This window comes from Photinus pyralis, unplaced genomic scaffold (genome assembly GCF_008802855.1).
Source record: "Photinus pyralis isolate 1611_PpyrPB1 unplaced genomic scaffold, Ppyr1.3 Ppyr1.4_LG3a, whole genome shotgun sequence".
In the NCBI taxonomy this organism is placed as follows: domain Eukaryota; kingdom Metazoa; phylum Arthropoda; class Insecta; order Coleoptera; family Lampyridae; genus Photinus; species Photinus pyralis.
Window position 1 is genome coordinate 12,851,098 of NW_022170509.1, and position 101,532 is coordinate 12,952,629.

Consider the following 101,532-nt stretch of genomic DNA (forward strand, 5'->3'; position numbering starts at 1 on the left):
TTTTAAAACTACCGGACACCTACATGGTCATTAAAAACACACGAAATTTATTTACTGAACATCAATACTGGGCCTTATGGAACCATCAAAAGTTAATGATATCCATCGAGTGGACATTTGGAAGTTTTTGTCTATCGATTTGCACCTCTCTTGGACGAAGTCTATATACAGGGTGTAGCATGTAAAACCCCTCGGACTATTAATTAATTATCCAGAAAAATGTGGGAGCAAAATTGTGCACAATTACTGTCGGGATGTATCAAACTTTTTTTTACCAACCGCACGTTAGTAAGGGAGATTGGGGTAACAAATGACCCTCCACTTTTTTAGCGCATTTTTTAAATTTATTTGTGAAAAGGTAGCTTTGGCCGGTTGGCTGGATGGCGGCAAATGCGAACCCGTAGAAAGACGAGTAGTGTACGTGCACCTACCGGGACCGAAGGTTAACAACTTTAGAGACGGGGATATGGGGTTGGCGACATCTGGGCACCATCCCCGAGCGTGGTTTACTACTAACGTGGATTTTGTCCATCTTCTCCTACAGTTTTGGTCCGATTGTTTTCAAATTGGCGTTAGTCGAAAAAATCTTGTAAACGCGCACCTGCCCTTGCGTCACCGAATTTTGTTGAAATTTAAGGGCGAAATTAACCACCTTTTGCAAGGCGCGCGTCTTCAAGGGGTAGTCGACTTTGGCCGCCCAAAAGTTACTTAGACCTAGAATCGCGGTCTCTCTTTCTCGTGTCGACAATACCCTCAAAAATTCAGTACTATTTTGTGAAGGATGTTTGACGAAATACATACCTACAAAAGGAATGTGGTAGCCGTAGCTCCCGACAAGATATTATTGGTAGAGGAGTCAAAGCTGGCTAATACAATACAGAGTGATCTGCCACACAAAAATGCGCTGAAGATCCTTCCATCTCACACGAGGAATTTTTAAGGAAATACACGTGTTGAAACACCAGCAATCCGAATCAAACACAATCTCTATTATGTCGATCGGGCGATCTGCACCCTCATTTCCAGCTAAATGGCGGCTGAAGCGATTGTAACCAAATTTGGTACCTTCACATACTTTTGGACATAAAAGGAAGAGCTTTTGGGCAAACTTTCGCATGCCAAGTGTGTCAAAGTAACATAAAACTGTCAAATTTTGACGTTTTATGGCTAAACTATTGCATCGTGCGGGTGGTATCTGCAGCAAATTTTTTTTTAATGAAACCCCATATTTTATTGCAGATTTGGAAATACCTATTTTTGAATGTAACATATTATACCCTTAACTTTAGCGATTTTGCTGTTATATGTGTATTTATCGAATTTTTTTGAGAAAAACTAAATGGCGCCGGCGCGGCTAAGTTTTAAATTGAGGCACAGACCCTCTTCCTTTTTCACATATTTTTTTGTACTTTACCGAAATATGAAAATTTTTGATTGGCCTTCACCAAATGTCATATTTTTTAACAATTATACCCGCACGTCTGGATAGACGAAACTACAAATTCCACGGAAAAAGTACATTTCAGAGAAGAAATAAGTCGAAACGTCAATCTGTAGAAAAAGTTGGAAACATTACTTAGAGTACGAAAGGATCAGGAGAATTAAACGGAAGCCACTTTTAATCCCGCATGGCTTGAGAATTGCACATCACCTTCTGGGGCCCTTAGACGACCACGGCCATTTACGGTTCCTTCGTGGCGACTTGCTGGAACTCATGGAAAATGTCCCTGGTGCCGATGGACGACAGATGATTTTCCAACACGATGGAGCTCCTGCACATTCGGGAATATCTTGATCTTGATGAAAGGTTTCCGGATTGGTCGCGAGGGCTTAGTAAAGTGGTTGCCAAGATCACCAGACCGCACTCCCCTTGATTTCTTCCTCTGCTGCTACATCAAGAAGTGATATCAGCTGAAGTCCCAAGGGGGGTCGCTAGGGTCTGCGAGTCCAGTTTGCGGTTATGCTTATGCCTCCAACAGAAAGGTCGTTATTTCGGACATTTATTTTAAGTTGCCTTTGTTCGTGCATCATTTTCACTTTAGTAGTTGCAAATCTACCAAACACCTTTTTAATAAACAACATATATGTTAACCGTATTTTTTGTAAATTAAAAAAACAAGTTATAAATCAGCATACGCATGATGAAAGCGTATTTTTGGTAATACAGATCAGGTGCTATTTGAAATTTAAAAAAAAATAGATTTTGCCCCCGCGGCTTCGTACACACGATATCGACGGATATATGATAAAAGAAACCCAACGTACAGAATGTAAATATGTCAACATATCGCTCCGGTACGCGAAATAGTAGAGTGCGATATCAACAAAAAAAGAAGTTTTAAATAAAATCCTATAATCCGATCTGGCCCAATCCAATTGTGAATCTAAACCATCCGGGGACAGTCAGAAATACATAAAAAAAGATTCATTAAAACCCGTCCAGCCGCTTAGGAGGAGTTCAGTGACAATACACGTACCTCGACACTTACAGAAGAATTGTATATACAAAAATATGACATTTGGCGCAGGACAATCAATAATTTTCATTTTTTGATAAAGTATCTAACCCCAAAGCACAACAACGGGCGACAGTGCGTCATTGTCGGAGAAACAAAAGTGATTGCTGCAGAAAGATTGAGCAATTTGCCGCTCTGCCGATCAGTGACTACAGATCGTAATGCTTTTTCTTCGACTTTTTCTGTGCATTAACGAACATGACAACGCCCGGAGAGTGTATCTTTTCAGTTTGGTCCAAAAAAAAGTAAATATAACAAATCTCAAAACTCATTTTGCGAGGCATCATTCTGGGAACACCAGAAATATAAATCTGCAACAACGAAAATGGTACTTGCAGAAAGTTTGAGGAAAAAATTCTGCTTTGGGAGTACCTAAAAAAAGTGTATAAAAAGTGGAAGAGATCTTAGTCTGTACCTGAATTCAAAATAAGTTTAGCGTATTTTCCATGTATTGACTTGTATGTACTTCCCAGAAGGCCATACGTATATGAGCTTTTCTTTACTAGAAACATCTCTAGTCAAAATTTTAAAAACAATGTTGCAATAAATACGAAAGTTGACATTGCGCCGCACATAAACCGGCAAGGTTTTTTTTGGCTCAGGTGTCAACCGCTATAAACTAGGGAATGAAAAAAGAACGAACTAAATATATTGAAAATTGTAGGAGTAAGGCCTCGAAAAGACGGACGAACAGAGAAAATGACTGCAATAGGGCAGCGGTTCCCAAACACTGGTACGCCAAGTCATGATTTTGTTAACTTTAACCTGCAAATAATACATTTTATTACAAATTTCAGTTATTATATTAAATTTAAAATCTTCACAAAAGTTTTCAAAAGCTCATTTAAAAAGTGGTACATAAAGGTTTCGATATACCGGGTGAATACTTTCAAACCGACCATAGGGAATTAACATGGGAAAACAGTTTTTCGCAGCTTGTTGCTCCCCAAATTAACTTAGAAGGGTTCATAATGGCACCACTGGAAAGAAGATTTTTTTCTCATCTAACTAAATGCGAATTAATTAAGTTTTATTTATATTTCTTCATTATTTTATCAAAAATTCGCAAAATAAGATGAACTCAGAAAATCACGTTGCTATGACCCGTAGATTTAAGCATCCGGAATTGTCAAATTGAAAAACTATAGTCGATATTGACGGAATAGAGGTTTGATTAAATTCCACGGAAAATAAATCTCGCACTCTGCGGTAACTATTACTAACGTTTTTTACAATACACTTTTTCCACAATGGAATACATCGTAGTTTTGTAGTAAGTACAAATTAAAATTATTGACAGTTATCGTACTTACCTTGTTTTCATGACTACCGTGGTTTTTTAAACCAAGTACACATTTTGACTACCTAATTTCGCAAAATAATAATTAAACGTTCAACTAGACGTTAATAATTTGCCTATCATAAAACGCGGAAAAAAATCTTCTTTCCAATGGTGGCATTATGAACTCTCTAAGTTAATTTGGGGAGGAACAATCTGCGAAAAACAGTTTTCCCATGTTAATTCCCTATGTTCGGTTTGAAAGTATTCACCCGGTATATTAGGTGGTACGGCACCAAAAAAGTTCCGGAACCGCTGCAATAGGGCACACAACTACATGGGAAAATGCGTTCAAAATACGTACTTTCCAAATCTGCAATAAAATATGGGGTGTTCCATTTAAAAAAAAAGTACATTTACTACGTCACTGGAATACAGCACGCCACTGATGATTATAATACATCAGGGTCGCTGGTAATTCTGGAAACGGTCGATTATCGGGGAAAATATACGATATCAAAAAGTTTTATACAACAATTTTGGTGTTCCTTAATGTCTACTGCCTACTAATAATTTTAATTACACAGGGTTGGTCATAAAGGCGTGGCACACCAATATTGCATTTTTGTAATGCAACATCCTGGCCAAGTACATACATTATTCGATATTTCAATTCTTCTCCAAAATTTGTAAGAAGCATAATGTACCTAATTTCAATCGTTTCGGGGTTAGTTTTGAAAATAAACGCATTTATTGAATAAAGAACAATAATTAATGACATCACGAATTTCTTTAGGAAACATTCTGAAAAGAATCGATTGTGATGTTGTGATGATTGTTTGAATCGTTAATTGTCGTTCTTCATTCAATCGTCCAATAAACTTAAAATATGTAATAGCATTTATATTTGCAAAACTCGATAACCCGGAAACGATTGAATTTGGGTACATTATGCTTCCAACAAATTTTACTTAAAATTGAGAGAATTGAAATATCGAATAATATACAGGGTGTTCCATGTAAAAAATGCAATGTTGGCCTGCGACGCCTTTATGACCAACCACGTATAATTAAAATTATTACTGCCTACCTACATTGAAGAATCCTAAAACCGAGCCTAAAACTATTTTATAGAGCTTTTTCGGATACGTTATACATTTTCCCCGATAATCGACCGTTTCTAAACTTACATCCTCGTTTTATTTTCAAAACTGTAAAAATCAAATATGGTGCCTACAAGAAGTAGGAAAATAGTACCCTGTAGCTTCTACGTCCAGCGTGCTATGGAAATTCTGACAACAGATTCAGATTCTTCGAACAAAAGTGCCCATAGAAAGTGCTAACGGGAACAGTCCATTTCCGACCGTTTAGGCTAGGGAAAATGAAAACCAAATTTGACTAATCCGTCGACCGGTTATCTCGGAAAATTGCCAACGAAATACGCACATACATACGTATAGACAAAAAAATGTTATTCTTTAAAAGTTGTTTAAAATGTCGATGCAACGTCGGCATTTGGTGAAATTTTGACATGTCCAAAAAACTAAAATCGCAATAGCTACCTAGTTCAAGCTAGGAAACTAAAAATAATCGACAAAATCATTGCTTGAATTTTATTTCCAAAATTTCATTTTTGGAGTTACGAGAGCGGATTTTCTGACACGCCTTCATTTCCGAAAAGAAAACTTCCACAAACATTTCATAAACATTCAAACATGTGAGAGAGTGGATGGACCTCTTAGGACTCTTAAGGGCCCCACGCCGCGCTTGACCACAATTGCTTACTAGTACTCCAGGGCATCCTAGTAGAGTTAGACAAATAAAATAGATGACTACGTGCGTTCAGAAACGAATAAGTCATGTAAAGGTCCATAACCTTTTTTTCACCTTGGGTATGTGCTGTGCATCCCTGGATAGGTGCTCGCATGGTGTAGTGGAGTGGAGTGGAGGGTTCGCGGTTCGAATCCTGCTTCGCAAATAGAAGTTTTGTGTGTCTGGTTGGCATATCAACTTCCAGACCATAAAATGAAATTGTATTTTTTTAAAAATAATCTATTAAGTTGATCAAAAAAATTAACTCTGAACTTATACGTTTTGTTTGATGATCCATGGTAAGGGATAAAAACTTATTAATGGAAAATCGCAGAATGTCGGTGATCTCTCATTTGATTGATACATATAGGGCCCGATTTAAAACAGCTCAAAGTAATTTTCGAAATCTTCATTTATTCACCACTTTCGTTAGGGAAACGACCAATTTTGTATTTTTCCTGTGTTAGTCGAAACACGTTGATCACTGTGTATACAACAATATTCGCTATCAGTTCCCTATCAGTTATCATTATCTGAATTCGAATAAATTAATTTTGATTTCAAGCCATAAGGAGGCCTCACTTAAACATCACCTACAGTTCCGCCTCTTATCAAGCTATATGAGGCAATGCGTTCATTAAATGTTTTGGCCAGATCGAATGTGCTTGGTAGTTGACACACACACAACAAAACCTACGGCTTGTTTAACTGCACAAATTAATACTTTATTGACAGTTCATATTAGTCCATCCGAATTTATCAGAGGCCCTACATTCATGCTCCAAAGAAAAACCAGAACCAACAACTATCAGAAATTCAGAACAATTATTGAACACCTCATAGTTGATGAGTCCGGAGTTTAAATTTTCGCCGCTTATACTTTCCGAAAAGTAACAAATAGTGATTGGCCGATTGCACAGCATGAAGGTTATTATTCCAAGCTACAATCGACTGCGACTCCATAAATCAAACCACCCCTACACCCAAAGGTTACATGATTTCAATCTAAAAATGGTGGTTGAAGTGCAGAAATGAGGCGCGCATTTATTTTTACCTCGAAATTAATTGGGTACCTAGAAATTGGGTGAAGTACACCTGACACAGTTATGGTAGATCAAAAAATTGAACACTCGGTATAATTATAAACCCCAACGATTACGTAGTTCAATGACATCGAAACTGCGCATGCGGTAGGCGGAACGAATTCCAAATATAGCTGCTTTCATTGGCGAAACTCTTTAATCAATACTTGGGCATATGCTGAATATGAAATAAAAAAAAATGTTAGGAAAATGAGAAAGAAAAAGTTATTCGAGGATAATTCCTAAGAAGACATTTTAATGAAACAACACAAGATTGTACCAGATTTACTTTTATGGGTGTTCAGATAATTAGAGTTGACATTATAATGCAAAAGCAGGGAGCAATCTATGAATACGCAAATATAGGTCAGGACCAAATCCTAGCTAAACTTTCCCATGCTTCATTATAATATGACACATTCAAGGCCATTAGACGCAATGAGCAAAAAAAAATGATTCCAAGAGATTATTATAAGAACGCATGTAAATGTGTATGTAATTTTCGGGGCTTTATCGACCTATCTCAAAGGGTATAAGGTAGGTTTATTATCAGGATTTTTGTTTGTATAATTAGCAGTTTCGCCTGCTTTGGCTTTATGTTACAAATTTCATTCACTCTGTAACATTTCGACGAACTTTTATAGCAACTCTATGCGAAAGGACCGACAGACGCATTTTTCACCACTGCCCCCTTGTAATTTTGGAAAACTAGAAAGCACAAGATTCAATAAAATTCGGAGTCGACACTTGGTCCAAGCCTGCACAGGCGAAAGAAAATCGAGGACATCTCACTTGAGGGGGGTACGCGTTACGCGACCTCTTCTTCCCACATCTTTCCCTTTGTAACGCCAATTTCTTCGTTGGACCCTCTAGCAGAAAATGACTGTTCAGCGTCTTTGGTTTGTTTTACCTATATGCTATTTGTGGACATGCAGGGCCTCCCACAGACCAAAAAAAAAACCGGCCAAACATTTGAAATTCCGCTCGTGAATGTGTCAAAAAAATATGGTGGTGGATAGCTAGATGCGTTTCTTTTTTTCCCAGGAATGGTTTTTCACCACGACTTTTTTTAAACTGTATATTCGCCCCAAATTGATTTCGCTGTGGTGTCTGGGGGTCTTTAGACACAGTCACAAAATTTGCTGTAATAAACATATGAATGGCTTTTATTAACCTCTTAACATTTTTTTTGAACAATTGAAGTCTTGAGTTGATAGGTAATCATATTTTTACTTAGTGACATGGTTGGTACCTCGGTTGGTACACAAGAAGTTTCATTCTCCTAGTATGCAAAAGATGCTCTATGCGGTAGTTTTTTTTCTTTCTTTTCCTTTCTAAGCCGAGGTGAGCTTCACCGTTCATATATCGGACGTCGGATGAACCAAAAAATCAGAACAGGTCATTTTGTCGCTGTCGTAACCAGACCGACGCGACGGAAGCATGAAAATATGAAGTTGATAATGGTTTCTCAAGGACTGAAACTTTGCAGTGAATATCTGTGGACATCATCTTGTAGTTTTTTTATCTTTTCAAATAGTCATAAAAAATAAATACGAATATGGTTAATTTCGTTTTTTTTCGAACATCTTCGGAACTGATCAAAATTTTAAAACTTCATTTTACTAAGCCCTAAAATACGCAACTTTTTTTCTGATTTATCCAACTGTGTATCTTTTATGGTTTCGGATTTCCCCATGCATGAGGGTGGCGGCAGCCGACCATACGGCACCCAACGAAGACCTATTTGTAATGAGGAGTAGGGAACAAAGTTTTTCCTGGACAAAATCGTCGTGCCAAATCTGGGACCGTAGATCCGAAGAAGACATGGTGAGATCATCACATCTCGCCGGTCATGGACCCGCTCAGGTAACTGTATCAACCGGGAAAACCTCGTGTTAGAGATCGTGTTAAAAAAAGAGGAGAAGTGGGACGCGGTAACTAGCTACATAAGAATAAGTATAGCTTGAGAAGGATGTACTGATCCGGAAGAATGTCCTGGGTCGGTTTCGCAAGGCCCAAAATCAAGCTTCAAGTGCTAATATGTCGAGAACAGAGGGTCGGAATAGAGTACCACAAAGAGAAAATGGCAATATCTGGACGAGACATAGCTATTGATGCCTCAAGTTTGAATATATCAAAAACTAAGTGTGGAAGACGTCGCATCGCGATTATGAACCATTTTGCGGAGGGAGGACTGAACTGAACCTTCCTGCATTAAATACCGTATTGATTCTATTTGCGCTTTATTATTAATTAATTAAATCGAGTCCTTCTCTATATAGGTACAGGGCGTAAGTTCATCACCGCATCGCCATTGCGACATTGGAACTAATTTTTTTAAGTTTAATTTTGGAATAATAACCGCCATTGATATTAAACTGATTATCTTCTGTCCGTTCGACATTACACATTTGCACACTGTGTTCAAAGTGAAATCGACATTGCAGCTACGAAGTAATCTTATTTAAATGGAACCCCGTACATCTTTACATGATTTAAAACAAAATGAAATTCTGAATAAAAAATCTTTTGACGCGTAAAGCCCGTTTTACATGCTGAAAACTATTTCATGAAAGTCGAAAGTGAAGTAACTATCTTAAGTGCAATTCTATTTCACTTTCAAGTGAAATTTTGCTAATACCAACCTAAAATATATAGGTTACATCGACGTTTTTCATAACTTGTTTTTGTTTTATTTTTGTGCAGTTGTAATTTTCTCTTCAATAGTCTGCCTTTACGCCTTCCACACAAATGATCACAAAACATAACGTTAATTTTAAATGTCCAGTCTTAGAGTTGGCAGTCCTAAAATTTCACCTAACAGTGAAATATTTCGCGTCCGAACTCTCAGTTTGAAAATTATTTCACTTTCAAGAAAAGCATCTATGCTCTTGAGTATTGCACATCTTATTTCAACTTTCACAAAAACTTTCAGGATATGTAAAACGCGCTTTACTAGCAGTAAATTAAAATTAAAGAAACTGCAATCAATTAAAATTTTTAACTTTATTACAAAGATTGTAGGAAATAGCCAGAAATATGCTGGAAAGTTAGTCTAGTTCATTTGTTTTGAAATTTAATTTAGTGTAAAATGTTAGTTTATTTAAATATTAATATCTTGATAATGTGCAATTGCTTTTCTGAATCGACAATTGCAATCGTGAGTAAAGATGGTTCATACTTCGTACCTGCAATAACAAACAAAGTAAGCAATAGTGCCGAGTTGAGCTTGAACTTCCTATATCGGTCTCACAATTGACCGGAAAGAATAATGAATTTGAATTATACTTTAATGCTGCAAAATCATAGGAATAAAATTGAAATTAGTAGTCTTTCTTCTGTAGCTTTTTCCGATACGAAAAATTTTTTTTTAATTTCCGTGGGCATGAATGGACCAAAATCATTCATTTCTCTACAAAAATCCTTACTCAATCTATCTAACAAAGATTTTAAACTATCAAAATTAGATTGCAGTGGTTCGGCTGAGTATTTTAAAACGCCCTGTATCAGAGACTTAAAGATTCTGCCCTGTATGAATATATTTTTCAAAAAGCTGCATCGCGGTTTATCTACGGCTGAATAATATGGATGTCATTTTCTTTGTCTTTATTTGAAGTGGCCGGGATTTATCCTTAATTGTTTCATCCTCGTATAAATAAATTATCGAAAACCACGTATCAGGTATAAAATTGACTGTAGAATCCACAAATGTAAAAATATACAGCGTACCATTTAATTATGTGAAAAGTACGATGACTTCCCATGGATGGGATTTGTCCCTCCAGATTTACAAAAATGACCAACCATAATTACAAAAATGTACGTGTCCATTAAATGTTTTTCTCTCGTAAGCAAATTCCCCTCCAAAATAATTTCCTAACTGTGGCCTTGGCGATACGGAAAACTATTCCTTTCGTCTAGACCTTTTCTATTAGCCATCGCGACAGTGGGTTTTGGGGATTTTGAGCAAAACTTGTGAACATTTTGACGTTATAAAAACAGTAGACATTCATCTGAATTGTACTTCTTTGAAGAATTTAGCGTTCAAGGCTAAAGAGTGAGGCACCTATTCGGAGAGCACGAATTTTCCGCATTGCGAAACGAAAATAAATTGTTCTATTGAAATTCAATTTCATTTTATTTTGGATGCATGTAGTGAATGATTTTTTCATGGTTCATTATACCGACACACGTACTTGCGTTTATTATTTGTCGACCTCGGTACGTTTAGTAAACGGCTGATATACTTGGGATACGTAGTTCGAGCTTGGTCAAAACGAAATTATACTGTACTGCAGATTGTATGAAAGATATTCGACATTGTTGCTGTATAAATGTATAATAAAGTATTGTATTTAACAAACACGTTTGCCATCTACTTCAAATTATTAGTCTGCGAAATGTAAACCCCAACCCAATGGGTTTCGTTTTCATAATCTTCCTTTGAACTCTGCTCTCACAATGGTGCCCTATACCAGCAGTGATAAACATAATTGCCGCACTTGACACCTAAAACGATCATTTCCCTATGCCGTTGAACTTTTATCTTTGCTGAAATTGTTGTTGGTCGAATGTCAGGTGTATCCATCCAACTTTGCCAAAACATCCACTGGTTCAAATTGATTCGACGAAGTACATTTAGCACAGGAATAGAATGGCGGTGATTTGATATGTCGCATTTTTTTAAAATAAAAAATGTCTAATAAAAATCAGTTTCTATCATTAATAAAGGAAAAAAATTAATTAGTCTTTCCTTGCCTTTCCATTCGATTTCAGTGGCCATTTTCCTACAGACATGATTTGAATATGAGCACTTGAGAAACTAATCTCGAGTATTTGTTTAGCATCGTGCCTGTCGGTAGCAGGTTGTACCTACATATCCTTTATAAATAAACTTTAATGTTATCGCACTAAATCTAAACAGTTGATTTATTAACATTCATCGGCACGCTCAGTATATACTCTTTGCCTTAACCTTACCTCTGAACTTGATTTTCTACTTGTAATGACTAATGAGTAACGATTGATTATTTCAAATGTAAACAAAGTTGAAATTTAAACAGCTTTATGCTGTCATGTTGCTACCTCCCTCCTTAATTTAAAAGGACCACAGGTTGAAGTTATGGAATCATTGCCGGTTTACATATAAACAAAATTAAATAGTTTGTTTACTTCATGGTACCTAGTTGTATAACATGCACAATTATATATTTTGAACTTATCATAATTATGTACAGCCAACTTTACGAACAAATGTGTATATAGGTACGGTGGCACATTTAAAATTATGTAATACACAATAAGTTATGCTTCTAATTTTCTTTAAAAGAACTTTCGTCTATATTCTATAACAAAAGTAACGGTCTTCTGAACTTAGGTATTATAAGTATTGCACGATTTTCAATGAACAGACACTATTTGTATCTCTATCTAAAACAAGGAAATAAAAATATTAAAGGCAATAGTTAATATAGCACCGTACAAAGCTTTCCAATTGGTGCATCTTCCTCGACGACGTGTTTACTTACATCTTACATATTACATCCGAACGGACTGAAAGGCATGAACGGAAACTACGATCTCATAAGGTATACTAGATTTAAATCTTTGGCCACTTTATAATAAATTAACATTATTTGTGTGATGGCGAGGTGAAAGGTCTTGCAAAAAAAAGGGTTATCCTTATCAAAGCATGACCCAGAAAGGTTACCTATTGTTTGTAATGCCTTTTCACCAGTGCTAATATTCGTCAGATAACTATTGGGTATACAGGGAGTTTTAAATATGGCAAGCCTAAATTAATTATCGTTTATTGATGCACAGTTCGGAATTGATCGGTCGATTAGCTAACATACAAGCTCGCATACAAGTATCTGTGTAAAAAAAAAATGAGAAGGGACCAAACCAAGCGTTCCTTATCAATTAAACCAAAAGTCCCCAAATTTGTCTTAAATATTGTTTTCTCAGATGCCAACGAAGTTTGGTACGAAGGGGTTTGCCAATATTCAAATAATGAATCCAAATTAGTTTTCGAAAATTCGAAAAAAATTCCAACTGCAATTTTTGACGTGTCCACACAAATGCTAAGAATTTCATAAAATTGAATGCGTACACACTGTATGTATTTAAGAAAAAAAATTGTTGAATAGTTTTTGCCATACGAAAACTCGAATATTCGACAAAGTGCGCGCCTCCCCAAAAAGTAACGTGGCATGTGTTCTATGCATCAGAATAATTATTAGAAATTCTTGTTTGTCGTTTGGTTGCGTTGTTTCAGGTCCTCGCTATTTTTCGCACATTGGTTTAGTGGCGCCCAATCTGGAATTCGGAAGTTTGAGAAAATTTTCCAAAAATTTTCAGAGTGCATATACAAAAAACCTTGGCAAATACGCTAATTCCATCCTCCCTATGTGTCACCATTCTTATGCTTTCTAGGTGTGAAAGTCTGAATAATTATGTATCGATTGCGTTGGAAAAAAGACCTTTATGTCCAGTAGGTAAATACGTAGGTTTCGTTGGCAAGGTTCAGGCAAATGAGGATTTGATATATTTTTAGCGCATTTCCACAAAAATAAAAAATGCGTGAGTAGTAACCACTTTGTCCGTCCGTGCGGCTGTGTCGCTACTAAATCTTTAGCTTAACGAGCTATTTGGTTCGTTATGGTATCGAGGCTTATAACAAAAAATCCGTTTTTTACTTATCATAATTTTACGCTTTTGCTGTTCTGATGTGTTTACAAATCTATACGATTTTGTTTTTTGATTAGCCAAAACTCAAACATGAAGCTTGCTTAGTTTTAGCGATCGTTTGGAATACATACACCCAGTCTTGATCTAAACCCGAGTCTAAACCCTATTATTTACTATGTGCACATGTTCAAAAATGAATTACACATGCGCAGACAGAATTTCCGTATTTGTGAACGGATTTTCCTACAATTTTAAGACAAAGAATGAAGGAATTAAATGGACATAGTTTGTAAATACGCCGACTAAAAACGCGCAAAAAAATATTACGCATGCGCGAACCTATATTACTCAAATGTGAACTAATTCGTCTGAAATTTCAGCGTAAGATGCTTCTTATGAAATCAAAGTGAAAAATCTGTAAAAAATGGATTGCGCAGTACCAACTTCCTTCTTTGTAGCTGATTTTTAGCTTCCTAGCATGTGCTAGGTAGCTATTGCGATAGCCGTTTTTTGAACATTTCAAAATTTCATCAAATGTTGACGTTTTAGATCATTTTAAGCAACTTTTAAAGAATAAATTTTTCCCGTCTGTAAGTGCGTACATATGTTGGCAATTTTTGGTTTCAGCTAGGAAGCTATTCTGTCAAGAATTTGACACCTGGTTTTCCAAATTTTAAAAGATGGAGAAACGAACAAACGCACTTGTCAAAAAATGGATTGGTTGACATGTAACTTTTGTACTAAATTTTAATCCGGAATACTACTCACAAAAATAAATTGAGACCATATATAAATATAGATTGTCTCACTATATCAACATCGTATATGTATCGTTCTACTCCCAATAAAAATGAATTATGACTATGGACCGAGCTATGGACCGTGTTTATGTTTAACATCAGTCGAAGGTATACCTTCGAGATAAATCCAAATTTGTTCAAAATGAATACCAATTTCGTTAGGGAAATGGCAAAACGCATATGGGCGTGAACTAAATTTTATAATCTTTCCGTCTTAGCCAATTTAACCTTTTCGACGAGTGAGAAAAATTCAAATGCGAATATTTCAACAACAGCTTGTCGAAAAAGGGTAGGTACTCACGAAAGACCACTGCGCAGTGAAATCTTCACTTACTTCTAGAGGTGAAGTTTCTAAGACCTGCCGCCGTTCGAGAGTTAGAATGCGTACACACAAACGAACGGACATTTGATCTTTTGACTCTAACTTCAATAGAGTAATTGACCTGTTTCGCTTGCATTAAAAGCCAATTTTGAAAAAAAACTGAAACAATTCAAAAACCGTTCGTTTACGTAACAAATAACGAAGGGGGCGTTTGAACAATCGTTAAACACAAATTGGGAGAAATCGGCTCGTCGTGGGACACACTGTATAGTAGACATAGTGAAACGTAGTACCACAGACAAAATACTATAATCTGTGGTAGTACGTTCAACGGTCGGTACCGACAATAACTTGAGCCAATAAAATAATTCTGTGAAAAGAGATCTTATTTTAACGGGGTACACTGTTGAGAATGACTAGGTAAATTAGGTAAAATTAAGCCTTTGTTCAAAAATCATAATTAATTTTTGAAACAGAGAGGAGATGCACTTCTATGTACACTTAGAGGGTGGCTTGTAGAACTTTTAAACAAAATCAAACACAGAAACAAACCGTACCGCCTTTACGAGATCTCGTTTTCTTGGATGGGACATACGCTCGATTTTGGCGGCTGCGCCACCTCACCTCACTCGCCCGGAAAACTATATAATTACTACGGCACGAAATATACTTTACAACCTATTCCTATACCTACCAAATATACAAAGAAATTCATAAAAATCGATCGAGCCGTTTCGGAGAACTACAGCTACAAACACAGTTGCACGATTCCGAGGCTTATTCGCATCATACTATGGAGCGTTCTCGGGAGCGTTATACGGTCGAGATACGCGTTAAAACTGTGGAAACGTTTTGACCAAAATGGGTGTTAAATAACAGAAAGTCGTTACGACAGAGTCGGTGGTGGATATAACATGCTGGTCCGGTCCGGTTCTGCACGAGAAGTTCCGTGGACGCATTACCTCCCGAAAAGTTGATGTCAACTGGCCCCCAAGCTCGTGCGATTTGACCCCATTGGATTTCTTCCTTGGGGGTTATTCGAGGGGTTATTTGAAGCCTAATAAAATGTATGCGGGAAAGCCAAACCTCGACCCAAACATCATTCAAGAGTTCCCATCGATCAACAGCGTGGAGATGTGCCAAGTCATGGAAAATGTAGACAAATGGAAAGAGATCTGCCTCCGAGGCCGTAGCGATCATTTGGATGATACTGTTCCACACGTAGATAATTGCCATCAATCAAATAAATAAATGAAACAAAACACTTTCACATCGGACGGGAACTTGCCTTTTTATTAAAATTGTTCATCTATGTATACACTTCTTTTTGGACACCCTTTATATACTATCGTTATGTAAAAGTTAGCATTTATTTAAAAAAACTAGTAAACCCCATGAACTTCGTAACGCCTTTGGGAAAATTTCGCTTTCTTGGTAGGGAGACGCGCAAAGGTCGTTAATTTCGCCCCTAGGACAAAAAACAAAATTCCGCCAGACATTACAGCCATCGCAATAGACGAATTAACGATAAACAGATATCTTAAAAAGTATTTGGTTACAAAAATAAAACAGAACAATAAGAAATTCATTGTGGATTAATAATTTTATACAGTGTTACAAATTCGATGCATTAGCATTGCTTGGTAACTATAAGAGAAACTAAGAGCTTTTTCTCAATGCACGTTTCTATGCTCTTTAAGAAAATCATTTTACTTTTACGCACCTGGAATTATTTTTTCATTTTTGAGTAACTTGATCTCCCAAAACTTACTCAATTATTCATGTTTCAATAAGTCATTTGAAGATTCAAGATTGAAGAGTAGGCATAACAAAGTGTTCTTTCCCGTTGACAACAAACAATCGTGTTGTACATCATTACTTTTGGGAAATCAAGTTACTCAAAAATTAAAGTACTCTTGGTGTTTCCAAATAATCAAGAAAATAGCCTTTTTAATCTTCTTTCGGATATCTATGAAGATTTTTTAAATTTCTTTCAACTTTGCCTCAATTAAGCAACTCTCCATCGATTATAGTAACCAAGATAGCAATACTAATGCAGCGAATTTGTAACACCCTGTATAAGTGTAGTTAGTGATCCTTTTCTTAAACCGCGCCTGGAAAAATACCTGCCACCCCTGCTAATTGATCCAGGTTACGGACCTGTACGGCGTTTTAAAGGTAGAAATGGTACTATATCATGCCTTTCGAGTACGAAAATGTGAGGGCGATAGCGCGTTTTCCAATACCGAGATCTCATCCCCGAGACGGACGATGATAACAAATCGAAAAAGGCGTTAAAAAATAAAATATGCAGGTGTGAAATTTTTGTTTTTTATTTTGATGTTAGTGGCAATTGAAAAGCGCACCTACATTCCTACTTACTGTTATTAGTTTGACATATATCTAAGCAAATTGCATTCAGCTTATTGGGAATGGCAGATGTAGAACTTTAACGTGTTGTGACAATTGATAACATTTCCCAACTATTCCACAAAGAAACTAAAATTCTAAGGAATTTAGAAAATGCGAGAAATTTCGCCCGTGAAAAAAGTATTTTGTAATTTACAAACCTGTAAATCTCATCGCACCCCCAACTTTTTAGTAACTTTGTGAAGTGTGATGAGGAAAGTGGGAAATCTTTGAGTTTTGTCGAGAAATGTGTATTTTAAGTAAAATAAATATTACACATTTTCTCGTGCCGAAAACGTGGATTGTTTTGCGAGGGTGAATGAAATACCGGCGGCTTTAAAGGAACATAAATAATGTATTTGTAAATAATATTTACGTACCCAAACAATAAATAAATCCAAACAAACACGTTAAGCACCCGCGGAGCGCACTTTTTAAACTGAACCATTAATTAATAAACAATTTTATCGATATAACCGAAATCCAAAACCAAATCAAAATGAAAAAAGAAAAAAAACTCAAAAATTAAAAAGTTAGAGCACCTTAGCCACTACCCACAAAACTATACTGCCATCCTGTCTGGCTTTAGTTAATACAAAGCGGTTCCTAAGCGAAGACGATGGTGGGTTTGTCTCATACTGTATTACACGCATGCGCTACTAAGATATAAGTACAGAACTAAACGCAAATTACTCTTATTTTTAGCTTATTTTTAAATTCCCAGATTTTCATAACATTTAGATTACCTACTGCTTAAATAAATTACAACTTTCCCTTTAATCTGCACGGGTCTTTAAACGAGGCCGGTTTTGAAGACTTCAAATTTTTCATTCATGTTTAATTTCTCCCTCAAAAATTGGCAATGTGTGTTTTATTCGCCACGCGTGTCCACGTGCCATATGGTCATTTTGGACGTAGGGTGATAGCGGGACACCCCCTTGCAAACAGGAACATTATTACATATTCGCGTTTTGATAAAATACGTTCATCTTTCTCTATAACTATATACGTCCAAGGGAAAATTGTACCGCTACTAACAGCTGAATCTCACAATAGGCATTCAACCCCCTAACTTTAATCGACTGATGCCAGACTAGTCTAGTTAAGAAGCATCGGCGAGGCCATTAACCCCCTTTATTCATTTACAACGTACACACACGTACGTACACATAAATTTTCGACACCACCGAATTTCTCATTATACATCCGATCTAAATCCCCGATAATATTCAAATACTCGATTTTTCTGCACAACAAAAAAAAACACACACGCCAACATTTACCTAATTAGAATGGTCACACTTCCCTTCAGTACCCGAATTAAAACCAGCTGCATCCTTATGGTCATTATACAAACAATTCGATAAACTGAAAAAGGAACTGCAATTGTAGTTTTTTGTACACCTACTAGGTACCAACTCATTACCAAAGTTCGTTGATTTCGAAATGGGTCACGGTCAAAAACCTTGAAAAGGTACATTCTTTACCTGCTCGAAAAGTATTTCAGTCTCGAGACTTATCGAAATTTAGAAACACACAATAAAGACGATCTCTCATTATATAAATACAATCTCATTCAAATTAGTACCTATTCAATGAATGGCAAATTAAGTTACAAAAATAAAACCCCACCCCAGAAATAAAAAATTACATTCTATTTTGCTTCCGAAATTTGTAAAGATGTAATCATCTCAAATTGCTCTAGTTTTTATTAATAGATTAGGAGATAGCGAGACAAATTCCGCGCCGCTCTTTTTGTGTGCGAGAAGTTTCAAATCTAAAAAAGGGTTAAAAAGAACACAAAATAATGCATTAATGGTAGTCCTAAGAGGTAAAGCTTTGGCCAGGCTGGTGCTGGTATTGATCGGCGCCAACTCCCTTCGAAAGCTTGCAACCCCCGCGCGAGCTTCCAGCCTATGCTACCGGCAACAGAATAATCATTATCATGTGCAAATGGGATAAAAGATTTACAAAAATCAAAGTTGTGTAGGTAAAGCAGTTAATTGTGTGCGAAAAGTACTCACCCTTAAGTAAAAATTGAAACGATGTTTTCAGAAACCTTCCGCACAATATTTGAGAACTTTTTAACTAATTTATTTATTCTTCCGTATTCACAAATAGAACAAGAAGGTACTGGTAGGAAAGAATATAGTGTTTAATAAGTTTGAGTAGATGGACGTATTTTATGTACTTTAGAGGAGGTGTAGTATAGAGTACCTTGTTTGATGTTTGAAACAGATGAGTAAAAAGGATTGCACTTATTTTAAAGATGATTAAATATAATAATATCTAACGATGCAGGTATTAAGCAAACTAGAGTACAATAATTTAACTTATTTATGAAACCGTTAATAAATATTTAAATAATTTATATTTTTATACTATTGATTAAATATAGACAATAGTAGTAAGAATTATTATTAATAAGTAATTATGCAAGGAATGATATTATTACATAACGTACACTACCAAACGTAACACAAGTGTTATTCAGAGAGTGCAATAACTAAATGGTGTTGCATAGCGCGGAGGGTGTCGGCCAGGGGTTGAAATGGGGTCGATAAATTGCGCGCGCGTTTATCCCTGGCCCCGGGCATAGGCCCTACCACCGACGCCGACGCCGCCACTACCATTCATGCTACCTCGACTATACTTGACACCAAAACACCTGAGCAAAGCAAACTCTCTCAAATGCTACCCTTCTTACAGTACACACCTACCTACGCTTCTGGGTCATTCATTTACTACTTGCAATTTATAACACCGGAACATTCTCTCCAATTTATCCCAAATTCTTTACAAAAAACTAACTGAACTCTATTTTGCAAAAGTTAAATTTAACAGTATAAAAATGAAAATGGACATTTTATTGAAATACTTCACGGTATCCTGAGAAATTGGTGTAGGGGGGTGCAATAGAATACGCAATCTCTTCAGACCAGAGCTTCCTTTAGGCTCTTTAACTGTACCTAGCGCACAAACTAGTGACACACAACCAAACACCTAGTGAGGCTCCTCTTGAGTACCTAAGTAATTAAGTATGCCAATACAATAATTTCGCAAAGAAGTAAAACGGAATAATAATATATATTTATTTTTTCTTCAGTATAATCCCTACATGATGATATACTACATATATATTATTTTAGGACTTATTTTGTTTATTGCTGTCCTTCCTTGTGGCATTTCACATTGCGGTTTGCGTATTGCTAATTCTACGGCTTATTTTATGACTAAAAGTTCATATAAACATATACGTCCGCAAACGCTTCCTACATGGTGTTATAATTTCACGATTTGTTATACAATTTTTGAGCTCAAACTTGGAATATAAGTTACGCTGAAGGGCTTACAATATTAGTGAGAATCTACAGGATGATGTTTGTTTCAGAGGTCGTGTTCCATTTCTACCTCCGAACTTTTGTCGGCGCCCCGCTTGTACATTGTAAAATAAGAAATTAATTTCTCAGATTTGTTTAGTAACATTTTGGTCTCTTGTAATCTGCGACCGTTATCGAGAAAAGTCAATTTTCTGTAGTTAGGTAGCTAAATGAATGTAAAAATTTTAAAGTGGTCCAGTAGGCCCTGGCTTTATTTGGATAGCCTTTTTTAGCGCATTTCCACAAAAATTTTAAAAAAATGCGCTATTGTGGCCACTTTGTTCGTCCGTCTGTCCGTCCGTCCGTCCGTCCGTCCGTCTGTCCGCCCGTTCGCCCGTCTGGACGCCACTAGTTCTTTATCTTAAGAGCTATTGTTCTATTTTTTTCGCTATTTGGTTCGTTATGGTGTCGAGGGTTGCACCAAAAAAAGAATTTTTTTTGTGTCGCTTAAGAAAAAAGTTATGGCAAAAATCTATTTTTTTCATGTAGGTACCATAATTTTACACATTTGCCGTTTATTGACGATCCTCAGGGGCGGACTGGGTAACTGCGGGCCAGGTGGAATTGCATAGGTTACGGGCCATTAAAGTAGTAATGTAGTAATGATGGTAGCGGGGGGGGGGGGTTAGCTCTTTGAATTTTCTTTCGAAATTGGTTTGTTTCTAGTCCACAACTTTTGATTGAGAAGTCTAATCGAAAAAGTACGATTTGGTTTGGATTCTACGCATCAACATTAATAATAAAAAGTGTTTTCCCGACAAATTTTGGTGTAGTCGATTTTTGGTAAAAAAAGGAAGGTTATACACTGCCTTTTTTTGAACCCCGAAATAAAAATTGTCTCAGATCGACCCGGAAAAAAATTTTTCTTATAGAATGTGGCCTGTAGAATCCATAATTTCAAACAGTTCCAAGATTGGGGCTACTAGTTCAAAAGTTACAGCCCTTTGAATTTTCTTTCGAAATTGGTTTCTAGTCTATAACTTTTGATTGAGAAGTCTGATCGAAAAGGTACGAATTGTTTTGGATTCTACGCACCAAAATTAATAAGAAAAAGTGTTTTCCCGAGAAATTTTGGTGTAGTCGAATTTTGGTAAAAAAGGAAGGTTATACACAGGGGCGGACTGGGTACTTAAGGGCCATTAAGCCATTAAAGTATTAGTGTAGTAATGAAGGTGCCGGGGGGGTAGCTCTGAGGTGCACCACAAAAACATTTTAAAGTACTCCTTTCTCGAAAATCAATTACCATACAGTTTTTTTTTAAATTGCAGCTGATAATTAAAAGTAACAAAATATACAATCCACACGAGGTGCGTCGCCTATCATTGTATTTCAGCACTTTCATGCTACGCCAAAAAATGATAAATTCATTGTAAAACACTTCAATTAAAACAGAATTTTTTAATTTTTTAACAACCTAACATCAACTCCAATTAGAGAAACGTGTTAATAATTTATTAATAGTGCAAGAAACTAAATACAGCACATTCTTATAAATTTCCAACGGGCCATTATGATCTACAAGCCAGGTGGCAATCGCCGAAAAAAATAAACTGTAGAAAGTGCAAAATGCATGCTTTCGTTTCCCTTTCGAGACCACATTGCATAGGTATAATCATTGAAACAATAAATGCAGAATTAAGTATTTATTTACTATATCCTTTTATAAGCTAATTAATAACGAAAAACCTGTGTATCCTTACAACTTATTAAAAAGAAGATCGGCATAACAAACAGTAGCTATCAGTTATAATACCATACTTCGTCAAAAAAACAGAAAATGTAACAGCTTACTTGCGGAATAGTAAGACCAAATAATTTAATGTTTAAAAATAAATTATGTATTTGAATATATAAACTTTGTCATTTATTTATGAACTGGCATTTATTATCAAGTGCCGAGTTATATTTAAATGTGTTTTTTTCGTATTTTTTATCTATAGTTTTTCTTTTATGTTTTTTTGGTACTACTTATATGTATATTATATACACAATTCCTGAAATTATATGCTTAGACGACGCCACTGTCCATAATATCAATTCTTTGTTTAATATTTGTTGTTGTTTATAATTATACTAGTACTACTGTTTTTTAACGTTCCTTGAGATCGTTTATAATTGTGTATTGCTTTCTGTCTGTCCGTCCGTCTGTCTGTCTGTTCATATGCACGATACATTTGATTAAAAACGTCCGATCGCGTTAGAAATTGGTATGAACAGAAAGCTCGCTATTGTTCTTTAGCTACATTGACTATCGGGCCACAATTATTTAAAGCGCATTCGACTATTTGAAAGGAAATATCACATTAAAATCATCGATGTGGTTTTGAAATTGACTAATATACACATTTTAAATGTAGTTAAACGCTTCGGAATAAATGAAATTAATTTAATATTATTATTTATTATACGTACTTGTTTGTCGCTTTATAAGCGATATTTAATATTTAATGTGACGGTGCGTAGCGCAACTGCCGCCTTACGATTATGATGACGCGAGTTCGAACCTCTCGAGCGCGCGCTTTTTTTCCTCGGGAGGCAAAAAGGAGGGAGCGAAGGATTGTGAGAGAAAAAGAAGTACATAGTCACTTCTGTCGGCACTTACCTAGTGCCACTTTCGAAATCTTTTAATTGATTGTATCGAATTTGTTACGCTTGGGTAGATTTTATAAACATTTTCTAATGTATACACTGCAGTACATAAAAAACTTCAGCGCGTTTTAGGCGAGTAGGTACTCATGTTGTATAAATAATATAGACTTATTTTTGTTCCTGATGTCCATATAACGTGGCCAAGCATACGATTATTTTTATCTACTTTACCGATGTTTATTTCCATTTATTGGTAGGTTGGTTGATTGTCCATACCGGCATGACAACAGCTGAGCTTGCGCGGATAACTTAGAAAGGAAGGCCGAGAGCCCTCGGTCCACTCTGGTTACCAGTCGACGTTCGAAATTGTGAAGCCACAACGGGGATCGTACTTCGCGCTCTTCTATCTCCGTAACGTCGCTCGCCTTCATTGAAAGTTAAACGACAATTTATCGTACGTATCGCACGTAAAAGATTTTGTCTGAGTTTAATGTCACCTTTTTATGTTATTTAAATATTACGTCTAGATCCTTTCCTGCTTCCTGCCTTAGGCCATTCCATAAGTTTGATGAATATAGAAATACCAGTATCTTCAGCGAAACTAATCATTTTACATGCAGTACCTACTATAAATAGTAAATAATGTGGGCCCCACAATAGTACCTTGCGGTATACCACATTTCAGCACTTCTTGTTGTTTTCTGTTATTCAGATAACTGGTAAACGGGTTTAACGTATTTCCTCAGATACCCAAGTTTTGTAATGTATTTAATAATTGTTATTGCTCAACAGTATGCCAGAGCGTCTACTAAATGATATAATTCTCCTACTACTCTCTTAAAGGCATTGTTATTCGAGAGTCCTCTCCTAAATCGGAATTGATTATTCGCTCATAATATCATATGTAAGCAAATTGGGAGTTGTTAGGACCAAAATATGTCAATAATTTGTGGTTTGTTCTATGCCTCCGTTCGACTGCATTTTAAATTCTATTCGCTCTTTTCAAAAATAAAGTTGATAAGATGGCCCAAGGGCTCTGCAATTTCATTACCAATTAATGTCAAGATTTTTGTATTAATGTTATCATATGCGGGTGCTTTTCTCTTGAAAACTTAAAACTTTCCCAGTCGTGCATGAAAATGAGGTCTTCTATCAGCTAATTATAGTTAATGTATTTTATAAGGTTAGCTACTGGCGAAACAAGCAATAATAGTAATATTGCCGTCTACAACGATGGCGTTGCGCTAAGTTTTGTAAATTTGTTGGTTTTGTTTTAAACAATATATTATATTATCAATACAGCTCATGAAATTATTCTGGTCACGAGTAGATTTATTTTTATTTTATTTATTATCCCTCTCTTGTTCTGGGCCCTCAACATGCTTTTTTTAGAGGTGCCCCTGCAGAAGGTCTTAAGTTGTTCTATACTACTCCGGTATTTACCTTACGAATTAGGAAAACTGCAGGAAAACCTAATTTGGAGTAGCCGACAGAATGCTCGAAACTGGTCTAAGGTAATTCCCATCTCTGCTACAGATGAAAAATTCACCTCAACCCAGGTTGAGGCTTATTACTAAGTAATTGGTACTATTTACATATAGATAATCATTGGTAGTTTGTTCATTGTTAAGTATATCGTTCTTTATATCCCCTACTACAAAATAAGCATCGAAGTTATTTATTTCTATCCTTTGTAAGTACGTATCTAGGGAGTTCACAAAATTTTCAGTAATACATGTGAGATGTATTTTTGAGTATTGATCATTTAATGTTTTAATGTCAAAGGCTGAACATTCTCCAATTTTTATCATTAGCAATTTTAGTAATTCGCGTCTCCTTTCTCTATCTAAATTGACTAGTTTTTTGGATTTTTTTGTTATCAAAATTGTGTATTAAGCATTGAAAATACAAATTTTGTTTTCGAGCGTATCTCAAGAGCGAATAGGATGAAGCCTAGGCAATTAACGCATATACAAATCTTTTTACTTCCTTATTTATTCATCAGTTGTAGGTATTATGTAAATTCTCATTCCAAAAGAATACAATAGCTGCGTATCCAATATTTGGATTTCGGCCGCTTTGTTAGAAATATGGTCCTAGTTGAAGTAATACAATCCACATCAATCATACAAAAACATATAATGAACAATTTCTTGTTTTTTCCGGGTTTGTTCGTTATTTTTTAGCGTATTTCCACAAAAATAAAAAAAAGCGCTATTGTGGCCACTTTGTCCGGCCGTTCCGTCCATACGACGATTTCACTATCAAATCTTTATCTTAAGGATTGCACATGTCATAACTTTATTGTTTGTGTAGGTACCATTCGTTCTGAAATTTAACTGTCACTCAAAGATGTCAAAAAATGGATAGTGTATGTGCTTAGACTCAATTTTCGTAGACGCAGGACAGAATGCGCTTTTCAAATAACGGTTTGGCATCATTTTGGTTAAATTACTTTACTCATTTTTCTCGGAAAAGTGATCATTAATGTGGAAATGCGTTTTCCTTGTTTTAAGTTACTAGTGTTTGTATTTTGTGAATGTAGTTGTGCCTCCTTTTGTTTTGGAAAGTACTTTATCTGGCGCACGGAGCCCGGATTACCATAAGCGAGCAAAAGGGGCATTTGCTCTTCTTCGCTTTTCATGATCACTATCGAACTATAGTTAATTATGTATACCTAATATGCTCCTACATTTTCTCACTATCAAATAAAAATTATCGTCTTTTTACCACACCACAAAATTTAACGAGTTAATATGTTTCCTTAATTACTCATGCGGTTTTTGTGCATTTGTGTCACTTCCTTTGTTTAAACAGGTGAGATATCTAGTAATTTTCGTGCTTCACTGATCGTTTTCAAATAGCAAGGCCCAAAATTGAAATATTTCGAAGAAGAACGTATATTTTCATTTTATCGAAAGTTAATTTTAATATGATTTCATTGCAAAACTGAAGAGAATTTGTTTTTATTATTATGCTTTGTTATCTTAAGAAGGATCGCTCGATATAGGTACTCGGTCTCTAAATGTTTGAGTAAATGTTGCCCCCAAGGCTCCATCTTGGGTCCTACGCTATGGTGACTCTTTGCTCGGACAAGACCTACCGCACCCCCAACGTAGATATTTTTGCCTATGCGGACGACATTGCTATCACCGTGTCCGCTGACCGCTAGCAACAGTCGCGACCTGGAGGGAAGAATGTCCCTATGGGCCATATGACTCCAACGACTGACGGATTGGGCGGGCAGTAACAAATAAACAAACTGTCTGTCTCAGTAGACAAGACAAAGTAGGTACGTGTTTTTAGTTCCCGCCTACCCCTACACAACTGGTCAGTTCGCAGAATTTTCGAATTCAAGTTGTACCTGGGACTAATAACAGATCGCAAGCTCTCCGTCGTCAAGCGTTGCTCTTAATTAGCCAAAATTTAAAATTCTGCTTCATCTATTTTACAAATACACGCGCGTAAAATGTAATCTCCCAGAACTCTCCCAGAACGGTACCCAACGATTTCTTATGCGTTCTTGCCATAAGCATCCCCTTCTTCATTTTCCTCTGCAGTATTATCCGCAGGACCCGCACCTGGACCCTGCTTAATGACTGCATTTCTACAACTTCTCCTTCTTTTCGGCCGCCAAGTTCCATATAAAAACTTTGGTCTTGGATGAATGGCAGCGGTCGTGAGACGCATCCGCTAAAGGTCTAGAAATGGTTACAAAAAGATCATGTCCTCGGACGCGCCGCAGTCCGCCCAAAACAATTGGTTCATATATCCATTTAAAATTTAAAACCCTACACGACTGTCTCCAAAGCCAAATCTAGGTAGGTGTTTTCTTTGTTGTTTATCTTCTGGAGTAAAAACTTCCAAAAGGTATACTGCAAAGAGCTGTTCTATGACTGAATCTTTAAAAGTGGTACTGGTATGATAGGTGCCTTTGCTGATCTTACTGGTAGTTTTGGAGTGCCTACTTTCTGGGGTTTTTGATTTCCGCTCTTTTATTTATGGTTCTGTTACATGCAGCTTTATCTGATGGAGCTTGACTTTGTTACCACTTCCCCCTGGCCGTTGTCTTCCCTGCTATTAGATTTTTTTCTATTTCAGCATCTCATGATATTACTAAAAGTTATATGTTCCATAGATATGACATTAGTAATATAAAAATCTAGAAGATCTGGAATTTCCTATACGAGTCGCGAAATACATATTATGATCTGGTATTATACTTTCAACAGCTCTCTGTCTTTTGGTGTGGTCAATCGCGGCAACCCCAAATTATGTTTTTACTGTTGTAAACACCGACAACCTTATTTCTTGACGTTTGGAAAAATTCGCAAAAGTTTTCTTTTTTGATGTTGAAATGTGAAGAACAATTCAAAGCTACCACTACAAGGGATTCAACCGCGCAATTTATTGTATCTACCTTTCAGAAATTCGGAAACTAATTTCGGCGATACACTCCCCCAAGCATTTCTAAGATTTTCGTTACTAGAAAATAGATTTCTAATTCTAATTTCCTTCGAAAGTGCATAGAAGTAGGAGTGGTTGTGCAAAGGATCCAAAAGAACACAATGATAAACGCTTTCCGGGCCAAAGTTACAGAAGAACATTTTTTCACTGTTACCGCAGTTTTCATAACCGATATTAACTAAATGTTTCGGAAGATAATTGGTACATCGGCTCACAGACGCTTCCAAATGTTACATTGAAGATTCCTTGTTCAAATGCAAATTAATACTGTAACTTTCGGCTTAAATTTACTTAAAAAAACAGCAATTGTATTTCAAATTGGAAATTGATTTTCCGCAATGATCTTATATTTCAGACTAGTTATAAATAATTAAAGAATAATCACTTGTATTCATCAAGTGAAGTAACAATAGTGAGTATTTTATTTTTGGTAATTCAAAAATTATGATTTGGTCAGATGTACTTTACGTAACAACTGTAATTTGGAAGTAAATTTACTTTAGAGATCAGATGGTACCCATCCATACTTACAAAAAGGCACTGCTCTAATTTATTACTTGGAATTCGGAATTACAAATGCTTATTATTTCCGAATTACATCTGGCAACGTCTGATATACTTAATAGCCATTTCCGAAATATATTCTAGCATTCATCATTACCTACTATCAATTGATATTGAAATACAAATAATTATTTATGAATAATGAATGATGAATGATTAATTTGAAATATATATGGTCATTTCTGAAAATCACTTTACGATTCATAATTTTCCGAAAACACTTCCACGTTTTCTGGAGTATACTTACTTTTGGAAAGAGTGTAATTAAGTTAATTAACATTTGTTAGATATTTATATTATACCATTAATTTTTGAGTTTCAGCTTATCATAAGTTTTTACAGTTTTGTTTGTGCTCATTTCTGAATGCGATTGTTTTACTGTAGGGTTTTTATCACACTAATGCCTAGTTGCATTTATTATACTAATTTTTTGAACTTAAGGTACTTAGTATATGTACTACCTACGCAAAAGTAAACCGAGAGTATTGATCAACGACTACAACGTCAAAACGGTTTTCATATGTAGGTATATAATTGCCAAATACAAAATAAAAGCATTTAATTTTGAGTCTTATAATGTACTATGGAAACTATATGAGGAAAATTACTTCTTGACTAAATGAAAATGGTCTGTACTTTTAACCTCGATTTCCACGAGGAAATGAGATTTTTTTGTTGCATCTGAGAAAACAAAGAGCATGAATGTAAAATCAATACTCTGTACGATTACAGGTTCTGAAGATACGCCCCCATTCTGGACGCACGTTTTAAAGAGCACCACCAGGTGGGCGAAGGCCAACTCAACTGAGGCCCAGAAATGATCCCACATACTACCCAGATTGCTTAAATAAAGTATGTTCCATCACTCCAACCCCGCAAACCCATCAATTCATACCTAATTCAGTTTCAATATTTTACAATTTAATATACACAAACAATTGTTTATTTAATGATTTTATAGTTTCTCCCTCAAACTTTCGGCATATTTAAATGCAGTAATATCACGGTTGTTATAAGAAAATAAAGTAGAAAGCCAAATTATTGTCTTGGGGGATTTTTTGTTTGACAACTTCCTCAAGCTTCTTAGTCCTTCCTTAAAAAAGAGAAAGGGGCGTTAATATATAAATAGCAACGAAAATAGCAACGTATTTATATTAATATCGACCAAACCACCAGGAAAAAACTGTCAACGTGATTTAAGGAACTAGTAACATTTGGGAAGTTGTAAGCACCATCATCGTCAATACAGGAGAGATGTTTAATCGAATATCGGTTGTTCCAAATTCGAATGGTTGCGTGTTTTATCGTTAAATTAAAGTGTCTTATTTGACGCTTTGCCTATCTCGCGATTGGAGAGGGCATGGGTGATTTTGGTGATGGTACGTATGTACGTGTTTCACTATTGACTATGTGATTAGTGATTATACTGATGCGCGAATATGAATTCTGATACAACATTTGATATTGATATTTAATCCATATGAAATGTTATTCATCTAATGTCATCTTTAATAACGCGATTGTGGGAATTCAAAATTCGTATAAGCGCAATACGAAGGGATCACATGTGAGAAAAGGACCGCCCTAGTATTAGTATCAGTTATGTGAGTAAGATTTAATAAATTCTGCACAGAAAAATAACTTTTGAATGATTTAATAATGAAGTAGACATCGTTTAGACCTTTTTTATGGTAAGGAATGCCCCATGCGGTCACTGGACTTAATTTGTACATGAAATGGACAAAAAATATCAGTGTTTTTTTGAAAAATTGCGATTCTATATTGTGTTTATTTAGTAGGGCGACTATTGCGAGATAGGTACTTTATTAAAAACGCCTGAACGTCCAGTCGGCCGTCCGTCCTTCCGACCGTTCGTACGACCATCAATAGACAAGAGCGTTGATGGTCTGTGCATATGAACGCAGCAGATTGCTATGAGATTGGTCTCATACAGACGATTACGGAGCTTGAACTTCTGAGTTTCGAATAGACCTGGTCAATATGAGAGGTCCAGCTTAAATTTTCATTTATTGTTACCCCTATATAGGAAACGTTGGTTACTTTTAAGGCACAACAGTTTTGGGGTGGATTCGACTGTTGCTGTTTTGCCTTCTCTCAATTTCAGCTGATTCGAGTTGCATCTTATTGCATTGTTAGCCTTTAATCCTAATGTGTTTAAATTATGGTCAAAGATGATTAAGGATCTGTTTACTCGTGTACAGCTACGCTAGGATCTTTGAGCTTCTTATCCGTCGTACACCCCTGAGGGGTTCCGGTGATCTAAATTTATGATTTATTATGTTGCTATATAAAGCTCAAATTTGGTATACAGATAGGAAGTGATTAGATTGTGAGCTTTTGAGGATCAACCTCCTAGAGCAAGGTCAAAGGTCAAACGCACGGTGGTCCTACACTTATAACTTTGTGTGGGTTTATTTATGAGAGAAGATTCCGACCTGTGGGGTTCCCAAAAAATAGCCGTCTTTTCGTCTAAAATACGAATTTTACGATTTTGCCTAAATCTGTTGGAATCATTCGGGACCAAAAGGTTTGCTTCGTATTTTTAGGTGCGTAATGACCATGAAATTAATCACGATTTTAAGAACTGTTACCTATCTAATGGTTTAGATCTAATAAGGTGACAAGAATAATATCATCTGACATATTGCCAAAACTTTGAATACATACGAGTAGGTTAGCATATTTTGGCAACACAATTAGCGCAGAAAAGAGGATTCAAATGAAATTCATAATTTTACAAATCTACAATTTCTAGCTGGACTGTGACGTATTTCCATTACAAGCGCACGGGCTCCGGATTTTATCAAAATCTTCCGTATAAACAATTTTATCAAATTAAATCTCGAGGTAGCTAGGATTATTGCGATGTAACAAACGCGTCAACTGTCTGTTGTAAAAGTACAGAACGCATTCATTAAATTCCTCTTGCATGTAAAGTAGGTAAGAATGGCATACATGGCGTACTTAAAATTGTTGCAATTATTTACAAAGGTTAATTAGGGTTGCCTAGCAATTATATTAAAAGTCCGACAAGAGATTCTATTTCTGATTACATGCGATATATACGCGAAGTGTGTATAAAACGGTTTGTTCAGTTGTTACGGTGCTTGTAAACACGAATGTGCTATTTTTAATGTAATTTTCTAAATTCGTAGAAGACAGAAGTGATGCAGGGCTGCGACCCTCTTGAATTTACAAGCATATACCAGCGTAATCTTGAAGGTATAACTAGATTAAAATTTTAAATTGGTGCGGTAAGTTAATTTAGATACTTGCCCTTATAGTAGGCATATAAATCAAAAAGGGGTACCTACAGCAAGAAAAACGCATTCATGTGATTAATGTGATCGCACTTCTATTTTTATATGCGAGAAAAAAATCGATAGATTTGTTAATTTTGTACGTGGGTTAGGACGGATTGAAGGACTTTTAGTACAAGGGTTGCAAAGCATAATGTCTCGCGGGAATTGTTTTTCATCATCGTTGCAAATAAATTAATAACTATTTCGTTGTAGACAGCGAAGATAGTGATGGGGAAGGTGGCTTAGGCAATGTGAACCGACTAATAATGCGCCCTCCTGGACATAGTGGCAAAGCAAAACGTGGACACTTGTGCTTTGATGCTTCATTTGAAACAGGAAACTTGGGAAGAGTAGATTTAATAAATGAATATGAATATGATTTATTTATAAGGCCAGATACGTGCAGTCCTCGGTTCAGATTTTGGTTCAATTTCACCGTGGACAATGTGAAACAAGACCAGGTAGCTAGTGCTTTCTTTAATATAGTTGATATATCACCGTTTTGGCTTTTAGAGAGTAATTTTCAATATTGTCAACATAAGCAAATATAGAAATGTTTTTAACGAAAATTTGACCCCTGTTGTAAAATCATCGACTCGTCCAAAATGGTACTACTACTCAGCCACGACGATTACAGAGCATCAGTTAATGATTTACTTTTAAGGCAGAGAATACCGAAAACTGACGTGTTTTATCAGCGATCCCTAACACACCATGGTCATTATGTTCTCAGCTTTGCATTTGCGTTCGATAGAGAAGATGAAGTATTTCAATTTTCCATCGCCGCCCCTTATAGTTATTCGAAACTGCAGGCCTATCTCTCATGTTTGGAATCAAAAGCTACCCATTTAAACGAGAGCTTTTCAAGGGAGTTATTAGGAAATAGTATCGTAGGTTTCGAACTACTATAGTACTTAGAAGCTCAATATTCTGTTTTCCAGCAAAAACGAAGGCTAGACGTAATCACCATTGGATCGAAAGGAATACCAAGCGTCAAAAATAAGAAAAGGGTTGTTGTGGTATTAGCAAGAGTTCATCCGGGTGAATCGCCGTCAAGCTTTGTCTGTCAAGGCAAGTATTTTAGCTATATCTCTGTACTACGGTTCATACTTTCCAATTCAGTATTTATATTAGACCAAGTCAGCGTAATGCCAGTATTAGGACCTTTCCTTGATGCGAAAAAAACGAGAAAAGAGTGTTAATGCGTCATAAAATATGAGAGAAATAAGAAAATGTCTCGTTTAGTATTCAATTCAGAACTATGTAAAGCCCTTTAGAAAACTACCCTCCGAATACTTGAAGCCTTTGTGAATAAGAAGGCCAAATATTCGTCCAGTCGAGAATAAAACTTGTCTTTGCCATTCTAAAAGCCCAAAACCATTTGCAAGGAATTCGAACCCTGTGTTTGAATTTATAAAGAATGTCGTGAATCGCGATCTAGTCGATCCCATCATTTTCGATTTTTAAAAGAGATTAATCCAAAGAATCATTGCGAATGTTTTCTGGTACCATATGACGCACCAGAGCAGACGATAGTTAAGTTCGTCATATCTTTGCGAATTAATGAAAGCTCTTTTGCGAATTTCGAAGTCCCAAGGGCTTTGCCTCATGTGTACAGTGTAGAAACTCTTTAAACGCTTGTGCGTTCATTACAGATCCGTGAAGTCGGCACGCTCATTAAAAGCACTACCCACGGCACACGATCTCATCGTTAGTGCTTCGTTAGAGCCTCTTAGTGCTTTCGAACTTGCATAAGCACGACCGCCCGTTTCCGAGAAAACGATCTCCCTTGTGCAGTGCTGACTTCCTACCTTCGTTGAAGGTACTAACGGCGGAGCAAGTGCTAATCGTTAATACCTCTTAGTGCTTTATAAATTGTACCAAGACGATCGCCCGTTTCCCAAAAAACGCCCCCCCCCCCCTTGTACAATGGTGACTTCCTACTCTCGTTAAAAGCAATATAATTAATTCATGCTTGCCATACCAACTCGAATACCAAGAAAGAGAGTTGGAATCGCAAACAATTAAAGGTGAGCCAGCATCTACCAATAAGTGTCAAATAAGAGGTCCTATATTCGGAAAAGTGGGTGCTGCATAATTTTCCGTTGGACAGCACACAACACGCACAAGTACCGAAGCTCCTCCAAAATGCACCAATGGCCAGTAAAGGGCATTAACTATGATACAGAAAACACAGGAAAAGTAGAGATTGTTAGGAAGAGTTGACTGCATGTCTAAGTAAAGTCAACTCTTACTAAAAGTATCAGCATTGAATAATAGATTTATTATTCAATGGTATCAGTAATAGTTGATTTAAAAAAACCCATCAACCTCTAGGAAGACTTTAATTACGCTTGCTCATCTACTGTGGTTTATAGAGATGTTGTTTGGGCACATGTAACTGTGCGCGCATGTATTTAATTTCACCATTCCCAGTGAGGCAGTCGCCATTACTAGTTTCTTTGTGTTGAAGTGAAATAGATTCAGCGTTTTTTATATTTCAATAATTAGTTTCAATGTGCAATATAATTATGTCAGGCGACATGGCAGAACTGTTTAGTGAAAAAGAAGTGCTAGAACGCTCAACTTCCAGAATAGACTCACTGTCATTGACCAAATTAAAATATGATATATTCAAAAAGTTAAAAATATAAAAACTGCGAATATGAAAGAGAGAGTGAGATTTCAATATGGCGCATGGCCAACCGCGACACTCAAAGTTAAGGTACTATCGACTGTCGAAAGAGGCACCCAGGATATAAAGAAGATGATAACCACCTGGATGCAAGATCACAAGAAATCGAAATGTAGTGACTAAAATTTATCTATAGTGGTGAAAAGTTCTTGGACAAGTCTACTAAGGCCATCAAGAAATGGCTAGAAGAACAAGCTAATAGCGCAAAAAAACGTCAGATCAGATTCATTCGCCTGTAGAAAAGAGAACATAAGTTTGACTTCCTGTCAAGAGTTGACCCTGGAAGAGCGTGGTACAGAAGGCTGTCGATGATGAATTCTAACAGAACAAAACATGCTAAATGGTTCAACCATAGTATTTCACAGATCTCAATTCAGTCAATGTCTACGAAAATTAAGTCCTTATGCAATAGGTTTAAGAACATGTTGCAACTTTACAACCACTTGGTAGTGGGTAAGGATTTTTCAAATGCTTTTGCAACATACTAAATGCAAATCCAAGAAGAAAGATACGCTCTGCAACTCAAAGAGTCACAAATCTTTATTAAAAAAATTCAACATGGCGGTCGTACTCAAAAACCATGTGTAAAATACAAAAAAAAACGCTTAGCAATCACATCGGTCCTATAATATCGATAGTTCTGGCTCGCAAATGTTTCCAAGAACGAATTGGAAGTCGAGTCGGTATATGGCACAAATGTTTTCTTGGAAATCGGTCATCCTGTTGAAAGTGATAAGGCCATTAACAGCCATTAACACTAAGATAGGCACTAACGATTAGCACTTGTTCCGTCGTTAGTACTTTCAACGAGGGTATGAAATCTGCACAAGGGGGGGTTCTCGGAAACGGGCGGTCGTGCTGATTACAAGTACAAGTTATAAAGTATACTAATAGGCACTAACGACCCACTAACAATTTGATCATATAGCGTTGTTAGTAGAGCTTTTTAGTAGAGCAAACACAGTTTCGTATAAAAAACGTTTATAATTATATTAGTAGGCTAAAACATTGCGTCTATAATACGCATAAGTGTACCGCGGATATTGCTATATTCTTGTAGGAATATTATGCGTTTTCCTGTGGAAAAAGGTGGCAACATAATTCCCACCGACTCCAGATGTAGACAGGGCAAAAGCTGATCTGCGAAATATAATCGGAGCGGTTCTTGACGAAAACGAAGATGTTCTGAAACAAAACATGGAATAGTCGAAAAATTGTACTGTACCTACTTATGTTCGAATATAAAGCCTCCTAGATATTAGATGCCTTCCTTTGATTTTTCGGAAATGGTAAGCAAAATTAAGTCAATTAATGGGCACAAAGGTAAGCATGTGGACGAAAGCAAATATAATTTTGGTTTTACGAATGTTATCACAAATTATTAATTAATATCCCTACCCCATAAGGTCTTTCACATACTACAACACCGAATTGCGATGTACCAAAAAACTCAAATATGCAAAGTAGTTATAAAATGTGCTGATTCAAGTGTTACCATTGAACATTTTAATGTTTAATAATTTAATTTTTATTCAATGGTTTTATCTAGTTTAAACCAAACTATGTTTAGTTAAAGCCAGAACCAACTGATATTCTATAGGTTTACCTAGTCAGAACTAGTATTGTCCAAAGTGGATAGTTAAAACAGGTTTTACCTAGGAAATTCGAGTTTTTACTGAAATCGGGTTTTGACGGTAACATATACATATTATCAACGTAGATCGTGAGCTCTATGCTTTTTATATAGGTGCATATTATATGAATAAACATAAGAAAAATATTTTAGATGTCTGGTATAAAATTGGTCTAGAAAAAAACGTATACTATTAGGTACTACCAATATCGAGTTTATCCTTTCAAAGCGCTTTAAAATCCTTTTTTAGTGTGTTGCCTGGTCTCAACATATTTATATTGATTAGAGTCTAAGATTTGTTTTTCAAATGGATCTGTCTATTTGTTATGGTTGCTTAGAAAAATTAAAGAAGAAAAGCAAATTTTAGAATCTCGGTTTGTTAAACAAAATTATTTCGTTTTATCGTTCATTTCGTTCCAATGTATGGATACGATGCATTTTCATTTATAGGTTTGTTGGAATTCTTAGTCAGCTCTCATCCACTAGCTACATTGTTAAGGGAACATGTGATATTTAAGATAGTGCCAATGCTTAATCCAGATGGAGTATTTTTAGGAAATTATAGAAGTACACTAATGGGATTCGATTTAAACCGTTCCTATCACATAGCTTCTTCTTGGGCGCATCCTACTTTAAGAGCTACAATCGATATGATCATTGCATTAGACAAAGGCAGAGTATGTTGAGCCGTTCTGTTGATACATCTTTAGAAATCCCTTTTTAGGACCTGCAATTAGATTTTGTCTTAGATATTCACGCACATACCACGTTAAAGGGATGCTTCATTTACGGAAATACATACGAGGATGTTTATAGGTATGTGTATAATAGGTATGTTACAATTATTTTGTGTCCTCTGGAAATGAATACAATCAAAATTAATAAAGGCAACTGTCACAGACATAGGGATATAGGTAAAAACAACAAGATCTTGCTTTATCTGTGACGTTCACATTTTGTCTTTTTGAGATGCTTTTATTTACTTTTTTGTACCTACATTATGCGAAGACATTTACTTTTAATATTATAAATAAGAGCTGTTTTGTTTTGGAATCAAGAGATATTGTTATTATTATTCTAGACGCATGGAATCTATGTATTGCTTATATTTAGCTTGGAATCTTTCTACAACACATACTGAAAATACCATTCAACTATTAACCATTCAAATATTAAAGGGGTTTACTCTTGTTTGAGCCGTATAGAAGATTTCCGCAGCTGTCATCATCAGCGAACAACTATGTTTACTGTTGTTTGCTGGTGATGACCGCCTTGCTGTTGAAACGCGTTCGATATTTTTTAATGTATTCTTGTAGTTTATTGATGTTTTTGTTGTACTTTTTTTAAAGATCAATACATTAAAATTATGAATTTTCTTTTAGGTATGAACGCCATATTGTATTCCCAAAGCTTTTAGCGAACACTGCGGATGATTACGCACATTCAAATGCAATGTTCAATTCGGATGTCAATAAAATAGGTACAGCTCGAAGATTCTTTTGCTCCACGTTAAGCAACAAGGTGAATTGTTACACATTTCAAGTTTCAATTTACGGCTATCACGCTCACGGCTCGGAATTGTGCATACCTTACAACGAAGAAAGTTGTATCCTTAAAATGGTAGTAGTCATATATACATCAGGTGTTTATTTTCCTTGATTTAAAAAAGATATGAGGTGTGGTAGAAATCTGGGAAAAGCGTTTTTGGAGTACTATCAAATCATTGGTGCTATTCCAGTAAGTCTGACCTCAGACGTGGGTGAAAAGAAACGACGCCCAAAAACGCATCGATCCAAGTTAACAGCGCGCTCATGGCATAGTGATAGGCCCAAAACAACGAGGAGTCGTTTTATGTTGCATTTTACCGACGTAAATTATGACAGTGAAACTTCCGGGGAAGAGTTGCATCATAGTTATAGGTACCAACTCAGTCCCACTCGAACACCTCATCAAGATCGTGATGATCATTACTTGAAGAAGTTGGGAGGCGGTGGTAGGATCAAATGCAGCCGCGTTGGGTCTCCTCCTCCAACGACATACATTGTTATGCCAGAACCTAGTTTATCGATAATAGATTTTAATCTAATTACTAGAAACGAAATTGATGCTGCGGCCAAAAGAAAAAATTGAAATTGGTAATTTTAGCAATACGATTCTCATATGAGCTTGCTTGTGTATTTGTCTGGCCGCCTTGGAGAACTAAAATTATTCCTTTTTTGCAGCGATAATTCGTTTTCCTAATATCTCGATGACCAAGAGCAAGGAAATGGTAACAAAAGTGTGTGGCGATCCAGTTTGTTAGTGACCCTGATGCGCGAAAAATGATCAGTATAACATCGACATTGCATGGAATTGTTCCTAAAAACTTCAGACACGATTATATTATTATACATACGCACCTTAATATATGGGTATTACCTATTTTGAAAGAACATTCGCTTACTGTCTGTAATTTTCACACAATTCATGTGCAGATAAAGCGTTTTATACAAATTTTTAATAATTGATGACTTAACATACTGAAACGGTATGTCTTCAAAACCGAATGTTTGATATTTAATAATAATAATAATAATAATAATAACAAATGCCTTTATTGAGTCAGTGGTAAATATAATAAATGGTAAAGTTTCAGAGGCGAAGTTCAGCTCACAGAATGCGCTGCTCTTCCACTTAACCTTAATTTGTTCCTAAGAAACTTGAGTCATAAAGGTTTTGGACACCAGCATATGAACACTTCATAATTCCATTCCATTATTTATGTATTATCCTTGTCTGCTTATTATAATGAAAGTTCTCATGACCTTTGGGTTTCTATTGTTATAAATATATCTCCAGTTCCCCTTCAAAGTCTATATTTTATCACAACCCATTATTTTTAACATCATTGGTGTACAGATTTGGACATTCTAGGTCAAAGTTATTATTGCTGTATTTATAGTGATGCAGAAGCGGAAACAGTAGAAGACAAAATATGTTTTACGGAAGCGGAAGTAGAAGCGGAGGAGTAAATACTATTATAAATTTGGTTAAAACTAGAATAATTAGTCATAAAGACTTAAAAACGCACGAATTATTTCGACGAACTAATGAGATGAATGAATGCAAACAAAGGCAAACAAGTCGCGACACGTCTGACGGCCAGCTCTCGTGACAAACCTCGCCGCGTCTCACGTCACGTGCCGTCGCGTTCTACCAATCAGAGCACAGAGCGCACCTGGCCATATTTGAAAAATTGCGGTATATTTTCGTTATAAAATAGCAGAAGCGGAAGTGAAAAATATGCAGAACTTCCGCACTTGCAGAATCGGAAACAGAGGTTTGTTACAATCTCTACTCTACTCTCTGGGGAGGAACTTTCACGCTCAAATTCTGGTATAATATCCTTGTCCTCGTCCACTTCTCCTCTGTTTCCATAAGATACAAATGTAGTGAAGCATGTACATCCAGAAAGACTGTTCGAGGAATTATGTTGTAGTCTAAAAACTTAGATGAGCACATTATCAAAATATTTGTAAAATTATATGCTTTGCATCCAACCAGAATCTGAAATTCCTATACTCCTGTTTTTGAAAGCGGTGCTCACATGTTCCTTCGGCGTGTGAGTGGCGGATGAATTAAATCCTGCTGCATTAATTCATTAATTAATTAAATTAATTAGTTAATATGTGGTCACATTATCTTTATCCGACGTCATAGTCATGCTTTTCCTTGGAACTAATGGGCTAAGGTCCCTTATAACATAAAAAATGCCGTTTCATTCATGTTAATAATTCTTTTGTTTCCATAAACCAGCGCCTTATTTTGCTTTGTGTAACAGCTGCCTGCGCATTATTTATAAATTTCGATTGTTTTTTTTTGCTTATTTTTGGATAACTACCGCTATTCACAAGGCTTGTATCAGAAATGTTTCATTCTTCTGCAATTCTCTGACCAGAATAAAGCAATCCTGTCTTATTTATCGGAAAATCTTTACAAACGCATTTTAGAACCCACCTCACTAATATATGCTAATATTGATTTAGGTTCAGCTTCTACAACGATACAATCCAATGCAACTTTATAACATGAGCATGAATTTTGCTATTTATCACGTCGGCATCGATATTGGAACTTCTATTAAATGCAATTCAATTTGCTTATATAGCAAACGAAAAGCTTCTAGAGAATTCCGCATATCATACTTCCTGGAAAGAACACGACACATAATTCCTTGTCGCCGGTGACTAGCCCTTTATCGACTTGATGGCGCCCAGATATCATCAATAAAATAAAAGAAAAAAAACATGAATAAAATCATGCATTGTGAATTATTTTCAGAGTTGTAAAATTAGCAATAAATTTCAAAGGCCAAAATTGAAAATTCACATTTTTATTCAGAGTTGTCCAGAAGCGCAGAAGCGCTTCCCAAACAGAACTGTTCAACGTGGCCCATGGGTAGGAAGAATAAGAAGACCTACCCCTGAGCGGAAAGAGATAGATGCAAAGGATAAAGCTAAAAAATGAAAAAAAAATTATGTGTACAAAGGAAAATAAGTTACGGCATAAATATATCCCTACCTTATCAATAAGAAACTTAACATTGTGCACAGCGATATGCGATATGTTTGCCTTTACCAGAACACCAGAAGAATCTTTGAGTAAGATTTCAAAAAATATCTCTATAAATAAGAAAGTTGACATTGCGTAGTGTGCGCATGAGAAAATTAATCGTCAAGATTTTTCTTGACTCGGGTGTCCTACCGAATTCAAAAAGAACAAACTAATAATATATCGAAAACTGTAGGAGTAGTGAAGACCCCGGACGGACGGAGAAACTGGCCATATAATAACGCCTTCCAACATGAGTTGGTAAATGCCCTAAAAATACCCAAATTGATTCAATCGTTTATCAAAAAATCTTTGTATGCAGAAACGGGCAATTCCCCAAGAAAGTATTAGTTCAGATGAAGGCCCCACTCTAGATTCTAGATAATTCGTCTGATAAAGAAAATATCCTTTGATTTTTTGAATTTGGAATGTGATGATTTTCAGGGGCGGACTGGCTAACTGCGGACCAGGTGGAATTGCATAGGTTACGGGCCATTAAAGTATTAGTGTAGTAATGATGGGGGGGGGGGGGTTAGCTCTGAGGTGCACCACAAAAACATTTTAAAGTACTCCTTTCTCGAAAATAAATTACCATACAGTTTTTTTTTAAATTGCAGCTGATAATTAAAAGTAACAAAATATACAATCCACACGAGGTGCGTCGCCTATCATTGTATTTCAGCACTTTCATGCTACGACAAAAAATGATAAATTCATTGTAAAACACTTCAATTAAAACAGAATTTTTTAACAACCTAACATCAACCCCAATTAGAGAAACGTGTTAATAATTTATTAATAGTGCAAGAAACTAAATACAGCACATACTTATAAATTTCCAACGGGCCATTATGATCTACAGGCCAGGTGGCAATCGCCACCCGCCCCCCCGGGCCAGTGCCCCCTGGTTATACACTGCCTTCTTTTGAACCCCGAAATAAAAAAAATTGTCTCAGATCGACCCGGGAAAAAATTTTCTTATAGAATGTGGCCTGTACAATCCATAATTTGAAACAGTTCCAAGATTGGGCTACTAGTTCAAAAGTTACAGCCCTTTGAATTTTTTTTTTGAAATTGGTTTCTAGTCTATAACTTTTGATTGAGAAGTCTGATCGAAAAAGTACGAATTGATTTGGATTCTACGCACCCAAATTAATAAGAAAAAGTGTTTTTCCGAGAAATTTTGGTGTAGTCGATTTTTGGTAAAAAAGGAAGGTTATACACTGCCTTTTTTTGAGCCCCGAAAAAAAAATTGTCTCAGATCGACCCGAAAAAAAAATTTTCTTATAGAATGTGGCCTGTAGAATCCATAATTTCAAACAGTTCCAAGATTGGGCTACTAGTTCCAAAGTTACAGCCCTTTGAATTTTTTTTCGAAATTGGTTTCTAGTCTATAACTTTTGATTGAGAAGTCTGATCGAAAAAGTACGAATTGATTTGGGTTCTACGCACCCAAATTAATAAGAAAAAGTGTTTTCCCGAGAAATTTTGGTGTAGTCGAATTTTGGTAAAAAAGGAAGGTTATACACAGGGGCGGACTGGGTACTTAAGGGCCATTAAGCCATTAAAGTATTAGTGTAGTAATGAAGGTGCCGGGGGGGTAGCTCTGAGGTGCACCACAAAAACATTTTAAAGTACTCCTTTCTCGAAAATCAATTACCATACAGTTTTTTTTTAAATTGCAGCTGATAATTAAAAGTAACAAAATATACAATCCACACGAGGTGCGTCGCCTATCATTGTATTTCAGCACTTTCATGCTACGACAAAAAATGATAAATTCATTGTAAAACACTTCAATTAAAACAGAATTTTTTAACCTAACATCAACCCCAATTAGAGAAACGTGTTAATAATTTATGAATAGTGCAAGAAACTAAATACAGCACATACTTATAAATTTCCAACGAGCCATTATGATCTACAGGCCAGGTGGCAATCGCCACCCGCCCCCCCGTGCCAGTCCGCCCCTGATGATTTTCTCGAATCTAGTTAAATTGTCTCTAAATTCATTATGTCGGCTGTGTGAAGAAGGTAGACGGGCAATATATGGCGTTTTTAAGAAGAAAAGGAAATGGATTCTAGTTTCCCCAGGTCGATGACGTCAGCTGCATTCAACAAATTGACTACCAATTTCCTCAAAAACCAGAGCAAGTGAAAGATATCTTTCAGTTTTTCATTTTGAAATTAATTTTTCCAAGCTTGATAATTTACGTTAAAAATTCTTTTATTTTTACATTTACATTTATTCGATATTTCGTAAAAATATGCGAATTTTAGATGCATCTGGTCTAGGTTGTGTGCTTTCGTTGAAGCACAACCGCACATTTTATTTTTGTGAAATTATTATGCGAAATGCAACATACGCCACTGGAAGTCTTTTAAGGTAGCGTTCAATGTCATATCGCGGCGCGTTTAACTTACGCGCCTTGTTAAAATCAGGCTGGGCACACTAAAATTTTGCTGATTTAGGGGAAACAACTTTGTAGACGATTTGGTTAATGGAGTTTGCCTCCCATCAACTGTCTGTTTAGAACGTCGCCATTGGGTTACGTTTTATTGTATATAGTTTATTATGAGTGTATAAATCCCGTAATTGTACATGTAAACCATGGATATTTTGAATGTTAGGGATTAATAGTTGATGGACTCTTTTATAGAAGCACGGATGGGATCCAAGGCGAAGCATCCCAAACGAAAACAAATACATATACCTCAAAAATGCATCGACCAGGTAAATATGGTTAAAGTGCCGAAAACCGTCAAAAAATGATTAAAAATTACGGTAATTCTCAATTAATGTGTACATTTAATAAAATATGTTACACATTGAAAATCACCAAGTTTTCTTCAAGTGTTATTCTAAATGGTGTTGACAGTTATGTTAGTTATATGAGTTTTTGCGCTATTAATTGGGGTGCAATAAGTGTTTTGATGTGAAACTATGGTTTCGTCAGTTAAAAGAAGTCCTCAACGGTTCATAATGATTGACAAATAAACTATTTCCATAAGAATGCTAGGTTAGGTTAAGATTTGTGCGGAATAAATCGTTATCGTGATGTTTTCTTTTCGTAATACAGATTTATTAGCAAACATTATGTTGGGGTGAGAGAAACCTCGTTCGTGGAGATGGATCGGGAAGTTCCGAGTGTTCCCATCACCACGTTAGCAGGGGTGGCGAGTCTTTCGGATTGTAAGTATCGCCGTCTTAGTGTAGCCAGCCTTAGTAAACTCTGTTTCAGTGCTTCCGGAGATGCCACTACCTACCCCAGTACCTCAAACTATGAGTAACACCCTACTTTTTCATCCGAGAGTAGCGGAAGAAGCTCAAAACTTGCTCGGTTTGAGAGATGACGCTCTTATACCCCAGTTAGTGCATTCTTTAGTACAAACATCGGCAAGTCATATGTAAGTTGTTGCGAGCGCATAATATTAATACGTATATTCTATTCGTGTGTTCTATTATAGAGATGTGAAAGACCATTATGCTCGATTAGAACATGGTGTTGAACAGCAGGACGGTATGCCGGAACTATTGAAGGGAGTATTGTGTACAAACCCAGATGTATTTAATGATAATGCCAGTAAGTATGTACTGTCTTTCAGAAAAAATATTTAGTTCAAGCCTATTGTAACGACTTTGACATTGTATGATTAGGATTCGAGATCTTTTTAATATTAAAATGAACAGCAGACCACTATGCTCATTCGAAGTAATGGATCGCAGGTTTTGCTGAAAAAAAGAACCAAGGGGAAGGTTGAATTGAAGTTATTAGTCCAAGTTTTGGTTGATTATAATCATTTCGTAGATTTTATATTACTGTTAATGGGGTTAGCCGTACATTTTTGTTATTTTACTAATTCTTTTGTCTGTCTGAGGATTTTAGATCTTGGCACTAAGAGCGCTTACGAAGTGGTTTTCTTATTCATCTACTGTCGTGTACTTGGAAATAGTGATGCTTGCCAATGTCATTTAACCGTGGCAATGGAATGTCTTGAACGTGACACTGTTTGTCGCGATACACAATTATCTTATCATAATGTTCTAGACTAGAACGTATAGGTAGTCAGGGAAATAGCCGTAGCTGCTGCCCCAAATCACAGATACAAATTTGCGTTGGGGACGGAAAAATCCCGTCAACTTTGATAATAATAATAATAATAAGTGGAATATTTTTTGACAATCACCAGCAAACGATTAATGTTTATAGGCATGCACTGTTGATGGCAGCTTTACTTTTGAAGTGCGCAGTATTTGTGATTTTTTTATGTTTGCTGTACATTATTTTAGTTCTCATTAGGACCATGATTTAGGGCGAGAAACGAGCACTTTAGTGTGACAGCGACAATATAATCACTTGTTTGATTTGTTCAATAAATATAATAATAATAACAATAATAATAATAATGCATTTATTTTCACATCATGACAACTTAGACACAAAGGCTGAGAGTCTAATAAGGTGGTCAAAGCATATACCTAAGCTGTATGGTGAAAATCACAGGGGATATTGGTTCAGTTGTTGCAAATAGATGCAAGTTTTGATCTGCCACCAATTCCCTGAAGAAATAAGTTAAATACTGTTCTTCGTGCAAAACTGAACACTTTGCTTATTAAATTAAATTATGGTGTCAGATGATAGTTGGTATCCTAGAGCGATTGTAAGCGTGGTGTAAAAAAGCCCTTCCACTGTTATACTTAAATAGCGTTTAGTGTAGGCGTTTCAAAAGGGAGGTGAGTCCTGCTTAAGCATCCATACGTAAGTTTTCCATTTTAGCAACCGTCGCGGAGTCTACTATACAGTTTCTATTTCAGTTTGTCCTGTGTTTTGAAATAATGCGCGCGATTGTGATTTTCGTAAGAAAACGCCATAAAACTCCACCAGTGGAAGTGTCAAGGCAATATTGCTTCAGAATTTAAGTTTATACACCCCTTGTTATTTTACAGCGTGGTATAGCTCGTTCCCATGTTCTTTTTGCTTATCCATATTTTGGTTGGATTCAGGTATTTGACTTAGATGATTGTTGTTCTACATTTTATTTCCTTATATAGGTACACCTAAATAATTCATGAAAAGGGAAATATGACAGTCATCTATAGAATGTTGGTGTGAAGAATCTTCCTTAAGAGCATAATTTGTGGATTATCAGAGAGTAACTATTTTAGATGAAATACAAATTTATTAACAAATATCAATACAAACGAAATGCATTTACATCTATTTAGGAGTAAAGGCTTGTCAATGAAAGAAAAAAAATATATATGTCCAAGTGAGAGCATTATTGAATTTGGGATAACAAGATTAGGTTTTAAAGGTCACCAAACTTATATATTAGACTTTCATTTTGGCTTGCAAAGAGTACAGGTCTTCGATACTCAGTTGTATTGTTAGTACTATACACCGAATTGCATAGGGGAGAACAAGGGGAAAATGATATAATTTGTACAGACAACTTGCTTAAAGACTTATGCCATTACATTATCCCATTTAGCTTCAAACAATAAATGGTTCTACGATTACATGCAATATATTCCGAGATAAGGATGACTATCATGGGGATCTTAGAAACCATAGAAGATACGACGATGGTCATTTTAGAGAAAAGATGCGCAATCAAAGAGTTATTATTATTCTTCTAAGACAATCAGAAAATTCCGATTACTCCCGAAGAGAGCCAGAAAAACCTTGTTTTTATTTTTTCTGATGTTATTGGAACAGATACAAAAAAAATAAATACACTTTCTCAGTTGCACTTTTTGAGCTCTACAAGACACTGTTGAGAGATTTTCAATACGTTTCGTTTTGGACAAATCATCATCAACTTTATTTTTTTATATGGCTTGTAAAGAAGAAATACACACTGTATGGCACTATATGATTCTTTATTATTTAGGTCAGAAAAAAGGCTTGTTATTAAATTCTTAACATTTTGGTGTAGTAATAATAATATTTAATTGTGAGAAGGGCTGAAGTACAAAGAAATTGTTCAATCTGGGTATGAAATCAAGTGAATTTGGGGTAGAATCTAAGGTGGTTAGACTGTCACTTCTACCAGAATTGTAGACTGGAAACCTCGCTGGAAACCTTAATTTTCATAATGTGATTGTTTGTAACATCGTCAGGCAGAGTCTAATAAGAAAATGAGTCCTGGCGGGAACGGTTTGTCTCTTGGAGTAAAAGACTGCTTTCATTATTTAGGCAGGTAACATAACCTATCTTTATTGCAATTGTACGCAGTATTGTTAAGCGAGAGAAAGCCCGCAACATTCTATCTTGCTTGGTTCTCAATCGCCAGATCAAAGGCGCTGCTCGGAGTTGTGTAGCTGAATAATAAGTGTTCACTAAAAATGGTTCTTGGTGCACAGCTAACAATTTCAACATGTTTTGATCAAAATACACGTGGTTGCTAAACATGGGCGTTGATCCCGAATAACTCTTTATCCGGCTGTGAAGCAGTATGATTTGGAATTAGGCCAGTGGCGTGCTGTATTTCAGTGGCGTATCACACTTAGGTTTTTTAAAAATAGAACACCCATATTTTATAGAAGAATCGGAAAGTACTAGGGAATGCAATTCCGCGGCAAAATTTCGATCCCAGTATTTGCAGGATCGTTATATGTCAATCCCGCGGGATTCAGCAAAATTTTAAATGTATTCAGAAATAAGCAATTTTGTGCGGTTAATCGAATATTATAAAAATTTGAGCGGTTTTTGAATTTATTTTCCATAGACCGTAAATTGTGTCGGCGGTTTAGGGGTGAATTAAGGCACACGCTAAGGAAATTTTAGATAGACTTTTGCCAAATGTCATGATATATTCTTTTAAATTTCAAATCCCCCCCTCCCTCTAAACAAATTATTGCTCTGGATAGCCGAAACTATAAAAGTTCCACTGGCACAAAAGACACCAGCGATTCCAAGTTGTGGTGCGGTTATGCCTCCAATGGCTCCAACAGGAAGGTCGTCACTTTGAACATTATTATTTTAACCATTATATTAACCATATTTTTTTAGCGCATTTTTGCAAATTTATTTGTAAAAAGTAGCTTTTAATCTCACTTTGGCTGGCTGGCTGGCTGGCTGGTTGGCTGGCTGGCTGCAAATGTGGGCGCGTAGAAGAACTCTTGTAGAAAGGCAACGGGTGTACGTGTATCTACAAGGCCGTGAAATTTGTCAACCTTAGGGACATGGCTACATGATGTGGGGTTGGCGACATCTGGGCGTCATCCTCGAGCGTAGTATACTAACGTGAAGGTTTTTCAGTTTTTTCCTATCTTCTACTACAGTTTTGGTCCGATTCTTTTCAAATTGGTGTCGGCGGAAAGATGTTGTAAACGCGCACAACTCCTGCGTGGCGGAATTTTGTTTTTTGTCCTAGGGGCGAAATTAACGACCTTTTGCGAGGCGCGCGCGCGCGTCTTCGAGAAGTAGTCAACTTCGGGCGCCTTTTACCTTCCGTTGCGAACTCACGCGGTTTAACGTTTCGTAAATCTCGAATCGCTGTCTCTCTTTCTCGTGTCGCCAATAGAAGCGAATTGCGGGTGAACGGGACGTCGGAAGTGGCTACCGTCAAAGGGAATGTGGTAGCCCCCGACCCGATTTTAACTTTAAAAGCGAATTGCGGGTGCACGCGGAAAGTGGGAAACGGTTAGTGAATGTAGTAGCCTTCGACAAGATCTGTTATTGATGGTTGAGTCGAAAGTGGCTAATAGAATACTGATCTGCCACACAAAAATGCGCTGAAGTCCCTTCGATCTCACACGAGGACTTTGATAATTTTTTATTCTTAGCTTCCTAACTTGAGCTAGGTAGTTATTGCGTTTTGGACATGTCAAAATTTCATCAAATGTCGACATTGTAGATCTCAAGCAGCTTTTAAAGAATAACATTTTTTCCGTCTGTATGTATGTACATATGTACGTATGTATAATAAAAATGATCCCACCCTACTTTTTTGACGGAAACCCTTTTGAAGCACCAGGAATCCCAAACAAACAATATCTCGATGATGCAGGACTGTCTGTCTGTACTCTCATTTCCGGCTAAATGGCTGAACCCACTGGAACCAAATTTGGTACACATATTCTTAAGTGTCGATATTCACCTTTAGGTCGCCGGACGACTTTGGCCGGAAAGGCAACTGCCAGCCGGCCAATTTTCACTACACACGTACTGACGGTCCATGGACTGCCGGCTGACCGAACCTGAGTGTCCAGCTTTATCCATAAAAAGAAGAGCTGAAAACTTTTTGGGTAAAATTGCAAAATTTCCATATTATAGTTAAACTATTACATCGTGCGGGGGGTATGTGTTAGCCAATCCATTTTTTTTTTATTTTTTTTTATTTTATTTACGTTTATTAATCTCATACAAGAAAACAAAAGAGATAGGTACGTCGATTCAAATATTGGAAAAAGCTACAGCTATTGATACAGAAAATCAGATATACTATAATAATAGTTTTGGATTAACATGTGCTTTAATCTATGTTTGAAACTCGCTTTTGTCGGTGCATCTATTATCTCCTTGGGCAGTTTGTTATAGATCCTAATCGTCATACACTTAAAACTGGCATCAGTCAGCCTTAATCGATGTTGTGATAATAGTAATTTCGTGCCGAATCTTGTACATCTCCTGTGAATAGCTAGGTTTGTACGACATTTGTTGAGGTTCCCTCTGACATAGTTAGCGCCGCCTCATTACAGAAACGCGCTTTATTGTATAACAGTTTATTGAGTACTTCAACACTATTTTGTCTTCAACGCGTGCAAAAGTCATACGGTTAATTTTTTAAGATTCAATTGCATTGCAGTTTATTCGTCACACACCATTGGTAAACGTTACTAAGTCATTTTGCAAAGTATGGCAATCTTCCACACTATGTATAGTGTTGTATAGTTTTAAGCCATCAGTGTAAAGTAAACACGGACATGGAAAAATAGGAATAGTGTTGGTCTTAGGTTGGACCCCTGGGATACGCCACTACTTGCTACATAAGATGTGGACTGGAGAACATTTATATATTTATTTATTTATTTTTTTGTGATTCCATCGACCGAATGCCTTAGTAAAGTCAGTATAAATGAAACCTTTGATCTAAGTTCTCTGATATGAATTGCGTAAATTTAAGGAAGTTTGTGGTTGTTGAACGCTTTGCGATAAACCCATGTTAACATGAAGATATTACGTTGCGAACTATGGATAATATGTGTTCACCACTTATGGATTCGAAGATTTTGGGAAAATTGCATACAATGGAAATAATCTTTTAATTTGATATGCAATAAAATTCCAGTGATACATTCCAAAATGGACGGAAAAAAAAACTGTTTATTCACAACTCTTGGTTTTTCTCTGTAACTGTTTGATCAAATGACATAGGAAAAATTTTTCCTGGGTCTTGGTATTATGTTCCACATTGTTCTATGTAAATGCAGTGCATAGTGGCTACTATTGTAGTAAAAACTTTGACTCTGGTGAGAATTTATACAGGTGGTGTCGTATTATCTTTGATGTGACTTCAGGAGACACTGGTTTGTCGTAGTAATACACATAGCAGACAATGAGATTAACGTTTAAACACACTTATTTCATCTTCTTAGGAGAAAATGTATTAGTAACTGATTATTCAACTGATTTTGTTGTTTTGTGTAAGTTTGCTTTTAAAAAAAATGAGAAGACAATCTTAAACCTACAAATAACCTCATGTCTAACTCCACTGAATTGGGTACGTATTCTTGCGAAAAAACTATAAATCGGACCCGGGCCACCCGGGTGCAAGCTGAATATTTTAGCCACTAGACCACTAAATCTTTCAACATAGAGTAGGGGCACCTAAAATAACGCATGCCCCCGTGAATGCAGTTATTCTCTGTAAGCGCTCGTTTGTGTAACCCTGCGGGACTGGGGGGGGGGGGGGAGATGCTCTCCAAGCTGGGGTTTGTGTTGCAATATATCATATACAGTTAAATCATCTTGATAATCATAATTCAGGACATATAGAGTGCTGGTGCGGCTCGATCACCCTTTAGTGTCAAATGCAGATGACCAATACTTAGGCTAAGCACGACAACCAACGTTAACAAAGCCCACTTGAAGAGGTTAATACTGTACGTATGAGAAAATAGAATGGTAGGCGTTAAAGCGTTTCAGCACAGGTATTTTTGTACTTGCAATAAGAAAAATGACAGAGAGAGAGAGAAAGAGAGAGAGCATTTATTTCAACCACGAATGTGGTGTAACTGTCACACAATAACAACATAAATAAAAAACACAATAAAGTACAATAAATAATATATATATATCTATAAAAAAGAAATGTAAATAGGTGTATATATTAAAATTTATTATTATTTTTTTTAAAAATATGACTAGCATTTTTTGATATTCGTAAAGAAATCATCCAGTGTGTATAGCACCATTGACTGAAGAATTTTTCTAATTTGGTTTTTAAAAGGAGCCAACATTGTAATACATTTGACATGTGTCGGAAGGGCATTATAAAATCTCACCCCCATCTGTAGGTAGGACGAGTTATGCACCTTACTTTTTGATCTCATTATAGAAAAGTTATTTTTCGTTCTCGTATTATACGAGTGGTTATCACAATTTAATGAAAATAATTTTCTGTTTTTGAACACGAAACATAAACATTCAAGCACATATAATGAATAGACGGTTGCAATCTGAAAGTTTTTAAAATACGGTTTGCAGGATTCCCGTTTCTGTAGCGAAAACATTACCCTGATTGCTCTTTTTTGAACCTTAAGTATGCTAGCAATTCTATGACTAGTAGCATTTCCCTATAATGAGATACCGTATCGCACCTTACTTTCAAATATTGAATAGTAGATTTGCAAAAGGGTTTTATGGTCACATAAATTTTTACAACGGGACAATGCGAAAATCGATGAATGTAATTTTGCTCTCAGATGGTCAATGTGATCTTTCCAACTAAGTTCTGTGTCTATAATAACTCCTAAGAAGATACAGGATTGACACCTTTCTAATTGAACTGACTAGTAACGTAGTGGAGCGATATCAAAACCCATATTTTTCTTATAAAGAAGAATTTTTGTTTTTTCCAAATTGAGTAAAAGTTTATTTGCATTAAACCAATTAATAAGAGTTGATAACGCACGTTTTAAATTAATTTCTAACTCTTCTTCAACACAAGCCACACACACTAGTCTAAATATATTTCTGCATGATGTTCTCTTCTAGTGTCATCTGCATATGTGGTGATATCACATGAAGATGGATCGAAGCAGTTAAATAGGTCGGTAGGTAAATTATAAATAATATAGGACCAAGGATAGATCCTTGGGGTACTCCATACTTTAATTGGTTTTAATTCCGATGCAACTTCAATAATTTGTCCCGAGGAAGAAATTTGCTCAACTGCAACATATTGCCACCTATCACTAATAAAGGATCTCAAAAAATTTAGCGTCACGCCTCTAATGCCATATGAGTATAGCTTGTCCACTAACAAGTCATGATCAACCAGATCGAAAGCCTTCGACAAATCACAACTTATCGATGCTACGACCTTGCCATTATTATGCGCAGTGTGTATGTAGTGTAACATACTTTGTAAAGCTGTGGTAGTTGATTTATTTACTCTATAGCTATGTTGTGAACTATTAAACAATTTATGGGTTTCCAAAAAAGCAACTAATCTAACTTTTATGAGAGATTCTAGTATTTTCGATACAGAATTTAAGATCGAAATTGGTCTATAATTTTGTGGTTCTGATTTAGATTTTGATTTGTGAAGTGGGTTTATTTTTGCAATTTTACCATGGCTTGGAAAAGCCCCAGAAGAGAAAGAAGACAAGTACAGTACAAATAGTACAGTACTGTACCTGCACACCTAAGTACAATTGTCAGTGGAAAATTATAATTGTACTTTAAATAACATAACAAACAATGATATTGTTCCACACATCGTTGTACTCGTAATAAAAAAATGCTACTCAATACAGTATGTACTTTTTTTGGCTCGTAGAAAAATATGAAGTTTCTCAAAGACAGTGAAAATCTGTGGGCACCATCTTGTAGAGCTTAAAAATTTCCTATGAGAAGGTATTGTTTGTTTTTTGATATTTTTTCAAACAGGGCCAGAAAAAAAGAAAAACGAATATGGTTAGATTCATTTTTTTTGAATATCTAACCGATCGGAATTTTCAATTTTTAAATCATCTGTTTTTATTTGTGGATTTATACACGTTTTCGAATTTTCGCATCCTCTTATCACTTTTCATGTCTTCCTACCCTACCATCCATTCTCTGAATTTTATGCAATGTGGATATATAATTATCTACAGGGATGTAGCATCTGAGACCCTCCGATCATAATTCCTTTATCATAAAAGATACCGAAAAAATCTATAAGCAAATGTGTCCACACTTATATAACTGTCGCAGTATTTCTTAAATATTTCTGGTCACCAGTGGCGTGCTGTATTCCATCGACCATCCCCATATTTAGATGTACAATCTGTACGAATTATAAAAATGCTAGGGAGAATGTTACATCGACAGAAGACATATTTATACATTTATAAAACAAAAATACAGTCAAAATCAATGCACTCGATAAATACCGTCATCGCCGCGCTTTCTATCGTGTCCAAAATAACTTAAGCCTACATTACTGCTATTATTTTAATATTATACAAATACAAATTTATGGTTATTTGTTTATTTACTTAGCGGTGCAACCTCAACAACAACCTCAATGCAATCATACTGATGAAATTTCTGTTGAACCACCTCCTTCCAATTCGACTATTCCACCATCGCAGGATCATAGTGTATTGGAAAGTAATCCGTCTCCAACAGCTGTAACAGTGCCTACATCAGTGTCACAAGTTCACCGGCCATCAGTAATTACTGAACAGCAAAAGCCTGCGGTGCCAGTCGTTAACTGTCATAATATGAACATATCTCAAAAAGATAGTAATCAAAATCCAATCGGTTTGGAATCTGAAAATGTGCAATATAATTCAAACAGTAATACAATGGATTTATTAAGGCAACATCACCAACAGACGAGCGGTAAGAGTTGTTAATTGGCGGGAAAAGTAAATTATTTAAACCGTTTCCCCAGGTTCGTCCCCGCCACAAGCAACGGACGCACCCGCTTCAACAGTCGTACCTGCCACCTATCCTCTTGAAATTGATAGTACGAAAGTAGACGCGCCCGCTGAAACACATCCCGCTTCCCAGGAGCTGGATCAAAACGGCAGCCTATTAACTTCATCTACTACCTTAGTTGATACTACAGAAAGCTTGTCGACGAAGGGAGATTCAATTCCGATATTTCAACCGGTAGTAAAATTAGAACGATTGTTTGTCGAGGTACTGAATTGTGTTTGAAATTATAACCTAAAAATGCCGTTCTAGGTTGCAGACCCTAAAACAAACCATACGAAAACAGCTAGGTCGGGAAAAACTCACGATGGTAAGACGATAGAGGACGGGTCAGAATCGGAACTGGAAGAATCGCCTAAGAAAGTGAAGAAGGATCGAAAAAATAATGTTAACGAAGACGAGGATTATGCGCCTGATATTTTTTCGACGTTAGCGAGTGGTACGAAGCGAAAAAAGAATGTTTACAAGGACGACAAGCAAGAGTCGGTTGTTGTTGTTAAACCGAAACTGAGAAGAGTTGAAAAGGAATTTGTACCTGTATTAGAAAAGTTGTCATTCGAGGAATTAATGGAGAAGAATACGTATCAAAGGTTTAATAAGACTGTCGATTTGGTTGTTAAAAGTGCAGGTGATCACGATACTCCAGAGATAGGTTTGTGTGCGTTTTTTTTCTTCGAATGCGCCAAACTATTAAATTTTTAGGTGAAGACGGAATGGTGCAAGATGAATATTTATTGAGTAGAGTCGTAATGCAAGCTTTATCGACGGAAACTGCAAAGTTGAAGACGTTGGGAGCGACCGAAATGATTCCGACCGATAAATTATTGCGGGTATTAAGTATTATGGAATTAAATATACGGGGCGGTGACCGTGTGTCACCTATTTCGGATGTTAGTTTTCAAATGATTTGCAATAGTTTTGCTATTTCGTATTTTGTAGGAAGACAATGAAACGATACGACAAATATGGATGGAGACTACAATGGAACGAGTGATGGGTGCTGCCGATGCTTGCCTTGTATCTCTCTACATAATGACATCACCTAATATGCCAAAACGTATATATTTAGAAGATGTTATTGACAGGGTGGTACTCTTCATAAAGTATCAGCTTCATAATACCATTTTTCCCTCATTCGATTGTACTTACAGATTAGATAACAAAAAGAAAGGTAAACATTTATTATTTGTCGATATTTTTACATTTACCATATTTTTTGTAGATGGAAGGAGGAAAAAATCTGCACAAATATCAGAAAGAAGCATCGTAGTGTTGTACAATAAAATAACCGAAATGGTAAATTTATTAGCGGAACTTCTTAGCATACAAGTTTTAACGGATACGTCTGTTCTGCACGCATCTTCCATGGGCGTTTCCCCATTTTTTGTTGAAAACGTTAGTGAACTGCAGTTGGCATGCTTAAAACTTGTAACCACGGTAAGTACGTAGTTTTGAAGTACATCAGTACATCTTCGTAAAAACATAATTGTTTCTTCTTTTTATCAATACTTTTTTTTAATACAGATTGCTTTTGAAAACAAAAATGACGGAATAAAATTAGTTTTTAATTTAAGTTCCACATTTTGATTTCTACAGTAATTTATATCATCTCTGTAATGATATTCATGAAGGATGGTGAATGTGCAATTTGTGCTTTATTTTGTTCAATTTAGCGTTTCATGTGAACGCATTCATGGTCTTCATTGTTTTCTCCCACAAGCTGGTCTTTTCACAAATTCTTTTTATCCAATTCGATCATAGATAATTCTTCATGTAAAATATTGAGTACTCGTTCGTGCAAGATGCTATTTCACTTTGATCTTTTCAAACAATACTATAGACTAGACTTGTTCAATGAATTTTTTTATATAGGACGACTCATCAGACATAGTAAGACGAACGAACGATACGAACATACGGGATAATTATGTAGCCCCGGGGTTATCGATCGAAAAGGTAACTAATATCAATACCAACATGATGTGAGCATTCGTCAGAGAAGAAAATTGGAGTTTGTGAATTGAGGTGGGGGAGGGGGGGGTAACTATTGACATACCACAGACATGTTTGGGTTGAGTCAAAACTGTTGGGAATGACGATCTCTGGTTTTTTTGAGCTCTTAACGGCCTAATTTTGGTCTTTCTGGTCTTATGACTCTTTTTAGTTTTTTGACCGCCACAAAATGCGCTAATTATTTAACGTCGTCTTTAATCATGAACGAAACGGATTCGTTCAGCCCCACGAATTGCGCTAAAATTTCGTTCATTAAGAGCGCGCTGCCAAAGTGGTGGGGAAGCTTATTGCCTTTAGTCTAGCTAGATTGTTACCGTTTCGAAATCAGACGGATAACTATAGATGGCGCTAATGTTGTTTCAAAGTAACATGTTTTTATCTGGAAATTTCTCCGCGTCCTTCGGAAACTTTCAGAGACTTTCAGATATTTACCACAGTCACGTACATTTGTAGTCATGAATATGATATAAAGAAAACAAGAATATGCTATTTGTGTAGGACGTCACGCGGAGCTTTAAAATCAGGATTCTTATGAAATTTGTGGTTTATTGATGATTTACGAGGCAAAAATTGAATTTATAAAACCTAAACGCAAAATATGCCAAAAATATGAAGAAATCGTTCAAGACTACTTTTGAAAATGCTATAAGCAGCGCACTATAAAAAGGGGAAATGCAAGCGTTTTTCAAAATATGGTAGATACTTAAGCTAAAGTATCTAAAAATTGTGGAGTAGATTACTGACATAAAATATTGAATTATGTAGGGTACACAAGGTATAATTAATTAAATGAAAAATGCATTTGATATTCTTTTCAACAGTAGACTTTACACTGGTTTGTAATTACATCTAAAATGAACAATTTTTAAAGGAAAAATGGACGAAATAAAAATTGCTCACCAAGAAACAATTTGCTAAGCTATGTGTAGGTCTACCATAAACGTGCGAGATCCCAAAGCACAGTTATTTTTAGAACAAGTGCTACTATATTGGGTTGTTGATATCATTCTCAAGCTGCGACCTTGTGTGGGTGTTGATTGTGATGCGATTTCTTTGACTGACCTAGGTCTACCTTAAGGCAAATTAAAATGGCGTATATATTCAGATAACAGTAGAGCTGTGGGGTCTACGATTGGTATACGGTTGGGAATCGCTGATTTGAAATACTTTAGTAGAAAGAAATGTGGTGTTTGTTTTTCGGGACGCCCACAATACCGCGTGCGTGAAGGTAGCCAGTACAGCAATACAATGTCGAATCCCAGGCTCCGCTGGAATTCCTAAAGAATCAATATTACACACACATAACAAAAACCATCATTAAAACATTACAATAAATTCATATAATAGGTTTGGATATTGGATGGCCAGTCCAAATCCCACACCGAGTAGTCTTTAGTTGCTCTGGTCATTACATGTCAGCATTGTATGAAATCGCTAGGAGTTGGCCTCTCAGAAGAGCCTTTCACATAGGAAGGATACCCCAAATTGTTAACAAAACAAAAGGTCACAACGAGAACACGCCACACGCTTTTAGCGAATCCCTGCGCAAGTGAGGCCGGGCCTAGCCAGCGCCCTCATGTACGACTAAGCGGGACCCCAACTCATTCATTCAGACATCTCTAGGGCCAGTCCAACCCACTAGTCTTAAAATGCCGGGTTATAAATTACCGAACTCCAGGCTCTACCATGAGTACTGACAATAACCGATCAAAAGACAAGTCATGACATAAAATAAATAACAGAGTAACCAACGGCAAACTCGCACGCATACATAATTATAAACAAAATATACACAATTCATGTAGGCGTTGACAGTTAACATATTGCACTGGCATAACAAAGACTGACACAAAACCAATATTCGGTCACTACATGTCAGGGATCGACTAATCGGATTGATTAACAATATCGTCAAGATGTCTTTTTTCAAAGACACACAAAAACAGTACAAAAAACATAATCTCTGCGTATGTCAGTTCTGAACTTTAGCGAGCCTCTGCTATGTCAAATCGAGATTATATATCGGTATCAAATATAGCACAGTACATATTCGAAACAAGTCACCCTGCCAAATATTAATAATCATAATCACCCGGTTCAAATAAATAGTAGGAGCATAATTGTATGTACTATCACATTACAACAATACAAAGGAACATGTCGTGGTAAACATTGGTATCAAGTAATTAATTCACAATGCCAAGTGCAATATGTAACAATCAACCACCTAACGTACGTCACTCGCCCCCAGATGAGGCACCCTGTCAATAAACAGTAACATATTCATGCAAACAATATCGAAATGCAGTGCAATAAATTCAATTGTACATTAAAATGTAGTTCTGCATACTTGTATAGAGTATAGCCCCTAAGGGAACATACAGTATCTAACTATAAATAAAAGCATGTAAATCGGTCAGTAATTCCAGTAGGACCAGTATAATTAAAAGTGCAATTCGTATCTAGAATGTGTTATAAATGGCGATAATCATGCGGTACGGGAATAACATTAAATTGGCAAATAATCGAACACGATCATATCATTATTAGAGGGATGCAATAGACATAGAGATAAAAAACGAGTACATCACCTCTGTAATTGTTGAAGCTGCAATCTTGGACCTTTTTCGTCGCGCCAGGCTCGAATTCGGGAATATTTAAATCGAATTTTAGCGGGCTAATTCGGTTCCATCACACAACTTATAAAAACTAGCGATGGCGACTATCACATAGAACAGGGATGGGGAAATAGCTGCCCGTGCCGGCCCGTGACATGGTTTGTTTCGGCCCGCGGGTAATATCAGTCATTTATTTTCATAAAAACAAATTTATGAACAAAATGACTGAGGAACACCTTGAGAGCGAATTTCTTCCACTAATTTGGAGCCAAATTTCGACGCTATAATGAATGAACGTTCAAAATTTCATTTGTGACACTAACCCAGGACATTGAAACAATAATTTTTGTCAATCTGATTTTTTGTTACTTATATAACAAATCCTCTTTGGCCCGCCTAAATGCTGTAATTATTTTATGTGGCCCTCTTTTAAATTTATTTCCCCATCCCTGACATAGATATTAGACTAATGTGGAATATTGTATTGACATTTTTAAGAGATCCGTGCTCAGAGATTTTATAATGAAGAATTTTCGTATTTTTTAATTGACCATAAAATCACTTGAAACTTAACCGTTATCTATGTAATGACCCGAAGAAGGCAATAACGAAAATTCATGGAGATTTGATTTCATAAAAAATTAAAATTTCTCATTTTCAAAAATTTAATTAACCTATTTGTAGCTAATATAGATCGATGAAAATTCGTTACCTCCTGCGCTGGGTCTTGCCGATTAATATTTTAATATAAAAAAAGAATTAGGCTGATACAACAAACAGTTTTTAAAAATTGTAAAAAAATCTAAAGGCGTGTTTCCTACGCTGATCCCCACCACTCCGGCGGCGCGCTCTTAAAAGCCTACAGTCGATTGATATTGCAAGTTGAGCGCTTGCCATGGACCTGTATGTTATCATTCTGACTGGGCTGTTTTTGGGCACTTAAAATCTATTAAGATCGTATTATCGCCCGCCTACGCCAATAACTTCTATAAGTGTTTTCGTGTTTTTGTCCGTTTGTCGTTTACTGGTTTATTACGAGAAAGTGTTGAGGGTTTCTTTGTTCCTGGATTGTCAAAATGACTTCGGCTTAAATGCAATCATCTATACAATTGTCTTGAACACAACTCAGGTTGAGGGAGGATACCGACTACTGTATTTTGGGGCTACTGGTGTCCCACAAAAATAATAGTGACCAGACTATGATTCTAAATTGGTTGATGTTTTTCAGATCTTCACCCGCTACGAGAATCACAGAAGATTGTTATTAGACGACATCTTGGCTTCGATAGCGCGTCTTCCAAGTACCAAACGAAGTTTACGTACTTATAGGCTGAATAGCGAAGAACACATTCAAATGTTAACGGCGTTAGTGTTGCAGTTAATCCAATGTATTGTAGCTCTTCCTGAGAATTTGGCGAACGAGAAGAATACAGAGAATAGCGACGTTAGAAAGGTGGACAAAGACGTACTAATTTGTAATAAATACGAGAAGGCTACGTCAACTGCCGGAACATTTTTAGCTGTGTTTTTAAGTAAATGTGGGAGTAAGAATGAGGACATTGACTATCGACCGTTATTTGAAAATTTCGTGCAAGACTTGCTGTCCACTGTAAATAAACCGGAATGGCCTGCCACGGAGTTACTGTTAACTTTGTTAGGGAAAATGCTAGTGAAAAATTTTTCAAATAAAGGCACAGATATGTCACTTCGAGTGGCCAGCTTAGACTATTTAGGTGTTGTTGCGGCACGTTTGAGAAGGGACGGTATATTGTCTCAGGGGAAAAGGAGTACCATTGATCAAATGGTGAAGGATATTAAATCCGAAGAACGAAAGGACAGCGACGAAGATTCTTTGACAAAAGTAAGTTTAAGCGAGTCACTGTAAGTTTTAAAGCGGGCAACTTTTAGAAGAAGCGCGTAGAAATCGAATCGGAAGAAGAACGAATTCAATTTTTACAACGCGTGTTGTTGGATTTTTTAGCAGTTGATGCACAAAATAATGAGGCCTTAAGACATGCGCGACACTTTTACATTGCTCAATGGTACAAAGATGCGACAAATCAGAAATCATTTCTAGCCGGTAGTGATAGAAATAAAAGAAGCAATACTAAGGATAATCATCGAAAGCATAAAGGTAACGAGTCTTGTAAAACATTTTTAATTTCTTTAGGTATAATATTAGATAATAAGTTAACATGGAAGAGTCATATTAATTACCTAAAATCTAAACTATATTCAATAGCAAGGAAAATTTGTATATTAAAAGCATCACTTATCTGTCATGCGTTAAAAACAATTTACCGTATACAGCGAGTTTTTTTTAAATGCGAACATAGGAGTTTGCATGCAATGTAATTTCCCTATGTTCGATTTAAAGAAAACAGCAATTTTTTAATATTAGCAACTGTCGGATCACAAAGAATAAATCAGCTAGTAACAACTAGAAGCATGACCAAGCAATATAAAAAATTGCCATAAATAAATATAATATAATAAATAATATTCTTGCATAAACATAAATCACGTTTGCTGAAAATAGAACAAAAAACGTAATAATGAAAAAAAAAGTAAAATCAAAATTGTTTGTTGACTTCATAAAAAAAAATAATGAAATTTTATTGACCAAAGCTTACGGAAGCGCTGAAGGACCACGAGGTGATATTTCCTATTAAACACGACCGGCCCACTTCGAACTCGACCTGCCGACTTCGAACTCCGTCGGTGGACTTTAAGCTCGACCGGCCGAGTTAGAGCGTTGTCAGCTTCATTTAGAGAAGTGGTTCCCAAACTCATTTCCGTGGCGCCCCCTTTATTAAAAGTAAATTTGCTCACGCCCCCTATTAAAAAAACTGCTGTTACTACAAACGTATTATTACAAAATTACAGCGTGAGTTTATTTTTAATTTTCACTATTAAATGAACAAAGTTATGCAGAATTTGATGGTGATTTTCCCTTTCAAAATTTCTATTAGCTCTACAAATAGCGAAGCTATGGCAAAAAACCCGAAAAATGTCATCGAAAATTTATTTTCAAAGTTCTCAAAAAATTATTTTAACAATACCTTGGTGAATTTTTCTCAACTTTCTGAAGGTGCTAAAAAATGATAGGACCAATAAAATATTACGTTTTTTAATCAAGTCGGATATTGCATCTATAACATCAATGGCTTTTGAGGTTGATTTTAGTTCATTCGAGATGTCTTCTTTTATAGCACCATCATAAATCGCACATACACTATCATTTGGAAACATTGTGCAACATTGGTGCTTTCATCAGCATAAAAAGGTGAATTTATCGAGTACCTTCTTATTTCTGTAAGAATTCGTCAAATACAATTTTACATAAAAATACCTAATATAAGTATTGTAAAGGTATCTATTTGCCTCGCACACATCAGGGATATCGTGCTCCCCAGTTTGAGAAACACTGATTATTTATTTTAGAGTGTACATTAGGGCAGTGTTTTTCAAACTTTTTCAAACTTTTTTGTCTGGTGGGACACTAAAATAATTAAACAAAATTCGCGGCACCCTATTATTTTTTGCCTTTTTTACAATTAGTAAGCATTGTCATATATTCCAGAGGTCATTTTATATCGTACTCTGCATGACATTTGAAGTAGGAATGACAGATGTCATTAGAATGCACAATCGTCTGTTTTACTTTATCTCCCTAGCGGTTAAAGTGATGACTTTATCTACCTTCCTGGTTAAAGAGCGATTTAGCCTACTCATTGAAAGGTACCTATTAAAATTGTAACATATGCTATATAAAATAAATAAAATGAATTTAAGATTATAATAATCTTAAATTCATTTTATTTTAAATAATAATTGTTAATAATACGTATTAGCTTGCCGCTTTATAAGTGATATTTACAACTTAACAGCACCGTGTAGCGCAACTGCGACGCCGCCGCTCTTCGGTTAACCATAGAAATAAATAAAATAGAAACATAAAAAAACAGAATTGTACGAAGCCGTACACGGGCCATACACACACTTGGTGTTCTTATTCCAAAAATAAGTGGAAATTTCGACAAAAAAAGTGGAAACTTCGACAAAAAAGTGGAAATTTTCACAAAAAAGTGAAAATTTCTACAAAAAAGTGGAAATTCCCACAAAAAAGTAGAAATTTCAACAAAAAAGTGGAAATTTCGACAAAAAAGTGAAAATTTCGAAAAAAAGTGAAAGCGGCGACAACAAAGCAGAAATTTGACCTTCCCCCGCCACCCCATCGAGTGACCCATCATTTTAAAGGCCATCAAATATTTTTGTCGAAATTTCCACTTTTTTATGGGAATTTCCACTTTTTTGTAGAAATGTTCACTTTTTTGGCGAAATTTTCACTTTTTTGGCGAAATTTTCACTTTTTTGTAGAAGAAGAACACCAAGTGTATATGTGGCCCGTGTACGGCTTCGTAGAATTGCAATTAAAAAATGAGTAATATTCCTTTTTTATAATTGTTTTAATTCTTTTTTTTTTTAATTTAAATAATTTTAACTCAATTATGTATTACAAAATTTTACGGCACCCACTTTTGAGAAATTAAAAATTAAAAGATTTGGTAGAAGCCGAGGAGTTTAAACTCGGTCAGTCGAATTCAAAGTCCTCCGGCCGAGTTCAAAGTCGGCCGGCCGGGTTGAACAGAAAATATCACCTCTTGGTTCTTCAGCGCTTCCGTAAAAGCTACAGATTAACTCAGGGCTGTATGCTTAGTGCATAGAGAATCCCTTTCCCTATTAAATTTTTTTTTATATTAAAAATTCACTTTCTTTCTGTCTCTTTTCTCCTTGTGTTTTTTCTTGTAGGTATCCTAAAAAAATTTTTTTGTTTATATTACTCTTATGTAGTGAATGCACCTGTATAACATGATGTATGGGAATATAGTCAATTATTATTATTATTTTTAATTGTTTTGTTTTAGTCCATAGCGAAAGTATGGACGAATCTGAGACTGAGGAACAGGTGGAAAGGCTAAAAGATGCGTCTACCGATCAAGAAAATGCGGAAAAGTACAGAATTATTGAGGCGAGGAAAAAATTTTTGATAAGCAGGATTCGACCATTTCGTGAAACGATCTCGGCCGGAAATCGTGTGCAAGTGTTCCAAACTTATATTGACTATAATAGTGCCGAACTTATTGCGCAATATTTGGCTTCCAAAAGAAATTTTTCTTTGAGTTTCGATCAATACTTGAAAGCGGTACGTCTTTGTTGTTTTTTCGTCGCAAGTGTTCATAACTTTGTTTTAGATCCTTATTGTACTGAAGGAGACGTCGATAGCAATCCGTACAAAGGCACTGAAATGTCTCACGACGATTGTAGAAATTGATCCCTCAGTATTAGGGAGGCACGACATGCAAATGGGTGTAAACCATAGCTTTCTTGATCACGCAACTTCGGTTCGAGAGGCGGCAGTGGACTTAGTAGGAAAATTTGTTCTTAGTAGACCGGAGTTGATCAGCAAATATTACGAAATGCTATCCGCCAGAATATTAGATACGGGAGTTAGTGTGCGAAAAAGGGTAATAAAGATATTAAAGGATATTTGTATCGAGTGTCCGGATTTTCCTAAAATTCCGGAAATATGTGTGAAAATGATCAGAAGGGTCAATGATGAAGAAGGGATTAGGAAATTGGTGATGGAGGTCTTTCAAAATATGTGGTTTACACCCACCAAAGACACGTCTTTGCTAAGAAAGGTTATGAATATCACTGACGTTGTCGCTTCGTCTAAGGAAATCGGCTTAGAATGGTTCGAGCAACTTTTGCTTAGTGTAAGTGTTGCGGTTGTTTATGTCGGTTACTGTGCAAATTTTTTTTTAGTTATTCAAGCCAAAGGAAGATAAGGATGATTCAACAAAGATTCAAACGGAACCTCCGAAAGCTTTACTCCTCGCTTGTAGGCAAATTGTCGATTGTCTTATAGAAAATGTACTAAGGCTAGAAGAATCGGACTCCGATACGTCCGGTGCCTCTCAGCGATTAGTCGCCTGTTTAACTACTCTTTACCTATTTGCTAAGATTAGACCTCAGTTATTAGTAAGGCACGCTAGTACTTTACAACCTTATCTAAGCTTAAAGTGCGAATCCAACGGAGACATACAGATTATTAGTAGCGTCGCAAGAATGTTGGAATTAGTCGTACCTTTAATCGAACATCCCAGTGAAACGTTTCTAGCGCAGTTGGAAGAAGACTCGATGAAGCTAATCCTTCAACACGATCGACCTATTGTCGCGAGCTGTTTGTCATGCCTGGGATCTGTCGTTAACAATGTTACTAGAAATTTTAAGCTTATACGGGATTGTTTTAAAAAATATTACGACTACTTAGCGAAAATTAAAGTGTGGCTGTCCACCGAAACTGGCGCTGTCGCTTTAGCAAATATTAAATGGAGGCAGTATTTTAGGAGGGCGCTCTTCATAGTGGGATTATTATTGAGGCACTTCAATTTTAATGATCCCGAAGTTGTGGGCGAGTTACCGGTAAGTAATTGTACATTGTCATACCTGTTAAAATATAGAATACAACAATCTCGGAGCAAGAAATAAAGGTAGAGCATAGTGGATTTATTCGTGTTTGAAAGTTTTGTATTGATTGAAGGTTAGGTATGAAGCAATAAATTAAAAATTCATAATAAATAAACCGATACAACGAAATATCGAAGGATCCTCAGTATTACAATAACTTTTAACGATAATTTATTTTAATGTTACAAAATACATCAAATTCATGTCTTGGCCATTGAGATAATGCTCTTAATCTTGTTTTGATCAAAATCCATGTGGTCGCCAAAAATAGATCAAATTCATGTTTTGATCATTGAGATAATGCTCTTGGTCTTTTTCCCAACGTTCTTGGTGCATAAATAACGATTTTGACATGTTTTGATCAAAATTCATGTGGTCGCCAAAAATAGATCAAATTCATGTTTTGGTCATTGAGATGATGCTCTTAGTCTTTTTCCCAACGATGTTGGTGCATAAATAACGATTTTGACATGTTTTGATCAAAATCCATGTGGTCGGCAGAAATGCATCAAATTTATGTCTTGAGCATTGAGATAATGCCCCTAGTCTTTTTCTCGACGATCTTGGTGCATAAATAACGATTTTGATTATTTTGATCAAAACCCATATGGCAATAATTTAACATTTTTGAATCACACACATGCGGTTATCAAATGTGCACGTGATGTACTCTTGCTGCATCAAGATAATGCGTTTGAAACCTTTTAAAACTCTAAATTCATGTATAAAGTGTAATTTTTGCTACATTTTGCTCTAAAACTTTCGACCTATACCACAGAGAAGAGTTATATTAAAGTATTACACATCTAAGAGTCATAGGGAATAATCTAGCGGAAGTCCCAACCCGATACATGACCTAGGGAATGAAATATGTTGATTTCTATTATATTGAGCCCGTAGTTTTTCCTGTTCCCGATTCACTCGAAGTCCTATAACTTTTGTTCCTATTGAACCAGCTTCCTGAAAATCAATAGCGTCCGTCCTTAATGTCCAAAGAACCCGTACACCAAATTTCAACTCAATCGGCCACTTTTAAAAAGAGTTAGAGCGCACACGGACGGACGGACGGACGGACGACAATACAAAACTATAAAGGATCTGAGGATCCTTAATAATAAATTACACTGACCACGTTGTATGGCAATACTCATCCTTTGTCTATGTGGTAGCTAGGGGTTCCCCAGTAATATTGGTAATGCGTTTTCCCAGGTATTCCACAAAATTTTCGAGCTTCTCTACACCAAGGTCCCAATGTCTCTACTGCGAAAGGTATAAAAATATGGTTCTGTTCTATAATTGAACTGTATTTCCTCATTTTTATACTTGCCACAGATTCAGACTCGTTTTAGTTGCAAATTAACATGGGATGGTGCTTATTATTATTACAGACAAAATACTACAGACAGCTCATGATATATACAGAATTTTTGTGATGAAAGGTAATCCGTCTGGTAGCTCCCCTATTGTAAAATGTTCAAAAAACCACCTTTTATTCATTTTAAGGAGTAGTTGAGTATAAAGCTATGATTGTGTGTGATATCTAACATATGATATGAAATGCACAGACTCCCCCCCCCCCCCCCCAAATAGAAATAGGCGTATTCGTTTCTGGTGATTTTGTGATTTATAAATCACAATCAGTTTCACCAAAATCAGTTCAGTTAAATCACTAGAAGAAAACACTGAAAAGTTTCGCAATCCTCAGAGTAAGAAATAAAGATAGAGATGCCTTGATGCTAATCTATGCGTGCCATCATCTCGTTTGTTTACTAACATTGCAGGAGGCTAAGTTGTCACATTTCACGAGATAGTTTTTAAGGGAATATTAATAATATATGCATCTCGAGTAATCTAAATGGATTTTTAGATGCTTATAAGAGTTCAGTAACCCAAACAATTTTAACTTACAATTAAACGGCGTAACAAGAAAAGTTATGGTGATTAGTGCACCACAACGGCAACGCTGTAACTTTGTTTTCCGTTGAGAGGTATTTTGTTTATTTCGTTAAAACGTGATTCCTTAATTTTTAGGCGTTTTTATAGTGCAGAACTTATTCGATTTATGGTGTATTAATTTATGGGAGCCCTTTGAAATGGGGAAAAGCTGTATTATTTGTGGAATTATTGAATTTACCAACATAACATACGGGAATTTTCGCATTTTAAGGGCGCGCTATCAGTGTTGTGTGTTGCCTATCTCACAATAGCTTTCTTATCGGAAACATGACTAACGTAATTCATACCGTTTTTAAAAACTATACATTTTTTTTGGGAAATGTTTGTTGTTTCTTGTTCTTAAATGTATGTAAATTATGAGTGAACAGTTTATATTGCATTAAAACTCATAGTACATTCTCTGAAAGCGTATAAAGTAGACGTTCGGTTGCAATGACAATCTTTTGTGTATAATTCAAAGGTCAAAGAAATTTTTGAAATATAAATGGTTTCTCCAGATTCTTGCACATATAATAATTAAAACGTGATGCGAAAATCGATTAAATGTGGTTTCTAAAGCACAAACGGTATGAACTCCGTACACTTGAAAAATAGCTCGTAAAACAATTATAGTAAAGAAATCTGTTCTCAGTATAGTTCAACGTGTACGGTATACTATTCTTAAAAAGCGGGAAATTTAAAGTGGAGTACTTATTGGAATGTATTTTAGCTTAGTCCTTTATTGGTTTTTTTGGTCATTAGCATTACTCATTAGTGCAGATAAAATGTTTCCAGCAAAAAACCGTATCATAAGTAGGAATTACAGTGGTTAATGTTACCTACATTCAAAATTTGGGTTAGGAAACTGGCAAAAGAAGTATTTATAAACGTTGAGTGAAGGATCAGGTGATTTTTCACTCTACGTTGCAATTAATTAATATAAAAATTTCAGAGCTTACAACTGAAAAAGTGGAAAACGATTATTTAAAAAAAGAGGTTATGTTGGTTGATGTTTCTGAATTGATAATACCATTGTTAAAGTATTTAAACAATGATAATACACAAAGTGTTAATACTGCTTACGTTTACCAGACGAAGCGCTTCATGAGCGCTACTTAAGGGCAGGAATACTCTACCAAACTTTCGCGCCCAAGTTGCACTGTCGAGATGTACATTGTACAATGCCACCGTAAGTCGGATGTACGGTGGTATTTACACCTCGGCAGTGCTATCAGACAACTCATGCAAGAAATCATTAACTGGAGATTATATATTCGATAATAAATGTACATGTCACTTACAACTAAATTTAAGCACTATAGTAATAACGAAACCCCACCGATTGGATGCCATCTCGGTTCCCATAATTTGAATAACTACATACTATCGGTATTATATCAAAAAATGATTTTATTTCACATCCAAGGGTCACATCGGTCAGGTTACGGTCAGAACATGTTTGTAAGAAATTGACCATGATGTGACCGATGGCCTTATATAAACGCAATGTAATGACATCATTTGCTAAAATGATAATCGGAAACAAATTTATTCCGTGTCGGAAGTCAATCTTCGGAAATGTGTACAGTCGAAGAATAGCCTAAAACAATCCAATAATAGAACTATATTAAAATAAAGATCCTCATCTTTACTTACCTAGGTAGGTACTGTTTTTTGTTGTTATTTTGGAGTTAATAGAAAATCAGGTAAACATAACCCATAACATAACCCCACTTTGAATGGCATTTCAGGAATTACAATTACACACTGTTATTGCCATTCAATTGAATTACTGAACAAAACCGCATATTATGGTAAATAAGTATTTTTTGGTAGAATTTATTTCACACGATCACTAAATTCCCTTTTTAGAGTTACGGAACGATATTTACAGTTACAGATGGTAACCAAAGGTAAGCAAAATACTATTTTTAATATTTTATCTCAAGACGAATGTATGCGAGTGTTAGTGACCTAACGAAGTACAAATAGGGATCACGGATTTGGGATGGCAGCACAAAGCGACGAATATTTCAAAAATACTTCTTAGTTCACTTTTCTAACACCATGGCGTGCAAACGCACCCTTAATGTGTTTAGATTTCCTTCTAAGTTCCCACTTTGAAGTATCACCATACCTTATCATAGATCAATAGGGACCTTTCAAACACATACAGCTTTTGATCATAAATATTTAGTGATACGTTATTACCTTTGCACATGTAAACAAAACATAAACTTTGTTGCCCATAAAGATAAATAAACCCTACGCCACTGACTAATGTTTACTTTCGTCCTCTCAACGGTCAAATTAACTGAGATGTTTGTTCAAAACAAACGTTCACGTTGTTATAGCGTACGCGTACTCTATTTCTTACTCTGAGTCGCGATCACATAACATCACCTATTACCATTGTTTATAAACATTACTATTTAGAAGAAATGGACTCATTTATTATTGAAAGTTTTTTAGAGGTAATATTGTTTAAATATTATAACTCTCGCCAAGAATGATTGCCGGTCACAGAACACTTGATCCCGATCTACAATCTCTGTTTTTTGTAAGGTGCTAGCGACTTCCTGGATAGTATCGTGTCTATGTTGAACGAAAAGACTTTTTGTTCAACATTAGCACGATCCTATTTCAGAAGTCGCTCGCATCTTAATAAAAACAAAGATTGTAAATCGACACAAGGTGTGCTGTGACTGGCAATCTTTCCTGGCGAGAGTTATATGTGGTATGTTGAACTTTATTTGTATAGGGGGCTGATTCGGAAGGTTGGGATTCAGAATCTGACACAAGTTTACATATCAGCAGTTCTGAAGATTCTCTTGTAGAAGTGGCACTTACCCAATGTAATAAAAAAGTAAAAATCCCCAATTTTATATCAGATGTGGTAAATCGCTATTCAGATGAGGAATTTAGAAGCCATTTCAGAGTTACTAGATACTTTTGTAAGAATTGATTAATAAATTATTATGCATTCCAATATATAATAACCGTAGACCTAGGGAGGAAAGAAGTAAAAGGGGATATGAAAAAAGTATCAGATGCAGTCTTAATTTTTTTGTGGGACATTAGATGATTTTTTAATCACTGCTTGTACTACCCCCGCCTCGAAGTAATGTTTTTACATGTTTCAAATGCTAACAATTTCCTTTCTTCAATGTCATTTTTCTTTCTTGCAGTTCATTCCGCTTTTTCATGTAATTCTGTAGCGGACTCACATATTTTTTGTTAGGCGAACGTATTTGTTTGGGAGTTTCTTCAGGTTCAGATGTTGCAATTGACTCGACCTGTGTCATACTCTACATCTACATTTACTGTATGGGGTGAACATGTTGAAGCATTGTTCCCTAAAATTTCTTCCACTCGCTGAAAGTATGGAAATCGAGATGCCCCACAACCTGTTTTATTTTTATTTCAGGTCTGTAACAAGTTACGCCATTTTACCTCGCAAAGTTTACTACTCTTTTTAACGCCTAAGGTTGATAATTCAGTGCTTATTACCCATACAACTTTTCGTTTTTTTGCACTATCAAAATTATCATAAACAGTGGTTAATGCTATAATTTCCTTGTTTGTCCAATAAGTCCGATCCTCTGCATCTGTCTCTCCAGTAACAGTTGTTTCGAGATTTGCCTCTTCTACTTCATGCAGTTGGGTGGCATTCTCCCCTAACTGCTCACTTGAGCTGTCTAGCGGTAATCTTCTGCAAAAATTATATTGTATTGTATTGTTTAAAGATTTAATAAACAAAGGATTTATTGGTCATTAGCGGTGCATCTAAAAATGGAATCTATGTGTGAAATAGTTGGCAAACTTCCAACTTGGTTTGGTGTAAATTATTAATGTAGTCAATTGTAAAAGGATCATTATCTACAAAATCCAATGTTTACTTCATTCATTAGATTTGAAAACCTTACTTGACAAGTTAAAACATAATTCCTGCTCAGAAGCTGATACTTGAAGAGATATCTCTTCTGAATTAATAACAAACTTAATTTCTACATTCATATCGACACTGCTTATAACCCATTTGTTAAATGTCTGAAAAAAGTAAACAAACAGCCTAAAAGGTTATGATCTAGTTTTCTGGGGTTATGTTTACTGAAGTGATTTTACCTGGACCAACTTTTCCGCGATCAGCTAATGGTGATTTCTGTTCAGTTTGTCAGTAGTGGGGGGAACTGATTGCAAACGAAAAAAACGAAGTGCAATCACTTCAACTGATTTAACTTAGTAAAATCACTTGAAACGAATACATCTAATGTAAGGCGAATGTAATTATTTGTCCATGTTTTCCTGCGCCGCCCGCGTTTGGAGGCCATACTGTTGCCCTTGATAATCAAAGTTAAAGTTTGCTATAATTACTAAAGAATCTTTAATATCTATTATTCAATGACATCTAGTGTCATCTTTAGACTGAAAATGAAATTGGCGCAATTTTTAAAATGAAAGCTATGTGAGCTTGTTTTTTACTAGAAGCATCTGTGCTTCTTAAAAAAGAACTGTTTGTGCCATAAGCGTATGCGCTCATGTGATTTTTACAATATGCGATGTATTTGCCTTTACTAGAAGCATCTGTGGTTAAAATTTCAACAAAAGATATTAATAAATAAGAAAGTTGATATTGCGCATGCGCACATTAATCGTCAGGATTTTTCTTGGCTCAGGTATCAGAGCTATAAGCTACCGAATTCAAAAAGAAACTAAATATATTAAAAACTCTAGGAGTAGTTGCGGCCTCTGAGAAGTGTCAACTTTCTTGTAGAAATATTTTTTTGAAATTTTAACCAAAGATTTTTCTAGTAAAGGCAGACATATCGCATATTTTAAACATCAGGTGTGCGCATGCGCAGACTGCGCAATACTAAGTTTCTATTTATAAGAATATTTATGCCATAACTTATTATCCTTTCTACACATAAATAGTCTGTTACATGACCTTTCGGGAAGTATAGATCAATTCATAGAAAATGAACTAAAGTTACTCCATTTTTTAATTTTTGGCTAGATATTTTTTGTGCGCGGTTGAAGTGAGAAAATCCTAATAAATTTACTATCCTTTCCTTTGTAAATCCTATTTACACTTCTACACCACCAATAAGCGCATCTTAAAATTAAATTTAATACTGTTTCCATCAATATTATGTACACTACAATTAAATGGAGATAATTTACATGCTCTAAAAGCAAGAGAGAGAGTACATTTGAAATATTTTGTAAATGAGGAACCCTTGGTATTACATAAAATAGTGATGTTAACCATAGTATAGTCTGTAAAATGAGTAAGTTCGCATATCGGCTTAGCGCTTTTGGCATTTAGAGAGCAAGTGGGTTTTACAAACTGCGGGCGATGAACAAAGAATGATGCTCTACCTTATAGGCGCTTAAATGGAGGTGCTGCGAGATATCAACAGGTAAGGCATGTTTGTCACTGGCTTGACGCTTTTAAGTAGATGTTGTCCATTCCTTCACAAACATGCCTTACCTTTTGTTATCCCTGTCAAAAAAATCATCTTAAGAAAAGATTAGGTCAGCGGTATCCCTCACATATAGACCCAAGCTGAATTCATCATTGGTCTCTGTAACAAAAATGGGAATACGCGTTTTGCTTTGTAATAAAACTTTACAGTTGATGGCACTGTAAGCTAATATGGTTTGGATATTATAATCGTAAAGTTGCAACCACAAGCTAAATTTTTTTGACAAATGGGATGTTAGCCTCATTTTCAACATAATCGATTTCTTCTAACAATAATGGGCATTATTAAGTAGGTACCAACTTGTGCATTTTTACAGTGAGTTTTGATATGGTCAATGGTTGGGAAGGGAGTCATTTCATCCACATAAATACAAAGAGTGACGGACATGATTAACTGTACACTTTACAATTACTAGTTTAGATACTCATTTTGATCTTGGTACACAAAACATGGATATCAATCTAAGAGCACAAAATCTAAACGGAACTCAAAATTTGACTTTGAAGTCAATAAGTGTGAACACGTGAATGAAGCCACGCGTGACGCGAAACGAGATGCGGAACTCACTAACAACGCTAAAACAGAGTACTATAATTGGTGTTGTTGATGTATTTATTTACAAAGTAATACCTTCCAAGTAGTAACGCCTCTAAACACGAGCGGCGCTGGAAAACATGGACAATTAATTACGTTACAATTTCTGTTGGGGGGGGGGGGGTTATTTTTAAATTTTTCCTCTCATATTGAGTTGCATTGCAACATTTCATAACTTCCATGCTTAAGGGCATTGTTTACCAATGTTTAATCTTGCTGTTAAACGAGATCAAGAATTTGGTGTACTCCTTCTATTAGTAAATGGAAAAACTTCTGTCTTTTCCTGGTTAATGAAGAGATCACTTTCCAGTTATGACAATCGCAAGATCGTCCGCGTATTGCTGTGTATATGCTCCATCCTTGTTCAGGGTGTGGAGGAGCTCCTTTAGCACCAGGCACCACAGCAGTCGAAACATCACACTCTGCGGACATTTTTTAGTGACCTAGGAGCTCATCTCTGTCCTCTCGGTTGAGGATATAATGACCCTGCTTTCGAGCATGGAATTGATCCATCTTACAATTGACCCATAAATGCACCCTCTATATCTAGGAACGCTCCCAGGGCTACCCTTTAGCAGACATTCCCCTCTCCAGCCTTGTAAGCAAGCTGGAATGGATGTCTAAGGACCAGTACCCCGTTCCTTATGTATGCATCCACCAGCTGCTCCACCGTTTTTCGAAGAAACAATAATAGGCCGATGGGCCTGTAATCCTTTGCTATGTCATATTTAGTACGAGTCAGATTAGGTAGGTGCACGACTCTTACCTTTCTCCAGCTTTTGAGGATATACCTTAGGGAGGCTTTAAAGAGGTGCAACAAATGTAAGAGTTTCAGGCCCTTCTGCAGAAGAGCCGGGAATATCCCGTCCGGTCCCACATTGTTAAATGGGCTGATCGTGTTGACCGGTCAGCTTACAGATCCTTCGATAACCACTCGTTGATCGACTTTGCACCGACCAAAGTAGCTTCTTTTAGTAAGTCCAAAGTTACATAGTCCCCAGAGCCTGGGTCTTTCAAAAGGGTCTTACGAAGTTTTTGAACTTCAAAAAGATCCTCTATGTTACCACTGAAGGTCCTCCATGATCGTTGTTTAGACCCTTAAATATGGTCCGCGCTTAGCGATCTTGATATCTTCCCAGTCCGTAGACAGCTTAGTTCACATGGTTCCAGCCTCTTCAACCTGCCCTGTTCTCTGACAGAGCAAAGGTGGTCCCAGTCCCAGTCAGTGGATCAGGGATTCCAAAAGCGACGGTTCATTAGACACCTTCCTAACTCGTGATCATGTGAGCTATTGAAAAGGAGCTCAACAACCTTCTGCCTTCGTGCTGTGACGAAGGTGGGGGGAGGGGGGGGGGCTTCCGGATTTAAAACATTCAACTCAGTTGGTTACACCAGCGGTTCCCAATTACTTTTGGAAAAGGCACCCTAAATGATGATGATTGTTTTGGCGGAACCCCAATAGTTGTTGGTGGTATGGTTCGTCAGGTGTAATACCGACCAGGGAGTACGGAGAACCCCCCCGGGTAAACGGCGGTGCCCCCCGGAAAATTTTTGACAAATTGGAGCTCGAAGACACCGTTTTAGCGCTACAAATTGTTACAAAACAGTTATTGTTTGTGTTGGGATTTGGCACCAAAGCAATCCATAATAACATCATAAGGTTGCACAATTTCTTGTGCAAGAAATGTAGCACAAATAATTAAATGAAGGAATGGAGATTTTGTCAAACAAAAACGCCAAACAGCTGATCTGAAAACACATGTTCAAGGAGCGGCGCACGCGCATTATAAAATTGCATTGAATCTTGCATAAAAAATAGCACCTGTTCTATTTTTGATGCAATAATTTGTGCAATATATCTTGTGCAAGAAATTGTACAGTGTAAGACGGGTTTAAGATCCAGTTGCGCGTCAAACCATGCGCAGTGCAAAATTTTTCGTTATATTGAACAAGTATCACACTAAAGGGCAGCCTTTGAAGGGAAATAAACTAGTCTAGCTAGTATATGTAATTCCAAATAATAAAGTGTGCTTTTAAACGTGAAAAATTGTAGTTGTTGTTGCTGTTACCCATGGAACCCCCGTGAATCTTTCGCGGAACACCATTTGGGAACCGCTGGGTTACACATGCTGCAGAAGGTGGTCACCTCTCGAGTTCATGTTCGTGCTACCCCACTGGTGTGCGTTTGCATCACAGCCAACCACAAGAGGGAGCTCTCACCATGGGCATGAAAAGTAGCACAGGGTCACGATAATTTTAAGTGTGTCTATCTTTGATAATAACGGAGAAATCTCGGTTTTCCATCAAAATTTGAACACCTTGTATACATAAATTACTAAATTAATAACTACTGCGGGTTGCACAATAGGTAAGCATCTCAAGAATTATGTGTCGTGGAATTGGGTGGTAGAGGAAACCAAATTAAAAATTTTTTTCAAATAAAACAGTAAGGGTCCAAAACGTTTCGCATAGAGTTATGCCCCCCATAAGCCCCTACGTTCCTTCTTTAATTTTTATTCAGCAACCACGATGCATACAATATTGAAACTAACGGTTAAGGTTCCAAAATTCTCACCGCATCAAATGCACCTCTAAACAGGGTTGCAAAAAAATTGTATCTTGACAAAATGCGGTATTTTTCAACATATTGTATCCAGAGTTAGTTTTCAATAGTTAGAAAAGAAAAACTGCAATTTCTGGCTGGAAAACAGAATTGCTCAGAATTTCATGAAATTTGCTAGATGAATTTAAGGACAAAACTATCGAACAATTTTTGCATATTCCTTCGGATGTAGTTACCGTCCAAACTCTGGAAAAAATTTCCAAAAGGGAACTAAAAGGACTTAATTTCAACAGATGAACCTATAATTTTGTCTCAGATCAACTTTATGCCAGTTATTAAAGACGAGTCAATACAAATAGTTTATTGTACAAACAGAATAATATCTTGGCATTCAGCTTTAAAAATACCATTATATAAATCCTTCCTTTATCTTCGTGCCGTAGATTAAAATAAAGCAGTCTCAAACCACATAATTAAGATGATAATAAATTTCAACGTAAGTTGTGCTAGCTACAAGAGTAGAAATTTACGTTTCTCAATTTCTCTGTCGTGAGCTATCTGGAGTATGTTTACATCTACGTTTTAATCTAATAAACTGTAGGGAATAATTATTTCTACAATTCTATAATCTCCGTCAACCTAAGCAAAAATAATAACCCGGTAAACATCTTAATTTTAATCATTAAAAATTAGACAAATAGAAACAAAGGAAGATTTTTTCAAATCATTTTGATCAACTGTAGATGTCACTGACGTTTGGTAATGAATCATATTGATGAATGAGTATTTTTTCTCTTGATTCTTATTTGAATGTAGACAGTGAAACTAGCAGCTATATGAACGATTGTATTTGCGCATGCGCAGGTCTAGTAAAAGTAATACAATTGGGTGTTAGAAAAATAGGGTACATTCAAATAACTAATGGATTAATTATCGATTACTCCAATATGCTTTAGTCAATGTCATGTTAGCTCCACACTTACATAATTTATTTTCAGTTACAGTTATGTAATATTAATGGACACGTTCTGTTTCAGAACAATATCAAAGATTTAGTATTCGAGTTGTTCTCATTTTTTCTTCAACAAGATGATCAAGACATTCAAGCGAATACGTTAAAGGCAATCGGTTCTATTTGCATTCGACATTACGAATTTATGTTGGAAACCGATTTAAAATCTTTCTACCATCGTATGTTAACATCGGACGATGCTCCCTTAACGATGAAATCTGAAGTTTTGATTAACATCGAAATGTATTTGTTGGAGGAAGAAAGGCGCATGATTCAGCAGGACTTGGAGTGTAAGTAATAGGTGAGAGTTCTGGAAGTGTTGCCAACTGCGCTTGATTTACAGGGGCGAAACGATCGAAAGAAGAAAATTTGAAAGAAATGGGAGATATATCTTCGGGCATGGCTAGCGCAGTTATTCAGCATTATTTAAAAGAAATTTTACAGTCGTATCTACATCCGAATATTCAAGTACGACAGCCTGCGTTGAGAGTGATACAGTTAATTTTGCAACAAGGACTAGTGCATCCCGTTCAGGTAAGCACATGGACTGTTGTGGTTGAAATTGATAATCACTTGGCGAATAATTTTAGATTGTCCCTTATCTTATTTGCATGAGTACGGATTGTGAAAAAATTGTTTCGCACAGCGCCGATAAGCAATTGCTCGACTTGGAGAAAAAATATCCGGGTTTTATTCACACAAAATCCTCTTTAGGAATCCGTTTATCCTATCAATTGCAAAGGATTCTGCAAGAGACATCTGTTATAGTTAGGGGCTTTCGGATAAAGGTGCAAGGTGAATATCCTACTGCATTAAATGGATATTTATATTCAATACTTAGAAATTCTCGACAACAGAGACGTGCCTTAGTCTTAAATATTTTAAAGCAATTTGATGAACAAGTGGTAAGTGCATTTTTTGTCTTTTAAATTGTTTATCACGGTCATTTCAGCATACTAGCTTATCGTATATGTTATATCTAGCCGATAATCTCGCGTATTTTCCATACATGGTACAAGATGAACCACTATTTATAATACATCACATCGATATAATGATCTCATTTTCTGGAACAAATCTGTTACAATCGTTTAGGGAGGTTTGTGTTATCACTTTTAGTAAATATGTCACGCAGCAGTCTTTTTAGGGGTTGATAATGACAGATGCTCAACAACAAGCTTTGCATTCATCTCAAGATGGTATTGCTGTTAACCAAGTTTCTGCACTTGACGAAGATGACGACGATGAGGAGTTGCTAGTTACTCGTGTACCTGAAGATACATCACATTTGCAATCATGTTTAACCGCTGCTCAAGGATGTTTGTTACTTTTAATGTTAAAACAACATCTTAAAGATTTGTACGGCGTCAGCGATAGCAAAATACAGCAATATTCACCTTCGGAGCCGGCGAAAGTTTACGAAAAAGCGGCGAGTCGACGAAGTAATGCTCATTTTAATCCCAAGGGTATCGTTAACAAACTGAAAGAAGGTTCTCCATCCGAATATCTAAATGATGAAGGGCGAAAGGATCTAATCAATCAGTATTTAGATGTGAGATTTATGAAATTTAAAAAAAACGAAAGCTTACATTTTTCTTTTCAGTTTAAACAATTAATGTTGAAACTAGATCCGGATGATCCAGATGATGAAGAAAACGCTAAAGTTCTAGCTGCGTTAGGCAATACAACGGCAAACTCAAATGCAATTGCGGTTGTTGGTTCGCAGGCGGGAATGAATTCGGTTACTACGGTCTCAGGCGTTGGTGGTGATGGGGGTGGTCCGACGTTAACTGAGGATGATCGACTCGCCCTCACTTCGTATAAAGTACGTATTGTTGCTACAGTATATTAGTACCGCACGATTTCTATTAAATTACGGTAATTGCAAACTGACAGTGTAATTAGATCTTAAGCACTTTGCCCTCTGTGATCAACAAGATGTAAATGCCGGTCCGTGTGGCGCAGTTCAGTTAAAGCTGGACTGTGGTGCTAAGGGTCCCTGGTTCGAATCCAGGTTCGGGGATGGATATTTGTAAATGTATAGTGGGTTGGGTTGGTAGAGTAGCCTTGGCTGAAACTCCGCCCAATCAAAAATAAAGGCAACATAAAATAAATGTTTAATGAGGTTGCGACAAACTACAAATAGAACTAATTTATTTCCAACCTATTAACACAATAATATAGTAAACGTTTATGTATCAAATTTTATTTAAATGCTTTCATAAATAAGAAAATTGGCACTGCGCATGTACAAAACCAAATTTTAAAACTGGCGTTACATTTGCTTTTATTCCAAGTGGCTGTGTACCAAATTTCATTTAAATTCCTCCATAAATATGAAAGTTGGCACTGCGCATGCGCAAAACCAAATTTCGAAACTGGCGTTATATTTGCTTTTATTCCAAATGGCTATGTATCAAATTTCATTTAAATGCTTTCATTAATAGGAAAGTTTGCAATTCGGTTTATAAATGGTCTAGATGCCAAAAGTGAAAACTGTGAATGTTGATCAACTTTTGGAATTGCGTTTTATATGGCTAAAGCTATATGCATATTGAATTTCATGCAATTCGGTTCATAACTCACGGAGATGTCAAAAGGGCCTTCCTTATTTTTTGTGCTACATTGCCAATTCACGAACTCCGATCTACAAATTTGATACGAATCCACCTACATCGTAATCGGTCCATTCGTTATTGAGATATCGTGCTAACGGACAGACACTGCAAAATTATAAACTCGCTAAGAGCTCGTTAATAAGGTGCCTATGCAACAAATAAAAGAGTTCTGGAAGTTAATGTTACCAACTATAAAAATATGTAAATGGCTAATGGAATAAGAAGAAAACAATACCAATCTTAAAACGACCGTCTTCTAATAGATGGCAGTACGCGCGCATTAAACTTTTCTGCAATTGTTGGTTATTGCTTTGTTCAGCAGTAAACTATACACAAAATCGACAGTTTCGAACACTAAGGTGGCCTTGCAGCATGATATGGAAGCCTTTTTTCTGTCTTTTTATTATTTCATTAAACTCCAGTTTGGGCATCTTTTTCTATCGTTGCATTTCTTCTGTTTTATTTGACAGTACAATGTTCTTTTCTAAGAGTGTATTATGGTAAGCTGCGTTGAAGAAGATTTAATAATAATAATAATAATAATAATGGTCATTTGAAGGATAATACTGTACATACTAATAAACAGAATTCATTACTATTAAATAAAAAATAAAAACTAACGTCATAGTTTGGATCAGTTTTTCTTCCAACCATTTCATGAAATTATTTCCATGCATGTCATCGCGGTAGTCTCCAGTTTTGCGTCTGGAAGTTCCGTCTGACCAAGAAGAAGGTACATAAAGTATTGTTTATTTGATGTAGGTTTCATCTAAATATACGATTGGCCATGGTACAGAGCATATTTTAAGCTATAAAGTAGGCGGCACAGTGCCGCCTAGTACAGACTTTTTGCCGCCTAGTAGTCTGTAAAAATACCAGTGGCAAAAACTTTTCAGCTATCTTTGAAAAGAAATTTATCATTGCCAATTTCATAGTCATTGGGAGACTGCAAAGTTTCCCATAAACAACTACTGTTGTTTGGCACTTAGTCATATTTTATAAAACTGTTGAAAAATTTCCGGTTGGTGTTCTCCTCTAGAGGTGCCCTAGTGCGACGACTGGGACCCCCAAAAATTTTGCTCTGGCGTGGAGCCTCCACTATGACACACCAATACTGGGTTCAGTGCCGCCTAGTGGAAGTTATTTAAAATATGCTCTGCCATGGTAGGTTGATATTTTCTTCAAATATAATCCGGCAACGCGGTTTCCTGTCATCTGAAACCATGAATGAATGAACTAATATTTGAAAATGAAACTATATGGTCCTTATTGTGAGCAAGGAACCGTTTCGATTAACGAAACCGGATGATAATCCATTCATTACTGAATTACAATTTTTTTGCAAAATTTTTCTAAAATGCATCCATAACAGAGATTGTCTTTAAAAGGACCATACAGTATACAATGGATACACGTATTGTAAATTGTTCGAAATAAACTTACTAAACTAATTTTTCGTTTCTGTCAAGGAAACTAGCAATTGGCCTAGTGTAGGTTGTTGTTTGCGGATTATGTGATAATTGGGGATGTGTCGCCTGAAAAATTCAATAGGGTGTCGGTCCACTTCAGACTGCTTCTGATACGCTTGTTGTTTGGTGTGTTCAAATTCTCTTTCAGTTTACTTTGAATTTCTTTCTGAACTTGTAATACTAAGTTGGAAACTAGTGTAATTGTCACACCATTCGTAAACTCTTCTTTCATAAACTCATTAACTCTCAACTTTTGCTATTGTACACACTCTAGATGCTCCAAATCGGATAAATAGCATGCAAATAATAAGATCAGAAGTAAATTTCTGAATTTATAGTTCACACAAGTTCCCTATAAATAATTATTAGTCATTATTGATCATTATACATAACTTCCCCAATGTTAAAGGTTTAGTTACTAATTACAAAGATTCATAAATGATCATGTTGCAATTTAAATGAATAAATAAATACCTCTGTGTTTTCCTACATTTGACAAACTGAAATCTAATGGAACTGGGCAAGGTCAATCAATAAATTAACAGAGTAATTAGACTAGACATGACCAGTAAGTCTAAAAATCGTGTTTTTATCTGTGATATGAGTAGAGATACTCTAAAACAGTAAATATCGCACGCCACTGGATCTACACACCTTCCTTTAAATGCATGGTACAGTGGAACATTCAACTTATAAACGTCTATGTGCTTATATATACTTCGCTCATCCATTGGATGCATAATATATCAACTATCAGAAATAAAAAATTGCATTTTACGCTACTTCCTTTTATCATTTAAAACTCAGGTTACGAGCCTATCTCCTCAATATTAAATTACAAGTAGGATCAAAGACTGAGGATACTCTTCTACAATAGTCTTTGGTAGGACTATTTTTCCTTATTGACATTATTTAAACGCATGTGAGATCTGCAAGGTATTTTGAGGAATAATTTTACAATAAATAAAAAGTAACTTTTCGGTAGGTAACTAAGTTCTTTTTAGGTAACTTAGTTACCAGAAAGTAACTTAGTTACTTTATTAGTAACTAAGTTCCTCTGAATATGGAAAAGTTATAAGTTACTTTTAGTGTTATTTCAAAAGTAACTAAGTTACAGTAACTTAGTTACTGCAGGTAACTTAGTTACTTGAAAGTAACTTAAATTTTAGTTACTTCCCAGCTCTGGTGGGAAGCTACACTACTTTTCTCCGACTCCTTTTTTAGATGATATGAACTAATATACATATATTTCGAAATTATAACAAATTTATTCCATGTTTTTCATCATTACATTTAATAATGATAATAATTAAAGACTTGATTTACATCAAATAAATGGCTGTTATATCACTTAACACAGAAAGAAACTCTCAATTTATCAGTAAGTGGCCTTCCTTTATTTTATATGGGAAGGTAAAAATACAGATTACTAATAAACAGACGTTGATATAAATGATGAAAATTTTGTACCCCTAGCATGATTCTACTATTAGTAATGGGAGGGAAAACATTTACCCATGCAGAACAAATATCTTTTGCCTAATTTAATTTAATTTTTTTGCAGGATCATTCAACACCAAAAGTGCCCAAACTCGTTATTTCAAATCGGCGCCTCGACAGTGACAGACGGACACCACGAACTAATCGTACTACCGAAAAGACTAAAAAACATAGACAAAAAAAGAAAAGACGAAAGTTCACTAATTCGTCGGGTGATGACAGTGAAAATGATTATAGTGATCCGGACTTTATGGCCTAGCCATTCTGTATAATGGTGTGTACAGTAAGATTTAGCGTACTATTAATTAATAACGGCGGTAAATAAATTTTATTAAGAATTTCTATAAATTATAAACAAATTTTCTATAAATTTAAAATAAGATTTGTACCATTTGAAAATTCGTTCCTTCTAGGCTATCCGATATAAGTTATTGTAAATAGGATTGTATTGTATCGGGTACTCTCGCCAAACGAATTTTGTTTCAAAGGTGTCTGATCTGCCACTTAAAAAACATACACGCGAAATCAGATTGTTTAGGTAAACTATGATTATTGATGCGCGTTCGCTTTGTAGAATCTTTCATTGCGCTGTTGTGACTGTCATTTTTTTTGTAGATCTGATTTGTATTTTCTATTCACTATCGGCTTTTGTTTAGGTTAAGTTATTCGTATCATCAGTAAAAGTGTTAACACGAAGGACCTTACTTATATTTGTTTTTAGTGAAGGCTGCTTGTTTCTTTTATTGTCCAAAATCATCCAAATGAAACAGAGGTGCCTTTTACACAGGGAGGATTATGATATCCTTTTACATTACGTGAATGGTGCGATGTCTTTATTGATAATGCGAATTTCTTATGTTACTCGTATGTTAATTTTAGTTTCAGTTCAAACCACGGTGTAAAATAAGAGAGGTACAGGTTGATGCAATGTAGAGCGGGGCGTTTTCACTACGTTTTATAAAAATCATGATTACACACACATATGTCAAAATGCAGAGATAAATTGAAGAGGACTAAATTTCTTCAACCGTTCCAGAATAGTACGTATTTATATATGCGTAGGTTTTCCGCAAAAACTTTGAATACGTGGTGCACACGTGTTTTTGATTGATTCATTTATGCTTTCATGTTTCTTTTGAGCCGGTCACTGTAAGAATGGCACTAGACATAAAAATATTATGGGCCTCGCAGGGTTTAATTTATCTTCTATAAATTTCTTTATATGCTATTTCAATAAATGCTCACGGTCATAGAGAAAACTCTAAGCGGACTCTTACATTGCATCGACCGCAATTTAACAAGCACCTCTCTTCATTTTAAACTTCACATTAAAGATGACCATATCGTTAATAATTAATCATTATAGATTAAATAATCTTTAAGTAGTTATCGTGTACAATGATTTTTCAAATTAAGGCATTTAATTCCACCTGTGATCACAATTTTGGGTTTTGATCAGTCTTTATATCATCCACTGTGATAAATACTTGAAGCGAATTTTATGGTTTTTTTGAAATTATTTTAGCTACTCTTAGTTTTATGTTAGTTTGTTGTAAATTTTGTTATTTTTAAATTTGGGGCTCCCATCGCAGTAAGTCCGGCTCGGTAATATTATTCCCATATTTATTGTCGCTTGATTTTTATTTTTGCATGTCCTCCAGTGATAGTTGTTTGTCATGTGTTGTGATTATTGATTTTGTTCTTTGGAAATATAACAATTTTTACAAAATGATAAAAATAAGGGAAGAGTTTTTTTCAATACTTGGAATGCTTTTATAGGTAACTAGGGCACCAGAAATGGTAAAATTATTTCCGTCCATCTGCTGGAGATGTAATTTTTCAGAAATGAATTTATTAATCTGCAGTAAATATACTTTTCAATATGTACCTTGCTAACTGCTAAAAGACCGAAAATTATCACTAATTACATTCTTTGCATGTGTTGTTAAACCATTTATTTACTATTATTGTTTGTCGCTATTTTAAAGTGAAGCACTTAGGATGCCTAAGCAGTCTGCAAGTCAAAGATGTACATTTTTGAGGTGGTTAAAAGGACACCAAGAAGGAAAAGAAAGGCGGGTGTTCGTTGAAAGTTGTATTGTAAATAAAATAAGAGTTCATAGTTAAGTTCATTGTACAGTGTATTTATAAATTTTTGTTTGTAAAAAAGTAATGAACACTCGCTTTGGTCTTTTAATCTGCACAGAAAAAATATTTGTGAATAATATAAAATACATAGAAATAGCAGCTTTTGTACTTTAGATGGTAATTAGAGTAATTTTTAGTTGGTTTTTATAAACAAAATAGCACTGTAAAACTATTTATTATTATTCATACTTTAAATAGCCCTTCATACTTGTACAATTGTTATTTTTATAGTACTGAAATATAAAGTTTTTTTGTACCTTATGTTTATGATGAACAATTTTTTAATTAAACTCTTATATGTTACCAAAGATGATTTTCTGTCAACGATATTACTTTCTATTCATCTTTTTGGTAACTAATGTGATATGACAATGGACATGATGACCATATTACAAATGTAAATTGTACTGTACTAGATTTATTACTTTTCAAAATACAACTTGTTGCTGTTACTATAACTGCCTGTCTCTTTTACTTGACAAAGCTCTTTCAATATTGTCAGTTATGCATCAACTTCTAGTTAATTTGGGCGCCCTCCACACTGTTTGCACATGTTTGAAAGATGTATGTCGAATTAATTTACTCAAATCATTTGGTATTCTCCACATCTAAAACAGGCTGTTTATAGTAAAATGTTTATATTATTGAATCTTAGTTGTGGAATCATAGTGATCGTGTAATGTACCACATAAATATTGATATTGGGCCATAATATATTCATTTGTATTTTTTAGTCGACCCGTTGGCCATTAAACAAATAATTTTGTTTAAGGTTTTTTCTATTATAAAATTACCGATTTGTAATTAAATAAATTTATATTTGTAAAAAATGCTTGTACTTGTTGCACAGTTAAAACTACACAGTACAGTACTTCACAGATTGTTGATTGAAAAAGCAATAAGCAATAGAAGTTTCTTAGTCAAATAAGGCGAGAATGTGATAAACAGGTCTCCAATATTGCTATAGATAAAAGTTTTTCTACAAATTTATCTACAAAATGTTGGAACTATAGCAACTGAAAACCAATTGTTTAAAGATTAAATGTTTTGCACCGATTATTGCGCTACTCGGTTTTAATATTTTACTCTCGATCAGGAGGATTTATCAAAAAAGTATACCGACAGTTTTATAGACAAGTTACTTCTAAACATTACTCCAAAAAATTAAATAATATTTTTTGTAAATAAAGGCTGTATCTTGGCAAAGACTCTCAACATGGAACAGGAACTTGCAAAAGGAAATTTCAAGGTCAAAGCATTGCATTGTATTTGACATGGTGCCTTTCTACTTCAATTGCCATTTTTTGTTGTAGCATGAAAGTGCTGAAATACAATGATAGGCGACGCACCTCGTGTGGATTGTATATTTTGTTACTTTTAATTATCAGCTGCAATTAAAAAAAACTGTATGGTAATTGATTTTCGAGAAAGGAGTGTACTTTAAAATGTTTTTGTGGTGCACCTCAGAGCTACCCCCCCCCTCCCGGCACCTTCATTACTACACTAATACTTTAATGGCCCGTAGCCCGCTTGACATGGAGCAATTGCATGCAAGTTGCAAGAAAAATTGCGAAAGGCATGCGCAGTTCAAAGCCAGCTGATCAATTGCTGCAAGAGACTTGCATGCAATTTTTAGAGGACCGGTGCTATTTTGCTTGCATGAATCGTGCAATTCTAGGGATAAATCTAGTTGTTTTTGTGGCACCAACCTAGTAAAATACAGCGGCGGCAACTGTGATGCTGAGAGACGCAATCATTACTTGTTTTTACTAATCTTATTTATTCTTGTAATTTTCATGTTTCTTCAAGCAATCAAAATTTAATTTTCATTTGAGGTTAACAACTTTGTTGACAAATCCATATGTTTCTTCTGTTGGCAGACATGTGGCAATTGAAATAGAATTGCACCATGTCAAATACCATGCAATGCTTATTGCATGCAAGGATTTGACCTTGCAATTTCTTTCTGCAAGTTCTTGCGCGTAGTATTGCTCCATGTCAAGCGGCCTTAAGTACCCAGTCTGCCCCTGTGTATAACCTTCCTTTTTTACCAAAAATCGACTACACCAAAATTTCTCGGGAAAACACTTTTTCTTATTCATTTGGGTGCGTAGAATCACGTGTGAGAAGTTAGCGACGGGGGGGTCCAGCGACGGTGACGTCATCGCGCAACTGCAGCCCGGATGCGTATAACGAAAGCTGGGTAGGAGTATTACCTACACATTCCTCCGTTTTACGTTAAGAATCGGAAATAAATCGATACCACAACATTTGTGACAATCTGATAAAGGAAAATAATGACTAAATACAATATTTTTTTCAAATATTATGCATTTTTAATTAAGCTCCACACAAAATTATTAAACGAAAGTAGTGAATCCGTCGTCGCTCTGACAATACTAAATGCGTTTCGATTGGATCGCTATAATTCAAAATCTATTGGGGGCGCAATATTCACGTAAAGTGATTTTGATTCCCAAGAGTAATGAGAAATTCATATTAAAATTTGGTATGGAATGGTAAGTAAATAAGCAAGTAATTGACCTAGCGACGGTCGATGGCGCGCCATCAAAACTGAGTGCGTTTCGATTGGATCGCTATAATTCAAAATCTATTGGGGGCGCAATATTCACGCAAATTGATTTTGATTCCCAAGAATAATGTGAAAATAATATCAAAATTTTTTATTATTATAATTCAAAAACCAACAACTTCGAAAATAAAAATCACGCAATTCTAATATAAAAACTCAAAAACACAAACGATTTAAGAAATAAGTATATGAATCTAATTTAAAAAATGAACAACAAAATAATCTGTTACACTTTGTGTTTTTGGATATGTCTTTTTAAATCGTATTTGTAATTTGTCCCATAGTCACAAACACCGCACTTAAAAACTTTTTTCGGTCTGGTGCGTCAGGTAGTGCCTGTTTAGCGTCCCTTTATAGTTCGTTTTATACTCGCAATTTTGGCATTTAAATCTTTTTAAGATTTTGTGTGATAGGTGGTGAATTTTCAAATTTGATTTCGTGTTTGTCGCGTAGTTACACTCGGTGCAATTAAAATTCTTTTGCGTTCTATCATTGAATAAAAACACTATAAGAAGCCTAACCCCGTGGAAATAAAGCGCGACAGAGTTTGAACTGAGAATATAATGGGAACACTGTCAATAGAGTCGATTCTTGAACTGAGAAGAATGAGAATTTGCTTTCCTCCTATTTACCGCAAAGAGAGTTCGGTGGTCACAACCAATGCGGGTGCAAGGGGATTTGTGAGATTTGTAGCGCTTTCTTCCATAAGCGTTAGGCTTCTTATAGTGTTTTTATTCAATGGTTCTATGTTTTACAACATGTTTTTTTAAATAATTTTTATTATTGGTTTGATAGTCACATTTAATATATTTCTTGCGATTTAAACCCCGACACCGTTTTCCCGGCGACCATTCGGTCATCCGGCTGATCTCTGCGATTTATACACGGCGATGACCTAATCCGGTGACTATTGCTTTCTCACATCGGCGTAGAGTAAATTTACTCTATGACATCGGTTATGTTATCATTATCACGGCACCGAAATTGTGTAATGAAGCTTATTTACACAATTGACATTGGTCTTTAGAAAATTGCGTTTACCCATTTAGGTATGTACCTATAATATACGCAGGTGGATACCATAAAAGTTTCCCTGCCTATTAATGGCTTTCAAGTTGATTATATTATTCCTATTCGGATTATATCATTTTTAGAAAGAAAAATCTCAGTCTAAAATGTAATGTGTACCTACCTAATAGCTTATACACCTGTAATCATGCGGTGCCTACATTAAAAGAGTTGAGACACATTAGAAAACGTTTTCCATTGTTAATGCATGTGGAGAATGTGCGCTGCACCCCTTCGTTTGTAAAGTATACAACTCACCGTTTGTGCCTTTTTGGTTTCGGAGATAATGGCAAAAATCGAATGGGATATGATACTATCAATAATTCTCCACTACGAATTTATCATTATTTATTTATTCATTTCATTCCATTGTTACTACCTATATACTATATAGATACCTACCTATTAGGTATAAGAACCAAACGAGGTTGAGGACCCCGCGGGGATTTATCCGGAATCCCGCCTGGTCCAATCCTGCCCTGCTTTATGCCTGTTATACCGATATAAAGAAATACACTTGTTTTGTTTAGGAATTGCCGCCAGATGTGGACAACAAAAGGATTTCCTTTCACGCCAAAATTTATGATATTGCTTAGATCTGTTTTCTGTTCCTTGTTTGCCTATGCCAATTGAGCTCTTCAATCGCTCGTGTTTATTTTCGTACTTCCAAAAGAGGTCCAGGCCCAGAGGTATGAAATGTATTATAGTATAGGTTGTCGGTTGTTCTAACCATCTCTATTTTTTTAATAAAATATAATGACAAACGTCAAATTACTAATGAATTTAGTAGGTATCTACCCCTAGTAATTTGAACTCTTACGATCGGAGGGATACGCACGTTGTAAAAGTGGACCTTGTGAAACCTTCCATCAATTGTGCATTTCATTTTGCCAGTCCCTATATTATTTGGTCACGTACTAAGGCGTTTGATTTTATTTGTCAGGTGCCGCTAATAGTAGGTATATTAAGTAACAAGGGATTAAAAAGAGTTTTTGTTCCTGAAAGAATGGTTTAAATATTAATATTCTTGAGGGAATAAACACTAGTTTAATCCAGTGTTACTTATACTATTTTTTCTAATACCGACCTATCTGAATCCATTTGAAAATTAATATGCTATAAAAAACTAAGGTAGGGTTTTTGGGATGTCATAGTTACGCTCGCTTGTTTGTAACTGTCAACAAAAATTAAGAATTTTTTATTTTGGTAAAATCATGCCTGTAAACCCTTCTAAAAATATTGAAGACTAAAGTGACGAAGCATGAAGGCGCTTCTTTCATCCCCTAAGATGTCACTTGCTGATAAAGGTAAGTTTGTGTAAAACATTGCTGCTCATGCTTCCAAAGTTTGTGGTTGTAGATTGTGACAATAATGGATATTGGAGGAAGTTGCAGCTTGCAGATCAGAGGAATTGTTAAAAATGAACGTAGACTGTAGGTACATTGTACATAGAAGATGGAAAATCAATGCTAGAAGTTAGTATTCCAGTCACAAAAACTAAAAGTCACGAGGTTTTACCATTGTTGAGGCGGAGAAGAACTTTGTTATTTGGCATTATATAGGAAGAGCTGGATGTATACTAAGGCCCTTTATAAATTGTGCTTTCCATATTACCTGTTCTGAAAATAAAGAATATGAATAGGTAATTTCTGAATGCCTAGGGATTAAAATTATACCCATTCATGCACAAAAATTAGGGATTTAATTCAATAAAAACGTGTCGGCATTGGAAAAATCAATTTACGTGAATTTCGCGTCCCCAATAGATTTTGAATCATAGCGATCCAATCGAAACGCACTCAGTTTTAATCGCGCGCCATCGACCGTCGCTAGGTCAATTACTTGCTTATTTATCTTACCATTCCATACCAAATTTTAATATGAATTTCTCATTACTCTTGGGAATCAAAATCACTTTACGTGAATATTGCGCCCCCAATAGATTTTGAATTATAGCGATCCAATCGAAACGCATTTAGTATTGTCAGAGCGACGACGGATTCATTACTTTCGTTTAATAATTTTGTGTGGGTCTGCTTAATTAAAAATGCATAATATTTGAAAAAAATATTGTATTTAGTCATTATTTTCCTTTATCAGATTGTCACAAATGTTGTGGTATCGATTTATTTCCGATTGTTAATGTAAAACGGAGAGATGTGTAGGTAATACTCCTACCCAGCTTTCGTTATACGCATCCGGGCTGCAGTTGCGTGATGACGTCACCGTCGCTGGACCCCCCCCCCCCCCCGTCGCTAACTTCTCATACGTCGTAGAATCCAAATCAATTCGTACTTTTTCGATCAGACTTCTCAATCAAAAGTTATAGACTAGAACCCAATTTCGAAAAAAAATTCAAAGGGCTGTAACTTTTGAACTAGTAGCCCAATCTTGGAACTGTTTGAAATTATGGATTCTACAGGCCTCATTCTATAAAAAAAAATTTTTTCCGGGTCGATCTGAGACAATTTTTTTTTCGGCGCTCAAAAAAAGGCAGTGTATAACCTTCCTTTTTTACCAAAAATCGACTACACCAAAATTTCTCGGGAAAACACTTTTTCTTATTAATGTTGGTGCGTAGAATCCAAAACAATTCGTACTTTTTCGATCAGACTTCTCAATCAAAAGTTATAGACTAGAAACCAATTTCGAAAGAAAATTCAAAGGGGCTGTAACTTTTGAACTAGTAGCCCAATCTTGGAACTGTTTGAAATTATGGATTCTACAGGCCACATTCTATAAGAAAATTTTTTTTCCGGATCGATCTGAGACAATTTTTTTTTCGGGGCTCAAAAAAAGGCAGTGTATAACCTTCCTTTTTTACCAAAAATCGACTACACCAAAATTTCTCGGGAGAACACTTTTTCTTATTAATTTTGGTGCGTAGAATCCAAAACAATTCGTACTTTTTCGATTAGACTTCTCAATCAAAAGTTATAGACTAGAAACCAATTTGGAAAAAAAATTCAAAGGGCTGTAACTTTTGAACTAGTAGCCCAATCTTGGAACTGTTTGAAATTATGGATTCTACAGGCCACATTCTATAAGACAAATTTTTTTCCGGGGCGATCTGAGACAATGTTTTTTCGGGGCTCAAAAAAAGGGCGCACTAGGCCCGGGGGGGCGGGTGGCGATTGCCACCTGGCCTGTAGATCATAATGGCCCATTGGAAATTTATAAGAATGTGCTGTATTTAGTTTCTTGCACTATTAATAAATTATTAACATGTTTCTCTAATTGGGGTTGATGTTAGGTTGTTAAAAAATTCTGTTTTAATTGAAGTGTTTTACAATGAATTTATTGTATATTTTGTTACTTTTAATTATAAGCTGCAATTTGAAAAAACTGTATGGTAATTTATTTTCGAGAAAGGAGTACTTTAAAATGTTTTTGTGGTGCACCTCAGAGCTAACCCCCCCCTCCCCCCATCATTACTACACTAATACTTTAATGGCCCGTAACTTATGCAATTCCACCTGGCCCGCAGTTACCCAGTCCGCCCCTGTCGGTTTTATTGACAGAACTGTCAAAAATTTTACATTTTTTACATGTATGTCATAATATATATGTTGCATAAATAATGTTAATTTTATGGATTTGTAAGGTTTAAGTCTTTTGTACGAGAGTTTAAAAATAAATCTAAGTGAGGTTAGGTCTTGTAAGAGATGTTAGGAGATGCTTCGCAGTTGGGATAGGTGGCCAACTTTTCTTGTGGGCGGGCCCATACGAAGGGGCGTGGCTAACAAATCTTGGGGACGGAGCTTACATCATCTCACTTAAACTAAGCTCACCTAACGTAACTACTACTCTAAGCTAACCTAACTAGCTCACTAACCTAACTTAACTGACCCACTCACCTAACCTAATTAAATACTAACCGAACTGAACTCCCTCGCTAGCCTAACCTATATAATACTCACTCACAGCAAATATAACCATCGATTAAGAATCTACTGCAACAAAGTGCAGGAAACCGTACTAAAATTAGTAAATTTAGTCTTTAGATTTCCTTCACAGAGGTCTCCACCCCAACTGTACAAGGGAGACATCTGTGAGCAGTTAGTGCAACTAAAATAACGGTAATATTTGAAGAACTTGCACTTATGCATTCATGAGAGCACTAAATTTGTCTGTCTTGTTTTGACTAAACCATAATTAGGACCTTATCGCAGACCCCCTTTGTCGGTACCCGCTTCCGATGTCCACCCGCAATTGGAGTTTGAAGTTAAAAGCTACTCATCTTTTGTAAATCTTTCTAGCCATGCTGAATTTACAGAATACCATGGAGGAGTTTTGGAACTATACTTTAGTCCATTTGTGTACACTCGATAGTAGCAACATTATATAAATAATATGTATTTCCGTTTATCTAACGTTAAATTTTTATATTTAGCGATTTATCGTTAGTGTAGCACATCCTTTGTTCTCAATTTTAAAAAGGAAGGCAAATTTGACGTTGACTTGTTTAACAAATTTCTTAGCTACAAATGAATCCTTTTTTTCAAATCAAGATTACACCAAACCAACTTGAAGAATCATCTCTAAAAAATGAAGAACTCGATTAATTTAAAATATATTGTAAAATATGAAATAAACCGGGAAATACATACAAAAAAAAAACGTTAAAAAAGCGTAAACTACTACAAAAATAACAATACAATATTAATCTAAAAAGTAATATTTCCTACAAATCTAGTAGTAATAAATAGAAGTAATGGAAAGACGATTTGTAAAAAATATTACATTTTTACATTAATAACGGGAAAGATTTAAACGTATTAACATTTGTACACAGCTACCAAATATTATAAACGTAACTTTAAAGAAAAGATGTTACATTAATAACATTTGGTAGCCGTGTACAAATGTCGATACGTTTACATCTTTCCTGTCACTTCATCACATAAAGCTGCCAATGCGGCACACTCTTTATTTTTTTGATCCAGCAAATCAATTAGTGACGCATTTTTTATATCTAAACGTTTCACTACCGCATTCAACTTATTCACTTCGCCATCGTAGTTGTCGCGCATCATGAGTACCTCCTGATTTGATCTACAAAATAAATAGTTTATTGCGATTAGTTTCCACGAAGCTCGGTTACTTCTCTATTTGCGCTTTCGCGTGCGCCTTTAGGGACTCGTACTTCTGTTCACTTTTAAGAAGATTCTCTTCTGAAAGGGCTAACGCCTGGCGCAACGTATCCTCGTTAGATTTATATCCGAGAATAATTTGTTTACAACGTTCGTATTTTCTAAAATATTAGGATATTAAAAAAGCTTAACAAAGAGCACTTACTGATGGACGTCGGAAAATGCCAATTCCAAGTTTGCAAGGTGCTTCGTAACAGTTTCGTGTTCTTCATTAACCTTTTGTAAATTGTCCGACTTCTTTGTCAACGCCTTTTCGTAGTCTTCGAGTATTTTCCTGCAATGCAGAACATTTGAGACGAACTTTCGTTTCACTACTTTCCTATAAATGTAAACCAAGCTGTTAGAAGTACTTTGTGTTAGAGGGGTTGAAAATGTTGCTCTTTAACGCCTTAAATACAAACTTATAATAAATTTTCCAATTTTCGTGCAATTTTCCAGTATTTCTATAAGTATTCAACAATTCTCTTTAATAGGGGATGCGTTTCCCTGTATGATATTTTAGTTTATGAAATAAATCTGGGGGAATACATACAAAAAAGGCACAGAGTTAGTTGATTTAATTTGAATTTGTAATTGAGTATTGTTTTCCTTTTAGAAATTTTCTAAATCCGTGTTTCTTGTTTAAATGTTATCCCTTTTGTAATTTACTCAATTTAGATAGGGACATAGGGTGTTACACCTGGTCAAGTTTGCGATAAAAAGTTTTATTGTTGGTGGAAATGGCGTTTCCTTAAATACTGGAGACAATAAGAAAACGAGGTTGCTGTTGGTTTCGTGACGGTTGAAGAGCGTGTACATTTTGTTTAGACTAAATTTTGAGAAAGTACATAAATAACGATTTTGGCCATTTTTGCCCACAAACATGAAGGTCACCAAAAATACACACAGATCACTTCTTCGGCATCGACCAATAGAGTTTGATCTTTTTCCCAAGAAAAATGATGCATAAACAAAAATTTTAACAACTTTTGACTAAAGATATTTTGGTTACCAAAAATGCATATGAATCATTTCTTGGGTATCATGGAATAGGGCAGCGGTTCTTTTTTGGTGAGGAAACCCTTTTAAAAAACTAGATTTCTAACCCTAAACTAAAAGCAAAACTAGTTTTTGCTCATCAAAAAATTTTGAAAAAAATCTGAATTTTAAAATTTACTAATATTTCTGGCGTTATATTTTACCTAGAGCACAACCAAGGACACGTCTCCACAGCAACTTTTAAAGCACTTTACAATGGCGTTGTTAATTTTTTAATCCGAAGTTTCGTTTTTGGGGCAATCTTCAAAATTTTTGAAAAACTCTAAATTTCTTTAGGAATATCTAAACGCTATCCTTTAAGACCCCTCCTATCTCTTTACTGTCAAGTTAGGAATGTAATGAGGTGCAGCTTTATTTGCATTCCGGCACATACATCCTCAATTATGTTGTAGGGATTGCAAATGTGGGTCGGGTACACTTCACCGGCAGCCAATCTGCCGTGAATGATTTGCCTCAGAGTACGATTTGACGAGGCATGATTCGCAGCGACCCATTTGCAACTGAATTTTAAAGATGTTTTTAGCGCATTTTCCAACTCATTACGGAAGGCGCTATTATGGCCACTTTCTCCGTCCGTCCGTCCAAGGCTTCTAATAAAGACAAGCATACCGCATATTGTAAAAAGCAAGTGTGCGCAAATGTCAAGTTATACAGTGTGTCCCCGAATGGACTGAACAAGAGGGGAAAAATTTTTAATTTTAACTTTACGCAAAAATGTCATTCTTTATAAAAATCTTTGTTTGCCTCAAAACCACCTATTCTGAAATAAAAATCTAGATATTCCTTTTAGCAGCTGAGAAAATTACAAAAAACGCAAAATCTACAGCAGAAATTTTTCTAAGTTGCATGTTTTTGATTAAATCAGACTATCATTGTATCTTCCATGGCAACCTGATAAGCAAATCAAATTAAAAAACAGGAGCGGACTGGCACGGGGGGGCGGGTGGCGATTGCCACCTGGCCTGTAGATCATAATGGCCCGTTGGAAATTTTGAGTAACTTTTGAAATCGTAGCCCAATCTTGGAACTGTTTGAAATTATGGATTCTACAGGCCACATTCTATAAGAAAATGTTTTTTCCGGGTCGATCTGAGACAATTTTTTTTGCGGGCCTCAAAAAAAGGCAGTGTATAACCTTCCTTTTTTACCAAAAAACTACTGCACCCAAATTTCTGGGTAAAACACTTTTTCTTATTAATTTTGGTGCGTAGGATCCAAAACAATTCGTACTTTTTCGATCAGACTTCTCAATCAAAAGTTATAGACTAGAAAGCAATTTCGAAAGAAAATTCAAAGGGCTGTAACTTTTGGACTAGTAGCCCAATCTTGGAACTGTTTGAAATTATGGATTCTACAGGCCACATTCTATCAGAAAATTTTTTTCCGGATCGATCTGAGACAATTTTTTTTTCGGGTCTCAAAAAAAGGCAGTGTATAACCTTCTTTTTTTACCAAAAATCGACTACACCAAAATTTCTCGGGAAAACACTTTTTCTTATTAATTTTGGTGCGTAGAATCCAAAACAATTCGTACTTTTTCGATCAGGCTTCTCAATCAAAGGTTATAGACTAGAAACCAATTTCGAAAAAAAATTCAAAAGGCTGTAACTTTTGAACTAGTAGCCCAATCTTGGAACTGTTTGAAATTATGGATTCTACAGGCCACATTCTATAAGAAAATTTTTTTTCCTGGGCGATCTGAGACAATGTTTTTTGCGGGGCTCAGAAAAAGGCAGTGTATAACCAGGGGCGCACTGGCCCGGGGGGGCGGGTGGCGATTGCCACCTGGCCTGTAGATCATAATGGCCCGTTGGAAATTTATAAGTATGTGCTGTATTTAGTTTCTTGCACTATTAATAAATTATTAACACGTTTCTCTAATTGGGGTTGACGTTAGGTTGTTAAAAAATCGTAATCACTCCCTTATCTTAAGGACTATTGAAAAAACAAGAATTTCCATTTCAGCTCATTAAAACTTTTGTATTTATAATTCTTTTTTATTTTTTCAAATAATCAAATAGCGATCGATTAAAAATTTCAAAAAACGTTTTTTGATAACCACCCCATCGATTTTTGAAAGTAAAACATTTATAACATCCCTACACTACATTTGTCCTAATGATTTTTTTCAATCTGTCCTGCCAAGGGGGGCCATTTTGGAAAACGAAATTGAAAAATGTTTAGGACAAATGTTGTAGTAGATGGTGTAGGGATTTTAAAAACAAAAGAACGCCAATAACTTCGAATTGGGGCACCAAATCAAAAATTGGAACTAAGAAGAAACTTGTTTGTTTTAATGAGTTCTTTCGGGTGTAATGACTTAGTATCAACACTCTGTATAAATGGTTTAAGAGATAGAAATTTCATTTATATAATTATGCAATAGGATATCGCAATAAATTGAATAACAACACAGCATGTATTGATCAAATATTACTGTTGAATACTATTAGTCAACTGTTGTTCATAAATCCAATGACGCAAACTATACCTGGGAAAATAATAGTTACTGAAATCACACACCAGGAACAATACTTGCTTGAATGCAACTATTTTTCCTATCATACGTAGTGTAGTGTTTAAATCTGTGGAATTATAAGCAAAAAATGTTTACAAGTATTTGGCACAAGAAAAAAACAAAATTAATAGTCTCTAGCAAAGAATTATAAATGTGTTAATGCCAAAGAACTAAGTTGTTACCTGTAATTGTGTTCATCATTTTTTCGTGCATTTAATTCACTCATGAGTTTAGCTTCCCTCGCTTTTAATGATTTGACTGTTTCTTGTAATTCCTTCGTCGGTGTGCCCTCATTTTCTGCGGTTTTCTCTTCTAGTTTGTCTTTCAGCTGTTTTAATTCTTGCTTTGTCGCTTGATCTTTACGTAACAATTCCGTTTGCGTTTTAATGACTATTTCTTCTTTTTGGGTTAGCTGCAACTCTAAACTGGCCCTTAACTGCTCAGACGCATTTAATTGAAGTTTCAATTGTGCTTGCTCCTCCTCTAATTGATGTACTTTCGCATCGAGATCGGTCATTATCTAAGAATTAGAAAGTCACAAATCGCTACAACAGAAAACCATTAACCTTAGGTTCAGGTTTATCGTTATCTGAAGAAATAGGTTCTATTGTACACAACGCACTATCACTTAATGGAATGTTTACTAATATTTCAGGCTCGTCCTCGGGATTAACATTATTAATAATCTCAGATACTAAGTTTTCAGTTTTGTTCCATTCAGTCTCACCATTTAAGTGTTCGCAGTTTTCCTTAAACGAATCATTTTCCGAACTGTCGAGCGGAAGTGATTGACTAGAAGTAAAACTACAATATTTAGTTGTAAATGTTATGCTACTCACTAAAAGGGATCAAATGCTTCTAGTACAGACGGTCTTGTTGAGTTCACTACTGGCCGAGGGGAGATCTCTGTAAATGCTTTTTTAAATTAATTTGCAGATATTCAAGGGCAATCACACCAATGCGTAAAGGTGGCACATGCAAATTTGTGATTCATTACCCAAAGATCCAAACCATAGCGCGATAAAATAAAGGTTTAATCACAGTTGTCCAAACGTCAAGCATGGAGCAAATGGATGCAGGATGGTGTGTTACTAAAAGGAGATGGATGCACAAGTGGGCGGGTTCATATAACAAAAATCTCAGCTAAGGGTACGTTCACACGCTTTTCGTGCGTCAATTTTAATGACGTGATTAGAAACGAAAAAGGGTAGTTCGCAGATAATGATCCCGTTTGGAAACTATGGATAATGGTTTCTGTACCAAATGCGATACATAAATCGACCCCACTTCATCATATGTCAACCAAATTAAACAAAGAAAGAAATATTTGAAATACCACAAAAGTTACAGTCCTCACAATAAACTGGTTAACTAAAGTGAGTTTTCTTTAAAAAATTTAATTTTTGAAACGGAAAAGGACAATACTTTTAATTAAGTAGACCCTGTAAACAATCAAAAATTAAGGAAAAACAAAGTAATATTCAGTATTGCCAGTACATTGAATTCTAAAGAATATTAATTAATTGTTTCACGATTTCTTCACAATTTTAACCACAGCTCTCATGAAGTTAGCCCCTGAGGCTTTTCCCTATAGAAAATATCTCGGCAAATATATACAGGTACCATGGCACCTTGATTTGTATTGATTCTGTCATTTAAAAATCATCTTGTGAAATTGTTGTGAAATGTGCTTCTTCAATATTTGTAAACATAAACAATCTTGACATGCTTTTCACAAGGCACAATTATAGACGCTTATACTTATTGCAGAGATATCGATTAACTATAATGACTTAAGTGATACATAAAAGAACAGCACAGATGAGTCTCTGCTGAAAGCGATCTCTATCTTTACTTCTTGCAGTGAGGTGTTAATATTCCTTGCCAGATAAAGGATAAAGGAACTGCCCTTTGGGTTGCTTCAATGAACATTATACAGCATTTTAAGCAAAAGCAGCATTCTATTATAAGATCTTCATTGTATAAAACAAACAAGCAAACTTACTGCATGTATCGAGTGTTTCATGGTTTCCTGTGATATTAAAAATCATTGTGTTGCATTCGTCGACGGAACTATTGGTATCGCTGATTTCTAAATTAGACGATTAATTAAATTAACACCCAACAAAAAGTATCTTTACCTTCACTTCCATTGTGTGATGTGTCACACAAGGTGGAGTTCTTGTTATTGTCCTGGAAATGAAAGCAACAGTAGGTCACACGAAGAATTAAATGTAAAAGTACCTAATTACCTTTGAATTATCATGAGAAAGTAAGTTGATGCATTTTTTTAACATACCCGAAACAAACATTACCTTGAAGATATTGCGACTGAATGTTCTTATAATAAACTAATTTCTGGCAAGAGAGCATTAAAGAAAAACACTTGATCTAAAAATAACACACAAAATATAAGGCGAATTCTGTTTTTACAATTATTTATGGGGTGGTGGGAGCAGCTAAAGCTAATATTGATCATCGAATTGGCCGAATTTCTCACATATTGCTATGCGAGTATGGTCCAGATTATAGATACCATTCTTATTAATTTACACCGTTTTAATTAACACTACTTACCATGATTGCGGTAGTTGTTAGCATGTGCTAATACGCTAAACTGGAAATATCCTTTCAAAACGAACACACACACACTGAACACATTTGTAATTTAAAAAATATGAACTAGATACACGTAACGTCGGTTCAACAAAAAAAACGTTACAAAACCACATGTACATTCAATTTTTGAAATTCGCAAACAATGGATTGCCGATAACCAAGCTATCTGTACTATTGCGATGTTGTCAAAGTTCAAAATGTTATGTACAGTATGGACTTAAATAAAATTCCTGAACGGAGTATGTAAGGTTGCTTAAATGAGATTGAAAAATAAAACAGATTTATTAAGAAAAGAAGAAATTTGTCCATTCCATTACCAATACTTGTCTTCGTTGTTTCACCTCGATTAGAAATAGCCGCATATGGGGGGTTTAATCTTTAATGACCATGGACAGTGCAGGATTTACCCATTCTAGCACCCTGAGACACAACTCTCCAGATATAGAATCCGCAAAATGTGTTCCTTTATTGTAGAATTCAAGAAACATCAAGACATCAAAATACAAATTATGAAGCAATATTCTTTTATATTGGCAAAGGCCTCATTCACTTCACTTTACTGATTATATCAATTCTCGCATGGCTGAAAATTATCTGTCGGCTAGTATGTATATCCTCAACCAAACCTCTACTTGTATCAATTCTTTCTGATCCATTTTAAAAGAGTATTCAAAGAGATGTGGGTGCTCATAAGCAGTGGCGTATTTGCGGGGGTGGGGGGGGGATGAAGGGGATATATCCCCCCACCCACCCCCCCAGTTATCATCATAGCTATTAGGTATTTAGGTAATACTCCGCTATCCGCTCCGCCCACTTTAAAATATAGGCAATAATATATAGGTATATATAGAGAGCAATTTTGGTTTTGGTTAAAGTCTAAAGTCACTAAAATCTAAATACTCTGTAGTATTCAGTATTCACTATTCAGTGAGTGATCAGTGTTGGCAGTCAACGACTTGGCTATTCGGCATCGATCGGCAATTCGCTACATTGATGCCCAAAATAACAAATAGGTATCAGGTACTTAGTACTGCTACTGAGATGAGGTACCTGCGTCCTGCCTTTCACGAAATGACGAAAATAAGAATTTTAAATTTTAAAAACAGGAATTTTTTTGCCCATAACTTTTGATTGAGACGTCTAATCGAAAAAGTACGAATCGTTTTGGATTCTACGCACCCAAATTAATAAGAAAAAGTTTTTTCCCGAGAAATTTTGGTGCAGTCGATTTTTGGGAAAAAGGAAGGTAATACACTGCCTTTTTTTTGCCCAGAAAAAAAAATTGTCTCAGATCGACCGGAAAAAAATATATTTTCTTATAGAATGTGGCCTGTAGAATCCATAATTTCAAACAGTTCCAAGATCGGACTACTAGATCAAAAGTTACAGCCCTTTGAATTTTTTGTCGAAATTGGTTTTTTGCCCATAACTTTTGATTGAGACGTCTAATCGAAAAAGTACGAATCGTTTTGGATTCTACGCACCAAAATTAATAAGAAAAAGTTTTTTCCCGAGAAATTTTGGTGCAGTCGATTTTTGGTAAAAAAGGAAGGTTAATACACTGCCTTTTTTTTGCCCAGAAAAAAAATTGTCTCAGATCGACCGGAAAAAAATATTTTCTTATAGAATGTGGCCTGTAGAACCATAATTTCAAACAGTTCCAAGATCGGACTACTAGATCAAAAGTTACAGCCCTTTGAATTTTTTGTCGAAATTGGTTTTTTGCCCATAACTTTTGATTGAGACGTCTAATCGAAAAAGTACGAATCGTTTTGGATTCTACGCACCCAAATTAATAAGAAAAAGTTTTTTCCCGAGAAATTTTGGTGCAGTCGATTTTTGGTAAAAAAGGAAGGTAATACACTGCCTTTTTTTTGCCCAGAAAAAAAAATTGTCTCAGATCGACCGGAAAAAAATATTTTCTTATAGAATGTGGCCTGTAGAATCCATAATTTCACAGTTCCAAGATCGGACTACTAGATCAAAAGTTACAGCCCTTTGAATTTTTTGTCGAAATTGGTTTTTTGCCCATAAATATACCTATTATTCAAAGTTTTCGTTGACTAATTAAAGCAAAAGCAATAAAGGGGCCTGTCAGCAGTAAGAAATAAAATACCGTTCTAATCTAATCTTTTTCGCCTGTACAATAATAAATAGATAAATGACTACCAGCATCAGCAACCCAATTTCTATTTCTTACCCTCCCCCCCACCCCCTTCTAGTACGCACTGGGCGACTGTATGTGCCACGAACTTGTTTAATCCCCCCCAGAATCAATTTCTACGTACGCCACTGCTCATAAGTAAATTGAAGACTCTATACAGTGTTTCAGTTCTCTTTCAAGAAGAGGTCTCTGAAGGTGCAGTTAGGCATTAGCTTTTATAACCTCCTAAAGGATTTAGGAAGGTCTCAGACACTGTTGGTAACTCTAAAAGGCGTTTAAAGGCTCTAAAAGGTTTCAAAGTTTAAGCAGAGTACTAGGTTACTCTTTGGTTTAAGTATTAAATACTCAAGATTACTTTTGAGATAGGCAACACACAATACTGATACGTGGACAAACTTCAAGTGTGCAAAAAATTGGAGCCCCTTAAATGAAAAATCGTACAAGTACCAACACACACCAGAGGGTTTTGATGCACAGTTATATTGGTTCTGTAGGAACTTCATTACGCATAACGCGAGTTTCCCAAGCACAGCTCGCCACTCCGACTGACCATCAGGAAGTCACTAGACTCTTTG

At 35.8% G+C, this 101,532-nt stretch overlaps 3 protein-coding genes across 13 annotated transcripts; 2 read left to right on the top strand and 1 right to left on the bottom strand.

The window, feature by feature from the left end:
* The first annotated feature begins 29,145 nt into the window (after window positions 1-29,145).
* Window positions 29,146-38,891, top strand: LOC116166286 (cytosolic carboxypeptidase 6). Of its 5 annotated transcripts, none has more exons than XM_031481190.1 (10): window positions 29,146-29,289; window positions 31,447-31,694; window positions 31,747-31,841; window positions 31,898-32,123; window positions 32,175-32,304; window positions 36,012-36,238; window positions 36,286-36,377; window positions 36,944-37,167; window positions 37,231-37,696; window positions 37,784-38,891. In XM_031481190.1, exons 1-9 carry the CDS (start codon window positions 29,271-29,273, stop codon window positions 37,689-37,691), a joined length of 1,722 nt encoding a protein of 573 aa, XP_031337050.1. In that variant the 5' UTR covers window positions 29,146-29,270; the 3' UTR covers window positions 37,692-37,696; window positions 37,784-38,891. The 5 variants fall into 5 exon arrangements, with proteins under 5 accessions (XP_031337050.1, XP_031337052.1, XP_031337053.1 ...); XM_031481192.1 differs by lacking the exon at window positions 29,146-29,289 and adding an exon at window positions 29,360-29,514; XM_031481193.1 differs by lacking the exon at window positions 29,146-29,289 and adding an exon at window positions 30,784-30,871.
* Window positions 38,892-42,635: 3,744 nt separating this feature from the next.
* LOC116166268 (nipped-B-like protein A) lies at window positions 42,636-84,065 on the top strand. Of its 3 annotated transcripts, XM_031481141.1 has the most exons (22): window positions 42,636-42,885; window positions 43,232-43,344; window positions 43,394-43,559; window positions 43,620-43,735; window positions 52,871-53,215; window positions 53,268-53,518; window positions 53,564-53,963; window positions 54,014-54,201; window positions 54,251-54,482; window positions 54,534-54,748; window positions 59,171-59,803; window positions 59,851-60,076; window positions 62,871-63,148; window positions 63,198-63,722; window positions 63,772-64,431; window positions 76,095-76,359; window positions 76,413-76,603; window positions 76,660-76,974; window positions 77,022-77,168; window positions 77,217-77,621; window positions 77,673-77,894; window positions 81,721-84,065. In XM_031481141.1, the coding sequence occupies exons 2-22, from the start codon at window positions 43,281-43,283 to the stop codon at window positions 81,913-81,915; spliced, it is 6,039 nt and encodes a 2,012-aa protein (XP_031337001.1). In that variant the 5' UTR covers window positions 42,636-42,885; window positions 43,232-43,280; the 3' UTR covers window positions 81,916-84,065. The 3 variants fall into 3 exon arrangements, with proteins under 3 accessions (XP_031337001.1, XP_031337002.1, XP_031337003.1); XM_031481142.1 differs by having other exon boundaries at window positions 42,636-43,344; XM_031481143.1 differs by lacking the exons at window positions 77,217-77,621; window positions 77,673-77,894; window positions 81,721-84,065 and having other exon boundaries at window positions 76,660-76,864; window positions 76,911-76,974; window positions 77,022-77,163.
* Window positions 84,066-92,022: 7,957 nt separating this feature from the next.
* Window positions 92,023-98,904, bottom strand: LOC116165886 (transforming acidic coiled-coil-containing protein 3-like). 5 transcript variants are annotated; one of them, XM_031480621.1, is made up of 9 exons: window positions 98,752-98,904; window positions 98,316-98,367; window positions 98,180-98,266; window positions 97,014-97,089; window positions 96,741-96,978; window positions 96,357-96,694; window positions 92,764-92,892; window positions 92,570-92,719; window positions 92,023-92,520 (listed from the first exon to the last, which is right to left on the bottom strand). In XM_031480621.1, the coding sequence occupies exons 1-9, from the start codon at window positions 98,773-98,775 to the stop codon at window positions 92,343-92,345; spliced, it is 1,272 nt and encodes a 423-aa protein (XP_031336481.1). In that variant the 5' UTR covers window positions 98,776-98,904; the 3' UTR covers window positions 92,023-92,342. The 5 variants fall into 5 exon arrangements, with proteins under 5 accessions (XP_031336481.1, XP_031336477.1, XP_031336476.1 ...); XM_031480617.1 differs by lacking the exon at window positions 98,752-98,904 and adding an exon at window positions 98,427-98,576 and having other exon boundaries at window positions 97,014-97,080; XM_031480616.1 differs by lacking the exon at window positions 98,752-98,904 and adding an exon at window positions 98,427-98,576.
* Between the last annotated feature and the right edge of the window lie 2,628 nt (window positions 98,905-101,532).

Coding starts and splice junctions, on each gene's coding strand:
- LOC116166286 (XM_031481189.1), top strand. CDS start 31,099: ATGCAGGGCTGCGACCCTCTTGAATTTACAAGCATATACCAGCGTAAT. Junction 31,842..31,897: donor TCATCGACTCGTCCAAAATG/GTACTACTACTC, acceptor TTTACTTTTAAG/GCAGAGAATACCGAAAACTG. Junction 32,124..32,174: donor AGTTATTAGGAAATAGTATC/GTAGGTTTCGAA, acceptor TCTGTTTTCCAG/CAAAAACGAAGGCTAGACGT.
- LOC116166268 (XM_031481142.1), top strand. CDS start 43,281: ATGGATCGGGAAGTTCCGAGTGTTCCCATCACCACGTTAGCAGGGGTG. Junction 43,560..43,619: donor CAAACATCGGCAAGTCATAT/GTAAGTTGTTGC, acceptor GTTCTATTATAG/AGATGTGAAAGACCATTATG. Junction 76,975..77,021: donor AGCAATTTGATGAACAAGTG/GTAAGTGCATTT, acceptor CGGTCATTTCAG/CATACTAGCTTATCGTATAT.
- LOC116165886 (XM_031480616.1), bottom strand. CDS start 98,486: ATGTTTGTTTCGGGTATGTTAAAAAAATGCATCAACTTACTTTCTCAT. Junction 96,979..97,013: donor GAAGCATTTGATCCCTTTTA/GTGAGTAGCATA, acceptor TAAATATTGTAG/TTTTACTTCTAGTCAATCAC. Junction 92,893..96,356: donor AATGATGAACACAATTACAG/GTAACAACTTAG, acceptor TCTGCATTGCAG/GAAAATACTCGAAGACTACG.